General features: G+C 53.8%; 9 protein-coding genes across 12 annotated transcripts; 3 read left to right on the top strand and 6 right to left on the bottom strand.

The window, feature by feature from the left end:
- The first annotated feature begins 992 nt into the window (after window positions 1–992).
- PAIP2 (poly(A) binding protein interacting protein 2) lies at window positions 993–9,546 on the top strand. 2 transcript variants are annotated; one of them, XM_082291136.1, is made up of 4 exons: window positions 993–1,126; window positions 4,665–4,830; window positions 7,061–7,240; window positions 8,432–9,546. In XM_082291136.1, exons 2-4 carry the CDS (start codon window positions 4,693–4,695, stop codon window positions 8,495–8,497), a joined length of 384 nt encoding a protein of 127 aa, XP_082147262.1. In that variant the 5' UTR covers window positions 993–1,126; window positions 4,665–4,692; the 3' UTR covers window positions 8,498–9,546. The 2 variants fall into 2 exon arrangements, with proteins under 2 accessions (XP_082147262.1, XP_082147263.1); XM_082291137.1 differs by having other exon boundaries at window positions 1,018–1,126; window positions 4,671–4,830.
- Window positions 9,547–11,778: 2,232 nt separating this feature from the next.
- SLC23A1 (solute carrier family 23 member 1) lies at window positions 11,779–15,624 on the bottom strand (the record flags this gene model as incomplete). The annotated part of the gene is made up of 15 exons (XM_082291235.1): window positions 11,779–12,026; window positions 12,145–12,240; window positions 12,387–12,530; window positions 12,740–12,869; window positions 12,946–13,051; window positions 13,147–13,294; window positions 13,471–13,627; window positions 13,731–13,851; window positions 13,952–14,133; window positions 14,218–14,285; window positions 14,362–14,450; window positions 14,525–14,682; window positions 14,772–14,876; window positions 15,064–15,135; window positions 15,589–15,624. 15 exons carry the CDS (start codon window positions 15,622–15,624, stop codon window positions 11,779–11,781), a joined length of 1,860 nt encoding a protein of 619 aa, XP_082147361.1.
- A 427-nt stretch (window positions 15,625–16,051) lies between these two features.
- Window positions 16,052–17,153, bottom strand: MZB1 (marginal zone B and B1 cell specific protein; the record flags this gene model as incomplete). The annotated part of the gene is made up of 4 exons (XM_082291722.1): window positions 16,052–16,226; window positions 16,305–16,409; window positions 16,570–16,676; window positions 16,962–17,153. 4 exons carry the CDS (start codon window positions 17,151–17,153, stop codon window positions 16,052–16,054), a joined length of 579 nt encoding a protein of 192 aa, XP_082147848.1.
- A 579-nt stretch (window positions 17,154–17,732) lies between these two features.
- PROB1 (proline rich basic protein 1) lies at window positions 17,733–22,624 on the bottom strand. The gene has a single exon (XM_082291135.1). It carries the CDS (start codon window positions 22,528–22,530, stop codon window positions 18,085–18,087), a length of 4,446 nt encoding a protein of 1,481 aa, XP_082147261.1. The 5' UTR covers window positions 22,531–22,624; the 3' UTR covers window positions 17,733–18,084.
- A 3,166-nt stretch (window positions 22,625–25,790) lies between these two features.
- On the bottom strand, window positions 25,791–40,447 carry DNAJC18 (DnaJ heat shock protein family (Hsp40) member C18). The gene is made up of 7 exons (XM_082291662.1): window positions 40,336–40,447; window positions 40,069–40,214; window positions 38,524–38,709; window positions 35,737–35,849; window positions 33,866–33,975; window positions 31,867–32,039; window positions 25,791–28,368 (listed from the first exon to the last, which is right to left on the bottom strand). The coding sequence occupies exons 1-7, from the start codon at window positions 40,371–40,373 to the stop codon at window positions 28,244–28,246; spliced, it is 891 nt and encodes a 296-aa protein (XP_082147788.1). The 5' UTR covers window positions 40,374–40,447; the 3' UTR covers window positions 25,791–28,243.
- A 1,675-nt stretch (window positions 40,448–42,122) lies between these two features.
- On the bottom strand, window positions 42,123–59,925 carry ECSCR (endothelial cell surface expressed chemotaxis and apoptosis regulator). 3 transcript variants are annotated; one of them, XM_082291538.1, is made up of 11 exons: window positions 59,813–59,925; window positions 50,899–50,940; window positions 50,333–50,383; window positions 48,867–48,983; window positions 48,349–48,402; window positions 46,439–46,507; window positions 45,803–45,901; window positions 44,948–45,046; window positions 44,300–44,336; window positions 43,247–43,346; window positions 42,123–42,733 (listed from the first exon to the last, which is right to left on the bottom strand). In XM_082291538.1, exons 1-11 carry the CDS (start codon window positions 59,862–59,864, stop codon window positions 42,725–42,727), a joined length of 729 nt encoding a protein of 242 aa, XP_082147664.1. In that variant the 5' UTR covers window positions 59,865–59,925; the 3' UTR covers window positions 42,123–42,724. The 3 variants fall into 3 exon arrangements, with proteins under 3 accessions (XP_082147664.1, XP_082147665.1, XP_082147663.1); XM_082291539.1 differs by lacking the exon at window positions 46,439–46,507; XM_082291537.1 differs by lacking the exon at window positions 42,123–42,733 and having other exon boundaries at window positions 42,779–43,346.
- A 2,786-nt stretch (window positions 59,926–62,711) lies between these two features.
- SMIM33 (small integral membrane protein 33) lies at window positions 62,712–63,122 on the top strand (the record flags this gene model as incomplete). The annotated part of the gene is made up of 1 exon (XM_082291345.1): window positions 62,712–63,122. One exon carries the CDS (start codon window positions 62,712–62,714, stop codon window positions 63,120–63,122), a length of 411 nt encoding a protein of 136 aa, XP_082147471.1.
- A 7,817-nt stretch (window positions 63,123–70,939) lies between these two features.
- PCDH12 (protocadherin 12) lies at window positions 70,940–80,818 on the top strand (the record flags this gene model as incomplete). The annotated part of the gene is made up of 4 exons (XM_082291660.1): window positions 70,940–73,843; window positions 74,285–74,379; window positions 75,549–75,748; window positions 80,449–80,818. 4 exons carry the CDS (start codon window positions 70,940–70,942, stop codon window positions 80,811–80,813), a joined length of 3,564 nt encoding a protein of 1,187 aa, XP_082147786.1. The 3' UTR covers window positions 80,814–80,818.
- A 2,974-nt stretch (window positions 80,819–83,792) lies between these two features.
- DELE1 (DAP3 binding cell death enhancer 1) lies at window positions 83,793–100,626 on the bottom strand. The gene is made up of 11 exons (XM_082291661.1): window positions 100,517–100,626; window positions 100,338–100,434; window positions 100,095–100,215; window positions 99,633–99,776; window positions 93,157–93,212; window positions 91,356–91,449; window positions 90,496–90,638; window positions 89,503–89,661; window positions 88,544–88,636; window positions 85,065–85,221; window positions 83,793–84,203 (listed from the first exon to the last, which is right to left on the bottom strand). Exons 1-11 carry the CDS (start codon window positions 100,615–100,617, stop codon window positions 83,953–83,955), a joined length of 1,416 nt encoding a protein of 471 aa, XP_082147787.1. The 5' UTR covers window positions 100,618–100,626; the 3' UTR covers window positions 83,793–83,952.
- Window positions 100,627–121,896: the final 21,270 nt, after the last annotated feature.

Below are 121,896 nucleotides of genomic sequence, written 5' to 3'. Positions count from 1 at the left end.
AGGATCCTTCCCAGCTCAGAGCTGGGGCTGTGCTCACTGCTGGGGTGGAGCCTGACTCCCCTGCTCCGATCTGGGGACTCCTCACCAGCGGCCGAGCCCGGCCTCAGCCGGGACACCGAGCCCTGTCGAGCCACACGCTCGGCCCTTCGCGGGTTCAGCCGCCGGTGTGCCACGCCTGCTCCCCGCTGGCCCAAGGAGGGCTTGTGGCTCCAGATCCTGCTCCTGGCATGGAGCAAAGGGCTTTAACGCTGTCGGTGTCCGGTTTCTGTGCCTCTGGGAGGTTGTGAGTGGGAGCGGGGCTGGGCACAATGAGGGCACAGCGGCGCTCGGCTGTGGGCAGGAGAGGCGTTTCTACCTTCCCCTGAGGAAAGGGGAGGTGGAGCAAAAGGGAATAAAATGGCCCTTTGAACCCATTTTGTAAATGGGGCTGAAGCCTCGGCACGTACGCAGAAAAGAATATCGATTATGTCCCATTTCCTGATAGCCTTAAAAACGCACGAACCTCGTGCAGAAACACCAGTTTGTGAACAGGAATGTTGTTCGCCCAGTGTTTCGTTATCCTCTCCCTCAGCGAGGCGAGGGATCTGGGCCTCCCGGGTCAGCCGCTGTCCCGAGGGAGGCTGGGGGAGCCTCGGGGGTGCCCGGGAGCGAGGAGTGTTCGCAGCCCGCTCTCAGAGCCCCGGGGCCGTTCAGCGCTCCCTCTGTGGGCACCGCGACTGTTCGGCCCCTACCCCCTCCCCGCCGCTGCCACAAGATGGCGGCCGCCCCGCCGGACTGCGCTTCCCGGCGTGCCCCGCGCCGCCGCGCGAAATGGCTGCCAGGTGCCGTGCGAGACTACAGCTCCCGGCACGCCGCGCGCCGGGAGGAGGGGAAAAGACTACGCGTCCCAGCGTGCAGCGCGCCGCCCCCCCGCCGGTGCTGCGGCCTGGCGCGCGCCTGCCACGGCCGCTTCCGGGGGAGAGGGGGCGGGGCCGGCGGGCCCCGGCGTTGGCGGAAGTGACGTCAGGTCCGGCGGTGTGTGGCGGAGCGGGGCGGGCCGGGCCGAGCGCGGAGCGGAGCGGGGCCGGTGGGTCCGGTGGGGTCCGGGCGGGTCACGGCGGAGCGGCGGCTCCTCTGCGCACCGCAGGTGAGCGGCGGGGGGCGACCCCGGGCACGGACCGCCGCGGGGGGCTCGAGGGCGCCGCCCCCTCCCTTGAGGCGGTGCCGGGCCGCGGCCTCCACCCCCCGCGGCGGGGCCGCCCCTCGGTATTGTCTGCGGCGCCATCCGGGGCCTGCGGGGGCGGCTGGTGCCGAACAAAGCGGGGGCGGGGGGAGGCGGCCCCGCAGCGTTACCGCCCGCGCGGGGCCGGGGGGAGCGAGCGGCGCGGCCCGGGGTTATCGACAGCACCGGGCCCGGGGTTACCGACAGCACCGGGCCCGGGGTTACCGACAGCACCGGGCCCGGGGTTACCGACAGCACCGGCCCGCAGTTACCGACAACACCGGGCCCGGGGTTACCGACAGCACCGGGCCCGGGGTTACCGACAGCACCGGGCCCGGGGTTACCGACAACACCGGGCCCGGCGGCGGCTCCGCTGTTACCCAAACATGGTCCCGGCCGCGGGGTCCGGCCAGGGCCCGTCCCTGCCGCGGCGCTGCTCGCACAGCCCCCGCCTTAGCCCCTCGCCACGGAAGCGGCTGCGTTCGGTAACCTCCAGCGCAGCCCTTGGAAGCGTTTATATCAGATAGCGCTGGCGTCCCGCATGAATTTGATTAAGAAATCTGTTTATTAGGCGAGTATAATTATTAGACGGGTGTAATCAGCTCCGTTGATAAGAGCCGTGTGCTAATCTCGATAGATAAGGAGGAGCTGGCCTGGTGCTGCCGACTCGCAGGAGGAATCATCGGGTGATAAGTCACTGACTCCTGCACGAGCTGCTCTAAAACACCTTCCCTTAATCTTCAGCTCCCACCAAAACCATCGTGTATGGTTTTGGGTGCTTAAAGCAAATATCGTAATTTTTTAACTTAATTGTTCTCCTCATTCTTTTTCTGTCGTGGGTAAGGAGCTGGGGTTGATGCATGGAATTAGGCCTGACCTCACCTCCGGAGAAGGCAGTGGATAATCTTCTTTCGTGACTAGGTTTTAAATGCAGACTGTTCAGTCACAAAGCTCTGAATTTTAATGATGGTCGGTCAAGGGCTCTCCATGGCTGTAACTGCAGCAAAATTCAGGGAAATGGGTGAATTAATGGGCCTTAGTTATGTTCTGGAGTAACAAGCTTCACACTCCATACAGAAAACAACTCAGGGTTAACTGAAAGCATGTTCCTACAGGATTTTTAATTTCTGACTTCATTCCTAAGATAAAAATGCTTTTTTTTTTAAGTGCCTTTCCTTATGCACTTGCAGTGTGCTTGCTCCATCACCCCCACTCCGCACCACAATCCCAGAGGAGCTTGGGTCAGGCCCTCACAGTGTGTCACCGTGGCAGAATTCTCCCTGATTTCTGTTCCTTAGCACTGCCAATGTTATATTTCCTCTTCTAGTGTGAGGAGCTTTGAGCTCCTCTGCTTCCCACCTACTCCCAGATGGAAAAGGGGTTATTTTTATTCCCAGCAGCAGTGTAGCCTGGCACTGGGGCTTGTTTCCTGCAGCAGCCTGCTTAGATTGGGACATTTTGCAAGACTGAAGTGGCATTTGGCTCTCCCCCTCAGAATTCCCTGACTGAAAAGGTTGTATCCACTAGTGGTGAAACGAGACTGATCTCGTCCCCACATGTGAGCATGGAAACCTGGTCTGTGTCTTGAAGTGGAGAAATGGGAACGTTTATTTGTTCTGTTGGAAGCTGCAGAAAATGAAATCAGGAGTGCTGCAAGTGAGGGACTGGCCTGGGGCTTCCTCACCATTCCTGCAGGATCAGTGAATGTTGGCATGTTTCCCTGTGGGAAAAGCATGAACGGACTGAGGGCTTCATCAGATAAGCTTCAGATATTCAGGCTGATCCTGGGTCCTTCTGGAAGATCATCCCCATCATCCTTGGGCAGTGGTGGACAAAGCTGGTTTGGTCCAAGCTGGAGTTCTCTTCCCTCCTTCCTAAAGCTGGAGTTTCTGTCCAGTAGGAACGCTTCAGAAACGGGAAAGCCGGTCCATGATTCAACAAATTAACCTTCCAAGCTTTTACACAAACAAGTAGGGTTGGTTTGTTGGGTTTGGGTTGGTTTTTTAAATTGTTTTTACCTTTCTGAACTTGTCTGGTACGGTCACCTTGGTGCAGAAGCTGCCTGAGTTCCTTACTGCTGAGGCAGTTACCTTCAGGAGAATAGTAATAGCAAGACTAGCTCCGCAAAAGAGGAGGTGAAAATACATGGCAGTAAAAAGGAGGGGGGAAAAAAAGAAATTAGGCTTTTTAGGCTTTATTTCCTGTACTCCATCCCATGTGTTGGCTTGGGAGCAGCTGAAGTGGCTTTAAAGCAGTTTCAAGCTTGAATTGGGGTGTTAAAGGCAGCATCCTTTCCTGTTTTATGTAAATGCTGCCAGTAATCCTTAGCAAGTTTGTTTTGTAAGAACATCAAAAGGAGCCTGTTTTCCCGTGGTGGAACACACGGGATCTGCTCCCATTCGTGGCACTTCCCAGGGAGCTGCAGTGACTTCCGTGCTGGGGTTTGCCTTTGATTTCAAAACCTGGAACAGAGCAAGCCAGGCAGGTTCCGTCTTCTTTGTGCTTTCTTAATTGGCCACTTGGATGTGGCAGGTTTTTAGCTGGCATTATCAAGAGTTTAGAACCAAAACTTGCATTAATTCCCTAGATAACCGGACCAACTGGTTGTGCAAAGAGAAGATGTGAGGTGCTGGGTGATAAGCCCTTGTACTCTAATAACAACACGGCTGTATTTTGATACCCTCTTCTCTGAAGAAGTCACTCTTTGATATGCAGACAACAAGCTAAAGTGTTGTTTTGATAATAAAAATATTTTCACTCGCTGCTGCAACTTTCATTGTGAATTTTAACATGAGAAGAACATTCAAATTTGACTTGAGTCTTAGATTTTTTGGTCAGGTTTTTTTTAGGTCATTTTTTGGAAGATGTTGCCTCACCGTGCATACTGTTTAAAGAAAATTGATACTACCAGTGTTAGTATCCAACAAATACTCAGCTTTTTCAGTGTTGATCTGTGTACTCGAGCATGGTACAGGAAGGGTAGCAGTGTTGTCTCACCTCAGAACACACAGATTTCCAGGTGGCCCTGTGCAGGGTCAGTTCCTTGTGGTTTCTGCTCCCTGCAAGGTTTCCCAGGGGGAAAGGGCTGTGAAACCTGGCTCGTGCCGTGACACACAACACTTAAAAATGCTTCGGAAAACAAATTCTCCTTTTGAATGTTGCCTTAAAATTTTCCTACTGGCAAGTATGCGTGCTTCCTGTTTTTTCCTGTCACTTTCCATTGGCCGTGGTGCTTGGCTTTGGTGAGGTTCAGTTTGGGAAATTAATTTGTCCCTGGAATCCACACACAATGGGAACGGTGCTTCTGATGCTGTTCCTTGTTGTGATCTCAGAGCTCTGCTGCAGTCGGGGCAAGGCTGCCTTGGGCCTCCAAATGCAGGTGCAGCCTCCCTGCCCTTGGGCTGGGCTTGTGCAGAGGCAGGGAATGAGGAATGTGCGCGTCTGTAATCGCTGCCCTCCTCAGTTGCAGGTTTGGGATCGGAGTGGCAGCCATGAAGGACCCGAGTCGCAGCAGTACCAGCCCCAGCATCATCAGCGAGGATGTGATCATCAACGGGCACTCCCACGAGGATGACAACCCCTTTGCTGAGTACATGTGGATGGAGAACGAAGAGGAGTTCAACAGGCAGGCAAGTCATCCTCTGCTTTCAGTGTCTCCTCTGTGCTTTGTCACTTCCCAGCTGAAGGGACAGAGCTGGGGTCCGACACTGACAATCCTTTGGAGAAGGAGTTTTAGATGGGCTCTCTGGAGGGATCCCGGGGAACAGACGGGTCTCCCTTTCTCTGGCAGTAAATGCTCCTCTTCTGTAGTCCTGGTGGAAAATACAGGAAGTGCAGCACGTTCTAATGCATCCATTAATTCCCTACTTCTGCAGGTGGGAGGGGAGAAAAGAGAGTTGACAGATGTGCGTGGCACTTGGGAAGGGCTGGCCCGGGAGGTATTCGTGTGCGGACATGCCGAGTGTCCTGGCGCTGAGCTGCGGAATTCCAGGTGCACGCCTGCCTTGGGAACAGCACTGCTGCTCCACTGGGTGACAGAGCTGCCGGGTAACAGGCCCACTCATTTTAATACTTGAGTCTTACAGCTCCCTTCTCCATCGGGTGGGAAGGAAGCCTTACCTTCCTGTGCCACCTTGCATCTGTCACCCTTTTCTCTGCGGCTCCTGCGGAGGCTGGGAACAGCCCACCTCTTTCCACACTCCTTTCCCATTCCCAGCTTGCTCTGTGCACTCCACAGCTGCTGCCTGTGCTCCAGCAGCTGTGGCTGTGCCAGAGGCTGAGCCACCAGCATCGTATCCACAGGGTGCCAGCAGCACTGAGCTCATTCCGAGTCAGGTTTGCTCACGGAACCTCAGTTCTCTCGTGCATTGTTTCCTGTTTGGTGACTCTTTCCCTCTGGGAGCTGTACCACAGTTAGCATACAGGGGGTGTAGTTCTCTGGGAAGGAGCTGAGAGTTGTTCCATGATTTTTCAGGCACAGATGCCATTGTCAGAGCAGAGGAAAGGTGGGAGTGTGAGGGGAGAAGGGTCGTGCTCAAACACCTGAGGCAGCCTGGTCACCTGCTGCTGCAGACACAGCCCTCTGGGAGCTTGAGCAAGTCAAACTGGAGCTGCAAAATACAAATGGGCAATCCTAATTTCCAGCTCTTTGGGGAATTAAATGTTATTTAGTACTCCCAGAGCTGCCATGGAGGCACATGTAGGGGCACAGGCCTGTAGCCAAGCCCCTGGAGCCAGGCAAGCCCTGTGTAACAGGAGCCTGTGGCTGTATGCCCCTGGCAGGAGGGAGGCAGTGCCTCCTGGAGGTGCCATCCAGGCTGGAGTGCTGCTCTGGGATAGCACTGAGTCAGCGTTGGTGCTTCTGGAGTGCCTGGGCGGTGGCTCAGAGCACATGGGGATGAGTCTCTGTTCCCCAGAGCACCAGGTGAGCTGGTGGGTGTGTTTTGCCCCAAGGGCAAGGACCAGGTTGCACAGCAGTTCTGATATGTGGTGTTAATGTTTTTGATTCGGTGTTTGTGGTAACTGAGTTTCCACTCCAGGATTGAGGAGGTGTTTGATTTCAGAGCAAAGGATAGATGGGAAAACTTGTTCGAGCTTCCACTGAGTGAACTTCTAAATCTGTCCTGAATCATTTTTCCATTCCCTTGTGTCTGGGCAAGTCATTCACACCAGCTTCTGTTTCCCTGCTTTCCACTCTTAAACACTCTGATGCAGGACATGGAAAATTTGTAGGATGAACTCCCTCCAAAGCTTGTTTACTGAACAACCAAGGAAAACTGCTTTAATCTCTGCACTGCGTGTCAGTTCTGCATGGGTTGGTTTGTCCTGCTCCCAGGACAGCGGGGCTGCATTCCTGACAGCTGCTGGGAGCCCGTGGGGTTCCCGAGGAGAGCCGCAGTGGGGGAGCACACACTGGCAGCCAGGGAGAGGCCGCTTGTTCCGGGTGACAGGCCGTGGTTATTCTTTCCCCAGGAGTCCCGTAGGACACTTTCCTGGGGAGTGTTTCCTGGCTGTGTGTGTTGGCACAGCTCCCTTCCTCATGCTTGCAGCAAGCTCAGTCCAGACTAGTTGGTACAGCTGCAATTTTTGCTTGGGACCAACATTTTCCTTCTCCTTTAGGTCATACCAAGCTACAAACAAAACAGCTGGGGCTGGTGGGGTTCTCCTGCCATTCCCTTTCAGCTGCTGCCCCAATCCCTGAGACAAAGCACTGATGTCCTTCCTGCTGCATGGATGTGGTGCTGGGCTGGGGTGCTGTGGGATAGCTGGGAAGGTCAGCTGGGTGCACACACCTGGGAGTGAAAAGCCCACGAGCTCACAATAGATTTGTTGCTGAAGCAGTTTCTTTTCATTGCACAGATCGAAGAGGAGTTGTGGGAAGAAGAATTTATTGAGCGCTGTTTCCAGGAGATGCTGGAAGAAGAGGAGGAGCATGAATGGTTTATTCCAGCCCGTGATCTCCCACAAACAATGGATCAAATCCAGGACCAGTTCAATGACCTTGTTATCAGTGACAGCTCATCGCTGGAGGATCTGGTGGTAAGTTCAGCTTCTCATCCTAAATCTAAAGCTTGAGTCTTTGTCCAAGGCTGGGGCTTGTTGCTGCTAATGGTGAGAGAAAATCCTTTCCAGTAGGAAGGAGCCTGTTAAACTCTGCCTGCCTGGGCAGGGTGGGTGGGAAGGGATGTGTCCTCGTGGGATGTGACCTATTTGGTGGGTTTCTTCATACCCACATGGAGCCTTTCCCAGTGCATGGCACATGTTCAAGAGTGGGTGGGATGTTACGAAAGAAGGGCATTGAGTGGAGCTGGGGCTGCAAAAGGGTCACTGGGCATCTGCCAGCACTGACACGTTGGGCTGGTCTGAGCCCTGTCCCAAGGTCTGGTTGGGATTGGGAGAGCCACAGCAGATCCCTGTAGCAATTCTAGGGAAGGGGAAAGCGGCCAAACTGTGATTATTTCCCTCTTTTTGCCATCTGACTTTTGTTCAGAGCTCAGCTCAAAGGAAAGGGCAGAGTGTGCTTATTTTCCCTCACAGAATCCAAAGTTCCTCGTACAGAGCACAGACCCCACACCATCCTATCACATAACTGCTCTGAGATTCAGAGGCAGACCCTGACTTTTCCAAGCTGAAGCAGCTGCAGGCAGCAGTTTCAGACTCAATGACGATCAGAAAAGCCTAATCCTCCATTTCTTGGTGATAAAGAGCTCCTTTTGAAGGTGCTGGTTCCCATGTCTAACTGCAGGACACTGAGCAGCAGCAGTTTGCAAAGGGGGAGGACAGGGGAGTCACAGACAGAATGTGAAAAATCAGTACAGTGCTCACACTCATGAAATTCCCAGAAGTGGCTGAAGTTCCTGGAACAAGTCACCTCTTGCTTAAATAAGCAAAATTTAAAAACCTCATGGCACGTTTTAACAGCTCAACTTGAGAAAAGGCCATTTCAGCATGAGGAGAAGCTGCCGTGTTTGCTGCATGCCTGTGGTTTGCTGCTTGTTCCCTGAGCCCTCATCCAACTGAAACTTCAGGTGGAGCTAAGCAAGGTTGGGTAATTCAGGGAGTAGCACAGAGGAATGGGCTTTTCTAGGGATTACAGACCACTGATAAATGTAAGCAGCCTATTGTACACCTGATTGTTACTCTAAATCCATAAACCTTTGCCTCTAATTGTCTTCAGCTTGAAAATGGAAGCTGAAAAAATGATTCACCTCGATTTCTGTTCTTCCTCAGGTCAAGAGTAATCTGAATCCAAACGCAAAGGAGTTTGTTCCTGGGGTGAAGTACTTAAACATTTGAGTAGACTGGGCCCTCTTTTGGTGGATGTAGCACAATTTCCACACTGTGAAGCCAGTATTAGAAGATTTAATTGTAAAAGCTCTCTCTTCTTGTCACTGTGTTACACTTATGCATTGCCAAAGTTTTGTTAGTCTTGCATGCTCAATAAAAGTGCTGAGACTGTTATTAAGTAAATCTGTCAAAAGTTTAATGGAAACATAATTGGGCCCTGGCTCTGTGTGAAGGAGGCAGTGAGGTAAGAAGCACCAGTCAAGTTGAGACAAAGTACCACGTTAATAAAACCTTCTGCAGACTCTGCTTTTTAAACAGGACTTGGAATTTGCGGTGAATGGTCTGTTTTTAACTAAAGATGTGTTAACTGGTGCTAGCTTGCACCTGATAATGCCTTAACTTCCAAGTGAAAGTGAAGAGATCTGATTGTTATGCAAATTTGCTAACTTTCCTTTGAGGTATCAATGTTGTTACTAATGTTAATTTCCCCCCTTACAAAACATCATGATCCTGGGAATCGGCGTGAGCTTAACCCGAATCATACAGACCTGTACAGAGTCGTAGATCTCAGCTACTGAGCTAACATCCAAGCGATTGGGAGGAAGCAGTTCCCCATCCTTTGCAGTGTGTGATCATGTTAGAAACCTTCCCCTTCCCGTGCTGTTTGAGGAGATGTGAGATCCATCGCAGTTTCTTCCAGGAACGGGCGCCGTACATAGCACTGCCTATGTAACTCTTAGCATCCCACTTTCCATAGCTGGATTTAACCAGGCAACCCCCAGCATTAGTGATTTGAGTGGTGCTTTTCCCTTGCTTTGTTTAATCATCACTACACAATAGTCTACAGCACAACAACTTTTTGGTTTCTTTTGGTTTTTGGTTGTTCTTTTTTTTTTTTCTTTTAATAAAGCTAGAACAGTTTTGGCTTCTTAAACTTCATATTTGGGTAGGTTAAGCTGCCATACGTGTTCAGTGTGAATAGTGTTTAAGTTGAAAATATTGTAAAAAAATTATATTTTTTCAAAAATATTTAAAAAAATAAATAATAGTAGAACTGATGTGGTGGCTGTCTCATAACTGGGCATCTCGCACGGGAACTCACTTGGCAGCGTGTGGAGGACAGGGCTGGCACTGTGGATGCCAGCCTGGAAGGCTGTGGAACCCAATGGCCCAGGATCCTGGCTGTGGCTGGACCCTTCATGGAACCAGAGACTGCTTTGGGTTGGAAGAGACTTCAGCGGTCCAATTCTATGGCCAGGGACACCTTCCGCTGTCTCAGGCTGCTCCAAGCCCTGTCCAGCCTGGCCTCAGACACTTCCAGGGACGGGAATTTATTCCTCTCCTCCCACTCCATGCTCTCCCTTCGTTCTCCCTGTGGCTGTTCCCAGCCTGGCCCTGCTGGCAGCCCTGGGAGCAGCTGATGGCACTACAAAGCTGCTGCCACAGCCTTTCCAGGCCCATCCACTCTTTCTTCATGGAATGTCCTGAGTTGGACCCACCAGCATCGAGCCCGACCCCTGGCCCCGCTCAGGACAGCCTGGCCTCGCTGTTAAAATCTGGTTAAAGCGAAGGGGAGCAGCCGGAGCTGCGGCTCTGCAGGACGGGCGGGGTGAGGCGGGGCCTTCCCGCAGCGGCAGAACCACCTCGCTGCAGCCGCGCCCCTGCGGGAGCACCAACCCCTTCTGCTGTTGCTCTGCAAAATGCTCATGCAGCTACCCGGGGCTCGGTGCTGGGCGCTGGCCTTCCGAGACCTGCCAACACTAGTCCAGGATTTCCACTGGCCTGGGGAGAGTTTAGGCTCGAGCACCTAAAGAAAGAGGTCAGCAAATAACACACAGCTGATTTTTATCTGCAGTGCGAGTTCCACCAGCGAGTCCTGCGTGGCTGCAGTTTGTCCGTGAGCTTTGGCCTGGCCACCGTCACCTCGGGGTGGTGGCAACTGAGTGCAGCAGCCAGGAGCCAGCGTGTGGAGCAGCCAGCCTGGCCATGGGCTGCTCTCCTGGTGTTGGGTTTATCCCTCTCCTGCATCCTGTAGCACTGGGATGTTCACTGGGGAGGAGCTGCCGCTGTCCGTGGCAGCCCCTGCCCCTCTGGCTTTGGGGTGTGACTGCAGCAGAGGTGGTGGCACCCGGTGCTGAGCAGCACCTGCACAGCACCCAGGCCTCCTCTCACTCCTGCTCCAGCCCCAGCAGCTGGGCTGGGAGGACAAGGAAATGGGAGGGGACACAGCTGGCCGGAGAGCTGTCACACACTGCAACACCGTGCTCGCCACCAGCACCAGGACAGCAGCAGGAGAGAGGCCTCAGAGCCTGGCTGGTGCTCGTGGGAGGTGGGAGTGGTTGTATTTGCATCCCTCGGGGTTTATTTTAGGTTGGGATTATTTTTTCCCTTCATCTTCACTTTTAACAGATTTTCTCACTTCTCTCCCAGCTCAGGCTGGGGAGTGAGTGTGTGGCAGTGCCACCATGGGCTGTCACGGGGTTGTGCAGTGTTGCCTCAGCTCAACGTTGGTGCTAAATCCAGGCCCAGGACTGGCTTGACCCCACTGCGTTGGGGGTCAGCCCCCTCTGTGCCTGCATCTGGGAACACCCCAGCAGCATGAGGTGCTGTCACCAGCACGGCCGGGACAGAGCCAGCGCTCCAGAGCTCCCAGAGCAGGAAGGGTTTGCCAAGGGCTTGTGCTGAGCTGCCTCTCCTACAGCCCTGGGTCCAGGCAGAGCGCACCTGGAAGAAATCCAGCGTGTCTCCGTGTCTGGCAGCCCAGGAGGAGTACGGTCAAAGGTGCTGACGCCTTTGTGGTGCTCAAAGGGCGAGGGAACGGTGCAGGAGGCAGCAGAGATGCTGGCAGGGCACGTGCGCTTGAATACGTTATCATTTTTAATGTATAGTCTTAAATTAAGCATCCTAACGCTGGTCTGGACGCTGCCCCACGCAGAGCCCGTGCCAGCCGCTGGGTCACCCTGCCGGAGCCGAGGGCAGGTGAAAATCCGTGGCCCCGGCTGGGAGCTGGTGGCCCCGGGGCTCCGATGTGGCTGACGGGCTTCAGCCAGCGCTGGACGAGTCTCAGCCAGCCAAAGCTTCAGGTGGAGCACGGCCCGGGGTGGCGGTCCCCAGGCTGTACCCCGGAGCTCGGGATGTCCCCCAAGAGAAACGTTGTGTTTCTCTAGCCCTGCGTTCCAGAAGCCTTGGCTTTGGCCTTGGCCGGTGCTACCGAACCCCGACAGCCCCCCGGGAGCTCGGCTCGGCTCCTCCGGCGCTGGGGCGGGACCCTCCCGGGACCCTCCCCTGGCTCAGACCTTGGTGCACACCGAGCCCCCGTCTGCGCCGGCCGGCCCCTCCGCGGCCGCCGTGCTCCGGCCGCTCGCCCGGGCCCTGAACCCGGTGAACACCGGGCAGATGGGCACCTTCCTGAGCCAGCGGCTCCTCCGCACCGCGCCCATCCCGAAGGGAAAGTCGTAGCTCCTCAGGCTGGCGCTGCTCGTGCTGTCCGAGTGCGCTCCTGCCTTCCACTGCACGAGCCCTCGCTCCTCCTGCGTCCCTGCGGGGATGTCCAGTGTCACCCCCCCGACCCCGCCATCCCCTCTGCCGGCTCTAAATCAACAGGAATCTGCCCCAGCCCCGCGGCTTCCCCTCCCCGGCCCCTGTGCTGCAGCTACCCGGGATGGTGTTGTCCAGGACGAAGGCAATGGTCCCCCCGACGAACATCTCCGTGGTCAGCAGCACCGTCAGGATCTGGTCCAGCTCGGGGACACCTGCGACAGCGTAGGACGGAGCCGGGGGTGCTGTGAGGAGCGGGATTTCCCAGCTGCTGCCCCGGGGCGGACGAGCGCCGGGAGATCGATCTGCCCTCCTCTCTCCCCAAACTCCCAAAATCGCGGCTTTCCGTGGCGGGCGGTACCTGTGTTAATGGCCCCGGGGTGGGAATCCAGGTAATTCGGCAGCGTCAGCCCGAAAAACATGGCAAAGCCCAGCACGAAGAGGTTTCGGGAGGAGTTCATGTCGACGAACTGCAGGTTGGAGAGGCCGACGGCCGTGATCATTCCTGCCGGCAGAGACGCGGCGATGCAGGCGGAGGTGCCCGCGCTGGCCGGGCATCGGGGGCTGCCCCAGCCGCGCTGAGCGTGCGAGGAGGCAGCCCCGGCTTCCCCCAGACCCGCCCTGCATCCCTTGGGCTCATCAGCCCCCGAGGCTGCGGGGACGTGGCCCAGCGCTGCCGAGAGCAGCGCTCCGGGTCTGGGGGGGGACAGTTACCGAATAAGGTGCAGAACATCCCGCCGAGGACGGGGTCGGGCAGGGAGGCGAAGAGCGCCGTGAACTTGCCGATGGTGCCCAGCACGAGCATGATGCCGGCGCCGTACTGGATCACCCTCCTGCTCCCCACCTGCACAGAGACACCGGCAGCAGGTGACGGTGCCTGCGCCCCCCGGCCGAGCCGGGACCCTCCCCGGCCCCGGTACCTTGGTGATGCCCAGGACGCCGATGTTGGGGCTGGAGGACGTGGAGCCGTTGCCGGTTCCCAACAGCCCCGCGATGATGCAGGAGATGCCCTCGGTGAAAATGCCCCTGGGGAACAACACGGTCCCAATCCCACGCTCCTGCAGCATCCCTGACCGGTTTCCAGGGATGCCGCGGTGCGAGTGGGGAACAGCTGGCTGTACCTGTTGATGGCGTGCACAGGGGGCGGGGGCGCTCCTGCCAGCCGGGCACAGGAGTAATAGTCCCCGATGGACTCGATGATGCCCGCCAGTGTGGCACTGAACATGCCCAGCACGGCTGCTGAGGTCACCGTGGGCAACCCCCACTGGCCTGCCCGGGGGGCAGAGCAGATCAGGACTGGGGACACCCCAGGACCCCCCACCCGGTGCTCACCGGTGCCACTTTGGGCCCTCCCGGGTGCTCCCGTGCCCCGCCGATGCTGCACCATCAGCAAGGCAAAGGGGTATCGGGGGGCCCAGAGCGCCGCGGGGCTGCCAGGCACTCACAGGGGTAGGGGACGCGGAACCAGGGTGCCACGGACAGGATCTCGCCCCGGGCGTCCGTCCTGGCCTTGTACCCGTACTCCCCGGGCTGGCTGGGGAAGACTCCGGTGCGGGTCAGCACGTAACAGATGAGCCACACCACCATGATGGCCAGGATGATCTGCGGGGCACACACCGGGGTGTTCCCGCATCGCTCCCGAGCCCACGTGCGGATAAAGGGGGGAACTCGGGGCCGCCCCAGCATGCTCTCAGCCAGTCCCTACCGGGAACATCTTGAAGATCTGGATGCGGAGCAGGACAAAGCCGTGGCCCCGCCGGTAGCCGGGCAGGCAGATGGCGACCTGCCGCAGGTACTGGGCAAACAGGACGATCAGGAAGATGGTTCTGGGGGGAGAGAGAGATGGGATCCCTCGTGCCCCTGACATCCTCCTGGCTCCATGTTGGACCAGCCTGCCCCCCTGTGCCCCGTGTCCCCATGCCATACAGCACAGAGATGCCCCAGTGGGAGCCAGCCCGGTCTCCAGCCGCCTGGAAGACGGAGAGTCCGATGAGGGACACTGTGGGGGTGACGGTCAGCGGCCCGATGTAGCTGAGCAGTGCCCCGGGGAGCCCCAGCAGCCCGATGACCACTTCCACCAGGCTGGACACTATGATGGCCCCCTGGATCTGCAGGGCATGGAGAGGTGCAGGAGAGGGCGTCAGCAGCCTGCCGGGGAGTCTGGGTGCCCCGGGGGTGGCGGCAGGATGTACCTCTCGCATGCGGGGCTGCCAGATGTGGGACGTGTTGAGGGGCAGTGACCAGTTGCCATAGATCTGCTCTGGGGATGAAGGGGGGTGAGGTGGTCCCGGGGGGCGCCGAGAGGCTAGACACCCCCTGCACCCCCCTGCCCTCACCTTCAGATGGGCATCGCCACTTCTCCAGGGCCAGGATGGACTTGGCGGGGACAAGGAAGGCCAGCGCGCTCGCCTGGAAGAGGGGCAGCCTGGGGGGACGAGAGGGATGCCTGCGCCCGGGCCCGGGGCTGGGCAGGGGGTCCCGCCGGGGCCGCGGCCCTACCTGATGCCCACGGTGGTCTGGATGAGGGTGGTGATGCCCACGCAGGTGAAGATGGTGCCGATGAGGTAGCTGACGGTGAGCTGGTCCTTGCCCACGCACAGGCTCTCGGCCAGCAGGAAGGGGACGGCGATGGTGCCGCTGAAGCAGGTCAGGTAGTGCTGGGGGGCGAGGGGGGCTCAGCCGGGCTGGGGGATGCCCCACACCGCGGGGAGCGGGGACTTGGGGTCTGGCGCTTCCCAGGCTGTACCTGGAAGCCGAGCAGGATGCAGAGGTACCAGGGGGGCACGTCCTCGATCTTGTAGAGCATGTCCATCTCTGGCCGGGGGGGCCTGGTGCCCGCCCCGTGGTCCTGCTGTGTGGGGGCACAGCTCAGCCTGTCTCACTGGGGCTGTGTGCAAGGACGGGCACCCCACCCTGCCTCCTGGCAGCCCCTGTGCCCTCAGGGCTGGGAGGGGTCCCGGCTGGCCGGTCTCCATCCGCGGGTGCGTTACCGATGGATTTGGGGTGCGGCGCTGCCCGCGGGGTGCCCCGGTACTCACCCTGCCCGCCGCAGGCAGCTCCTTCCCAGGGGTCTGCGGGGAGCCAGCGGGGGCCAGAGCCACGTTCCCATTCTGGCAGTGAGAACGAGGTGGGAGCTGGGTCAGTGTGGACCCAGGTGTCCCACAGGAAAGGGGCTGGGCTCTGCCCTGGGCGACGCGGGTGACACCGGGCCATGGCTCAGCATGTGTGTCCGGTCAGTCCCACCCGGTGCCAGCTCTGACCCCAGGAGGCGTCTGGGCTCCCAAACCCACTGGTCCCTATGTGGTAGTTTGTTCCTGGAAAGTGTGGAGAGAGATCCCCACTGCAGGTGCTGGGAACGGTGGCACAGCCAGTCCCAGCCGCAGCATTCCAGCGTGTTCCCTTTGTCCCGGCAGTCACCGCAGCCCCCAGACTACCAGCATCTGGGCATCCTGACTCTGAGCTTGCCATCGCTGGGGCCAGCGTCCCTGCTCACCGCCTCCCTCCCCACCGCTCTGGGATGACACCGAGGAAGGGATGGGGACAGGGACGGCGCCTGCATTCACCTGGGGCTGAGCCAGGTCTCCTGAGCGGGTCCCCATGTTCCGGCGACGCGTCCCTGGCGGCGATGTCCCTGCCCGGGGGCGTTTTATGGCCGTGGGAAGGACTTTAGTCACCGGCCGGGCGGTGGCGGAGGCCGGGGCGGCGGGCGGGAGGGCGGCCATTGGCTGGGGGTTGTGAAACCAGGGAGCGCAGCCCCGGCACGGATCAGCCATTAACTCCTTTAATTGGGGCTGCAGCCGCCCGGAGCAGCGCCGTGGTGAAACATTAGAGCCCGTGGGTTACAGAGTAATTCCCCGTTCGCCCGGACGCGCTGCCGGCACGGGCGTCGAGCGACAGCGGCGACATCGGTGACATCGGTGACAGGCGACACCGGGAAGGCGCCCACCTCCCGGCACGTGTCGGCTCCCGCTGAGGACGAAGTCGGCTCCGAAGGTCGCCGGGGCATTAAGCATTAACCGCGCCGGGCTACAGCTCGTTCTGCAGCGCCTTGGGGGGGTCCGGGCGGTCCTTGCGGCCCGCACAGGGTCCCTTGTCCCCGTGGCACAGCAGCTGCCGCAGCACGGCCGGGCCCCGCCGGTGCGCCTCGTAGATCTGCGCCTCGCCCCGCTCGCCCACGTAGCCGTGGCACAGCTTGGAGAGCCTGCGAGGAGCCGCGGTGGTCACCTGGCGGCGAGGGGACAGTGCCCGGACCTCCTGCACCGCCAGACCCCCGACTCACCTGCTCGGCCATGGGCCCCCAGACACCATCACGCTCAGGGGCTGCTGCCTGGGCAGCCCTGGCCCCGACAGCCGCTTCTCCCCGTCCAGCTCCAGCACCCCGTAACTGCGGGGAGAGGGGAGGTTGGAGGGAAAATGGTCGCTGGGCACTCCCCTCCCCTATCCCTGGGGACAGCCCCGGGGGCACTCTGATCCCTGGGGCACCGCCATCCTTGGGGACATTCTGACCCCTGGGGACACCCCCATCTCAGGGACACGCCGCTCACCTCTCCCAGTCCTGTGAGCAGCTCCTCTCCAGCACCTCTATGTAGTCCGACTCCCTCAGCGCCTTCTTGCCCACCTTCCCCTCTGCCTTGCTCAGCTGCTCCTCAATCTGGGGTGAAAAAAGGCGGAATCCGGGCAGTGAGGGTGGCAGCCTGCCCACGACCCTGCTCCCGAGCGGGGCTGGGGTCTGCACAGCCTTCCATGCGGCCCTGCAGCAGAAGCACAACTGCATGGGTTAGAGGGTCCATGAGGAGCCCAAAAGGCTTTTAAAGTTGCCAATAAGGAATATCCATCAGTGGGGTGCCCCAAGGGAGCCGGCAGCATCTCCCCAGGCTGAAACATCCCCACAAGGGTTCTCACTCCGCTTTTGGGGCGCCGTGTCCTCGGTCCCCACCTGGAAGGCGATGGCGTGGCAGGCGTCGCAGCGCAGAGATTCGGGCATGTGGGGCGAGAGCCGCTCCTCGAGGCTGAGCTGGGGCGCAGGGACCGAGCGGGACGGGGTGGCGGGGGAGTCCCCACACATGTCCTGGGTCCCTGTCCCCCCCAGCAGGCTCAGCACCAGCCACGCTGCCAGCGCTGGCCGCATCGTGCCGCGCTTAGAAAGTGCGGGGCGCAGGCGCAGGGTGGCTATAAACCCCTCGGGGCGGGCTATAAACCCCCCGGGGCGGGCGAGCGAGCGGCGCTGAGGCGCGGCCAGCACACACCTGCATCCGGTTGGGGCGGCCCGTCCGTCCCGGGTGTCACGGCAGGAAGGGGGGGGTGTGGGGTGTCCCCGACCGAGTGCCCCCCTCTCCGGGAGGTTTTTGCTGTAACTCAGTCTTGTAATGCCTGATCCTTTCTCCTCAGCCTAAATCCTTCCTGGGATGGTGTGGATCTACGGGGGCTGGGGCTCCGGGCTGGGATTTGAGGTTCATATCTAGGGTTTGAGGCTCGTGGCTGTGGTTTGGGGCTTAGGGCTGGGGTTTGGGGTTCAGGGCTCACTGAGGACTGCAGAGTCCCTTCCTGCTCACAGGGACTGGGATTTATCTGGTGGACACTCGAAGAGAGACGGACTGCAGGTTCTAAGTGCCTCAGCTCCTCGCCCCCCTTTACAGACCACACAAGCACAGGATGAATAAGCAGATTTAAAGCTGTTTCAGCATTTTTATTACTCTTTTGGGGTGTCTGTGCTGCAGCTGTGGCTGGGGGGAGGCTGGGGGTGCCCAGGCCATCACCCCCCTGTGCCAACCAGCCAGAGTTATCCTTGAGATGGGACTGGCAGGACAGGGGAAAGCGGGGCCTGTGTGGTCCCTTTGCAGGCCGGGGACCTCCATGCCCCCTCAGGGCTGCCAGGAGCTCACACTGGAAAAGACCCTTTTTGTCCCTGTTTCCATGAGAAGCCAGTGAGGTCCAGCCAGTGCCCGCTACCCCTCGGCGCTTTGCCAGCTCAGCCGTGGGCAAGGGGACTCTCATCAGGTGATGCTGACTTCGGGCTAAAGCCCGGCCATGGGAAGGGACATCCGCGCGGCTCCATCCCGTCACATCCGGAGCAGTGACCCCTTCTCGGGCGCGGCAGGGCTGGCGCGGGCCGGGGGCTGCTCGGGGCCGGGGCTGGCCCGCATCCCCGTGGGGATGTAGTACAGGCTCTCCAGGTAGCCACAGTCGGGACCCCCGGCAGGGGACGGCCCCTCGCCCTTGGGAGCAGAGCCGGAGGTCCCGGGCACGCCGGGGTTGTCGGCAGCGGGCAGCTCGGGGTGCGGCGGCGAGGGCGCGGAGGGCGGCGGTGCCGGGAGCCCCGGGAAGCCGCCGTAGGGTGCCGTAGACCCCCATGGGCCGTAGACCCCCATGAGCAGGGGGTTGAAAGGTGCCTGGTAGAGCCCGGCGTGTGACGCCACCGGTGGTACCAGCATCTCCAGGTACTGCCCGGTTTCGGGGTCGTAGAGCGTTTTCATCTGGGGCTGCCGCGGCGGCTCCATGTAGTAGCACTTCCCGCTGCTGGGATCCACGAGCATCCTCCTCTGGGGGGGCAGGGAGGCGTAGAAGGGCTTGGGGGGGCTCTGCCTGCTCCTCCCACTCGGTGAGGGGCCATCGGTCCTCCTGAGGAAATGAGGAGCATCCTCGAGGCGGGGCGGGGCTGGGGGCTCCACAGCAGCTGGGCCCTCGGGGGGTCGGGGCAGGGGGGGCTCAGGGCTGGGCTTGCTCCAGGGCACTTCTCCACCAGGAAGGGGATAGGCACCACTTCCCAGGGGAGCGCTGGCTGCGCTGGGGACAAAGGGGGATCCAAAGAAAGAGCCAGACATGTTGGAGACTGATGGATGCCCAAGGGAAGTGGGGACTGGGTTGGTGACTAAGGGGGACCCAAAGGAGGAGCTGCCTGGGCTGGGGATCAAGGGGTTCCCAAAGGATGCACTGGATGCATTGGGGACCCAGGCATTCCCAAAAGATGCACTGGATTGATTTGGGACCAATGGAGACCCAAAGGATGCACTGGATGGATTGGGGATCAAGGGGTTCCCAAAGGATGCACTGGGCGGATTTGGGACCACTGGAGACCCAAAGGATGCACTGGATGGATTTGGGACCAAGGGGTTCCCAAAGGATGCACTGGGTGGATTGGGGACCACTGGAGACCCAAAGGATGCACTGGATGGATTTGGGACCAAGGGGTTCCCAAAGGATGCACTGGATGGATTGGGGACCAATGGAGACCCAAATGATGCACTGGGTGGATTGGGGACCAAAGGGGTCCCAAAGGATGCACTGGATGGATTGGGGACCAAAGGGGTCCCAAAGGATGCACTGGATGGACTGGGGACCAAAGGGGTCCCAAAGGATGCACTGGATGGATTGGGGACCAAAGGGGTCCCAAAGGATGCACTGGATGGATTGGGGACCAAAGGGGTCCCAAAGGATGTGCTGCACAGGTTGGGCACCAGAGGGGCCCCAAAGGACTTGTTGGGGTTGGAAACCAAGGGGGTCCCAAATGATGTGCTGGCCAGGCTGGAGGCTGATGGGAAGCCAAAGGATGAGTTGGTCACATTGGTGACCACGGAGGTCCCAAAGGATGCACTGGCTGGGTTGGGAGCTGAGGGAGTCCCAAAAGAGGCGCTGGCCAGGCTGGGGACAAAGGGAGTCCCAAAGGATGCACTGCCTGGGTTGGGGACCGAGGGCATCTTTGGCACCAGCGTGGATTTGGGGGCTCTCTCGGGGATTGCCAAGTAGCTGGAGTTCTCGGCCAGGGCAGCAGGCGGCAAGGGCTCCGTGGCCGCCGGCCACTGCGGCGAGTGCTCCCAGGCCTCCCTCCGCTCCGGCATCCGCGCGGGGGGACCTTCGCTGCCCTCCCCGGCTCGGATCGGGGCGGAGGGGCCGGGACCACCAGCAGACCCCCCGCTGGCTACCGACACCCGCGGGCCGCCGGGCTGCTCCTGCCTCGGCTCGCCGGCGCGGAGCTCTGCCGCGCCTCTCGCTGCCGGCTCCGCAGGCTGCGGGCGGGCGCTGCTGCCGGCCGGGGCTCCGGCTCGGGGGTCCCTGCTGTCCCCGCTGCTGTGCCGCTGCCCCAGCGACTCCGGCCCCTCGGCAGCGTGGAGCGCTCTGCTGCTGCCATGGCCACGCACCTCCTTCCCCTCCGTGGGGCTCGGCGGTGGCGGAGGCAGGAGAACGGTCTTCTCTGTCCGCAGCACCGCGCTGCTCTGGGCCGGGGAGCTCTCCCTGGCCACCGGCGACGGCCGGCCCACCAGGACGTGCAGATGGGTCTCCACGTGCGGCACCCCCGCGGCCACCGGCGCCCGTGGTGGCACCCGGAGCTCGCTCCGCTCCCGGCGCGGGGGCGATGCCGGCGGCTCCTCCGTGGGGGCCGCTCCCCTCCGCGTGGCCTGGACCCTCGTGATGTTGATGGGGGAGCTGTGGGAGGGCGCGGCCCGGCTGCCGGGGGGCTTTGCGGGCCCCTCGGCACACGCCGGGGGTGGGTCTCGGCCGGGGGCTGCCAGCACCTCCTCACCCACCGGCTCCGGAGCTGGCTCCCGACGGACCGAGGTGCAGTGGATGACCAGAGGGGTGGCCGGGGGCGGCTCCCCGCTGCTCGCCGGTGCCACGGTGCCGCGGGAGGTGCCGGCAGTCCCGAACTTGAGGCTGTAGCTGCTCTTCACCAGCTTGCGCACGTCCCGGGGCTGCGGGACGCGCCCCTTCCCCTTCTCTTCTGGCTTGGGGGGCGCGGCTGGCGGAGACCCCCGGGGTGCCGGGGTGCCGGGGCTGGGCGGCCGGCGGGGCACTGCTGGTGGCTTCTCTGGCTGGCTCTGCGGCAGCGTCCTCACCTCCTGCGCTCGGGAGGAGGCGAAGCGGCGGTGCGGCGGGGCGGCGGGGAGCACCCGGCTCTCGACCTTGAAGGGGAGGGTTTGGGAGTGGATGGGGCCGATGGCTCGCTCCTTCAAGCTGGGCCACGGCCTCGGCGCCCTCGTAAACCGGGGAGCGACATCCAGCACCTTCCCCACCCCAGGCTGGGCTTCGAACAAGGCGCGGGCTCGCTGGTAGCAGATACTCTCCGACGTGTGCTCCTCAGCGGCCGCGGGCAGCCAGCGGCCCCCCAGCACCTCCTGGTACTTCATCCTCTGGTTGAGCTCGTTGAACGTCTTCCTCAGGTTGCAGACAGTCTCCCTCGTCGCCTCGCTCAGCACCACGCCCTTGGTGGGATGGCTGGTGGTGGCGTTTCCCGCGGCCGCCGTGGCCACCGGCATCCCGCCGCCCCGCAGGTCCTCGGCCGAGAAGCTGCAGTCCGAGCGGGACAGCGAGCTGGACTTGCCCTCCAGACCATCCCCCAGCAGGTCGGTGCCGGCGGAGGACGGCCCCGAGGAGGTCGAGCTGCCCCGCAGCCCCTTCTGCTCCATCTTGATCCGCTGCTCATACTGCATCTTCTTGGCCAGGACGTTTTTCACCAGGCACGAGGCCGCCCGGGTCCTGTCGGTGCCGGCGTCCAGGGAGGCCGCCTTCATGAACTGCTGGTAGTTGAGCCTGAAGTCCTCGCCGATGGCTCTGCCCTTGCTGGGGGGCTCCTTCCTGGCCGGCGGCTGGGGTGCTGGGCCGTCCCCCCGGGGACCAAAGCCCGTCTCCTTCCTCTCCTTCCTCTTCAGCAGGATCTGGCGCTTGGGCACCGTCCTCTTCTTGCCGTGGCCCTTCCTGGCCTCTCCGCTCTCCAGCTCCACGTCCACGCACTCGAACTGTTCCTTGCCCAGCAGCTCCCCGTCCACGCCGGCGGGGAAGGGCCAGCCCACCCTGCCATGCAGAGCTGTCGCCGCGCCCCGGGGCTCCCCGGCGCCCGCCGGCCACCGCCGCGGCCGCCCGCCGTCCTCCGACAGCGAGTTGGAGAGGCTGGAGGAGGTGTGGGAGCTGCACATGTCGAGGCGAGCTCCGGGGAGCCCCGAGAGGCTGCGGAAAGCCCTGGCCGTCAGCGCCTGCACCTCGCCGTCCACCTCGTCCGAGTCGCTGGGAACCCCGCCGAGCATCGCCCCGGGCTGCCGGGGCACGGCCGGCTCCCCGCCGGCGGCCGCGGCCGGCACAGGCTGCCGGTCCCCACCGAGGGGACCCATCCTGCCCCCCTGGCCCGGCGCTGGGCTATTCTTAGCCGCGCTGGACAGCTGAGCCCGCTGCGGGCGGGCAAGGGGGCCGGGCGGCGGGGGGACGCCGGGGGCCCCCGCCGGAGCCCAGAGCCCCGGGGCAGCCCGGCCGGGCGATCCCTCCTCGTCCAGGAACTCCAGGCAGTCCTTGAAGGTCTCCGTGCCGTCCGAGCACAGGGCGGAGTGGTAGGAGGACACGGAGGAGCTCGACATGCTCTTGGTGGGGTCGTCGCGGGGGAGCCCCGGGAGGTGTCCGTCCTCCTCCTCCTCCTCCTCCGCGGACCGCCGGCCGTCCCCACCCGCGCGGGGACCCTCGCCACCGCGGCCGGGCGGCTCGGCGGGGGACAGCAGCACGGGGTCCCTCTTCCCGCGGGGCATCGTGGCAGGGGGGAGCCCGGGGGGTTCAGCCGGTGCCGGGGAGCCCTGCTCGGGGCCGGGGCCGCTCTGCCGGGGCCGCTGGCTCGACCTTCTGGCTCCCTCGCCGTCCCGGCGGCTGGAGCCGGCGGCGGCACAGAGCAAGCCCCGGATCACATGGACTCAGCGAGCGCCAGCCGGGGCAGCCGATGCCAAGCGCATTGCAGGGATGCCACCGCCGCCCCCAGCCTCGGGGACCTGCCGGGGGGCCGCCGGCTCATCCCTGCCCCCTCAGCCCGCCCCGCTCTCCCCAAACCGCAGGACAGGGCCCAGGTCATCCCCCGCACCCCATACACGTCCTGGGTGTGCAATCCCATGGAACGGCCTGGGCTGCCCCGGAGCTGGGGGAGCTGCAGATCCCTCTGGGAATGTCCCATCCCCGGTGCTGAGGGCACGGCAGGACCTCGAGCTGCTGCTCCATCCCCACCCATGGCTCCTTTCCCGGTGCCACAGCAATGGTGTGCCCATACTGGGCTTTCCCCAAAACCCACCCTATCCCAAGCAGGAGCTCCTCCCTTCCTAATCCAAGGGGTAAGGAGCAAACTCAAGGCTTGGGATCAACCCGGGCATGGAGCACCCCTGGGACTCACAGGAGCTGACCAGTGGACCGCTACCATGTGTCTTTTTTGGGGAGACTCCAAGCCAGTGGCTGGGGTGGCACAAGGGTCTCTGCAGCTTGCCCACCCCAACTGCTGCTGGTGCAGCCCAGTCCCAGCTTTTGGGGGAATCTTTGCCATGAAGCAGTAGCAGCAGGTGCTCCCCAGCACTGCCAGCCCCGGAGCAACCCGATGCCCAAGTCCTCTGGGTTCATGCAGGGACTAAATTTAAACCTTGGCAAGGAGGAGAGGAAAGCTTCCCGCAAAGCTGGGCTGGCACTTAACCCTTCACTGCTGAGCTGCGCTGGGCTTGCAGGTGGCATTTGTGCCCACAGGGACTGCAAGGGACCTGCCATGGGCAGTGCTCACTGCTATGGTGGCCTTGTGCAAGAAAGAGTGTGTATGTGGCATTTCAAATCCTAAAATCCCACCCTTTCTTCATGGAAAGGGTGGTCAGGCACTGGCACACACAGCCCAGCGCAGTGGTGGAATCACCATCCCTGGAGGAATTAAAAAAATGTGTAGATTGGGTGCTTGGGGTGACATGGACTAGGGGTAGCCTTGGCAGGACTGGGGGAACTGTTGGGCTCAATGATTTTAAAGGGCTTTTCCAACCTAAATGATTCTGTGCTCCTACAGAATATTAGTTCTGTATGCTGGCTCTGAGCCTGGAGTCCCTGCCTGATGCTGGATTTGCAGTGCCAGGGCAGCTCCCTGAGCTGACAGCCCTTGCTGCAGCCCGGCCCTGCTTCTCCGTGGAGCTCCAGGGTGTGTCCCAGGGCCATCCACCTCCCGTGGCACCGACAGCGGGTGCCGGGAAGCGGATGGACAGCAGCCGGACAGCAGCCGGGTGTCCGGTGCTGCTCTCCTGCCACCCTCGCAGCCTCCGGTGGTGTTGTATCACTTGTCGCAGCTGCTGTCCCTGTGACCAGTGTAGCTTCAGCAGGACCTGGGTGTCAGATGCAGCAGCAGCAGCAAGGACTGTGCTGAGCACGAGTGTTGGAGTGAGGCAGGGGAAAGGCTGGGAGAGCTGGGAGTGCTCTCCTGGACAAGAGAAGGATCCAGGCAGAGCTCAGAGCCCCTTCCAGGGCCTAAAGGGGCTCCAGGAGAGCTGGAGAGGGATTGGGGACAAGGGATGGAGGGACAGGACACAGGGAATGGCTTCCCAGTGCCAGAGGGCAAGGCTGGATGGGATCTTGGGAAGGAATTGTTCCCTGGAAGGGTGGGCAGGCCCTGGATCCCTGGCAGTGTCCAAGGCCAGGCTGGACTTGCAGTAACCTAGGATAGTGGAAGGCGTCCCTGCCTGTGGCATGGGCTTTGGCGTTCTTTCCAACCCAAAGCAGTCTGTGATTCTGGGATCGCAGGGATGCCATGAACAACCCATCTCAGGGTGGTGTGGGAGCGCAGCAGAACTGGCCGGGCATTGCTGTCACTCTGCCCTGGCTGCAGCCCGGGACTGCCAACAGCCACCAAGCCAGGCCACGCTCCAGTACCTCCTCCTGCTCCTGGGGTTTGTCCCTCAGTGTGGAGGCCGTGGAGAGACCCCGGGGTCCTCCTGACAAACGAAATCCAACCAGCATCTCCAGCACCCAGAGCAGGCCGGGCTGTGCGTGGGAGCAGCCTGCAGGGCACAAACACGTTACAGAACAGAGGGTGGACCCCAGCTGAGCCAGACCTGCTAATTAAACACTCACTTATGTTTAAGCCAGCGTGGTACTGCCTGCAGCTCACCACTGCATTTGCTTATTAACCTGGATTTCATGCCAGCTCGGTGTGTGCTCACCTCAGTGCTGGCAAGCCTGGCACGGGCAGCGAGGAGGAGGATGAAGAGGAGGAAGGCTGCTGTTGGCTGTCGAAAGCAGGACGTGCCTCTCCCACGCTGGAGCTACTTTTTGCAACTCCGGAGGAGCAGGAAACACCGGCCCAGGTTGGCAGGGACTTTCAGAGCTGCCTCAGGGGTTCAGGAGGGATCTGGGCATCTGGGACATGGCAGCAGCCCCGCAGAGCTGAGGCACTGGGAGACCCCAGGTTGCTGTGTGACAGAGGGACCCGCCGGGGCGTCACAGGGCTGCCCTGCTCCCCTGGCAGCACCGCGCTGGTGCTGTGGCACAGGGGCGATGCCCGAGCGGGTGCCACGGCCCAGAGTGCGGGGCCGGGCTCGGACACGACGGGGCGGGAGAGGCCCGCGGCCACACGGCGCCGTGTGAGGGGCCAGCCCCGCTCCCAGCCCCCTCCTCTGCTCCCAGACTCCTGCCCTGCTCCCAGCCGCCTGTCCATTTTCCAGCCCCGCGCTCCGTTCCAAGCCCCGTTCCAAACCCCGTTCCCAGCCCGGTCCCGAGGTGTCCCCGCAAGCCGCCCCGCAGACCCCGCCCCACCGGGCAGGCGGGCCCCGCCCCACAGAGACCCCGCCCCGCAGAGCCCCTCCCTCTCCTCAGACTGAGGGGAGCGCTCAGCCCCTGATCCCGATCCCGGTCCCGGTCCCGGCCCCGATCCCCATCCCGGCCCGGGAGCGCCCGCGGCTGGCGGCAGCCCAAGGCCTCGGCCATGTTCCGCGCCCCGCGGCAAATGGCGGCCGCCGCCCCCTGCCAGCACCGCCGCTCCCTTCGGCCAGGCTCGGACCACCACGGACAGGCACAGCGATGTCACATCTTTAATTTAAAAATAAATAAATGTATATACACACACAAACCCATGTTCAAGCGCTCGGTGCACCCAGGAACACCCTTTCCTCCCGTCAGAGCCCCACAAAGAAGAACCGCAAGTACCCCTTGGAGAAGGACGGCGATGCATTCCCGCACCACGGGCTCCAGTGAGGATCCTGCTTTTCCCCGTGGAGCACCGTACAAACGCAACTCGTCCTGTTTGTCACCGCAGAGGTCCCAAGCCTCATGTCCTCCCTCACAGCTCACACCGGGACCAGCACCCTGACCCTCCCTGGTTAGAACAAAGAACACTTATTGCTTTTGGGCATGTTTTTACCTCCCTCCTGCGTTTCCTAGCTGATTGTGCTTCCCACAGGAGGTCTCCCACCTCCATCAAGTACTCAAGATCTTTGGATGAAAGGTACAATCTGGTTTCAGTGCAAAATGCTATGGAGGAGTTCAAGCTCCGTGCAGGACATTGTGAGTCCAGGAAGTCACTGGATTTGGTCTCCCTACCTGTATCCCTCTACAGTCACACAGGAATGACAGGGAAGATACCAACCCTGGAACCAAGTCCAAACACTTAAATAGATTTCTAATATATTCTACAAGCTATTTTATATATAAAAAGCAACATTATTTTCACTTTTTGTACACACTCGTGCTCAAAACTGGGAAATACCAGAATTAAGGCTGCCTGCTCTGCAAGCCAACTCGGAATGATCACCCATTCTTGCCCTTAAACTCTGGCACTAAGTATGTTCCACACCAAGCCCCTCAAAATGCCCTCTTCACCAGTGCTCCTCCTGCTCCAAGTGCCCAATAAATTCTACTCAACGTCCCCCCATGTTCCTACAAGATTTCCTACAATTGGGGCACAAATGTCAGCATAAAAATGCAACTTAGAGCGTCACTATGTTGTTTTTTTCCTTTTATGACACACCTCCACAGCACTGCTGCTGTACCTGGAATGTTCTCCTCCCTGGGACGGGAGCTGGGATGTTTAGGGCTTGTGTGCAGGAACACCAGGCCTCAAACCTCACATCCCAGGGCAGACCCCAGCAAAGCTTCTTTTCCTGTAGCTCCCAGCTTCCTTTCCTGCCAAACCTCCCAGGGTTTGTGGATGGGACAGGGACATGGAGGGGACACACTGTGGTACCAACATTCCCAGTTCCATCCAGCGGGACTCATACACCACTGCACCAGTGCCCAGCACAGGGACAGTCTGAGCTTTACAGGCAGGTTTAATCCTGGCATTTCCCAAGCTTTTGAGCATTTGCTCCCTAGGTTTCAGCCAAGGCCACCTGTGCATCCTGTGTGACTCCAGTTTCAGGAATGTGGCAACAGCAGAGCCTTGCTCATGTCTCACTGACTCACACTGCCAAGGTCAGAGGGGAGCAGTGCTGGTCTGTGAGCCCCCCAGCCCGGGCAGGTATTCCCTGGAAGAGCAGGTCATTCCATGCAGGGCACACACCAGACTGCCTCAGGGGGTTAATAGTGCTTAACTGGAGTAACACTGGTCTAACACTGGTCTGCTCCTCATGAGGACGACCCAGCCTCAGCCTGCCCTTCAAGGCCTGGCTGTGTAAAGGAAGATCAAGAAAAAACAGGACATTGCCACATGGATTTTTTTCTTTGCATTATCATGTCTACAGTGAAACATTCGTAGCTGCTCAACAGAGTAAAAATATGCTACATGAGAACTGTACCAGAAAAAGCAGGACCCTGGGAGAGCTGGGGAAGTGTGCAGATAAAAACCAGAATGGAGTAGCCAGCTTCAAAATATGCCACTGGAAACAGACAAGGGAATGAACACAGTTCTCCTTTCCCAACGGTCTGGCAGACACTGGAACTGGTGCAATTCCCAGACTCTCATCATCTGGTCGATGTTGGTGCCAGGATGGGCACAGCCCTCCCTTGGAGCAGCACGGGATATGATCCCTGGGGCAGTGGGAGAGCTGGGAATGTGCTCAGGGGCTCACCTCAGGCAGGGACCTGTCCCTCCTGCACTGCAACCACCCCCCAGCTCTGTGGCACAGCCCCGAGGGACAGCGGGAGTGACCCCAGCCCCGAGCGCGGCGCTGCCGGGGATCCAGGGAGCTGCAGGTCCAGAGGAAACACGGGAAGCCGAGAGGTGCCTGCTCTCCTGGGAAGCACACACAGCCTGGGGGGCGGACAAACGGCCCACGCAGACGGGTTCCGAGCTCAGAGCACGTCCTGGGGAATTCATTTACAAAGTGCCACTGGTCCTTGGAACCAAATCTAATGTACAGGATATACTACAGCAAACAGCTCGGGATGGCCCCTCTCTGCACTACCTGCAGAAGGACTCCAATGTCCAGACTCTTTACAACAGACTCCTTCCCTTTTCATATGAAGGAAAATAAAAACATAAGTTAAAAGAGCAATAAGTAAAACTATGGAACGTGCCCGTCCTGGTCAGCCCCCTTTGTGCATCCCAATCAGACTGGAGAGCTTCTCACAGTGCTCAAGTTTCAGGGACTCTGCTTTCTGTTTTAACCGCTCATCTCTGTAGAGCTTGGCCAAATTTGACAAATCAGACTCTGAAAGATGAAGAAAAAAAGATGTATCAGGATGAAGTCGTGAGCCTCCTTTAAAGAACTGTTTCTCAATGCTTTGTAATCCTTGCAGCACTTTTAATTTTGGTGGGTACTGAAGCCAGGGAGGTGAACAACTACCCAAGGGACTCGTCTGGAAGGCCTCCCTGCCCTTTCATTAACAATCTCAAAGGTACTTTGCATTTTGTTCCTCTTCTTCTCAAAAGCCACATAAAACTGAAATAATCCCATTGTTTAAATTATTTCCCCCCAGTAATTCAGAGAAGTTTCTTTTGCTGATTAGCTGAGGAAGTCTTAATATAGGTTTCTCCCTGAAGAATAATTTGGCTGCAGGATTAGATGCATCGAGGAGAACAGCAGTAATTTACTTCTGAAAAGGTCAACATCTCCATAAGCACAGGCTACCTGATGACACTCAATTTTTCAAAGAGCTTTTATACACCTTACAAGCCCCTCATTTTACAAAATTATTCAGAGTGGAAAGAACTTCAATAGATCCTTTCATGCCTTACGTCCTCTGTCCCTGTCCCACTGAAATTTAAAGCTATTTAACCTTCCTCCCACTCACCAAAAAGCTTCACAAACTGACAAGCAGGAACAGTTCATTTTAGAGCAGGAATCCATTTACAGGTTTATAACCAAAATGCCACTCAAGCAGTGCTGGGCACAGCCTTGTCAAGCCTCCAGCAAAAAACAGGCTCAGGTAATTGTCCCTGAGCCCAGAGTCCCTGGAGTTGTGCAGTGGAGAATCTCAGTTTACACTTATCCAATTGGGGAAAATTATTCCCTGCACTTTCAACAGCATTCATTCCATCACATTTGCTCCTTGTGGGTTTCAGTCTTTCACAGACTAGTTCCTTTGAAGCCTTTTCTTCAAGGAGGTTCTAAAATACTGAATTCCAACTATATTTACATTGGATATACAGAAGAAATTCTTCCCTGTGGGGTGGGCAGGCCCTGGCACAGGGTGCCCAGAGCAGCTGTGGCTGCCTCTGGATCCTGCAAGTGTCCAAGGCCAGGCTGGACAGGGCTTGGAGCAACCTGGGATAGTGGAAGGTGGGGGGTGGGATGGGATGAGCCTTAAGGTCCCTTCCAACCCAAACCATTCCATGGTTCTATGCTACTTATCCTGATTTGATTTTAAGCTGCCTCTTTGTGACCCTGAGCTCTTTGCAGCCTCACTTTACAACTGTGGCATCCCAGCTGAAACACCTCCTGTAAAAACCTGTGCTTTTTGATGTGCTTTTTGAACTTAACTGTGCCAAAGATTTCAGAAGATCCAAACCCACAGCACAGCCAACTTGCACAGACCGCTTTGCTGAGGAGTCTGGTGCAGCACTGTAAAACTGACTGGCCGAAAAAAGTACCAACCAATCCATTATTTTAAGGTTTTCCTTAAGGTTGTTGGACACCAGGTAACACTTTTCAAGTCATAAAATCAAGGACTTTAAAAACCAAACTGTTCCTGAACTACTCATCTCTGTCCATTTTGCTGGTGCTCAAGGGAGATGTGCCCTCAGTAAACACAACAAATGTACTATAAATAGACATTCAACTGTCAAAAAGCTCCTCACACCAAGTCCAACACTTCAGCAAGGATTAAGGGACCAACATTGTGCAGCAACAGCTGACTAAGAACGGCCTCAGCATCTGCAGAACTTTTCCCCAGCACTCTGTCCTGTATTCAGAGTTTATTTTTACAAACGTGACTGTCCTAAGGTCAGCCCAGTCTCAGCTATGGCCTGGATGGGAGGCACTCTGAAAATGGTTCCTTCTACTGACAGCGCTGTCCTCAGGCTCTGCTAACTGTGGCTGCTGTAAATGTATTTGCAGCTGGTGACTAACACAATCCCTAAGCTACAAAGCTCTGGAGGAGCACCGTTTGGCAGGCACTTGGCATTCCGGGCTGGATCATCTCCCCTCTCTGACTCGTGGGCTCTCTAAGACTCACAAACCCTTGTCCCCCTCTTTGGAGCTGGGCTCTCCTCAGCTCCAGGTCTCTGTGAAAGAGACAATGTGGTGACTTTCAGTTGCATGAGGTCAATTAAAGAGATTTTTCTGTAAGAAAGAAAGTCTCTCCCTGTAGCAAGCCTACATTTATGAGTAGTAACAGCCCCGTTATCCCTGGAGGCTGCTCCTGCCAGCTACACATACTCAAAGTTCCCAAGTCAAGCACACCAAAAACTTCAGGATTTTTATGGTCTTATATTACGGGTTCTTTTCCTTTTTAAATTCAGAGCCTACACCTTTTTATTTCTCTCGAAAAGCAGGATTGGTAACTTTTATGTAAAATAAGCCAAAACAAGCCTTCCCATCAAAAACCTGTAAAGAGTCTGGAATCAGCAACACTATTCCTGTAGGATTAAATGAGTCTTGTTTAGACAAACTGTGTTTCTACAATGATGCAATTGGTCAAGAAACTGAAAACAAGTGCAAAGGCACTTTTTAGCAGCATGCTGAGGACTGTTCTGCACAGAGCAATTTAAAACCCCCACCAGTGTGTGAAAGCAGCTTGTCTGCTGCTACTGAACATTCACACAGACACAACTTGTTCCAGCTTCCTTTACACACAGCACTGCTTGCTGTTGACTCATTTGAAGGTGATGAGTTCTTTAGGTCAATAAAATCAGTGAATAAAATCAGTCACAACACCCCAGCCTAAGCTACTCCTCGTAATTTGATTTCTGTTATCTTTTACCATTCTGCAAGCAGCAGGAATTTGCTGTCTCTTCAATGAACCAGATTAGTAGCAATTAAGAAGTAATAAAATATAGGCTTAACATGCTTTTATTTGTGCCACTGATCTACTCAGGGCTGAGTGAGAATAATGATTTTGAATGCTCACATCTGTGTTCTCCCTTTCTGCATTAAATTCTTGTGTCTGAAAGACGTGAAAATGGTGAAAAACATGATCTCCAACTCAGCTAAAGATAGAAAATGCAAATAACACCCAAAGCACGGAAACATGCTCTGAAAACTGATACCAGGAACACGGCCCACTGCAAGAGGGCCAAGAGCACCTGGACAAGCTCTGGACTCTCCTGGAGAAATTTTAAGGGAAAAGTTACAGAAACCTCTTGTGGAGCCAGTCAAAGCAAAACTGATTCTGCTCCAGCAAAGGAAACATGGACTAGTTGATGTCTCAAGATCTTTTTCAGCCTAGCAATCTGTCAGGGCTGAATAAATGTGGTGGGTTGTATGTTTAAAACATCACTAAGAGTTATTCAAGCATAAAACCTGAGCGGAAAAAAGTGTCTCAAATGGTGAAGTCTACTTTCCACTCGTCTCTCAGAATCACTTAAAATGTATTTTGACAGATCTCAAGAACAGAAAATTCAGTGTTAAGAGCAGATGTGAGACACCTTAAACCAGTGCAAGGCTGAGATGTTACAAGGATTGGAAACTGAGGCTAAAAACAGCAGAGCTTTGTGAAGCACATCCACCCCCCAGCTCTGAAACACACGTGGGACAGAAATAACTTACTCTGCTGTTTCTCCTTCCAGCAGCTGGTCTGAATATAGTCTATGTAATCTTTCTCAACTGTTTTCTCAAGCTCTTGAAGCTCTGCTCCTTGATAATTCTTTTCAAAGTTTTTATCAACATAGTAAGGCACCTGCAAGTTCTCTGTTTCTCTGCTGACAACGTGGCCTATGGACCTGTGGGAACAGCAGGGAGAATTCAGATGTTTCAGCAGTTCAGACCTCAAGAAATCAAGAGCTGTTTCTCCATATTAGCATTTCCAGAGGATGATATTTACAGCAATGTTTGTACAGTCCATTTCTGCAGGATTATGGCTCCCTCAACCATCCAGTCAGGAAATTACAAGTCTCAGGGACAGCAAGCTGTGCAGTACAAACAGAATCCATCCTCCTGCTAAAACCACAGGAGAAAATCCCAGATGGAGAGGTATCAACACAATTCCTTCCAAATACTGTGTTCGTTCCCAACAGTTCAGTCAAGACCCTTCTAAAATACAAGAGCAAATTTTATCTATGAACTCTGCAAACACTTTATTCTGTTTGCTGGTGATTTCTGGCAAGCTCGGTCCAGAAACCCATGGGGACTGATAACAAAGGTAGAGATTATAAAAACTTAGGGCACAATGCAATTGGATCTGGATTTTTCCATTGTTTTGGATCCTTTAGTAGCAATAAAACTTAGCAGGGGAGATTCTAGTTACACTTTTCTTCAGGGTTTTATAATCATCAGTAAGCACAGTGAGGCATGGAAGAGCCTGGAAAATACCCTGTAGGAAGAATCAGCCTCTCTGACACAGTCACTGGATTAAACCATGCTCCTGGAGTGAATTTCCTTATTTGAGCAAAGATACCCAGGCCTTTGCTCAAATCACTGCCACAGAGAGAGGCAGACAGCCAAAACACAAAGGTTACACTCTACTCAAAGGAATCCCGTTTGCCCCTTTTTCCTGGACTCCTCTTTTCTTTCTCTTTCCCTGTGTCTCAGAGGTGTACCCAATTTCTTTTAGTTTTTAGGCTGTTCAGTTGTTTTAAGCCTAACTCTGAACCAGGCTCAGGCCTGACTATCTCACATCACCAGGAGAAGGGGAGGTAGAGAAGAAAAGCAGCTCAGCTGCTGTGGGGGTAGTGTGGGAGGTTTCACATGGGACTGGCAGATAGCAAAAACACTCCCTGGAAAAAAAAAAACCACCCTAAAAACATCCACCCTCCTGTTCTTTTCTGAGGGCCTCACTCTGACATCGTGTGGTAAAATGGTGAGGGGTGTTGGGCTGCTCTGACAGAGGAGGGGAGGGGAAGGCTGGACCTGAGCAGTTTGACTCCTAGAAGGGAGCAAGGGGAGTGTTTGGAGCACTCTGCTGGTTGTCCCAGACCTGCCAATTCCACTCCTCTCTCAGTGAGGGCCAGCCCAGGTCCAGATGTGACCTCCAGCACCAGATGTGACAGGAGCATGTGGGTTTTCCCCTGCCCCACAAGCTGCCAGAGCAGCAGCTCTGGTGGGGTCCTTCTGCTCCCAGAGCCCACCAGCCCCCCAGGGCCCTGCTTTGCTACAGAGGTTAAACCAGGGCATCAAGGCTTTAACAATTTGTGGAGCTTCCAGTAGAATTCATGCTCCAGAGAAGGTTTGGATTTATACTGCAAACCACAGGCTTCTTTTTTTTGTTGCTTTCCAGAGGAACCTCAGGGGTGGTCCACAGATTCTGGGGGCTGGGCAGATCAGAGGCTGATCTACACCCACGTTCCCCATCCTGTATCACTGTGCAAAGCCATTTCACACCAGCTGAGGAAGGTTTCTGACCCTCTTTGTGCACTAAACCTCCCCACAGGCAATCCCACAGTGCTCAGAACTCACCAGTGCAGGCTGTTGGTATTTCCTTATTTACAAACTGATAACATTTTCTACAAAGAGCAAAACATTAACATGCATTTTGCTATCCAACCCAACTTCCATCTGCCTTCATACTGCAAACAGCAAGAGCAGAAAAATGTGGTTTTAAAGGACTTACGATTTGTAGAATAAGCTGTAGGGTGGGTTGGTGGCCATCAGCTGGGTTATAACTGACACAATTATGATGATGAAAACTGGCATCAACTGGATAAATGCAGAGTATGAATTCTGAAAAGTACAAGGATTAGCAGTCAAGAAAATACAGAGATGGAAAAAGGCATCTGTTCACAGAAGCCAGGCTATCAATCACAGATCAACAATTTGTTACATGGAAACTTAGAAGAAAAAAGAGAAAGGACTTTGGAATTTTGAGAGGGATGACACTGTAATTTCTAAATAACCTTTATTAATAATATCAGAACACTCTTGAACACCATTTCCTTTCCACTATCTTTTCCTCTGCCCCTTCCCTCACAGTGCCTACAGCACTGTTGTACCTGCCAATGTCGAATCCAGCCTGCAATTCCTGTGTGCCTACGGCGTTCCTGCACCCTCTGAATTTGCTCTCCATTGTAGATCTCAGCCTCCGCTCCAGCACTGCATTTAATGGTTGAGCAGTAAAGGGTTAACAGCTCACATGCAGTGTAACTTCAGACAGGATGCAAGCACTGGGGCTTTTGTTTGGATTAATTTAGCAGAACAAAAGACTGGAAGCATTATCAAAGAGAAAACACTGATCTTTCCTTCTGCTCTTCCATTTCTTTCTAAACTGGCTTTTAAAATGCCTTCTCTCATGCAGAGGGAAATATCACATGCAGCTATTTAGACACTGCCCTCTACCCTGGGATAGCAACAAGGATTCCTGATGCAGTAGTAGGTGGGATTCACAGAATCAAAGAATTACTGAGGTTGGAAGAGCTCTCCCAGCCCGTCGAGTCCAAGCTGTACCTGGTCCCCACCTTGTCCCCAGCCCAGAGCACCGAGTGCCACCTCCAGCCCTTCCTTGGACACCTCCAGGGATGGGCACTCCAAACCTCCCTGGGCAGCCCCTGCCAAGGCCTGAGCACCCTTTCCATGGGGAAATTCCTGCTGCTGTCCACCCTGAGCCTGCCCTGGCCCAGCCTGAGGCCGTTCCCTCTCCTCCTGTCCCTGTTCCCTGGGAGCAGAACCCGACCCCCCCGGCTGCCCCCTCCTGTCAGGGACTTGTGCAGAGCCACAAGGTCCCCCCTGAGCCTCCTTTGCTCCAGCCTGAGCCCCTTTCCAGCTCCCTCAGCCGCTCCTGGGGCTCCAGCCCCTTCCCAGCTCCCTTCCCTGCCCTGGACACGCTCCAGCCCCTCAGGGTCTTTTCTGCAGTGAGGGGCTGGATTCACTTCCCCCAGCTGAGCTGTCTGTCAGCTGTACCAGATTTTTTTTCTGAGCCTGAGACTCACAAGGAAAAACTCATCTTCCTTGGAGAATGATCCCTGGCGGTTAACAGACTGTCTCCAGAGGAAGATTTTGCCAAAGCAGGTGGCAGGTGTGTATGTGCACTGACAACAAAGGACACCTTGTGTCTCATCTGGAGGTCTCAGTTGGCAGAAATGTATCCCACATCCATCCTGTCCCCAGCTGGAAGAAGCCTGTGCAGCCCCTGGGTGCTAAAATACACCTTGAGCACAAGCCAGTACTTCCATATCTGTTACCAGTCCTCATTTGGACTAATTGTTGTTGGATTACCAAGCATTGGAGCTTGCAAAAAGCAAGCAGCAGCAAAACCCTCCATGACAGAAACTGGAGGGCCTGTAATCCTATAAACACAATGCATCTCTACAGCAGTGATTAATAACAGCCAATCTCAGGACAAAGGAAATATCCACTGTGGCTGCAGCCTTTGAGGATAAACACTGAGCACTCAAGCATGGGAAGGTTTGTCCTGGCTTTGGAAGAGGATCCCTCACCCTGCTGAGATATTTAAATATTTAAGCTGTGGAGATCCTTCCTGCTGGCTACCTGTGGCCTGTGCTCTTCCTCCTCTGGCTCCTGTGTCCACGCCCTCTCAGCCCGGTGCCTCCGTGGGTAATAGTGAGCATCTCTGGTTACATTGGAGAACATGTGGATATTCCCTGGAAAAGAAACCAGGACAGACCTGTGTTTCACCCAGCTGCTGGAACTCACCAGGATTCCTCAGTTTCTATTTAATTATCCAGGTTTATTCTCCACAGCCTGAATTGCAGCTGGGAGGTCTGAGACTAGAAAGCACAAACCACATCAGAATTAAACACCACCACAATGTTATTCCAAAAAGCCTACCAGAGAAATTGTACTGTGCTCCAATCCATCTTAATTTAAATCAAGCTGCAGAAACATGTTCTGATTTTTATGATTGTATCTCATATTTTAATGCTGTTCTTGTCACACTCACTTGCAAGGCTGTGGCAGGAAAATGAATTTGCTTCACCAGGCTTGGGCTATGAATTATGGTCTCCCATAATTACTGAATGTGGTCTTCTACCCTCATTTCTAATTCCTCTGCCTTCAAGCCATTAATAATTTCACTTAATTATTTTATAATAAGGAAAGAGATTTTTAAAAGAGCAAAAAAGGAGAACAATTCAGGATTTTCTTTCTTGCACATGGAATGCGGTTGATTTATTTAAAAAAAATCTACAATGAGGGAAGAATTGCATTTGCTGCTTCAATTTGAAGCTCAGGATCTGATTTTATCACCATATGAATATCTTAATAATAGCTGTGCTCTCCTCTTTCGAAATTCAGAATGTCTTTTGTGTTAGAGAATTGAAATCTGTGGCTTATCATCACAACAGAAATGCAAAACTATTTTTAAGCCCTGGGAAAGATGTCACATTATTTTATACTCTTATCCTGTCCTTTTTTGAGTTTCCCAAAGAATCTGCAAGAAACCTGGGCAAAGGTGACCTCTGCTATTGTGTCAAAACCCCTGTTCCACTGCTTGTTCGAAGATTTTCCAAGCTCTAGGCATGTGTGCAGTCAGAGCTCCAACAGCGAGCCAAGCCAAGCCAGGCTGGCTCCAAGGAGGAAAGTTTCTTTTGGGAAAAAAGAAAATTAATTTCTATCCCTCAACATTGCTCAGACAGGATTTTATCAAGCTGTGAAGAGAAGCAGCCAGCGTGGGAAAAGAAGAATGGCTTTTATAGGGGTGCCTAAAAAAAAAAGGTTTTCCCAAATTTTAAGTTTCTCCAAGAATTTCAGCCAGCAGTTTCTTTTGTTCCATGGGCATTTTTTTTTTATGAGAACTTGTAGCCTCTCCTCCTTACAACGGCAACACTCTGCCACGTGGAGTCTCCTTTGAGTTTAATCACATTTAACATTTTAAATTTAACTATTTTTCCATTGAATATCCATAGAAGAAAACTGCTCCATAAAAACAAAGCCATTAACCTGCCCTCAAAAGCCCAGTGAGGAAACTCTTGTTTACTACCAACACCCACTGCGACAAAATTGCATTTTTATTTTCTTACTCTTTGCTGCTTTCCCAAAAATTCCCGTTTTCTCCCTGTTAAACCTGCCATGCCCAGTACCCAAACTCCTCCCAGAGTTCCTCAATCTCCTGTCCTCAACTCCAAGCACCCTGTTCCCCACAGGCCCATTCCATGAGGGTAATGTCCCACAAAAGGCACATCCAGGTGCAATTCCTTGCACAGTCAGAAATGGAAAACGTGCAGACTCCAGCTGGAATTACACCATGCTGGGGTTGGCTCACTTTGCATATCCACTGGTGCAAGCCTGGGAGCAATCTGAGGTCCCCTTAGCTGCAAGATGCACCACTCACAGCAAGGTTTAGTAATTAACTACTTGTTTCTGTGTCTTCAGGCTGTAGTAACTGGTGTGCACCTCACTTCTCGTGACAGCTTGGAGGTGGAAAGTTCCCAGGAGTGCTAAAGCAATTCTTTCATTGCTGCCAGAAGGCCTTTGAAGTCCTCACACCTTTCAGATTTCCTTTTAATCCACTGATCCTGCAGGATCTATTTCTCCTGCAAATCCAAATGCCAAGGCTGGACTGAGACATGCACGGAGCTACTACAGGTACAGCTCCACTGCTGTGTCACTGGATCCTGCACATCCACTGGATCCTGGATCCTCTCCTGGCAGGCAGCACTTGCTGAGCTCCCAGGCTGTAATTTCATTACAGCACAGGCTGCTGCGAGGCACAGCAGCTCCTGTTTCCCTGAGATCACAGCTCCAGGAGCTGGGCCGTGCTGGCCTGGAATGCTGTCAGGTGCCTCAAGTACAACCCAATCAAGGAATTGTTCATGTTGAAAAAGACCTCTGAGATCACTGAGTTCAACCATCACCAAAGACACCTCTGATCCCTTCTCATTCACACCCTATTTCAGCTCCCATACCACTGCTGGCTTCAGATGATGGAGGGAATAAAAGAAAGGCAGAAATCAAATGTGAAAAGGTTTCTGCTCTTTTCAGACGTATGATCAACTCCCTGAGCAGTCCCAAGGGAAAGTGACCTTCCTCATGATTTATAGAATCACAGAATATGCTGAGTTGGAAGGGACCCCCAAGGATCATCCAACCTCTGGCCCTGCACAGACACCCCAACAACCCCACCCTGTGCACCCCTGGCAGCTCTGGCAGCCTCGGGGCCGGGACCATTCCCTGGGGAGCCTGGGCAGTGCCCGGCACCCTCTGGGGAAAGAAACTTCTCCCAGAATCCAGCCTGAGCCGGCCCTGACACAGCTCCAGCTGCTCCCTCGGGGTTAGTCAGTCCACAGCCCTTCAAAATCCCTGCAGACAGGTACTGACCTGTAGGGAAATGCCCACCAAAAAACACATTGAATATTTCTTCTGGTGTGATGTCTGCTTCGAATTCTGTGTAGTAATTGTAGTGCCTGGCCTGGCCAGTGCTGACGTGCTCGTGGTCACTCCCAAGTTCATCGTAGCGGAGTCGTTTCTCAGGGTTGCTCAGAACTGCAAAAGCATTGCCTATTGCTGGAGAGGGAATTAAAACCAGTGTTACATTTCCAGTGCTACATGTCCCACTTTTCTAAGTGGAGTAGCAAAAAATCCCCAAACAAGCCTAGGAAATTTGTGCTTGACCAAAGACTGAGTTACTTTTGTAACAGCAAGATGTGTAACAGGTCTGGCACTACCTGTGATGGAAACCACTTCCTGCTGTCACTGATGCCAGGAGAAAGAAAAAAGTGTTCAAGTATATGGAGAGACTTGAAATATTTGTAAAACTGATGTGAGAGTTCACTTCAGCCAAGAAACTGGGTGAGAATGGAACATTTTATCAGCTCAAACCAAATGCAAGTTTGGTCCGAGTGCACCTCCATATACCACATACAATTAACACAGAGTTAATAACTGCAGGGACAAATTAAAATGCAGAGGGCTATCCCAAGTTTTTCCTGCTGGCAGAGATGCTCCTGAAGCTGTGTGGCACACCTATTTCACACCTCACATCCAACCACTCAGAAGTGTTTGTTTGGCTCATCTTCTTCTTTGGTCTCTGACAGAACAAGTTCATAGAGAAATACAACCCAAACACAAAGAAAGAAAGAACATCCCTTCAGGAGCTCCTTGTTTTAACAGACTGTGAATGATCACTTGTTTTCCTCGTGCTGCGCTGCATGGAAAGGGAAAATATGTATGAGTTTACGCTGCAACATAACTGAGAACTCTGGACACAGCATATTGGATTAAATTTCATATTCCCATACATATACATATAAATAAAAATTTATTCATCACAAGGAGCAGTTATTGATGACAAACATCCCACACTCCTGCATGGGCAGTGTCAGTTCCAAGTTCTGAACCTTCTGCAGTATCATGGAATCCCAGAATGGTTTGGATTGGAAGGAACCCTACAGATCATCCCATCCCACCCCCTGCCATGGGCAGGGACACCTCCCACTGTCCCAGGCTGCTCCAAGCCCCAATGTCCAGCCTGGCCTTGGGCACTGCCAGGGATGCAGGGGCAGCCCCAGCTGCTCTGGGCCCCCTGTGCCAGGGCCTCAGCACCCTCACAGGGAAGAATTTCTTCCTAATATCCCATCAAACCCTGCCCTCTGGCAGTGTAGGAGCCATTCCCCCTTGTCCTGTCCCTCCAGGCCCTTGTCAAGTTCCTCAAAAGCATATGGGACTGCGACCTGGGATACATTTCCCATCGTTTCTAAGGGAGACGTGTATTTTGCAGACGGAAATGCAAGCCCTGCCGAGCCGCAGCGGGGTTCTGTGAGGACGCTGCTGTGTGTGCAGCCCCTCCCGGCTCCGTGGGCCGGCGGGCGCCTCTGCACCGGCGCTCCGGGTGCGGCCCCTCACGGTGCCCCCGGGCCCGCTCACCTTTGAAGGCCTCGGTGGCTCCGGGTGCGCGGTTCTTGTCGGGGTGGAACTTGAGGGCCAGCCTGCGGTACGCCCGCTTCAGCTCCTCCTCGCCGGCGTCCCGGCTCACCCCCAGGATCTCGTAGTAATCCCGGCACCGCTTGATCCTGAGGGCGCACACGGGGTTATCCCGGGGCTCCCCGGCCCCGCTCCCCGCCTTTCCCCAGGCCCTCCGGCCCCGCTGCCCGCCGCCCCCCGTGCTCCCGCGGGCCCCCCGTCGCCGCTCACCGCCGCACCCCGTCCAGCTGCTCGGCCGTGTAGGTCATGTCGGCCCGCGGCCGCCGCCGCCCCTCGCTCACCGCCCGCCACCCCGCGCCGCCATCTTGTGCGCGGGCGCTGCTGGGAGCGGGCCCGGCGGGGCTGGCGGGGGCGTGACGTCATTGCGAGGGGAGGTGACGTCATGAGCGGTTCTGAGGGCAGCGGGAGGTGGGAGGTCATGGAATCACGGAATGTCGTGGAATTGTGGAATGTCATGGAATTGTGGAATGTCCCGGGCAGGAAGGGATCCACCAGGATCATCCCTCCAGCTCCTGGCCCTGCACAGACACCCCAGCAACCCCACCCTGTGCACCCCTGGCAGCTCTGGCAGCCTCGGGGCCGTGCCCATTCCCTGGGGAGCCTGGGCAGTGCCCGGCACCCTCTGGGGCAGAACCTTTCCCTGCTCTCCAGCCTGAGCCTGCCCTGGCCCAGCTCCAGCCGCTCCCTGGGTGCTGTCCCTGGCCCAGGAGCAGAGCTCGGAGCTGTCCCTGCGCTGCCCTGGGCAGGAGCTGCAGCCCCGGGGAGCTCTGCCCTCAGCTCCTCTGCTGCAGCTGCACCAGCCCAGTGCCCTCAGCCGCTCCTCGGGTGGCCCCTCCTGACCCTTCCCCAGCCCCGGCTCCCTCCTTTGGACACTCTCCAACAGCTTTAGATCCCATCAGGAAAGGCCTCGGGGGTGCTGGTGACAGCAGCTGAACAGGAGCCCAAGGTGGGCACGAGGCCACTGGCCCCTGGGCTGTCCCATCCCTGGGGTGGCAGCAGGATCAGGGCAGTGCCCGTCCCCGTGCTGGCATTGCTGGGGGACCTCGAGGGCTGTGTCCAGTTCGGAGCCCTCACTGCAAGACATTTCCCAGTTGCTTTCATCATTGCTGTTGCTGGTTTCCCCTCATCTCACCTCCCACTGTCCCAGGCTGCTCCAAGCCCCAATGTCCAGCCTGGCCTTGGACACTGCCAGGGATCCAGGGGCAGCCCCAGCTGCTCTGGGCACCCTGTGCCAGGGCCTGCCCACCCTCATTGCAAGACCCTCAAGGGCCTGTGGGAAGGAGGTCAAAGGAAGGAAAACGAAAGCAGCAGTGAGATCCTATAGGATCTCAAAGATCCAGGGAGATTTGTTATAACTTTGCATTCACTAAAAATCTACTTGTAGTGCTCCGTGTGTGGAGTTACAGGTCTCTGGGAACTGGAGCTGTTTGGGTTTGTCTAATTGCAAATCACCTGGGATTTTGTGTTAAGCAAATTCACCAGTCTGATGGAGCCTGGGTGAGTGACAATGTTTTACTTTTCATGAATGTAACCAGAAAAGCTTCATTTATTAAAAAACAACTTATCGAACTACCTGGTGCAGGTGTCAGAGGTTGAAAGTGCATTGGCTCTTACCAGGAGCTGTGAAAATGTTGCATTTATTTTGCTGAACATTTCCTTGCCAGCTGCAAAGCACAGCTGCCTCCTGCATTGCACAAGGCGATGCTGCTCTCCTGGCCTTCCAGGAAGCTCTGGGAAAGCAGTGGTGGAGACGATGGAAGCTCTCCTGGCAAACTTGGGCTGCCAGCCTCCAGGAGCTGAAGCAGCTCAGCATTTTGCTTGTGACCACTCGTTTTACACTGAGATAAACCCTGGTCTATGCAGGGACTTTGTTCCTTACACTTCAGCTGAGTCTTTGAGCATGTGGGGAGATAACGATCTCCCTTCCTGAAGCTCCGTTCTTATTAATAATAACAAAGTGTTTAAGATGGCAATTTGCATTTCAGCAGCGCCTTTAATTCACGGCTCTCCGAACGCTTTACAGACATGGATTAACAAGGCCTCACAACAACCCTGTGAGGTAGGTGGATGTGACCATCCCACTGCTGTGGGGACAATGAGGGCACCGGGGATAAGGGGCTTGGAGCAGTCGTGCTGGGATTTGACCTAGAACTTGGGCATTTAAGTCCCATCAGGCCTTCAGCTTCAGATCAGGCTTTCCCAATGCACGGGTCTGGCTCGACGTGGGGCTACGCTGATTAACAAGCCCGTGACTGCCTGGCACAGACTATAAAGGCCATTAATGTAAGGCAGCGGTTTATTAGCGGAGTAGATGGTGCCTTGGTGCTTCTTGCTGCTGGAATTATCTGAGTGTTTGAAGGCATATCAAAAATAGAGTTAGATATCAACCACCGAGCGTGGCAGGCTGTAACTGGAGAAAGCCCTTAGGCCCCAGGTGGGGAAGCTATGTAGGACACTACTGTAAATGTACTGATCAGAAAGGACATAATAATTTATATATAAAGTCCACCCTTGCTCTTTCCCCGAAGGAAAAAAATAAAGAACCTAGAAAGCCACTGCTGGTTGTCACGTGTCAGCTTCAAGCTCCGGGCTCTTGGCTTCATAGCACCTGCCAAAAGAACAAAACGTGGGACATCAGCAGCCTGGCTGGGCTGGCAAAGGGAGTACAGCAATGTGTTCTCCTGAACTCAGTCCCAGCTTTAAAACAACCAAAAATGATGTGAATTCCTCGTGTAGGATGGACCTGAGAGCACCGATGGGGATGTGCTTCAACCATGTGTGGGGCAGGAGTGGCTAAGCTGGGCTGAAGGGTGAGACCTCGATTTCTCACAGACCTCTTCATTTAATGACAAACCCCTCCAGCTTTGCAGCTGGCCACAGGTGTGTGAGGTAAACTTGGCACCTTGAGCTCAGCCAGCCCCGGTAAACCTGAGATGGGCACCCACACTTTTCACTGGGCTCACTGGAAGCAGTTTGGACCTTTAGAAGTTTGGTGGCAGCTGGTTTTTGTTATATTTCTGAAGGAATAAAAGAGCAAAGAAATACCTCAAGGCATGCTCTTATCCAGCCAGAGAAATGATCCCCAGCTGACTCCCTAAAAAGCAAGGCTGAAAAGGGAAACCTTTTCTGACGGGGGGTAGCTCATGCTGTTGTTGGTGTTGATGTTCTTCATGGAGATCAGAGTGATGCTGTTCCCCTTCTGGCTCGTGTCTGCCGAGCAGCTGCCCAGGAGAGAAGGAGATATTAATTACTCTGGGAAACAAGACAGGGAATCACAGAATCACTGAGGTTGGAAAAGACCCCCAAGACCATCGAGTCCAACCTTTGAGCAATCACCACCTTGTCAAGCAGACCAGAGCACTGAGAGCCATGTCCAGGTGGTCTTTGGACACCTCCAGGGACAAAATTTCTTTGCACACAGCTGGAGGCAAACAGGCAAGGCCAAGGCTGGTACAGAAGACCAGCTTTGGTTTCCACTGCCCACTGAGCTGCTGTCCTGATTCTGGCCCATCCATAGTGAGTTATGAGGCTTAGGAAGATGGAATTCCCCTTTTTTCCTACCCTGAGGGCTGGGATGTGCATTCCTGACCAGTGAAGACTGGACAACTTTGGGGATCAGGGAGCCTTAGGCACTGTCCCATTTTCTGGCATGTTAAGCCTCAGTGGCTTCAGATCCCTTGGATGATGATCTTTCAGGGTATTTCGTGACCACTGATGTTGATGGAAATTTGGCACCTAAACACTTACAGACTTTGCTCCCTGTGTCCCTTATCCATTTCCAAAGCAGGGTTTATTTATTTGGTAGGAAACTAGCAGTGGGAAACAGTAATGGCCATCTTGGAAGATATCTAAGACTGCTCTGAGATCCAGAAACTTGAGTTTAGACCTCAAGTCTGTGTCTAGACAAAGACAAGCAATCTGCTTTGGGAAGGTGATGAGTCTTCTCTCAGAGCAGCTTTGAAATGAGGCCCCTTAATATTGATCTTCTACCTATTTCTCTATCAGAGGCTGAAGTGTTATCAAAGCTGATTTTGCTTTTCTAACTCTCTCAAAGATGTCTTGACATGCTTCCTTCCACCTGAAATAACCAAAGCAGACTCTTTTCCTTGCTAAAGTTAGCTCTGGGATAAATCAGGCTCTCTCCATCAGATGTGGGTAGTGTGAGCAGCCTTACCTCTCTGACACCATGGAGGTTCCTGGTTTCTGTTTGTCTGGGGGGAGAAAAGCAGTTGGTGATGTGGAGGTGAGAAATCATCCCAGCTAAGCCATAAAATAAGTCAGCTCTATTCTGAATTACATTGTACAGGGATATAAATGAAATCTGAATGAGATTGGAGACACTGTGGGGGAAACGTGGGAGCTGATTAGAGAAAACCCTTCAGCTAAGGGGACGTACTGGCAGGACCTGCCAGCCCTGCTGCCCGTTTGGTCGCCAGCATCCTCTGGGCTTTAGGAAGGTGTCTGCCTTGCTGCAGAGCAGCCTTGCCCTCTGGTGGGCACAGCTTTGTGGGAAGTGGGATTCCTAGGGAAAAGGACTGTCAAACTCCATGATTTTTGCTAGAAGAGCTGCCCACCTCCTGGAATTTGAGCTGCAGGAAGCTTGAGACTGGCTGCAGGAAGCCATGTCCAGATGAGGCTGGGCTGGGGCTCTAGCGAGGAGGTCACGCTGCGTTCCTGACTACTCAATCCATGTTCCAGTCTGGCTTCCAAATCTCCCCACCACTGTGTAAGCTTTTCAAAGACATCTTTTAGGAATTGCCAGATCCACATGGAAACTGGTGACTTGTTGGTTAGGGAAGTACAGATTCCCCCAGACAAATACCTTCCGGGTCCTTGGAGTGGTTGCACTTGAACCTCAGGCTGACCACGCTGACCAGGATGATGACCACCACTATCAGGATAACGACGAAGCTGATGACACCTGGGGATGGAGGAAAGAACTGTCTGAGCAGCAGAGAGACTTTGACATCAAAACTTGGGTAGGAAATCAATATCTTCATTAATGTAAGCATGGTATGTAATAGACAGAGAAGCAAATAGTTGTTAGAACAAATAGCTTTATCCTCCTGTGTTTTAACCTCAGAGGGCTTCTCTGAATACTTAGTCAATAAATACTTAATTGATAAGGCAGTGCCAGGAAGGCAGAAGTCAGCTGATTACACTGGGGATTGATAGGAGTCAGTATGTTCCTGCTACAGTTGGTAAATCCTATCCCAAAAGTGTAAAGCCAGATAAATAAGTAATGTAACACGGAGAGACAAGCTAGAGCTGTGGGTGATGTTATCTGTCCCATAAACCATGTTTAGACACTTTAAATCAACTGTAGATTTGATACTGACATCAGGCCTCAATAAATCAAACAATTCCTTGTACAGGAAATTTGTCCTGCTAAGAATCCCTCGGACTTAGAATCATGGAATCACGGAATGGTTTGGGTTGGAAGGGACCTTAAAGCTCATCTTGCTCCACCTCCTGCCATGGGCAGGGACACCTTCCACTGTCCCAGGCTGCTCCAAGCCCCAATGTCCAGCCTGGCCTTGGGCACTGCCAGGGATCCAGGGGCAGCCCCAGCTGCTCTGGGCACCCTGTGCCAGGGCCTCATGAAGTTGGGTGTCCAAACCAGCATGGCCTGGTGAAACAGAGCTCCCTCCTCTCCCCAGGTGCCACAAGACCTTACCAAAAGCTGCCACTGTCAGCGGTGATTTCTCGTCCGTCGGGCTGGGCTGGGGTAAGTGGCTGGAGGGGTTCGGTGTTGGGGTGACAGGCTCTGAGGTGCCTACACAGGGGAGAAAGGTAGATTTACATAAAAGTCATTCTTCCATGGCTGGGAAGAGGATTCCTAGCAATGCTAGAGGACCTAACTCTTACTTGCACTTCACTGGAGAGACCAAGTTTGAATCCTGGCCAGGTCCATCAATCTTAATAGCAAAGTGAGCAAGACCTGTGTGGAATCATTGCCGTGGTGGGGCCCCCTTTATGGACAAGCTGAGAACACCCACAGGGTTTCCTTCTGGGATCCCAGTGAGGAAAGGTCAAGGTCAGCCCTGGCAGTGAGTTTGAGGGGGGAGTTTGTCCAGTCTCCCTCCTTTTACAACCTTTTGACATAATGGCACCTTTCCTGCTGTTCCCAGGCTCAAGAGGTTGCCCTGAAGTGCTGCTTCTGCCGAGCTTTACAGCCTTTTCAAGGGCTGGATGGGATGTTCAGCCTCCCTCACGTATGCACTGGCCTTTCTCCACACTGTCTTGAAGACAGCAGTATGATGGCCTTGCTGCTGGCCGTGCAGAGGAATATAAAATACAGAGCAGGAATCACCTCTCTGCAAGGAGGAAGCACCTTGAGTCACTGATGTCGTGGTGCTCTCGTTCCTCACGGGATCCTGACCTGCACAGAGAGACACAGAATGTGAGTCTTCACCTCCAGTGTCATCTAAGAACCAAAGGAATTAATGGGCACCTGGAGAGGAGAATGGATTCACAGTAGTGCCGGGGAAACATGGAATTAATACTCCCACCTCCATACTAAAAGCTTCCCATGAAACATACTTTGTACTATTTTCCACGTCCAAATGGAAACCTAGGAAACTGAAGTTCAAATACCCTTTTGTAACCTCTTTAGGGTCTGCAGTCCCAGGTGCAGATTTGGGGCAGAAACAGCAAGGGGAGGCTGGAAGACTGAGCTGGGAAGGTAATAGATTTGTTATAGGTCATAAACATTGAGACTTTAAAATAAATCTGCATAGGGGAAGAAATGTTGTAGAATGTGGGTGTGGATTGACTATTTGGCTTGTCCCTGGGCTTGAAATGAGTGGATTTGCTATCCTAGGTTATCTAGAAGTAACTAAACCCATTCGAGGTGGGCTAACTTGTACACCATATGTAGGCCTGCTGTGGCAGTACAGAGGTTTGTCCAAGCAAGGACTCTAGTTCTCAGTGGGATGAACTGCCTTGTGTGAAGCTGCTTGGTTTGTGACAGCTGCTTCCAATGCCTGTGCAAGGAAATGTAAAGCCAATGTGTGAAATGTGTTTCACTTGTACTGAGAAAAAACATCCTTTGCTGCCTCCAGGCTGTTGTCGAACAGCCAGAGTGTCTGCATCGACCTTAACGAGCGGCTACAGGCCCTGTCAGGAGACTAAAAGTGGCAGTTCAGAGCTTCAGAAGATCATTTGTAGGTCAAGTAGGATCTTCTTCCCTGCTTTCCCATCTGCACGTTCCCAGCAGCAGTGCTGGCCAAAGGGATGTGGTGCCTGGAGAGCTGTGCACAGCTCCTGGCACTGCCCCGGGCAGCAGCTGAACCCAGGTCCTGTCCCACAGCAAACAGCCCTGCTTTGGAATGGGATTTTGCCAAAAGCCAGAAGAAAAAGGGGAAAAGGCGTGAACTAACCAATCTAACTGTTTCAGAAGCCACACGGAGCAGAACAGTCTGGAGAAGCAGGGTCTGCTGCTGTACAATTTTTTCCCCAGTCATCGAATTCTTTGTTTCATTCTGAAATTGTTCTTCTAGCCACGGGCAGAAGCTGTGGTTTGCCGAGCCTGCCACGGATACCCCATCCCTGGGAAATGTTGGGTCTCACCCAATGGGAGACCTGGCCTTTGGAAGCATCAGCATCTATAGTCAGAGATGTGTGGGGCTTCCCAGTGGTAAATCAGGGTTGGAATGAACAGCAATCTGCTCTGAGCAAAGGGCTCCTGGCTTAACAGGGGACAACCATGGTGGGTGGGCATCTGTGTGGGCACAGCTGGCCACGGGTTCCTCACCTTGCTTGTGTTAGAGATCTGAGAGGTACTTGGAGAGGCAGAGAAGCTTCTAGACCACTGCAGGTTTTTGAGGCTGAATCTTTACTGGGGAATCAGCTCAGTTGTCAGATTCCGGTCTTCCAGTCACTTGGATTCTGCCCTTATTCTGAGAAAACTCTTACTGTATTCTCTAATTTGTGCTTACAGGTTGGGTTAAGCAAACTGTCAAAAGCAAAATTGTATTTATTTAAAAGGATTTTAAAAGGGCTCTCTTCTCCTAAACATAGATCCATTGTTCAGCTGTGCAAGTTCATCCCAGCAGAGGACGTTAAGAGCATTTTTCTTGTGTTTTATCACTGCTTATAAGGACACCAGATGTGGTTTTGGGTGGCTCAACCCCAAAAAAAGACTTGTGCTTAGAGAACCTGTGCCATTGATTGCCATGAAATTACCTGATCTTATTGTTATTCTACAAAAGGACAAAGTACCTTGAGGTGTTGGAGAAGGAGCTACCGTGCTTCTGTTTCCGCTGGACTTATCATCTAGATAAAGAAAACATGGGAGAGGACAGTTAACTTGTGAAGCCACTACAGATTCCACTGTGGAGAGCTGTTGGGTGTCTATGGAGTAAATATCTTTATTTGCATGATACTTTCCCTCCAGACAGACATCAGGATGCCAGGTTAGCAAGGTGTGGAGTCAGCTCAGAGTGTACCCGACAGGTGAGCTTGGCGAGGGAGGCTGGGGAGGCTGGGGCTGCTCCAATATTTGATAAAGCATGATCTGGATTTTCTGATATGGGCTTGGCCTGGCTGTGTCCATCTGGGGAGCTGGAATGAGCTGCTCTTTCAGCAAAGACTCAGAGAAATTCAATATTTGCAGAATTGCTGAATAACCAGCACAATGTGGACTAGCCCAATATTCTGATGCCCGCAGTTTGGATTGGGTAAGGAGGGAGGCACAAACAGGTCCTGCCTGAGCAAATATTTGAATTTTCCATCCTTACCTCGCTCAGTGGTTGCTGTCAGGGTTGTTGTAGTGATGGGGGAGGGTTTGGGTGTAGTGGTTTGACCCACAGAGGTGAGGTTCAGGGTGGTCACTGGTGTTGATTTTACTGACGGCTCTGTGGGGAAATTGTAGCGTTACCTCAAAAAGTTCAGCTCAGAAACAGCCTGGAGAGGGCACAGCTATTGCAGAGTCATCAAATTCCTTGAGAGTTAGGAATAATCTGCTAGGGAAAGCATGGAAATAGCCTTCAACCTGCTCAGAGTGAAGGAGCTCTTGTACTTTGGAATTCACTTTTGCTCTTTTCACTGTGGGGAGATGCTGAGCTGGTGGAGCTCAGCAAACACATGGAGAGAGTCAGGGGTTTGCCACTGCTTCCTTCCCTGCTTTGAAAAGTGAAGGTGTTTTGTCACTGGACACTTGAGCTACCGGGAGCTGCCTGGCACCCACATGATCATTTCCTTGTGCTCTGAAGTGCCAACTTTCACATTTCATTTCGCTGAGAGTCTCCAAGCACAAATAATTCAGCTCTTGAAGTGGTCTGGGGGCTCCGTCCTCTGCCTCAACCTGCTGCTCCAAACTGCACCTGATCCAGAGCAAGATGTGGGGGAAAAAGCTTTCAAAAAACCTCTGCAAGGAAGAGTGGATCACCAGCTGGGAATTTATAGGCAAGTTCCTTGTCTAGACTTCTCTTGGCTTTCCAGTAAATTGAAAAAAATGGTGAAATGGTTTCAAGGTTAGTGTGGTGGGCTTTTTTTCCCCCTTTATCCAAACGCTTCACTAAAATATTAGAATTTAAGATAAAGTTTCTTTTAAGTTTCTTTTTTCCCCACAAGGCTTGGAAGCAGGAGCAGAGATCTTTTTGAGATCTTATTCCTTGATATTTTTGGGGTCCTTCTGGAAGGGTAGCTATGCTTAGATTTTTTTTTTCCCTGAAACATAGCAGGAAGAGATCTGGCTCCAAAGATCCAAGTGGACACTAACAGATGTGGATCTGGAGCTGGAGAGATAATTTCTGGTGTAATTGGTGTTCTGTACATGTCACAAAATCATAGAAAGGCTTGGGTTGGAAAGGATCTTAAAGACCAGCCAGGTTGGACGGGGCTTGGAGCAGCCTGGGATAGTGGGAGGTGTCCCTGCCATGGCAGGGGGTGGGATGAGATGAGCTTTAAGGTCTCTTCCAACCCAAACCATTCTGGGATTCCATGATTGTATGATCATCTCATTCTCCCTATTCAATTTAGTGATTTTTTTTCCCCCCCTGGTTTTGCTCACACCTGTGCCTTGATCCCTGTGGGGTGAGTTGGCTGCATCAGAAGCCCTGACACCACAAAATTTCCTTCCTCCTCACCACTGTCCTCTGCACAGCCCCAGTTACTGCTGGGTGGCCCAGTCGGGCTGAGGTCAGACCAGTTACACACTGGGATGTCCCCGAGCCGCTCTCCTCGGTCTCCAGCTGAGCGTTACCTGAGCTGTGGTTCTTCACTTCAGGGCTGTGTTCTATTGGTTGGGATTGACCTGGAACACAAACAGAGGCACGGAGGTGACTTTTCCAGGTTGGTGAGATCCCACAGGGAGGGTTGAAGGATGGGCCAGAAAGGGGCCATGGTAGCCAACGAGAGCAGAAAAGGTCAGGGGGACAAGAGATGCCAAGGAGAGGGTTTGTCACCGGTGTGGCTGTCGGGACCAGAGGGAGCTTGGCAGCTCCATGGATCCCTAGCTGCTAGGAAACAGCTGGGGAAAACAGGGAGCAAAGGTAAGGTGGAATTCCTCTGCTTTCTCCAGGCTCCCTGGAACACAGCCTCGCTCCCTTCCAAAACGAGCCCAGCCAGGTCACCCTCTGGGGCACAGCACCCTCCATGTCCCCTGGAGATCTGGGGGTGAATGGTGATGGATGGGGCAGGCAGAGGCAGGATCCTGGGAGAAGATCCCTCAGCAGATGGGACTTATGAATCAGGGTCCCATTTGGGGCCTGTCCATTTGCAAACCCCCATTTCCACAGACACATGAAGCACATCACAAGCCAGAGGTACCTGTTCCAGCAGGGCTGGAGGAGTTTGTGGAAGCTGTAGGACCTGAAAGGAAAGAGCAGGAGCGTGAGTGGTGCAGGATCTGTGACGGTCACTAACGCACTGCTGCTCCTGTTCCTTGTGTGGCTTGGGTTTTCCTCACCTTCTGTCAGAATGACTTTGAAATATGGGATCCCCCCAAAAGCATTAGCAGAGAAGTAGTAGCAAAGGAGTTTTACTGAGTGTAAAGCTACCAGGCTCTGAGTAAATTAGTACTGGATTTTATCCAGCCAGGATAAATGTCCTCCTCCCCAGCTGGAGCCGAACCCTTTGGGGGGCCATAGAAATCCATGGGGTCATTCCCTCCCTGGGAGCTGTTTGCCTCAGCTCAGCCTTGGCAGAGAAGGGTGTGTGACCTGTGTCCTGGTGCTATTCAAACAGTTAAGACACACATTTGGACACCTTGTTCCCTTGAGAGCTTAAGGAATGGATGGATGAGGTTTGTAAAGGCTTCCAGGAGCTGAGGGGACTGGCTCTCCTTCCTGTCCTGTGTATCCTGGGAAGCTGGCTGAAGCCTGTGTCTGTGAGTCTGGAGGGAACCGCAGCTGCCTTCCCTGTAGGGCAGGGTAGCCCTGTAGGTCCATACGAGGTTGTAGGTGTTTCACTGGGTCCCCAGTTCCTCAACTGAAAGGTGGCTTTGTTTGCTTTGGTGTATTTGTTTGCTTTTCTTTTGGATTCATGGCAAAGCATCCCTGCCCCAATCCCTCATGTTTCCTACTCTCAGCATCGGCGATGTTTTCCTCAAAGCCCCAGCTCCCAAAGTCCTGTCCTCATGGAATCACAGAGCAGAGTATTTTGGATCGGAAGGGAACTTTCAAGGCCATCTAGTCCAACCCCAAGGGTTAGATGCGATGCCAATTAAAAATGCTGCCCTTGAAAATGGGAGAAAGAAATGCCCCACACTTGAGGACAAGACCTGGAAAATGTAAATACACTTTAAATGCTCAAATCCAACTCAGCTGGTTTAACTTTGGGAAGGTGACTTTGAGTCTGTCATTGCTGGAATGCACATCCTAATTGGGATTTTAAAATGGTTATTGCTGGTGGCCCTGGTGCTCTCTGTGGTTAAGTTTAATGAAAGAAATGACACTACAGGTACAGAAAGCAGCTGAACCTGACTCCACTGGTGATCCCTCTCACTAGAGCCCCATGGGAGATAAAGGATTTGGACAGAAAGGGAAGGTTGAATCCTTCCAGCATGCTGTCCCCTCACGATGCCTCAGTGGTCTGTGGTGGGAGCAGTGCCTTTGCAGGAGCTGCAGGGGAGGGTCCAGGCAGGCAGCACCGGCCAGGGGACAGCAGTGCCCCTTTTCAGCCAGAACCTGCCCTCCCTGGGGGCAGATGCAGCTCAGCTGCTGCTTCTCATCTCTCCTGAGCCAGCTGTGAGAGAGCTCCTCCCCATGCCCCTTTTCTCACCAAGGAGGGGACCAGGCAATTCTAAAATGCCGTAGCTCTGACCTGTCTCAGATCTCCAGCCTGCAACACCCCATAATGGCTTCAAACCAAAAGAGAGCAGGCTTAGTTTGGATATACGGAAGGAATTCCTCCCTGGGAGGGTGGGCAGGCCCTGGCACAGGGTGTCCAGAGCAGCTGTGGCTGCCCCTGGATCCCTGGCAGTGCCCAAGGCCAGGTTGGACAGGGCTTGGAGCAGCCTGGGACAGTGGGAGGTGTCCCTGCCCATGGCAGGGGTGGAATGAGATGAGCTTTAAGGTGCCTCCCAACCAAAACCAGCCTGGGATTCCACGATTTGATACCAGGAGCTGTAGGGGTGATGTAGATGAACTTTGGGTAGGTCCATGAGCTGCTGGTGCCTGGGGAGGCTGAGGGCCCTGCAGGGAGGGGTGTCTGGAAGGAGACTCTCAGCACTGAGTGTGGTTTCCCAGGGCCTGGCTCAGAGCTCACCCTCGGCACCCTCTGGGTGTAGCAAGTTCCTGATTGATCTCATTTTCCTCATGGAATTGCTTTGGAGCTGTAATTGCTTTTGTGTCTGAGGCTTTATGACAATGATCCCAGCCAGACAGGAAGTGTGTAAACCATGGTGAATACATAATAAAATGTGGTCTATTCCCACACACGGTTTGGCTGTGAAAATCAGACCGGACTTTTCAGACCTTTTCCATGTTTTTCTCTTCTAGTTTACTGGGCAGCAGGCTGGGAAAACTGTCCTGTTCAGTCCATGGAAGAGGAGACAGGATCAGATCTTTGATTACACAGAGAGGAAGGGACTGGCTGGTTTCCTATCTCTGTTTGGAGCAGGATCAGAAAACAAGGACCTTTATGTGCAGCAAGGAAAAGGGAGGCTGGGCACTAGGAACCTGCCTTAGCACAAGGATAGTGAGGTGCTAGGAGTGATGGTGTTGGAGAATTTATGGGATATCCTTCCCTAGGGGTTTTGAAGAGCAAGTCACAGGAGTATCAGGACAGTAAGAGACAGGGTTATGGGCAGCTGTACCATCACCTACTAAATCAATTAATATAATGGGAAAAAAAAGTGGTTTAGGCATGTTTGCCTTTCCTAAAGAGGTGGAGATGCTTCTTTTGAGGATGGGGGATGATTCTGGACATTGGTTTGCAAATGCCTTAAGATACTCTCTACATTCAGCACAAAAAATAAAGTGCTGAGATCATCATGGGGGGTCCGTATCCTCCAGCAGCTGCCAGACTCAAACAGCTCCTCTTTCTCCAAAATTCCCTTGCAGGACCCATTGTCTTGTTTTCCCACGGGGAGAAGTAGCTGTGACACATTTATGGAAATGATCACAGGTACTTTTTCATGGTCATGTAGAAGCACCCAGAATCGCTGGAGAAAGAGCTGCTGTCTGCACTCAGCCACAGGAAGAGGGGAATGAAGGTGCTGAGCTGGCCATTTATTCCACCATTTTTGGTGCAGATGAGGAAAAATCTGAGAGCTTGAACAGAGCCTCTAGGGATGGGAGGAAGCTGAGGGTGAGGGAGGTGACATTGCCCTGTTCTGCCATCCCTGATGGGACCATCCATGGGACAGTTTCACTGCAGCTTGTCCTGTCACTGAGGGTCACACTGGAGAACTTCTGAAGTTCTCTGTTTGCAAACCTAAACCATGGGGTTATTGTAAAAAAGATGAAAAAGCCGTTTTTTCCCAGTGCTCAGTTCCTGGAGTTCCTGTGGCTGGGCCGATGCTTGCCTTGCTCTGGAGTGTTGCTGTGGAGAAATGCCCGGCCTTGCTGTGGAGAGGCCAAGGGATGGAGATCCCCTTCTGGCATTCTGCTCCGGAATAAACAGCCCTGGCTTCTCTAAACACATCCACACTTCATTTCAAAGTGGAGCAGGCCTGGCTCTGACTTCTGGCTGCCGCTGCTGCTTGTTATGCCTTCCCTGCCAACTCAAATAAGCAAAAGCCCCATTCTATTGGGTGTTTTCTTTTGGGGAGGGTGCTCAGCATCCCTGATCCCACAGGAGCGGGATGGATCTGTGCAAAGCAGGATGAGGCTGAACTCCCGTTGTGGGGCTGGGCAGCAGGATGGGGATGAACAAAACGCGCCACGCGTCGCGGCTCCCTGCAGGCATCCCAGGGGATTCTGGAGTTGGAAACCATTCCCTCCCAGCACTGCTGCCAGCGTGGAGAGCCCTGGCTGTACAAACAGCAGCAATAATCAGCATTGTACAGCTGCAATTGCAATAAACATCAAAGCCCTTCCACCAGCGCAGGCACTGCCAGTGCGTTTGTTGCGTGTTTGGGTGCAAAGGATTTACAGCTGGGCTGTGCAGTCCTGGGTGGAGACTCGGAGCTGGCTGAGGGATTTACCATGGGAAATACGGCTTTGTGCTCGTGCTGTCAGGGGAAAGCTCCAGTTACCCACTGGAGCTGCAGAGGAGCACGTCGGAGCTGCGGCTGCGTTTGGCACTTGGTGCTTGCTGCTTTCTGGTTTATTTTTCCAAAGGGTAAACAGGAGAATTTTGGATTTCTGGTTTTGGCAGTTGTTTTTCTGTGGGGTTAGGTGTGTCTAGACTGATCTGGAGCCTTCTCTTGTGGTAACTGAGATATTCCCAAAGCCAGCAGCTCACCCCACTCCTCAGCACAAAGAGAGGATGATGTCAACCAAAAGACAGGTGAATTTTAGGTGTTTCTGCTTTGGTATTATTTTTGGCAATTGTAGACATCTAAAGCATGGTTTTTCCAGGTGCTGACCAAAGAGAGGGACTGACTTTAAACCCCCAAAGTTTGCCAGGGCCTCCTATAGAGACCTGAGCCAGCTTTTTGAAAGGCTTCAGCAGGGTTTAGATCAGGCTCAAGGTGTTCAGCCTGTGTTCATAGAGGGCTGGAGTCACTGGAGGCGACCTCTGGCACTGGTGTCGAGTCACAGGGACTGGTCCTGTCCACTCAGAACTGCTGATGGGGAGGGACCATCTATTCCCAGTGATAAGGAACCCTGCACTTGTCCCTTTCCTGGCAGTTTTTGGGGGGATGTCCCACCTGCAGAGGCCATGGGGCAGTACTGTACCTCAGTGTCACCCTGCACTTGAAAATGTGTTCAGAAAAGAGATCCAGCAACCTAAAAATAGGCTTTTCAACTCAGATATTGGCACTTCTGTCAGATGACTCACGACAAAAAAAAATACCAACCACTTAACACAGGTGCAGCTGTTTCCTGGGTGAAACACGGCAGCAGTGAGCAGCACCCAATTCCTAGGACTTCCACGTGGAAAAAATCCTCTGTTAGGAACCCTGGAAAGCAGAGAGCTCTGCCAAAGCCTAGGTCCTGTTTTATTAAGTGCCTATATAAGGTGTCTCTGCCTTGAGGGTCTCACAGCAGAACAGGTGGGGTGGGAATTGTGGAGGAGAGAGAGGAAAAGTGTTGTTCTGCAGGCTGGATAACTGACAGCCTAAATCAGGGCCAGATCCACAGAGGTATTCAAGTGTCTAACTCCCAAATGGTGTGGGGGGGTTGGCAACTCACTGCCAAGTGGTTCTGAATTGTAATGACTCAGTCAAAGTGTTATGGAAAGTTTAGAGAGCCAGGAATTAATCCCGGATCTCATCAGCAATTAAAATTAATCGTTGCCTTCCTCTGCCCATCCTCAAGGGCTGGGCCTGGACCTGGGCATCCTCTCCAAGCATCACATTCCATGCTCCTCTCTGGTGAGCCGGTCTGGAAGCAGATCTTAGTGGGAGGCAATTAAAACCCACTTGGATGTAGAAAGCAACAGGAGACAATGTGGGGAAGCTGCGTGCAGGGAGCGGCTCTGCTGCACCACCGTGGTGCCCAGGGCTGGTTTTTCCATGCAAAGGGGCTGTTCCTGGAAGGAAAAGTAGCATGGCTTTTCTCCTGGCTGCACCACCACTGCTCCACCAGGCTGCTGCTTCATCACCCTCCCAGCTGCTTGCTGGTCCCAGTTTCCTCCTGGCCTGCTTATTTTAGAGCTCTGGGTTTGCTCCTGCTGTTTGCAGTGCTGGTGATGTGGGTCCTGCCCTTCTCCTGGCTGTGCTGTTCCTCAGGTTTGGAGCTGGGTCTGGGATTTTGGAGGGGAAATCACTCCATGCCCAGTGCAAATGAAAAATGGCTGCACCACCAATCCAGGCTCAACTGGAGCCGGAGCCCAACCTGTGCTTTTTGCCTACCTACAAGTTTTTAATAATATGATTTATTAGCAGAGCTCAAAGCACTTTACAGAGGAGACTTTCCAAGTTTCTCCCCAAACTGATTATTCTTTCCAGTAATTCTGAGGTTCCCCAGGTTTATTTGAGTGCTGCTCTGTGGTGCTCATGAACCACCAAGCAGGAATGTGATCTGCTGGGACTGGTTCAGGAGACACGGTGTGAAAGGGGCTGGTGGCTAAGGGATTTCTCATAGTCCCTCTTCTTTCCACCTGCTTTTCTTTGGTGTCCTGGCTTGAGTGCCAGGAGAGATGAAGGATAACCCTGCTTGGAAGAGGTTCCAGTCTCACAGAAGCAACAGCTACAGGCCAGGTAAAGCATCTTGGCCTGACAATTCCTCTGAGTCCAGATTTTGGGTGAATGAGCCTGGTGATATCACCCAGGTTTTATTCCCACATTTTGTAACTCTTTATGTATCCCCCCATATCTCACACCCCCACAGCCTGGGCAGCAGGGGAGGGGGGACTCTGCCCTGCTCAAGTGAGACCCCACCTGCAGAGCTGCCCTCCTTCAGCTTAAGGACATTCCCCCTTGTCCTGTCCCTCCCTCCCTTGTCCCCAGTCCCTCTCCAGCTCTCCTGGAGCCCTTTTAGGCACTCTTTAGGCACTCTTTAGGGGCTCTGAGGTCTCCCTGGAGCCTTCTTTTCTCCAGGTGAATCCCTCCAGCTCTCCCAGCCTTCCCCCATGGCAGAGCTACCCCATCCCTCTGACCATCCTGGTGCCTGCTCTGGACCCAGATGAGAGCTTCTCCCTTGTTGAGGTCATGGTGGGTGGGCTCCTCTGGGAAGTGGGGCCAGGAGAGCTCCCAGCTGGGGCTGGGCCTTTGCTGGTGCTGCAGAAGCCACAGCTCCCCTCTCCAGCCTGGCTTCCCAGCAGGAGCATTCCTGCTTTGGGACACCAGCAGCACCTCCTCCAAGGACACCTGTTGTTGACTCACCTATTGTAAATGGGACATAATTCCTGGAAGCTGCTGCAGTCAGATCTGCAGAGGCACCGGAGGGTTTCGTGTTACCGAAGGGAGCAGTTTGTTGTGCGAACAAACATTTCTCCAAACCACCTCCTGCTTTCTCTTCCTTGTTCACCACGTCAGGGCTGGGCTGGCCTCGCCCTTGGCTGAGGAATTTGCCCTGGGATGCCCTGGTTTGAGGATGCAAGTCTGGAATCTGGGTGCCTGTCCTTGACTTGCACCCCATCTTTTTGGTTATATCGAAAAATATATCTTGAAATACATGTCTGGTTTTTGAAATTCCACATTTGTCATGGCATTATCCATCCACAGGCTGTGGCACAGATAAGGAGAGCAGTGGATGGAACAACAACAGTGGGAAATCCTGCTGGGTTTTCATCAGCTTTGAGGGGGAATTTTTTCAGTGGAAATCTTTTGTCTGGAAAACGCCTGCCCATTGTAATGGGAACGGTCCATAGGAAGAGGTTTGTTTGGACAAATTTTCTGCTAAGTGTTTCTGGGGGGAGGAAAACCAAATTGGAAATGTGCCAGACCTTCTCGCTTCAGCAATTTCAAAACAACAGTTTGAGCCTCCCTTATGTGAGCTTCCCTTCAGAAATAACCTTGAGAACAGAGAAGTTTAATTTAGGAAATGATAAATTAATAAAATATTGAATTTGCACCAAGCAAAAGCAAGAAAGGCCTGTATGGGAACAGGCAGGTGGTAGTGTCCAGCCAAAGCTAATTCTCTGTCTCCTCAAGGTTCCCTCCATCTCCCCCAGGGCAGGCAGCCTTGTTCCAGAGCCCCTAATTCCCTTTTCCAGCTGCCTGTGTGCCGGCAAATCAGCGGCATCACGGAGCCCTCTGCCCCTCTCGCTAAGCTGCTGCTTTGCCTTGTGCAGAAGCTTCCCCAGGGGCTGCAGCACCTTAGGGACTTGCTGTAAAATTAAAAATGGAATTAAAAAGCCCTTTTGGAGCTGTTGGGTCAGCGCAGAAGAGGGAGCCAGGACACATTCCAGGGAAGGCCGGTGGTTTGGTGGGAGAGGTGTGACAGTGCCGTGAGCGAGGCGGGTGGTTTTAGCCAGGTGGCTTTGAGAGGACAGAGTGATGCTCGTGGGACTGAAGGATGGAGGGTGGCATCCCACCCACCTGATGCTGCAGCCGCCAGGTCCTGCTGGCAGCTGGAATTCGGGGCAGGGCTTCTGGGAGTCCCACTCTGTGGATCCTGGCGTGGTGCAGACGGGCCAGGGAAGGGGGCTCACCCCTCTGTGGCATTCCTGTCCCATAAAAGCCCTCCCAAGGAGTTTTAAGAGGGAAGACAGCATTCTGGGTGGCCACTAAGGAGTGTCACAGGGTGGCCAAGGCACTCAAAGCCTCTTGATCTGATCCTTGATCCGATCCCAGGCACACATCCCCCCTCTGCTGAAGGCAGCAGTGTTGCCCTCTAATGAAGAGAGAAAATTTCCAATCCACATGCTCTTATTTCTTGGAATTATACAGCTACAAACTGAATTGGTTTCTATATTCTATGGAATGAGGTGATCTTTCCTTTCTACCACAAACCATTCTATGATTCTCTGCCTTTTAAAAATCCCATTATTACCAGCACAGTGGCTGTAACCCGAGGCAACTTCTATGGTTTAATGATAAAACCTCAGAGTTGGAGACACATTATTTTATATTCCTTTGGATGTGTTCCAGCTCCCAGCTACTACAGCTGTCAGCAAGGCAAGAGGTGCCTGACAATGCAGGGAAAAGCAACCTGTCATTCTTTGGAGCAGGAAACCAGCTCCTTCATCCCACACCTCCACTCAAGAAAGAGAAGTTAAAGCGGAATTACCCCAAAGCAGCAGAATTATTACAGCAAGGACGAGGTGTGCTCTGCACAAGCCATGCACGTGGGCTTTGTATTTATATTAATGAGAGGAAAAAGTGCAAATAAAAAGTATTTCTGAGGAAAATAATGTCCTATACATTTAAACATTCCACCTTTACTCTGATTTGACAAAAGCCACCTACTACAAATGCCTCAGCATCGCAGCCCCCAGCAGAAACACTCCTTTCATTAACCAGGAAACAAAGTTTTGTATTCCAGCACTGCCAAACAAACCCCATAAACCCGACAAAGCCACATTTCCCCAGCAGCCTGACTCCTGCCACCCCTGAGCTGAAAGGCTGAGCTTCCCAGTGGCAGCTCCCACACCTTCCAGCCTCTGCCCGCTTCCCTTGGGAGCCCCCGGTGAAGCCGGGCCCCCCAAATCCCCCCTCGCGCTCCCCGGGGTGTGTGGAGCAGCTCACCTGGGAGCAGCAGGAGGAGCCAGAGGAAGGGATGGATGGACGGGAGCAGCATCTCCGCGCTGGCTTGTGGCTCGCGGAGCCTCTGGCCATCCCGGGAGGGACCGCGAGCAGCGATTCGCCCGCCTGGGCTGACTCTCACACGGCTTCCTGTTAAAGAATAGGAGGAAACGGGCTGAATCCACAGGGGAACTGTGTTTTTCAGCCCATTATGGCCGGGGAGGATGTGAGACATCGCTTACCGGCGGCAGAGGAAACCTCACCGAGCTCTGCTGGGGACTCGGCTCCCGGCACGGAGGGATGCCCTGCTCTGGGCCTCAGCGGCTTCCTTGTGCTGCTGGGGTTTTTGGGAGGTGGTTTGCGTGGGGTAGGATGTGCCCCCAGGTCCCATTCCCCGCACATGACGGCTGTGTTGGGCTTCCCTGGGGTAGGAGCTGCTGGAGGAGCCTCCCCGCCACCTGAGAGGGGGTTTCTTACCCATCCATGAGGAATCTGGGAATAACTGCTCCTTGTGGGGCCAGGGTAGCCCAGCAGCTGGATCTGCCCTGCACCCTGGGCCTCCCTGGGCAGCTCCACCGAGTCTGGGCACCGGGACATGCCAGCTTTGGGATGGTGGCTTTGGGATGCTGTTCTTCAGACAGCACAGCCTCCCTCCCTGCAGGACACACAGCCCTGCTGGGCTTGGACCAACCCCATCCCCAGTTCCTTGAGGAGGGGAGGAACTGGAAACCCGGGCTGGTTCTGCCCCCATGCAGCCCAAGGGGTTCAGGCTTTCGGTTTCTTGGCCGTGGCCTTGTGTTGTGCTGGTCCGTGCAGGTCCTGCCTGTCACACTGTGAACTCCACAGGTTCTGGTTTATCCTGTGCTGGATGTCAGTGGGTGCTTGGGGGGAGGAGAAGGGTTTTAGTGTCCCCATGTGGGAAAGGCTCCTGTGTCCTTCTCCGGGGGTCCATGTGGGTGTTCAGGATGCAAAGCCACGGAATTCTGTCTCCTGGTCTGATGGACTGACCCAGCCCCTTCCCACAGCCCCCCAAAAGCCACAGAGCCTCAGCCAAAAGGCAGAGGAGCTGCTCCTTCACTGCATCCTTGCTTCCCACAGCTGGCAGACAGCAGCAGGACTGGAGGCAATGATCCCTGTGCATGGCACAGCTCCTCACGTTCCGTGGGTCTCTTCAAACCCTTCCAGCCCCCCAGGAGAACCTCCAGGCCCAAGGCTGACGGCCTCCACAGCAGCCTTTGCTGGGACAAACCCCCTGCCAGCAGCCCCCCCACCCTTTTGTCCCTTGCACAGATGTGACGCTCAGAGATTATGCAGTAGATTAAGGTTTTACTGAATCCTGAAATGAGTGCAAATACCCAGAAGCTCTCACACACAGTTAAATCTCTTCTGGATGCTCGGCTGGATGGTGGAAAAGGCATTTCCCACCCTGTCCTCCCCACGTGTGGGAAGGACAGAGCCCAAATATTCACCCCAGCCTGTCTGCTGAGAGCCTGCAGGTAAGAGCAGTGGTGCTGTGGGGTGGAAGGGTGGGAAGATGTGCTTTGTAAGGGCTAAAACTCCGGGGGATCCATGTTTTCCGCTCTGAGATGTGCTCAAGGTCACTCCCAGTGGCAGAGGGTGTGACACACGGCATCCCCGGGCCAGGCCGATATACCTGTGTGCCTGGAGGGCATCCCTGCAGCCTTGTGCCACGGCCGGCGGGTGAGGGGAGGGATGTGCCAGCCCTGACCTGGCACTGCCTCCTGCCTGCGACCCCCGGCAGGTCACGCAATCATTTAGGTTGGAAAAGCCTCCAAAATCATCGAGTCCAACCATTGGGCTGGAGGCCCAAAGCATCCGGAGCTCCCCATGGACTCACCCCGCAGCCGTGCTGGCAAATGGGACTCCCGGCAGGGACAATCATCCCCGGGCTGTGCCACCCCTCGGGACGGGGCCCTTCCAGCCCGGAGCACGGCCTGGGCTCACCGTGCCGGGCTCTGCAAAGAGCCCACGGGCAGAGCGGGGATTTTTTACAGCCGTTCCTTCGCCGCAGGACATTTTCACGCCCCGCCGGTGGCAGGAGGGAGGTTTCCTGCAGCCGAAGGGGGGAGGGTGCTTGTCCCCAGACAAAAGGGCCCTTGTCCCGCAGCGGGGGACAGGAGGGTCGCGGGGCGCGGGCAGGGGCGGCAGCGCTGATGTGGCAGCGGGCAGGGCCGGGGTTGAGCCGGGGGATGTGCCCGCGGGATGAGCCGGCGCTTCCTCGTGTGCCCCGGGGAGCCCCGGCGGCTGCGGGGCCGGGCCGTGACGTGGCAGCTTCCGAGGTGAGTCTGGCTGCACCTTCACCGGGGAACCAGCCCGCAGCTCGTCCTGCTCGCCCCGCCGGCAGCTCCCAGCCCCGCCGCTGGAGACGATGATTCTAAGGCAGCAAGGACGCCCAGGTACCCCGTGGGGCTGGCAGGGCTCTCCTTCCTTTCTTCTTTCCTTTCCCACTGCCCACTGCTCCCACCCGTGCTGGCTCCCACCCGTGCTGGCTGCCACGGGGTCGTGCCTCTGGCGGGGAACGACTTACGGGGCTGGGTTCCCCTGGGAGGTCCCCGTGGGGTTTGGTCCTGGATCAGCACCGTGGGGCTGAGGTGTGAGAGGGGAGGGCAGAGGGCTCCCCACAAGAGCCAGGTGCGGTGGCCGAAGGTGCCCAGGACACGGGGATGCAGGGCACAGCCTCATCCTGCAGCCCCAGACTTAACCACCAAATTTGATCCTGTGCTGCGAGCCCGAGGGACGGAACACTTATGGGATCATCCCATTCCCTGGCAGCTGCGAGTGCAGGCGGGAGCTGCGGGCTCGAGGCCGGGAGATAGGGACAGGGATGGGCTGGCTCGGTGGTCACTCCCCGTGTCCCTGTCCCAGGTGACCCCGCTGAGCCATGAACGCCTCGCTGCCCGGCAGCCAGCTGAGACAGCCCGAGCCGCAGGACGTGGCCGCCTTCACCCCCGTCTCCATCGTCAAGAGCGTGACCAAGAGATCGGACGCGCTGCCCGTGATCTCGGTGATCGTCGCCCTCTTCGTGCTGCTGGCCGTGTTCATCATCCTGGTGGTGCACTACGGGCCCCAGCTGCGCACGGTGCAGATCACCCTGTACCACGAGCCCATGCCCCAGCACATGGACAGCGGCGTGCTCCTCACGGACTGGAGGCAGCTGGATTCCCACAGGAAGCTGCCGGGCTGGGATCTGCCCGGCATGGACTCTGCTGGCGTGAGCTGCCACTGCTCCTGCAACCATCACCTTCCCCATGGGAGTGCTGAGCCCAATGTCATCGAGATCACCTACCTGTGACACGGCCCTGGGCACCTGGGCAGGGCTCAAGGGACATGTCCCACTGGAAAAGTAGTGGCTGGGATGTTCGTGTATCCCGGGACTCAGCGCTGCCCTCACGGGGACCTGCATCTCCCCAGGACGTGGCTGGCCCCAGGAATGCTCAGCCAGGAGCTTCAGTGACCCATCACCGGCCCCCAAAGTCCAGCCCAGGGGTCCCGCCGTCCCCAGGCAGGAGCTGGGTCCCAGCCCGAGCTCAGCCTACGTGGGACAGCTTTAGCATCTCTTCTGGTTTTACCTGCCCTGGTTTTACCTGTCCCACGCTGCCTGGGAGTGGCCAGCAGAGCTGCCTTGGTCCTTGCCCCAGCTGGGGAGCTCTGGGGCTGTGCTCGGGCCCTTGGCAGCAGCTGGAAGTTGCATCACCCGGAATTGTTTTCCAATGAAAGATGTTTCCACATGCAGTGTCCTCATTACACTGTTGATATGGCACAGAGAATTCTCCAGCCGCTCTTTGCCTCATGCCACAGCCCCTTTTCCCCCGCTGAGGGCTGGAACATCGTCCTGTCCCTGCCAGCCCCCTCAGCCCCTCTGGCAAACAGCCAGAGGAGGGGAGAGCAGAGGAGGCAGCTCCTGATTCCGTGTTGGCTGGAGCCAGTGACAGGGGACAATGTGTCCTGTCCCCAGTGGAGGTGGGTGAGAGAAGAGCGGTGACACAGCACAGGCAAGAGAGGTGATAATGACACATCACAGCTGGCTGAACATCTGGATGGGTTGGCACCAGAGGGGAAGCTCACGTGACTCTGGGCAGAGCCTGCAGCTCTCTGTGCAAGGGGATGGGGAGACCTGAGGTCACCCTCACTGTGGCCACCTCTCTGTCCCCATCCCTGGCTGCTGTCCCAAGGAGGCAGCGCTGGTGGCGGTGGCACCTGCACTGGGGTGGTGTTGAGGTGGCACAGAGGGAGCAGGAGAGGTGAAACCACCTGAGCTCTGCAGGCTCCTGGGGGTGTCAGACCGTGGTCCCTGTCCAGCCCTGGGCTCTCGGCTGCTGGAGGCACCGGGATCTCTTCAGTCCCAGTTTCTCCTCCCGTGGTGGAAGCAGGACCTCAGTGTGTGCCGTGCCTGGGGCCGGAGCAGCCTCTGGGATCCCCCACAAGGATTTATTCTGATGGACAGTCCCAGAATACAGCTCCCACCTCTCCCACTCTGGAAAAGCTGGGTCTGTGTCTGCCCTCAGATCCCTGGCACAGATCCCTGTGGGCACAGCCGGACAAGAGATGGGCTTTACCTGTTCCTCCAGGTTCTGGGGGTATTCCCAACATAGCAGATGCTCCAGGATCCCTCCTCTCACTTATTTCCAGCCCTTTTCTTGCTTTAAGGCTGGGTAGTGGTTGGACTTGCTGGAAACCTTTTGTCTCCACAATAAACATAATTTATATTACTTTTTGGGAGGGTTGTTTTCTGTTTTGACTTTGTTCCCATTTTTTTCCGGGGTGATAGGGCATTATCAGCTCTCCCACAGCCCTGTTAGAGGAGATAAGGGCTGTCATTCCATTGGAAATCAGGGAGTCCTGCTCCCCTTTGCATGCAAAACAGAGCCTCGTTTGCAATGTGTTCAACCCTAACAGCACCCCCGAGGAGATTATCATCTCTAGGGACTTCTCCTAATTAAGAATTCCTCCCTGGGAGGGTGGGCAGGCCCTGGCACAGGGTGCCCAGAGCAGCTGGGGCTGCCCCTGGATCCCTGGCAGTGCCCAAGGCCAGGCTGGAGCAGCCTGGGACAGTGGAAGGTGTCCCTGCCATGGCAGGGCTGGCACTGGATGAGCTTTAAGGTCCTTTCCAACCAAAACCATTCCACCATCTCCTTAAATGACATCTGTGGGTTGTGGCCACCCACACCAAGAGCTGGAGAAACCTCCATGTGACCATCACAAGATCTGCACTGTGGCCCCAGAGAGGCTGCACCCTCCTCTTGGGGACATCAGCCGGTGTCACCCGCCCAGGGTGAGGCAGCAGAGTTGTCCCCCAGCTTTGGTGGCTGTGTCATTCCAGCTCGGGGAGCAGCACAAAGCCTTCAATTGGAGGGACAGGAGCTTTCCTGAAGGACACCCACAGCAGGGAAACCTCGTGTTTAGAGAGAAAAGATTAAAAACGTCTAAATATTAATAAAGAGAAAGATAAAATGGGTAATTATTGCTGGCACTCATTGATTTGCAGCCGCTGGGGACTCGTACAGGTCTGATTGATGTCACAGTGTGCCGTGGCCCGGATCCATCACTCACCCTGGGTTGTTGTTCAGGTGTTTCGGGGTGTCAAACTAAAATCAGATAAAACTGGCAGTGAATGGTGGTGCCGAGGGAGCTCCAGTGTCCCCAGATTCGCCCCGTGCTCCCATCCTGTCAGCACGACACGACCGTCTCTGGAAAGATCCAGCACTGAAGCCCCCGCCTTGGGGAGCTCTTCCCTGTGTTTCGTTTGCAAACAGAAATTTCAATACAAGCTTCTGGAGCACAGGAAAGAAATTACTGCAAGACTCAGAATAGCAAATTAAATCATACAAGCGAGTGACAATATGCTGCCAGCTTTCTCCTCCAGAAGGACATCAAGGGTTAGATCTCAACTCACTGCTTTCTCCCACACAATAAAACATCATTTTCACAGCTTCTCCTCGTTTCTCTTTGGCCAGCTCTGCCTCTCTCTGCTCACAGAATTGCTTTTTGTAGCACCGGGCTTTATAAAACACGTCAGGGTCCGGGAGCAGCGGAGCCGTGCATGACATTACCATAACATTATTCCTCTCTATTCAAACACCCAGCCTGGCCCAATTTACTTCACTTGTAACTTTCTTCCCCTCCTTAATAATAATCCTTTTATGAGCACAGAGCAACAATAACTCTCCTTATCGTCCCCTCTGTGCAGGGCAGCTCCTGGAGCACGGCAGGCAGGAGCCGCTCTGCTCAAAGCCAGGTCTTTGCCTGGGGAAGCTTTCAGGAGCTGCTGCATCAATAATTACCTCTGTCCTGATCAGGGATCGCCTGCACCCCCTTTTATTTCCTTCCTAATTAAGGTGTTGCCCTGCAGAGGGGAGGCACCTTTATAACCCCCCCAGGGGAGGGTTTAGTGGGGGGTTACAGCGAGGTTTGGGGGAGACGCTGCTCGTGGTGCTGCAGAGTTGCCTGAAATCGTGTAAAACCGAGGGAAACGCCCCAAAACTGCCAAACTGAGGGAGGCACCCAGAGCAACGACCCTAAAACCGTATAAAACCGTATAAAACCGAGGGCAACACCCCAAACGTGTGCCAAACGGAGGGAGGCACCCAGCGCACCCGCTGAGCACGGAGGGGAGGCAGCTGCAGCACCAGCGGGGCCTCCCCGCAGGGCTGGGGGCGCGGGGGGCAAGGGTGAGGGGGGTCGCAGCCCCTGTGTGGGGAGGGCTGGGGGGCTCAGCACCCTCGGGCCGCGGCGGGGACAGGCGGGGACGGCGGCGGAGCGCAGCGCGGAGCAGCAGTGGGCTCTCGTGGTGGAGGGACCCAACTGCAGAGCGCGGACACCGCCGGGGCTGCGCCTGCCCCGGCCCGGCCCCGGGAGCTGCAGGAGCCCGCAAGGAACCAGCCAGGGAACGCGTGGGGTGGGGAAGGAGGAGCAGCCCCGGCCAGGCTGGCGCGGGTGGCCCATGGAGGTCACCTTCGGCCAGGGTCACCTGCTGGGTTTACGGAGAAGATGGGCTCAGGGAGAGCCAGACACCCCCGAGAGAAGGTCCCCCCACCTCTTGCAGAGCTCTGTGCCTGGTGTGAGAGGGGGAATCACGTCCTTCCTCCTGAGAAAGGGCCCCAGGAGCCTCCCAGGTCCCTGCAGGCGGCTGGGGAAGGTTCTGGGCTCCCTTGTGCAGCGGCGCCTGCACCCAGCTCCTCACACACCTCATGCTCAGGGATTGCTGTCCTGCTGAAAAGGGAGTGACTCTTCTAGGGAAGCAAAGGCTGTCTTTGAAGGGCTGAAAATTCATAGAATCACAAAATTTCCAGAGTTGAGACCCCCAAGGATCATCCAGCCCAGCTCCTGGCCCTGCACAGACACCCCAACAACCCCACCCTGGGCATCCCGGGCAGTGCTGTCCGAAAGCTCCTGGAGCTCTGGCAGCCTCGGACCGTGCCCATTCTCCAGGGAACCCACTCCAGCTGCGGGATAAACCTCACAATCCCTGGGGAATGGTGAGAAGCAGCCGTGTCTGTGCTTGCTCCATCTCTGTTTGCAGCCTCTCTGAGGTGGAGCTGAGCCTGGAGGAGCCCATCCCTCCTCAGGGTCCATCCTGTGTCCATGGCCTCGGTGTCCTGACCCTCAGACACCATTTCTCACCCCACAGAGCAGCTGTAGAGCAGAGATGAGACCAAATAAGCCCTGAGCACCCCAGTGAGGCCCAACTTTGGTTGGGCACCAGTGGTGCTCATTTTGAACTCTTCTCCTTTTGATGTTTTTTTTGAATCACAGAACCACGGAATGATTTGGGTTGAAAGGGACCTTAGAGCTCATCCAGTGCCACCCCTGCCCTGGGCAGGGACACCTCCCACTGTCCCAGGCTGCTCCCAGCCCCAGTGTCCAGCCTGGCCTTGGGCACTGCCAGGGATCCAGGGGCAGCCCCAGCTGCTCTGGGCACCCTGTGCCAGGGCCTGCCCACCCTCCCAGGGAACAATTCCTTCCCAATCTCCCATCCAGCCCTGCCCTCTGGCACTGGGAAGCCATTCCCTGCCTCCTGTCCCTCCATGCCTTGTCCCCAGTCCCTCTGCAGCTCTCCTGGAGCCCCTTTAGGCCCTGGAAGGGGCTCTGAGCTCTCCCTGGAGCCTTCTCTTCTCCAGGTGAGCACCCCCAGCTCTCCCAGCCTGTCTTCATCAGAGAGAATTATTGGATTCGAAGAAGTCTCTTCCCTCTCACTTGAAGCTGCCCTCAGCTCCCTGCTGTGTCATGGCACAGCTCCTGCTCCCAGGCCAGCACCGTGTCAGCCCAAAATGACAAAGTTTGAAGATCTCCAGCTGTGCCGTGGAGCTTGAAATAGCCTGGTGGTGCTGCTTTCTGCCCTGTGATGGACAGGGGGAGCGGTGCCTCCAGCACAGCTCTGCACCCCTGGGAGCTCGGGGTGTGCCCATGTCCTGCTCTGGAGCTCGGGGAGCAGCTAAGCTGCAGAGGAGCCAGGTTTGCACTCCTGGAAATGGCATTTCCAGCTGCTCTGGGCACCGACAGCACCAGGCAGGAGCTGAAGGAAGCACTGCACACAGTGAAGGGAGGAAGCACCGCAGTAACTGAATGTGGCTGAGGCTCTTTCTGAGCTTTAAATGAAAGGGTTCAGGTGCAGCCTAAACCTTGGCGGGGGAATTTTGTGTTCACAGGCACCACATCGTCCATGGAGGTCCTGAAGCACGCTGGGAGCCGCCGGGGTGTGAACAGGAAACAGGAGGAGACACGTTTTGTTTTTAGCACCAGATCTCATTTCCCTGCCTGTGCTTCTGGCAAGTCTCAGCTCAACCCCGTTTTTCTTTCCTATTTTCTTGCAGCGCTACTTTGTCCATCTCCCTCCCCGGCACTGGTTTGCAGCTCAGCGATGCTTGTGCAGCATCCTCCTGCCAGCTGGGAATGTTCTGATGGCTGGGAGTCACAGGCCTGGTCTGTGGGGATTTATTCCTGAAGAATCATAAATAATTCATGCAGGAGCTCCTCCAGCTCCTCCTGGGCAGGACAGACCTGTCACCAGTGCTGGGATCTGTACAGCCTGGCTGGGGACAGTGCTCAGGGGGTCGCAGCCCGGTGACAGTGGCTTCTTCTCCCAGCCCTTCCCTGAGAAAACTGGTGCTCAAAATCCCACCTGTCTTGGGGAGAAAAAAAAGTGGTTTGGAGGTTTGGAATCCTCCCAGTTGAGGGGTGGGGACGGCAGCAAGTGGGGTCTGGCAGGTGGGTGCTGGTGTGGGGGGAATTCACCTCCTGCGGTGTCAGCGGTGGGTTAAACACGGGGCACTCGGGGACATTGGCTTGCTCTGCAGTGGGAGGTGATGGGAGAAGGAAATCCCACGCAGGGCTCCTCGGGGAACCCCCCCAGCCCCGGGGTATCACATTTATTTCCTTTCCCTTGTGATGTTCCAGCGCGGTTCTTCTGTCCCGCTCCACCCCTGGAAAGGAAAAGCATTAAAAAGACGCGAGGCGGAGGGATAACCTTCCCAGCAGAAGGAAGTGGCCTTCCCACCTCCCCTCCCAAAATCGGGGCACGGGCTGGGAGACATCCGGCTCTCCGCCCGCAGCTCCGCGGGCAGCAGGAGCGAGCGGGAGGGAACGGGAGCGAGAGGGAGCATCCCTCCGGGAGAGCCCCGGGCTGCGCGGGAGGAAGCGCGAGCACAAAGCAGGGAAATGACTTGGCAAAGGTCACCTGGAGCTGGGGCCGAGCCCAGGAATAGCACCGGGGCTCCGGCCGCCCCCCGTGGCACCGTCCCCTCCTCCCGCTGTGCTGAGCGGTGGCACCGGCCCAGCTGAGGGGACGGCTCGTGGCACTGGGGTGGGGTTGATTTTGTTGCTCTTTGGGGCATCAAAATTCACCAAGACAAAGGAAAGTGATGACAGCAGCGATGCAGGAGCCTCACCTGGGATGGGAATAGGTTGGGGGTACAGCGGGTGCCCATCAAGGCTGGAAAAGCAGGAGGAGAGGGCGAGGTGGGCACAGGACACCAAAGGAGGCTGCCTGGAAGGTGTGGGGACACAAAGGTGACGTGGCTGGTGGGGCTCCAACCACACCTTGAGGATGCTCCACAACGGCCAAGGAAAATTCCACACGACCTTCCCTGTTCGGAATGCCTCCAGTCACCTCGAGACCAAAGTAAACCCAGCCCGGGCTCCGGGGGCTCTGCAGGTTCAGGAGGAATACATGGAACAGCTTTAGGCTGTGTGTGCACAGCTGGCCAGCTGTGGTGATACCGGTGCAACAGCTGGGCAGCCTGAAGGTGGGGGCTGGGGGCTGAATTGAGGCGGTGCAGGAATGACGCCAGGGACATCAGTGCTGAGCCAAGCTGGGATGGAGAGCGTGCCAAGACAGGGAGTGGCCGGGGCAGACGGATGCAGGGATGGGGAGAGGCCGGAACGGACACAGGTCGTGTCTGCCAGCGCCTCCCTCCTTCCCCCGTGCCCTCCCCGCCGTGTCTGATGTGGCCACGCTCCCGCTGATTCACCAGCTCGTTTTGGTGCGGCCAGCTGGATTTGGTGACATCATCAAAAGCTTTGGGCTGGGAAAGGTGACTTGGGCACATCGCCCTCCAAAGGCAGAGCAAGGAGCAGGGATTGCCCTTGGATTTAGGCAAAATGGCAAAATGGATTTAGGCAAAAAAGTCAAAGCCTGAGATGTAACAGTGGGGGGGGGAACAAGGCTTTGAGTTAAGGCAGGAGTGGGAGTCCATCACCTCTTCCTGAAGCATAAGAGGTTTGTGGTGGGTCAGGGAGAGCAGGAATCACACCTTGTGGGCAGCGTGCTCTGCAGGTGACAGCAGTGACGGTCCCTGCAGGGTGGCAGCGGAGGGCACTTCCACACCCTGTCGCAGCTGGGCCCGTGCCGCCCCACGAGCCGCCACCCCGCCCCGGCATTGTACCAGCCCGGTCCTCCCTTTTCCTGTAGGTGGGGTTTCCATAGGATGTCGGCCGGTCCATCCCCAGCCCGGCCAGCCGGCCGGTGGCTGCTCCCGGGACGGTCCCTCCGCTCCGGGCTGTCGCAGCCGTCCCCGGTGATGGCAGCGCGGGGGACAAAGGCCAGCCCTGCTCGTGATTTCCCCTCCTTTCCAAGCGCTGGCTGGCGCCCACGGCTCTCGGAGATGGGAGAGGATGCCGAGCCCCTGCGGTGGCCGTGAGGACTCTCCGGGGATGCGGTGGCCGGCGGGACAGCCCATGGCAGCGCGGCGGGGCCGCGGGGGCTCGGCCAGCGGCGTGTTCGGGCTGAGCCGCTCGGCGCTGCAGCTGCCGGCGCTGTGGTGGTGGTACCTGTTCCTGAGCGCCGATGCCCAGGAGGTGGCCACGTTCACGGTGCAGTACCGGGTGCTGGAGGAGGTGCCCCCGGGCACTGTCATAGGGAGCCTGGCCGAGCACTTCGAGGGCGCCGAGAGCGGAGAGGCGGCGGAGACGTTCCAGCTGATGGAGACCCCCGGGAGGTTCCCGCTGCACGTGGGCAGCGGGGATGGGGTGCTCAGCACGGCCGGGCGGGTGGACAGGGAGCAGCTGTGCCGGCACAGTGATCCCTGCTGGGTGTCCTTCGACGTGCTGGCCGCCCAGAACCCGGCCCTGATCCACGTGGAGGTTCAGGTGATGGATGTCAACGACAACGCGCCGCGGTTCCCCACGCCCGAGCTGGAGCTGGAGATCTCGGAGAGCGCATCCCTGCGGACACGGATTCCGCTGGATCGAGCCCTGGATGCTGATGCTGGCCCCAATGCCCGCTGCACCTACGCCCTCTCCCCCAGTGAGCACTTCGCTCTGGATGTCGTCTCCAGCTCCGATGGGACGAGGCACGCCGAGCTCGTCGTGGTGAAGGAGGTGGACCGGGAGCTGCACTCCTCCTTCGACCTCGTGCTGACGGCCACTGATCACGGGGAGCCACCAAGATCAGGTACTGCTTTGATTAAAGTCATTGTCCTCGACTCCAACGACAACAGCCCCGTGTTCGCAGAGAGCTCCCTGACGGTGGAGGTTCGGGAGGACGCCCTGCCCGGGACCCTCCTCGTGACAGTCACGGCCACCGACCCCGACCAGGGTCCCAACGGGGAGATCGAGTACAGCCTGAGCAGGCACGCGCCCCCCGAGGTGCTGAGCACCTTCAGCATCGATGCCCGCACGGGCAGCATCCTCCTGAGGCTCCCTCTGGACTACGAGGAGACCCACGCCTACGAGCTGGATGTGCAAGCGCGGGACCTGGGTGCCAACCCCATCCCCGCACACTGCAAGGTCCTGGTCAAGGTCCTGGACGTCAATGACAACGCTCCCGACGTCCACGTCACCTGGGCCGCGCGGGTGCCCGTGCTCTCCGAGGCCCTCCCCAAGGACAGCTTTGTGGCCCTGGTGACAGCCAGCGACCCCGACTCGGGAAGCAACGGGCAAGTGCTCTGCTCCCTCAGCCAAGGGCACGAGCACTTCAGGCTGAAGAGGACCAACAGCCACAGCTTCGCGCTGCTGACCAACGCCTCGCTGGACCGCGAGCGGCGCGCTGAGTACAACCTGACGCTGGTGGTGCGGGACATGGGGGACCTGTCCCTGGCCGTGCTGAAGCACCTCACCATCTGCATCAGCGACGTCAACGACAACGCCCCAGCCTTCGAGAAGGCCGCCTACGAGGCTGCTGTTGCCGAGAACAGTGAAGCACCTGCCTTCCTGCTCACCGTCCGTGCCACCGACCCCGACCTGGGCTTCAACGGGAAGGTCACCTACAGGATCCCGGACCCCTCTGCTTTGGGGCTGGTCTCAGTCGACCCCACCACTGGGGATGTTTTTGCCCTCCAAGCTTTTGATTACGAGCAGGTGAGGAGCCTGGAGTTCCTGGTGACCGCGGAGGATGCAGGGCATCCCAAGCTGGCATCCAACATCTCCATCAGGCTGGCTGTGCTCGACCAGAACGACAACGCTCCCATCATCATCACGCCAGCGCTGGTGGGAGGGGTGGCCACGCTGTCTGTCCTGGTCAATGCGGACACTGGGTGCTGCTGGGTGGTCCCCGGGAATGGGAGCACCCAGGGGGCTGTGGCAGTGACCAATTCCACACTGGTGTCGTGCCCTGGCAGTCCCCTCCTCTTCACCATCGTGGCCAGGGATGTGGACTCCGGCATCAACGGGGCTCTCCGCTATGATCTGGTGGGTGGGGATGATGCCGGGCTCTTCATCCTGGACCCCCTCCTGGGGCAGGTGTTCCTCAACGCCAGCAATGCCAGCAGCCTGGCCGGCAGCCGGCGGGAGCTGCTGGTGCGGGTGAGTGACCAGGGGGACACCCCCCTGCACACCCTGGCCCGGCTCCGCTTGCTTTTCCGGCACCACGGGGCCTTCTCCAAGATGTCAGCCCGGGATCCCGGCTGGCCGAGTCTCTCCGTGGTGGTGGTGATCTGCCTGGCCGCTCTCCTGGGCGGGTGCCTGCTGCTGCTGGCACTGACCCTGTCCCTGCGCAAGAAGGACAAGAAGGACGGCATGGCCTACAACTGCCGGGAGGCGGAGGACGCCCGCAGGCAGCAGCAGCTCAAGAAGCCGCACAGGCAGATCCAGAAGGCCGACATCCACCTGGTCCCGCTGCTCCGGGGCCGCCCCCGGGAGCCCGAGCCCCCCCGGCCCTGCCAGGAGGAGCAGCCTGGCACAGCCACCCCCGCGGCCGGGGGGTCCCCACAGGCTCCGCTCCACCTCACCCCCACTCTCTACAGGACCCTGAGAAATCAGAGGACACAAAAAGACTCCGAGGAGCAGCAGGGCACCTTCGACCTGCCCATCCTGCAGCGCCGGCCCTGCCAGCCCCACAGACCCAAACACTTGGTGAAGGAGCCTGGGAGCCCCCCGGAGGCACCGCTGCACGGCAAGAGCTTGGTGAAGCCACCCATGGGAGAGCCCCAGGTGCCACCCGAGCAGCCCGTGGGTGCGGGGGGAGCCGGGCAGCCCCAGCCCCACCAGCAGATCCTCAGGAGCCTGGTCCGGCTGTCGCTGGTGGCCCTGGCGGAACAGAGCCCGACCGGGGAGTTCGCGATGGAGTCACCCCCAGTGCAGGTAGGAGCTGCCCCGGGCGTGTGGACACCCCCAATCCTTCCCTGCCCGGGCCTTGCCCACCCTGGGGGGGTGGGAATGTGCACCCTGATGGTCTTCGGTTGGTCTTTTCCCCCAGACTGGGCAGCGATGCCTCAATGGGCTGGGTAGGATGAACAACCCTCCCCGCCCGGCAGGGTCACCCCAGCAGGACACTCGGGAGCGGGGCTGTCACGGGGAGAAGGGGACAATCCCGTGGACAGGGAACAGCGGGAGGGGTGCAGGGGGAGCTCGGGGCCAGGTGGGCTGCCCAGGGCTTGTTTTTCCCCCGGTGTGGGGATGCTGAGCCATCTGCAGGAGGAGGAAACGCTATAAAAAGGCCGGGGGGGGGCTCGGAGGGACGTCCTGGCAGGAAGCAGCTTGAGTGGCCAGCCCGGGGCTCAACAGGCTTTTCCTGCCTTGCAGCAAATCTCCCAGCTGCTCTCCCTGCTGCACCAGGGCCAGTTCCAGCCCAAAACAAACTACAGGGGAAACAAGTACACGGCCAAGAATGGCAGCAGGTAAGGCTGGCTCCCAGCACTTCCCTCCCCACGCCCCCTTCCCCTGCTCCAGTCCCACCAGTCCAAAACCTCCGAGGGCAGGAGACACCAGGGCAGAGACACAAGGGAAAGGCTCATCCCCTGGGGTTGGAGGTTGTCTCTTCAGGGGCTGGGTCTGCTCCTCTGGTCCTGGCTCCCAGTGGTATCCAGCTGCTCTTTGCCTCCTTCCTGGGGCACCTTTGGCAGGTCCCTCCATACTCACCTGAGCTCCTCCATGGCCATGAACCATCATCCTTTGCCAAGAACTCTGACAGTTTTGGGTGCGCAGGAGCACACAGTGGGCCAGCTCTGGTGGCAGCAGCACAAGGATGAGTGTTCTCATGGCTCTGGGCAATTCCTTAGTGCCTGTCAACGTGAGTTTGGGACACCTGACCCTGTGCCAGGGGGCAAAGGAGTGAGGAACTGCAGCAGGGCTGGAAACACTGAGATATCCCAGCTGGGTGGCCAAGATATCTCCAAACTTGATGGTGTTCCCATTAAATGATGCTGCTGACCTCTGGGTGCCCACTCCTGAGGATGCCAAGGCTTCATCCCTGCTTTGCCATGTCCCCCTGTCCCCACCTGCCCAGGCCAGGGGCAGACACAGCTTTCTCCACCTTCCTCACCTGCAGCTGCAGAGGATGGAGAGGGAGGGAGAGCAGCTCCAGGGCTTCTGGGGCAGGGCTGGGCTGTGGTGCTCCTCACCTGGAATGCTGGAGGGAAGCTCCTCTGAATTCATGGGGAGGAGCCAGCAGGTCCCTGTTTGCTCAGGATATGCCCCTGGATCCCTGGAAATGTCCCAGGCCAGGTTGGATAGAGCTTGGAGCAGCGTGGGACAGTGGAAGGTGTCCCTGCCCATGGCAGGGGTGGGATGAGATGGGTTTTAAGGTCCCTTCCAGCCCTTCTGTGGTTCTGTGATCTTGCTGCAGAAGGACAAAAACCCTCTCAGGCAGGAAATGTGGAGCGAACCCCCAAAACTCACTAACTGAGGGGCACTCAAAGGTGCCTTTGGTTCTGAGAGTGATGCATGGGGAGGGTGCCCACAGCCCCTGTCCGGGGCATTTTGGGGGGATAGAGACCCTTCCAAGGGCTCATTGGGGCAGGGCTGTGCTGGGAGCTGGAGTGACCTGGGTGTTGTGACCCCCTGGCAGGGCTGCAGGGCTGGACACGGGGCTGGACACGGGGCTGGACACGGGGCTGGACACGGGGCTGGACACTGACTGCCTGAGCACCAAGGACAGCGGGCACGGCGAGAGCGAGGCCGGGGACCGCGACTGCGACAGCGCCTTCGAGCTCTCGGTGCAGCAGCTCGTGGGAGAGGAGCTGGAGACCCTCCTGGAGCCCCAGGCAGGTGAGGTGACCTCGCTACGGGCACAGGGTGGGGCTGGGGGGGCTCCAGCAGCGGGATCTCCTCAGGTAACACACCCTAACCACAGCCAGGAGGTGCAGCTGGCTGGAGGGGCACATGGCACCTCCTGCAGTGGCTCTGGCAGGGGCAGGGCTTGGGGCAGCACGTCTGGACCATCCCAGGCTTTTGGGACCAGGCAAAGGGACTTGCTGAGCTTCATGTTGGAATTTTCCACGTGTTTATGGCTGCTCTTCCCTGCCATGGATGTGTCTGTTGTGGTTTAGGGTTTAGCGATGTGTGAGCTTGACCTCTGTCGTTGCTGAGGGGTGAGGTCCAGTTTCACACTGCAGCTGGGGAACTGCTTCCCACGCTGGCCTGAGCCCTCCCTTCATGGTGTCCTGGTCCGTGCAGAGTGAGAAAGGTGGACACTTGTCCTTGTCAAGCCCCTCAGGGTGTTATGTACCCTCAGAGTCCCTCTGGGCTCCTCCTTCCTCTTCATCTCCGGTGACCAACTTAATTTTAGTGTATCTTTTTTGAGATGTGTGACCAGAATTGTGTGCAGTGTTTAAGGTCCACTGGGGATACAAGGAGGTTTTCTGGTTTGTTCCTCATTCCTGTCCTGGCCAAGCTCCACGCTGAGCTCTGTTTGTGGTGACTCCCAAATCCCTCCTCTGCGTGGAGGGAGAGCCATCAACACATGACAGGTTGCTGTTCCCTGGGACAATTATCTGACAGTTGGTGTAATTCACCAGCCACGTTTTGCTCATGGCACTCAGCATTATCAGGTCCTTCAGCAAGCCTCTGCTTTTGGGTGTTTTAGTGGAGTCAACACCAACACTGTCCCCTTTCCGTGTCATTTATCACTGTGTTGAGCAGATACTCTGGGACTCCACTAATGACCTCCCTTGGTGGGGAAGATTAATTATTCCTACCCTCACTTCCCAGCTTTTAACACATATTAGTCCCTATAGAACCTGGCTGTAAATTCAGGCACAGCTCAGGTCCCCTGCAAGCCTGGCTGGTGCTGTTCCACCAGCTCAGGTGACCTCTGCCATCACAGAACTGAATCCTGGCATGGTTTGAGCTGGAAGGGACCTTTATGCCCATTCAGTGCCACCCCTGCCATGGGCAGGGACACCTCCCACTGTCCCAGGCTGCTCCCAGCCCCAATGCCCAGCCGGGCCTTGGGCACTGCCAGGGATCCAGGGGCAGCCCCAGCTGCTCTGGGCACCCTGTGCCAGGGCCTGCCCACCCTCCCAGGGAACAATTCCTTCCCAACCTGTCCAACCCTGTCTGTCAGTGGGAAGCCATTCCCCCTCATCCTTCACTTCAGGCCCTTGTCCAAAGTCATGCAGGACTCTCCATCCAGCCCTTCCAAATTTCCAGAACACAATTCCCCATCTGACAATGTCAGGTGGTTCCTTTGGGAGCAGCAGTTCCGTGGCTCTCTCTGCTAAGCCTTGCACAGAAGGATTTCTCTGACTGCCTGTGCTGGATTCACCTTCACTTAAAAACTCCTGTCACCATTTCCACCTCCCCTCCCTCTGATCCTGCATTCATTTGAAGCAGTAGTTAATGAACAGCAGCTAATAAACCAGGCAATTTCATATCTGAGTTCCTCTGGCACTCCGGGGTGAATGCCATCTGGGCCTGACATTTTCTACATGTTCCTTTTATTGATTTGTTCTAAAAATCTCCTCTCCTGGCATTTCAATTTGAAAGAGTTGGGCTGACTCATGTCCTGTAGCAGAAATTTCATTGTGGAGCCTCTGTGCTCGTCCACAGTCAAGAGAAACTCATTGAGCTTTGCTGCTGGGGTGGTTTGAATTCCAGAGCTGGGCTTTTTTGGTGCTCTTCCTTAAGGACAATACCTGCTGCTTCTCCCCCTTTGCCTTCCTGCTCTTTTATTCCAGTAAGGAGCAAACAAAGGAAAGGCTGACACCTAAAAGCTTCCTTGGATTCCAAGGTCCTGCAGCCAGGAGCAGGGAGCAGCCAGGAGCCCAGCTCCATCCCAGGTGCACTGGCATGCCCTGATGCCAGGAAAGGGACTGGTGGACCTGCCCAGCAGCTCTGCCTGGATCCAGTCCTGCCAGGACTGGACCTGCCTACTCCAGGGAGCATCCTGGAAAATCTGGGCTATGGTGAGGCTGGTCCATGAAGTGCCATCTCCCGTGATTCTTACATCTAACAGGAAAAAACCCCTTTGGCCAAAGTCCTGGAGTTCCATAGAATCATTAGGGCTGGAAAAGCCCTCTCAGAGCATTGTCCCCTGCACTGCCAGGTCCACCACTGGCCGTGTCCCCAGTGCCACATCCCCATTCCCGGGATGATGATTCCGCCACTTCCCTGGGCAGCCTGTTCTGTGCCAGCAGGGAATGCTGAGGCTGTGGCTGGGTGGGTTCCTGCTGGCCGTGTCCAAAGAGGCTGCTGTGTTCCAGGGGTGCCAAACCTTCCCCAGGAGCCCAGACCTTCCCGCAAAGGCGGCCGAGCGCAGCCGCCGGAGCTGCCGGGCTCCTTCCTCCTCTCCCAAACACAAACAGAGCCGTGGACTTGCATCCTGAGAGGGAGGAAGGAAGCACTGCTGGTGCTCAGGAGGATCCTAACAACTGGCTGAGGCTGGCTGGGCCTTTGTGCTGCTCCCAACGGAGGGACTGCAGTCCCAGGCAGCTCTGGGATTGTTGATGCTGCGGGATGAACTCCCAGCACCGTCTGTCAGCGCCGATCCCCCACCAGCCCAGCGCAGCACTCCCAGCAGCAGATGAGAGATAGAACTTTATGGATGATAAAAACAACCCCTGCTCCCCAAACACCATTAAAACAAGGCAGTAAAGAGTTATTGGTCAAATTAAACATACATAATTATGAGGTTTCATGGCCACGGGACTGTCAGCCTGGCTCTCCCTGCAGAGAGCAGACCAGTTGTGCCCTGCTCCAGAGATGAGGCAGCCAAGTACTCAGGGAATGAAGTGGCTTCTTGCAGGCCGGGGAGGAGATCGCTGCATGTTTTACAGCAAAACCTGCAGCACTCTCGGGTGATGTCTCCAGGAACAGTCACTGCGACTCAAACACTGAGACTGCAGAGAGAAACCCTGCATGTGAAGCAACACAGAAGAATTTTGGGGCTCCAGCTGAAACAAAAATCTGAGGGCTGTAGCTGCCCTTCTCTCCTTACCAGGCTGGAGTCCCAGCTCTTGTCCCCAGCCCATGCCAGGACAGTTGTTTTCCAGGGGAAAGGCCAACTTGCTGGGTTGGCTGAGGAAGGAGCTGTGTCTCAGTCACTGACTGCAGATCCCATGTCCCAGCTGTGGCAGGGTGTTATTGATGACCTTCTGGAATGAGCAGGGTAAGAGCATTGCAATGGGGACCCTCCTTTCAGATGCCACATCTTGTGTCAGAGCCACACAATTGTTACAGGGAACTCCAGCCCTTGCTACCCTGCCACTGCTGGGTTTTGTTACCAGGGAGGTTTTGCTGCTCCCAAAACCTTTCCCAAACCCGGCGGTCGCTCCAAACCCCCCCGAGCTTCTGGGATGTGCTTTGGGAAGGAACAATGAGGGGCTGGAATGCAGCCTCTGTGTACCACAGCACGGACTCTTGTTTACCAGCTACCTCAAAAAACAAGAATCCCTGTTTCCCTTCCTGCTGTCTGACGGGGAAGCTATTCCAGGCTCCCTCTGCTATGGGGTCCTTCCTTTATTTTCCAGGAGATGTTTATTCATGGACAGTTATAATCACTTCTTCTCTTGCCAACACTATTTTAAGCATAAAGATTTCCTCTGCTGGTGCTTATCTCCTCAAAATAATGACAGGTTGCAGTCAGATCCCTGGAGAGCACTCGCTTCCTTAGGAGCAGCCCCCCCCCACCTCTTGGGGTCTCCATTGTGTCAGCCTGGATCACTCCTGGTTTCATCTCCAGAGTTTTCCCTGCTGGTGTCATTTCAGCTCCTGCTCCCGCAGATGGATCATCTGATTTGTGTGTAATTCCCCCAGTCACACCCAGTAACAATCCACCCTGGCTGTGCCTCCCTGCCAGCAGGGAATACCCCAACCAATCCTCTGTGTGATTCCAGTCGCTCATTTTGGGCCACAATCAAATTACTGGTGCACTAACGAGCCTGCCCCAGCCCCCAGCCCAGGCTCCCCCTGCTCCTCAGCTGTTTCCAATCGAGGAACAACTACTTTAGAGCTCAATTGTTCGGTCCCAGTCTCCAACCACCCAGCTGTGCATTTTATAATCCAGAATTTCATTCTGGTATTATTGTTTTCACAATAACCCATTTCTTTTCGGTCTCAATCTGCCTCTTTAACAGCACATTCCCACCCTGGAGTGACCCTGAAGGGAAGTCCACTATCTTTGTGTCCAACACTTCCCTCTGGAAAGCTTTTCATTGTCTGCTCCCCTTCAGCCAGTCCTAAACCCTCCCTCTCTCAGGCTTTGCTAACAATATAGTGAAGTGCCAACTGGGACTGCAACAAATGAGAATGAACAGTGATTCTAATGGTTATTTTATTAAAACAAACCAAACCAAACCCCCCAATAGTTTCAAACCAGTTCTATTGTGTTTGGCTATGTTAACCTGCTGGTTTGCGTGGTGTCACAGGTGACCTGTTACAATCACTGCTCTCAGCTGATTTTAGGTATTTTCATTTATCAATATTTTTATTGATTTATTCCCCTCCCCCCCCCCTTCTCTGCTCCCCAGAGCTGGCCCTCAAGAGGCTGACAGCTGCAGACCCAGCGTGGGTGGCCCGGCTGTCCCTGCCCCTCACCAGCAGCTACAAGGACAACGTCTTCTCCCCCGACTCGCCGCGCTCCCCCGAGGACGAGGAAGCTGCGAGGCAGGAGAAACCAAGGACCTTTGAGACCTTTGGCAAAGGTGCTGGGGCTGACCCCAGTGGCACTGGGACCAGGCTGGCCAGCACCTTCCTGTCGGAGATGAGCACCCTGTTTGAGATGATCCTGTCCCAGAAGGTGCAGGTGCACAGCGAGACGGGCGCGGGGCTCCTGCGGCAGCTGTCGGCCCGCGGGCAGAGCCTCGGCCTGGGGGACACTGCCCCGGGGCTGTAGCAGTTCGGTGGCTGAGGAAGGGAGAGAACAGTCAGAGATTTGGGGTGCCCAAGGTCACCCCCAGCTCCAGCAGGGTCACTGTAGGACCGTGTCTAGACAGGTGTATTTCCTCCTTTGCCTCGCCCCATTGAGTTTCTCCACGACTGATTTCACCTTGTTTAGCTCCCCTCCGCCTGCCCGTCCTTGCCTTCCTCCTCTCCCACCCTGCTCTCCCAGTGCTCTCCCAGCCTCCCATCCCACCCAGCAGCGGGAGGGCCCTTTCCTCCCAGGACAGGCCCAAGGAGGGGGTTGTGAGAACAACCACAGCACAGTGAGATACATCCATGTGATCACAGACTGTGAAAGTACCTGTCACGGACACTGCTGCAGCTGGACCCCAGGGTATCAGTTATTTAAATAAAACTGTTTTTTTCTAACACTACCCTCTCTGTCAGCAGCGTAGCTGACACAATCTATGTGCAGAAAGCCTGAAGTGGCAGCTGGGGAAGGGGAGATGCGCCTCTTGTCTCCCACTGGTCCTTCCAGCTTCTGTGGTTCTGCCACCATGAACTTGGCACTTTGTAGAACCCCCCAAAATCAGCCCTGGCATCTCTCCTACAGCTGCTCCAAGTGCCCACCATTTCCTTCTCCATAAGGACTGGATGTGGCACTCAGTGCTCTGGGCTGGGTGACAAGGTAGGGATCAATCACAGGTTGGACTTGAGGATCTCAGAGGTCTTTTCCAACCTCAATGATTCCATTCTATTCTGTTCTCTCCTTTGAGGCCATTGGGTTTTGGAGCACAGTCCTTATCCAAAAGCAGACACCAGATGGCTGGAGTCTGCCACAGGTAACCTGGGAAAAGGGAAGCGTGAAAACACTGTTTTGAAATATTCAGTCACAAGTTTCACCCTTTTTATGGGTTTTCACTTTGATCCGTCTGTCTGGGAGCTGTAAGACAGTTTTGGGATAACAGCACGGGTAGGAAAACGAGGACACTGGTGGCAAAGGGGGAGGCACACAGGTGTTTGTGCCTCTGCACTCCTGGAGAAGGGAAGGGCAGTGGTGACCCACAGGCTCATGCAGCAGTGTGGGGATGGCAGGTGAGGGCTTCTGGGCTCTCCTGGACCATCTCAAGTGTCCTACTCCTGTTCTTTTCCATGGACCTGGAGGTGACAGTTCCCAGCTTTAGGTGTGTACACACCTGAGCCACAGCACCAGACAACCACACAGGTAATTTAAAGCGGAATAAATGAGAAAGTTACCCCTTTCTGTTGCTCTTGGGACTCAGTGACAAGAGCAATAGAGTGAGATTTCCCCAGGTGGACTTTTTAATATCCAAAATGTTCTATTTGGAGTCTTCAAAATGCTTGTACTGATGAGCCCAGGTCTGGCATCCATCCACGGATGGGTTTGGCCTGGCCTGCTCGTGCTGCTGCTCTGCTAACACAAATCTCTTGCTGGTTTGTTTTACAAACAAAACGAGTTCTTGCACCAAAACAATGTCAGGGAGCCAAATTCTAACTGAGATGCAGCTGTGCAAACCATGAGGGAGGCATTTGTGACTGAGGAGCTGCAGCCCTGTGGGAATTCCTCTGCACCATGGGAGCACAGGCAGAGGGACAAACACCCGGCACAACCTCACATCTCCCTCTGCAAAGTTGCTTTGATGTGCCTGCTAGAGGACAATCCATACACAAAAATACCTTATAACAAGCAGGTTTAAAAGGAGACAAATTCCTCCCTCTTGGTCCCGTTTCCTGATTCTGCAAACTGCTTTCAGCCCCCCCAGCCCCTTTCCCATCCCGACCACAGCGTAAGCACGCTCTGGATTATCACAGCATAGGAAATCCACCCCAGGAATTTCCTGCTACTTGTATCCTGCTTGATAAAGGAAATGGTCTAAGAAAGTTTGGTCTGAGCAGAAGGAGAGAGCAGACCAGAAGAACAATCAGATGTGTTGAGGGCTGGCTGTGCCCCTCCCTTGCTGCATGGAGAAGTTCAGGATGGGGCCATTGCCTTTGTTTGTGGAGCCTGATCTACGCAGAGCACCAGAGCACCATGGCCACAGGAAGCTGGACAGTTTGCACAGATGCCCTTGAACCAGTTTAAACTGGTGTGAACAAATGCCTTTTTCCGGATTCAGCTGCCCCAGTGGAAGAAATTATCACACCAGCTGCCTGCTGCTGCTGCCTGCCAGTGGTGCCTTCCCGCTGGGAGCATCCCTTATCCACTCCGCTGAAAATGAGCTGGCGCGCTCAGCAAACAGGGACAGGATGAATTTTGAAGCAAACCTTGCTCATTGTGTCTCAGAGAGGTGTGCCCATAGGAGCAGCTCACTGCCAGGGCTGCAGGTGGGGACAGAAGGACACTGGCACAGTGCAGGATGGCCAGGGACAGCTGTCACTCTCGCTGGTACAGGTGGATCCGTCACATCCCATAAAAAACTGTGTCCTAATGATGAGACTTCACTCTCTTGCTTGCCCAGGTTTGCAAGCAGATTAAAGTGTCCTAATGGCAACACAGAGCCAGCCCAGACTGTGCTGTAGCAGGGGCACTGTAGGGACTTGCCCTGAAGAGAGCAGACTGCCTCAGAGGGAGTGGGCCAGGCCAATCCCAGGGTAACTTGCTAATGTCCCCATATGGTGGCTTGTAAACCTTCCTGGGGGACCATGAGCAAAACATGCAGGGCTACTGGAATTACAACCCCAGATCACACCACTGTGGTGCAGAACAGGATGGTTTGGGCTGGAAGGACCTTAAAGCTCATCTTGTTCCACCCCTGCCATGGCAGGGACACCTCCCACTGTCCCAGGCTGCTCCAAGCCCCAATGTCCAGCCTGGCCTTGGGCACTGCCAGGGATGCAGGGGCAGCCCCAGCTGCTCTGGGCACCCTGTGCCAGTGGCATGGTGGGAGTCTGTGCATGGCTCTCATATGGAAATGCAGGTGCAGAAGCAACGTCCCTGTGTGGAAGGTAAGAGGAGCGGAGGACTTGGTGGTGTAGGAGACATGACAAAGTTTATTCTCAAACCCCAGGGATTTAAAAATGCCTCCTGTTCCATGAACAGAAAGCTTTCTCTTCCCACTCACTGCCAGCCTGCTGCCATCCACACCAAGGCTGCCTTGCCCTCTGCCTGCTTGTCTCACTTACTGCCTGCTCTACTGGCAGCAGTGCTGGGGCTCCCAGCCCCGCAGCTCCACTGGCACTGTCCTGGCTCCGAAGGCACGGCTCCATCCCGCACTGCTGAGCAGCATCACGTGCAGCCTGTCTGTGCTCCACGAGTGGGGCAGGGGTAGGGCACACTGTCCTGGCTGGGTGCTGTGGAGACCTGTAGGCTCAATAGTCCAGAAATTGGGGCTGGAGGATGAGGCTCTTAATCCCGAAGGGAAGGGATGCTTTGTGTGCCCAGCTGGAAGTAGAGAAAACAAGGTATTAATGACACTGTCATGGGCTTGATCATTCAACCACAGAATCACAGAATATCCTGAGGTGGAAGGGACCCCTAAGGATCATCGAGTCCAACTCTTGGCCCTGCACAGACCCCCCAACAATCCCACCCTCCCTGAGACCGTTGTCCAAACACTTCTTGAACTCAGCTTTGCTGCTGTAACCACTGTGCTGGGAGCCTGTTCCACTGCTCAACCACCCTCTGGCTCAAAAACCTTTTCCTGGTATCCAACCTAAACCAGCCCTCACATGGATCCAGCCACTCCCTCAGGTCCTGTCCTTGATCACAGGGAGCAAAGCTTGGAGCTGCTCCCGTGCTGCCCCTCCGGAGGACACTGAAAACCACAGTGAGCTCTGCCCTCAGGCTCCTCTTCTCCAGCAGAACAAACCAAGTGCCCTCAGCTGCTCCTCACAAGGCTTCCCCTCCAGACTCTAACGGCTTCTTTGAATTGTGGTGCCCAGAACTGCCCCCAGGACTGGAGGTGAGGCTGCCCCAGTGCAGAACAGAGCAGGACAATCCCTCCCTGGCCCGGCTGGTGATGCTGGGCCTGGTGCCCCCCAGGACACGGTTGGTCTTTCCAACAGAAATGATTCTGTGACCCATCATACGATGGGAACAGCTGATCCACTTCAGCAGGACTGGAAAGAGCTGCTAAGAAGTGGAAAGAACTAAGAAGGAAAAGTGGTGCCTTCCCTTCAGTACAAAGAACTCCTTTGTGCCGTGGCCCTGTGCAACCCCTCCTCTGGCAATACAGGCCCCACTTTCACGGGGTCACTCCCCCAGGCAGTCCCGCAGCCCCTGGTGCCCTGCTGCCCCTGGTACCTTGCAGCTCCTGCTCCCACGCCCGCAGTCTCTCCCGGGCCTGCCTGTTCCCAGCAGCTGCCGACTGCCGGTAGTGCCTCAGTGCTTCCGCCAGGTTCTGCTGCACTCCCAGGCCCTGCTCGTAGCAAACGCCCACGTGGTACCTGCTCTGGGCATCCTGGCACAGCAACCAACACAGGGACAAGTGACAACAGCACAGGGAAGGAAACAGAGAGTCTTTAACACCTTCTTTAGGGTTTACTGCTCTATCCTTGGTCACCTCCTTAAGTTTACCCCTCCATCCCTCAGTTTGTATCTTCAGTAATTCAGCCCCCTGGAGAGAAGCACAATCTCTGACTCTGCTCCTTCCTATCCCTTTCCAATTAAATTCACTGATTTCCCTTCAACACCCAGGGCTGTGTCAGGGGAACAAAGGAGCAGCTGGCTCTGCAGAGCATCCCAGCTGTCTCAGAGGTCAGAGCTGAGGTGTCTTGGGCAGCCCTGACTGCACCACATCCTGATCCCACCCAAACTCCGAGCACGCCCTGGGACTGCCCTAAGACAGTTCAAGCCCAAGTCTTGTAAAAACATCACAACTGGCACAGAGGTACTTGCTGCCAAGGGCTGGGAGATTGCCCTTTAACACAACAGTGCAGCACTCCCCTGCTCAGCCCCACCTCGTTCTATTCCAGAAGAAATCTCAGGCAGCAGAAATGAGGTAAATGAAGCAAATATGCACTAGAGAAAAAGCACCTGAACCACTCAGACATACGTAACTGCTGGGAATGAAGGGGAAAGCAAAGGTTGTCACTGCAGGGAAGCTAAATCCAAACCCATGACATGTTTATGTGTCAGCTGTGCACTTTATCTCTGAGATCCAATGGGAGGCAAAGGGTCTCAGATAGCAGGAGAGCAGGATGACGCTCCTGAAGACATTGAAAAGACTGCACAGACTCGTGGTCACACAGACCTTTTCAGCAACAAAGCCAGCAGAGCAACCTGAGGAGTGTGACTGCCAGAAACATGATCTAACCAAGGCTTTGCAAAAAACAAAAAAAAGAAAGAAGAAAGAAATAGAAAAAAACCCCTCAAGTAAGTATCAAGTTTTAATAAAGCCATGAGAAAAGAACATATTGCAAGTGTTGCTGTCTGGGATGTAGCTGGTAAAGGCAAGTGAAGAACTCAGTGAGTGGGTGCTTTGCAAAATGTTGCAAGTCTGAGTTTATGACAGCAATAAACTCCTTTAGAGATGAGATAAACACATTGAAGGATTGGCACTTCAGCTGTGACAAGAGATAGGGTTCAATCAGGAGTACTGCAGCTCCATCTCTCACAGGATGAGCGCCTCAGAGCCACGACTGCAGCGAGAGGAGATCCCCAAATTAGCACGGCAGAAGTGACTGCGACACCCTTGGAAACCTGGAGGTCAGGCTCAGTTCTCCAAGAAAGCTCTTTAATAGGGGTTTGTATTCTGTGGCTGCACGTCTGAAATAAGGGAGGATAAAAAGTGGGAACCAAAGTAGAACACGGTGCTGGAAAAACACTTGTCAGAGTTCCCTGCTTGGCTCTAGCAGAGAGGAACGACCAAAGAAACGCTGAATCCAAGACTTCTTGTGCTGTTTTCCTTTTTTCTGGAGTTGCACTAAACGGTTCTGTCCTTCCTTCATCCATACCCAGCGTTCTTTCAGCCACCTAAACAAAAATTCCAACTCCAGGGTAATGGAAGTGAACCTGTCTCTGGAGCCCTTCTCCCAGGAGAATGGGTACATCCCAGGGAGCCCAGGATCAGCCTGCCCTCAAGGCAGCATCCACAGCCAGCATCCACTGAGCAACAGAGATGGGGAAGGATGCCTGGGGTCTGAGAACTGCCATGGCTGGGACCAAAGCATGCCAGGGGTGCACCCGAGGACCTGCAGCTACCTGACAGATTTTGTGTTGTTAAGGCATTAGCAGTAAATGACAATCATCTATTTAACGGGGTAACTCAGTGTGATACTGTTCAGCATAAACATCTGACTCCAGGCTGGAATAAAGGAGCCAGTGATGCATCTTAGGAGAGACCCTTAACAGATCTGGAACTAAATACTGTGTATTGTGATGTCTGAGCTGCTGTGGCAAGTCAGGCCCCGTCCCACCAGACTGACAGTGTCTGCATTCTGGAAAGAGGGTGAAAACCCAAGTGGCAAAGTTTACAGTGATGTTATGCCAATCAAAATGGTCAAACTCACTATAAAGAATTAATTAAAGAAGATCTCACATGACTGAGGAGTGGGCAACACAATGACAAAGGAAACAGTATTGCCAAATTGCAAAGCAGTGCTGATAGCAAGAAATTTGGGTATCACACTGTGAGAATTCCCTGAGACCAGCTCATCACCGCTCAGTGTCAGGCACAGGGCAAGCAGCATTAGGAATCATTGGAAGGGAATGCAGAACAAAGCAGAGGATCTCATTATGTGAGATCCATGGCATACATCCATCCTGAGTCCACTTTTAGTCCAAACATCTTAAAATGGTCAAAGGAGAATTAGAAAAATGGAGAGAAGACTGACAAGCAAAGTAGAACAGCTTAACTACACGGAGAGACAAACTAAACCAGCACTGTGCAGCCTGCGAAAGAAATGACTCAGAGAGGACACACTAAAGGGCACCACGACCAGAACTATTAGCCAGCAGAACAGGCAATAGCTATTCATTATTTTCCCTTGCACAAAAGCTGTGGGAACTGAAGTTAAAATGAACAAGTTCTTCAGAAAAAAAGCCCCAGCCATTACAATGCAGCTGAAAACAAGGGGACAATGTCGCAGTGCTGGAAAGAAACAGAACTGTGCGATGCAGAAACCTGGCTGCGAGACATGGGATCCTCCCTTCTGCTCCTCTAAATGCTGGTGGGGGTTCAGGAGAGTGCTGTGCCCACATTGTGGCACTGCCTTTCGAAAAAGAGAAGCCTGGGTCACTTGGAGAAAGTGCAAGCAAGAAGATTCTTGGGGATCTAACACAACCTGTGAAAAGAAAGAGCAACAATGGGGGAAGGCTGCACGGAGATTCAAGTGTTTAAATATGTTAAAGGTGCCTGAATTAAAAAATAAATCCAGAAATAGTCTTTTCATCCTCTCTACAGAAGGAAAGAAACAATGGGCCAATTTTGAAGCATAGATTTGAGACAGACACAACAAAGTTCTCAAAGTGATGCAGTAGTGAAAGATTTTGACTGAAGAGGGTGTTGATGCTCCATAATGGGAAACGTGTACAATTCTGGAAGCTGGATACAGGCCCTGGTGCTGTAGGAACTCCTCCAGCCCAACAGGGCTGCCTCTGCCTCTGTGTTCTGTAGGGTCTGTGCCCAGGGCCTGTCTCCTCTCCAAGAGGCACCAAGGCCACTCCGTCCTTTTCCTCTGTGCAGTAAAATCCTGCCACTCGCTCCCATTTCCAAGAAACCCTGAAATCCTCCACCTGCAGATCCCAGTCTGAGGACAATCCCTGGCAGAGGGATTACTCACACCACTGTTTGCTGCCAGCAGCAGGTACTTCAGACCTTTCTTCTCCTGTGGTTGCAGCCCCCTCATGTAGAACACTCCAAGATAAGCCTGTGCCTGCAACAAAACCACACGGTCCAGATCAGCCAGGATTTTAATTACTCCGTTCTTTTACTCATTTTGCAAGCTGCTCAAATGCTGGGGTTACTGTGGCAGTGTGGTAAGGACCCTGCCTGTGCAGGGGCTGCTGGGAGAAGCAGGGCTGCCCTAGGAAAAATCAGCAGGACATGGTAAACACAAAGAAATCACATTTGAGACCCAGAGTATCATTTCAAACTTCCCTGTGGGACTCAGAGCCAGGGAATGGCTCCCACTCATGACCTGTCCCTAAGATCCAGCAGATGCACCACTGGGGCAGTGTGCTCCAGGAGGCACAGGCACTGCCAGCCTGGCATTCCCAGGACAAGATGGCACACGCCTAAATGCATCTCCTGGAGAGGGAAAAGAGGGCAGGATACACAGATCTGCACAGATGAGTCATCTCAGAAAGTCACAGATACAAAATGAGGATCTGTTCTTGCTTCAAGCACTGGAATTTCCTCCAGCACAGCGACCTGCACTCTTGAAATTGAGAAGAGATGAAAACTGAGCTGTGTTTTCAACCACAGGTCAGCTCTCCTAAGCCACAAGTTTAATGCAAGAGCCACATTAACAACAGTGTGGCACAGCGGCTCCCGTGTGCAGGCAGGGCTGTCTCCCAGACACTGCCAGGAATGTAAACAGAGAATCAGACAATGGCTTGGGTCAGAAGGGACCTTAAGGATCCTCTAGTTCCAACCCCCCTGCTGTGAGCAGGGATAAATACATGGCAAAGCTTTTCCTTGCAGTGCCACAGATGCTGCTTTCTAGGCTGTGGCTGCAGCCCATCAGTCAGGGCTCTCTGCTGGCTCTCTCCTCTGACCTGCCATGCTGTGGACACCAACCTCTGTAACGCCAGCCACCGCTGCTTGCTCCAGGAGTGTCACAGCCTTGTGATGCCCGTCCCAGTGGCTGCCAGGGCCGTGCTGGAGCAGGTACCTGGCGTAGCGGTACTGGGCCATGGGGTGACAGCTGCTGGCTGCCTGGCAGTAATAAAAACCTGCCTGAGAAAGAGAAACCCAGGTAATGCCTGCCCTGAACGTGACATGGTTCCCTTCAAGCTTCACCTCTCTGTCTAGACCCATCACAAGCTGCATCCCTCCCCAGAGCCCTCCCACAATCAGAATATCAGCTGGGTTAGGTCAGACAGTGGACTGTGACCACCCCACAGCCCTGGAACCACCCTGCCTGCTCCACTCAAACTCCCCGAGCTGAAGGGGGGGCACTGGGCCAACAATGACTCAAACCAAGCTACCTTTGCTGCTCTTCCCAGCTCCAGCAGCTGCTGGCCAGCTTGCACTAGGTGGCAGGCTGGAGTTACAGGAGCCAAAGAGGAGATCTGAGAAGCCCTGGGATGTGCAGTGGTGTCTTAAATACAGCAACATGACAGGTTTCTCCTTGGAACCCCGCTGGGTGCTGGTAGCACAGCCTGTGCACCTGGAGAACCCTCGGAGGCTGTGGGAAAGGGGAACTCAGAGCACCTCTCTGAGGGGACTGGTGACACTGAAAGCAGCTCTGCAAAGCTGCAATTTTTATTATTTCCAGCATTTTCTACCCAGTCTTCAGAGCTGGGGCACTGCCCAGGCTCCCCAGGGAATGGTCCCGGCCCCGAGGCTGCCAGAGCTCCAGGAGCGTTTGGACAGCGCTGCCAGGGATGCCCAGGGTGGGGTTGTTGGGGTGCCTGTGCAGGGCCAGGAGCTGGGCTGGATGCTCCCTGTGGGTTCCCTGCAGCTCAGGATATTCCATGACTTTCCCACCCATGTAAAAGAACGAGCACCCAGCACAGAGCCCTCTCCTGGTGTGTGCTGCCCACACCCCACCCCACAGGCCCTGGGTACCTTTTCCAAGTCCTTCTCCGTGCCCCTGCCGTGCTCGTAGCACAGCCCCACGTTGAACTGGGCTTTGCTGTAGCCCCGATCCGCCGCCAGCTTGAAGCAGGTGAAGGCCACCTGGCAGTGCCCCGCCCTCATGCTCTCGATCCCTGAGGAAAACACAGCCTAAACCCAGGGAAAACAGGGAAAAGCACAGGGCCACAACCCAGCCTCCAATGCAGCAACCTCCCCCACAGCCACTGGGCCTTCCTTGGCTCACGCCAAGCGCTCTGGGCCACTTCCAGCTGGCTCACCAACCCTCACTCCACGGTTTCCATAAGAAAAATGGCAACACTGCATTTTAGGGATTTTTCTAGGCTTGTGGCAGAGAGGGATCACAGGCTAACACAGCGTATGGCTCACACAGAAACAACTTGCTTTTCAGTGCTGCAACTAGTGGTGTATATAGGGCAGGGACTTTTCTTAGATCATTGCATCTTCCTTCTGCTTTTCTTAGAGTTGCAATCCTGCAATTGCTTTTTCAGCTTGCCAGGAAAGCTGTGAGCTCAGACAATAAAAGAAGGATACAAGGATATGACATCTTATGTTGCAAAAAAAGACAGAGGTGGCTTAATTTCCAACTACAGATGTCAGGACAACAGTGCAGGCTTCAAGCAAGCCTGGATTGAAATATGCTGAGGTAAATCAGGTGGCATGATAGGACAAAGGGCAATAAATCTCTCCAAGCACAGTTAAAATTGCTGAAAGGAGGCTTCAGCTTGGGTATTTGCCATCCCTGCCTTCGCACAAGACCTGCAACCATTTGGAGGTCCTCCAAAATGAGAAACCTGTGGTTTAAGGGCAAAACAAAACCAACTTCCCATTACCGAGGATATTCAATGCAATGGAAATATCAATTCGGAAAATCTGCTGCAATTGGAAAGCGGCTTCCTCTAAATGCCCTCGCTGAGCTGGGTCACCCTGAGGAGTCAAAGAAAACAGCTATTAAAGACAGCTAAGTCATATCAATCCTAGAGGAGATTCTTGCTTGGAAACCAAGCAGTGAGACCTGTTTGTATTGTGGTACAGTCACCAGGAGGGTGATGTCATGTGTCCACACAAAAACCTCCCTGTCCTACACAGCCACCTCATTGGGGAAGCTGTACAGACACTGGGCTGGCCAGGGAGCTTGGTGCAGCCTCTCAGGCATCATCAGACCTTTCAGAATTCAGCAAATACCTGATCCTACTCAGAGCAGGCTGCAGCTCCTGCCCAGGGCAGCGCAGGGACAGCTCCGAGCTCTGCTCCTGGGCCAGGGACAGCACCCAGGGAGCGGCTGGAGCTGGGCCAGGGCAGGCTCAGGCTGGAGAGCAGGGAAAGGTTCTGCCCCAGAGGGTGCCGGGCACTGCCCAGGCTCCCCAGGGAATGGGCACGGCCCCGAGGCTGCCAGAGCTGCCAGGGGTGCACAGGGTGGGGTTGCTGGGGTGTCTGTGCAGGGCTGGGACTGATCCTTGTGGATCCCTTACAAATCAGGATATTCCATGATTCTAAGATAACTCCCCCCTCCAAAAATAATATTACCCCTTGTTCCCTGTCCCACATCGTGCCCACACACAAAACACCCTCACACCTTTGCACGCTCACCCCTCAGCTGGACTGAGCTCTGCCCAGGGCTGCTGAAACCCTGCAGGGCACAGACAATTCCTTTCCTCCTCGTGATGAACAGAGGGGCTCAGCCCAGCCCAGCCCAGCTGCACACCCCGAGTGCCATCGAGTGGCACCAGAGCTCAGTGCACACGGGGAAGTTGGGAAAATGCCCCTTGGCACACCCAGCTCCACTGCTGAGCTCGGGGCTACTCCCAAGAGGCCAAGACAGGGACCAAGGCCCCTCCTTGAGCTGCTCCATGACCTAGGACCCAGCTCCAGGCTCTTCCTACAGCCCTGCACAAGTGGCACCTCCCAGGATGGGGAGATCCACGCTGAGCCCCCCAGCAGATCAAGCAAATGCCTCCCTGGTGCCCTTTGCAGGAACTCGCGCTGCTAAAAACTGAATTTGCCTCCTCTCTGCTCACAGCGTCCTTGAGCAATTGCTCAGCCAACTGATTTTTTTAAAAAGGGAATTATCTGCATCTAAGATGTGAATTGGAAAGAATTGGCAGGTTTAATCACAACAAGAACAATAATATAATTTATGGCCTTGTGACTCTCGAGCTGATGCACTCTCTTCAAGCCCCAAGTGCTTCCCTCTTTAACAGACAAGAGCCAGCCCTGATTCGCAGCGTTTGGAGGAGTGACACCACCTTCCCCAGTCATGGGTTGTCTGGTAAACACCAAAATAGCAACAGCATGTAATCACCTAGTGAAAGATTGCATCAAAATGCAAATACACAGGAGCACACTGGTGCTGCTGAATTTGTTTTTTTATTTGGTTGCTTGGTTTGGTGTTTTTCCCCATCTTCTTTCAGTGCTTCCCTGCCAGCAGCCCTGTTACACTGATACCTGAAAGGATGGGGATGTCAGTTTGTAAATCCTGGAATTCTGCTCTAAAGCAGATGCCAGTATATCCCATCTCCCTTTTTTTTTTTCCAGTCTTGTGTGTGAGTGTTGCTCAGGCTGTGCTTGGAGCAGCTCTGGGATGAGTTCCTGCAGGGAAGGTGCAGACACAAAGGGTAGAAAATCAAACCATACCTTTGCACTGTGGAGAACTGGCCCCACCCTGGAGCTCACAGGGATTTGGAACTCCCCTGCATTAACAAAAAAACCAACAAAAAAGCAAGGTTAAGCAATGCTGCATCTTTGCCTCTTCCCACCTTCTCTACTCCATAGCTCTTTCCTGAAGGGCTGATCTTGCATCCAGCCAGGGACATCAGGAACAGAAGGAATCCCAGCTAATCTGACTTTTGGAGCAAGAGCAAGCACGTGCCCCAGGAATCCAGCCCTGTGGGGCCAGCTCCTCCAAAAAGGCCCCTGGTTTTGATCTGAAGACACTGAAAGTAGAGAATCTCCTGCTTCTCCTAAATGTGTGTTCCAGTAACTCATAATCACTGCTTTAAACCCCTGTGCTTCATTTCAAATTAAAGTACTTCTACTCTGGGTTTCTGCTCACAGGCACTGGCTCTTCTAGGTTTTTTCTTCTTTACTAAAAAGCCAATTCCTGCTTTTGAAAGTCCTGACACGACTAATCAGCCCCTCTTGATTCCTGTCTGTGATTCTAAAAAGACTGCACCATTCAAGTCTTTCAACTGCAGCACTTTTCTGCCAGCCTTGGTTAATTTTATGACTTTTTGCTACTGTTCCTGAATTCCCAACACTGTTCCTGAGGGGCAGCCCCTCTCAGCAGTGTCACAGGAAGGGTGACATTGCCTCCTCATGCCCAGTTTGCCTGGATCAGAATTGTGCTGCAGCTCCCAGCTTGCCCAGAGCATCACACCCGCCCTCAGCTGAGATGCTGCCTCCTTAGCTCCTTCTCCAGGTAATTTCCTTGCAGGGTACAGCTCTGCTTCTGCCAGGGGATGATCAGCCCTGCTATCAGGCTGCATCAGATGCAGGCTTAGGTTATCAGCCCCCTCTGCTCCCCCAGCTCATCCCTGCCCTCTCAGGTACACTGGGACAGCCAGTTCAGCACTGTGTGACCAGTTCCAATCAGAATTATCTGACAGAGCAGCTCCAGCACAAGCTAAGGCACCCTGCTCAGAGCAGAACTGGCAGAGGTTACAGTGGCACTTACTCCAGCCACTCTAAGAGGACAATGACCTCCACAAAGAGGACAGACAGCCTGAGGCCAAGCATTTTTAACCTGGATCACCACAAGCAGCTGGATCCCATGGGACATTTAACTCCAGGTGCTGGAGCCTGGATCACTGTGAGCCAGAGCTGCTCACAGCAGGAGTAGCTGTGCCCTCCCTCTCAAGCTGTGTGGGAGCCAACACAAGCGAAAAAAATGTCCTTTTAGGGCCTGATTCCTTGATTCCTGGCACTGTTTGGCCCCACAAGCAGCAGCAATGAGGTGTGCACCAGGCAGGAGTGCTCCTTGCAGTGCCTGACTGTGGCACAGTGTGCAGGAGCTGTGTGCCCTGTGTGCCAGCTGCAGCCTCATTATTCCCAGACAAACAATTCCCCCCTGGCTGAATGCAAATGTGTGTTATCTGAACAGGCCCCACTCACCCAAGGAGCAAGATCACTATGGCAAACATGATTTCTATGCATCATTCCACCAAAAGTAGTATAATCTGTGAATTTATTAGTTGTGCTTTCCATTTCTTTGCAGAGCAGGCGTCAAATTATCTGATATTTCTCACTGTAAGGCTCTATCATGTATCTCCCTCGTGATGTAATTTGGGTTTTTGCCACACATACAACTGCAAATCCCACGGAAAAAATGGGCTGTATTAAGAATTCTCCCACTACTTGTTTAAACAGCATTAGTAAATGCACACTTTCAAGAAACTGTACATTTTGCACAGATGTCTACTCCTAAATCAGAGACTCCTCGTTTACTGTGAAAATGTTGTAATTTGGACAAACCACTGAACCATGAAAAATAAACAGCCACTAATTCTGAATTCTGCCAGCCTGCAGAAGCACCTTGTGCCCCTCTAGCACTGGAAACCCCTCCTCACTCCAATCTCCTCACATTAGGGTTACCAATCCCAGAGAACACCTGGAAGAAAACCCAGGGATCAACTGATCCTGACACCCGGCCCCAGCTCCTGAAGGATCAGAGAGTCCCAGGATGGTTTGGGCTGGAAGGGACCTTAAAGCTCACCCAGCCCCACCCCTGCCCTGGGCAGGGACACCTCCCACTGTCCCAGGCTGCTCCAAGCCCCAGTGTCCAGCCTGGCCTTGGGCACTGCCAGGGATCCAGGGGCAGCCCCAGCTGCTCTGGGAGACCTGAATTCCCTCAGAATCACCTTTGAGGCTGGGCAAGCTAAATTATTCTTCAGGTTATGTTTAAAAGATGGGAATAACACAGCTGGAATTGTCTGTGCAACTTTATTTCTACTTCTTCAAACCCAAGCTATGATGCAACGTGACTGCCCATCCCTTTTCCCAACGTGACTGCCCATCCCTTTTTCCATGCAATCCTGCAGCTTTCAGCGTTCTGGATGCCCAATGCTCACATCTTCAGCAGTTAATAAATATTTCTGTCTTTCCCCACTGTTCATCCTGGACTAATCAAGTGTTGCTCACAGCTAGCTCCAAATGAGGAATTAATAATCTTCTCATAGACAGCCTAGATTGCTCATCCCAAAACATCCACAAGAATGAAGTCACAACAAGAGCTGGCCAAAATCCAGCATTTCTGCCTCATGGAAAATTTCACTGTTTCCAATTGGTTTCATTGTGCTTTGAAATGAAAACACACTTTTGCAATGTTTGTGATCTCAGAATTGAAATAACGAATTTTACAGTTCTGCCAGGGGTAAAATACAAGTCCCCAGGGCATCATTCAGCTGCTGTAACACTGAGACTGGCTGTAATCACCTGCTTGCTCACTCTGTGCCTTTAACTTCCAGCAAAATGCCTCTGAGTGAGGCAGGAATTGCACAGAAAAAAACAAGATGTGAACACAGAGCTGAGGACTTGCTGGTAGCAATATCCAGAATGCTATTTAAGGCAAGTTTTAGGTTAATTTCCTGACGTTTTCCTTTTAAACAAAGGAGATTTTTATCCTATTGTGCTCAGTTAAAATTGGAATGGCTTCTGTGGAAAGCTGGGATGTTGGGATCCATCACACAGATCTTTGCCACAGCAACAGCAGATTGTCACTGTACAGGGAGACCAGCACCAGCAAGTCTGGCAATGAGCTGAACACCCAGAGAAAGGGTAAGGACATGGAATTCTCTCCAGAAGATCCCTTGCCATTGCTGGCAGCAGCAAACTGGAGCAGGGAAGGTACATTCTGCTCCACTCCGAGGGCTGTTCTCTCATGGCAAGACTTTGCTACCAGATTCCCCTGCATCATCTGCCAGGCGTCTGTCCTTCCCCTCCTTCTGCTCTCCCCAGCTTCCTGCTGCATCCTCATTTTGCCAGCCTCACCCTCCTTCAGTGGCTAAACACCAGGAAAAAAAGAAAAATCCTGTACCTCAGGCAGGTTCTTCTGTGGAAAGCAAAATGTAGCGAAAGAATGGCATCATCAAGCTTCACTTTCCACGGAAAGATTCCCAGGACTTCTCACATGACAAAACCCTGCATTTTGTCAGGCTCTTCAGTGCAAATTACCAAATCTCTTCCCCCTGACTTTTCTCCATAAATTCCCACAAAATGGATGCACAGCATAACGTGGAATGTAACCCGAGGACTTATGTATGGAGCAAAATCAAATTATTTCTGACATATATTATCTCTGACAAGTGACAGTTGGAGATGCTTGGGCAGAAGGGTGAGGAGCAGGGATTATAAAGTCACGCTCTCCCTGGCAGAACTTTCCAGCAATCAGCTGTTCTGTGATCTGAGCAGGAGGCTTGGCTGGACCAATTAAGTCTAATTTCAATGTGTAATTTTACTTTAATCACTTCCTGGAACCCACTTGTACTTCTGGCCTGTAGCAGAGAGTTCCACAATTTCCCTGGGCACTGGCCAAACATAAAATGCCTTTTGCTTTTTTCCAAACTTGCTACCTGACCCTTCTGTGCTGCCTCTTAATATGAGGATTATGAAAGAGATGGTCCCCATTCCGTTTCTCTCAACACTTTTAGTTTCACAGAGCACCAGCACATTCTCTGTCACTTCTTTTTCTTAAGCTGAAGAGTCAGTCTCTGTTTGGATGTAATTGTCTCCTTGTCATCTTTTCTCTGCAGTTTTGTCCCTGTTTTTCAGACACTGTCTTTTCCTTAAGTGTTGAAGACGTGGCTGCATCCCAGAGTCACACGAACCCTCGGCACTGCCTTGTCCTCAGTTCCTTCCTTCACCATAATTAACATTTAATTGGCCTCACTGCTGCCGAGCACTGACTTAACCTTATCAAAAGCACATCCACAGTGACTTTAAATGTTCCCTCTGCAAGACAATTATTAATTTGACACTGCTCATTCTGCATGTGTATTTACAGCCACACTCCCTTGTGTACACTCGCTTAACCCACCTGGGGATTACCCTGGCTTTAGCTCTTGTGCAGTTCTTGCCTGTGACTTTCAGATTTGACTGTCCTGAATAATTTTGTACCATTTGCTGCTTCTCTTGCCTCACTCGTCACCTCTTTTTCCCAAATCACTGCTGACTGTGCTGAACAGAAGAGGTTTAGCAAAGGACAAGGCAATCCTGCAGTAATGGCTCTCCACTGTGGAAACTTTCCTGTGCTTTAAGGAGTTACCAGCCCAAGAGTAACCCCTCCATGTTCCCTCACATCAGCTTTAATTCTTTAGATAGCTTTGGTTTAGGTCCTGTCTGGATGATTTTCAGAAAGCTAAAAGCTGGATTATCTTGCTCCACATGCCAGTTGACTTCTCCAAAGAAGTCTTAATAGATTTACAACTCTCTCAAGTCTCTGCATGGGAGCAAGCTGGCCTGAGAAATGGCTTCCTAAATCCTTCCAAGACCTTTGATCCAGCCCACTCATCCCAGCATCTGACACCTCTATCCTGTAGCAGAGTTTCTATCAAATCAGAATCACCTTTTTTGCAGTTCTGTGCCTCAAACAAACACCCACCCACCCCTTTTTAAAAGCCAAGCTGTGCAATCTGTCAGTGCTCATTCCCCTGGTCACAGAGCAGGTTTGAGCATGGGATTACAGATCATCCTTGGAGGCTCAGTGATTTCCCAGCTTCTGAAGAACATCTGAACGAAGACCACGTGGCCTTAGAGACTTGTCACTGTTCAATTTATCAGTTTGCCTAAAAGCTCTTCCTGTTGACTCTCACTGGGAGCTGTTTGTCAGACACACATTCACTCCAGGATGTGCAGCTGTGCCAACTGGAGGCATTGCTGTCTCCACTTCTTCCCACCACTCCTCCCAGAGGTCCGTGTCCAGTCACCTGCCAGTGCTGGAGTGCTTCTTAATGCGCTCCAGGCTAAAGCAGATGGGTTAAACAGCCTGATTGGCAGTTTAGGTAAATTAACCTGGCTGTTTTCCTGGAGTTAATTAGGAGACATGGAAACAAAATGCTCCATTTGCCAACTGATGGGAATGGTAACCTCTGGCAGGAGATGGTTTGATAAGCAGTGATGGGCATGGCTGAAATCAGCACAGAAGGAAGCCAAAATTCTGAAAGCAAGCAAAAAATGGGGAACAGCTCTGACCTTTTATGCAGCACCTTTGTTATTTAAATTCCTCCCTGTGAGGGTGGGCAGGCCCTGGCACAGGGTGCCCAGAGCAGCTGGGGCTGCCCCTGGATCCCTGGCAGTGCCCAAGGCCAGGCTGGACACTGGGGCTTGGAGCAGCCTGGGACAGGGGAAGGTGTCCCTGCCCATGGCAGGGAACAAGATGAGCTTTAAGTTCCCTTTTCAACCCAGCCCAGTCTGTGATCCTATGATTTAGCCAACATCTGTGGCTGGTTTCCTTGTGTGCCTCTCTACACCATTACTGAATGCTGTCCCCTTGCCACTTTCCTGGGGCCATTATCAGTGTTTCTATATCTAGTGACTTGTGGGCCTCATCTGATCCTCCTTGGTGTGACTTTAAATTCCCTATGTAGGACACGCTTTCCTGGGTGAGACTTCAATTTTGTTGGAGTCTATCTTTCTATTTTTATAAAACTCATTTTAATAATGTCTTTGATACCTCCTTCCACTGTCTTATCTATGGCATAAGAGCTCAGCAATGCATCCTCATCTTGCAGGAAGAGAATAATTCCTTTAGTTTCACACCATGTACACCAGTGTCCCAGATCAGTGGTGCAGCATCCTCCTGAATCCTTCTGGCTGCAAACATCTGTCCACAATAAAAGAACAGGACTGGATGCTGTAATCAGTCTGCTAAGGCAGAGCAGGGTTGGGAAAGCCATTGTCACCTGCAGTTACAGCACAGCCTTGTCTCTGCCTTCAGGAGGTTTTTTCCTCCTGTCTCTGACTCCCGATTCATCCCTCTGAAATTCTGCCTTTCCACTCTGACCTGCCTCCTCAAGTGTCAATAAATGGCTACACACTCCCTGGCCCTGAGCTTGCCTTGGGGGAACTCCCAAGTCCTTCTGCCACAAGTATCCTGCCCCGCAGCACATGGCACATACCTGCTTCTGCCCAGGGCTGGCTCTCTCCTTCCCCTGAGGGGATGCCTGAGGATGAATTCTCTGGTACAGCCTCTGGACTTGCTTTCTGCAGGAACTGGGAGCTCAGCTGCTCGCTGGGACAGCTCGTTGAGGCTTCAGTCACCACTGTAATATAGAGCACAAAAACTCTGTCTGCTTCGGGGGACAAGGGCAGTCTGTGGATGTACCCAGTGTCCTCTGACCACACAGACAAGCAGAAGAAAAGTTCGTGCAGCAGAATTCAGAACGGAAAACAAAGGTAAGGGCACACAAAGTGGGATTGCACCAAGCCGTTTAAAAGCAGAGATTGTCCTGACACTCTTCCCAGGGCCCGAGAGCGGCTCTCAGCCTCTCCCAGCCCTCTTCCAGGCTCAGTTAACACACCACAGGCAGGAATCCCACCCGGCAGCCCCGCACCGCCCTGCCCAGGCCACAGCCGCTGACCTGTGGGCTGGGTGGGCAGCGAGGAGAGCCGGGGAAGCCTTCGCTCTGTCCTGGCGTCCGGCAGCGACCTGAGCCACGCGATCTGCCGGAGCAGCTGCAGCAGCAGCGCGCCCACGGCTCCCTGCGGAGAGGGGGGCACAGTCAGCGAGAGCAGCCCCGCTCCCTCTTCCCGCTCCCATCCGGCCCCTGGGCCCCGGCTCTGTTCGGGGACCCCCCCGAGGTGTCCCCGGCGCCGCTCCTCACCCAGGTGACGGCCTCCCGCACGGAGTAGCGGGGCACCAGGCCGGGCAGCGGCTGCCGCCGTCCTCCTCGCTCCGGGCCATCCTGACACGCGGCCGCCCTGCAACAACCACACACACGGGCCCCGTGAGGCCGGGCCGCGGCGGCGGCCCCGGGGCGGGGGACACCCGAGCCGCACTCACCGCTCGGGGCTGTGGCCGCGGCCGCCGCCCAGCCCGGGGGCACAGGCGGGGCGGGCGGGGGTGGGCGCGCAGCGGCCCCGGCCCAGCAGCAGCCGCCACATCCCGCCCGCCCCGCCAGCAGCGCGCGGGGGCATAGAGACGGGCGGGCGGCCGGGCACGGCGGGGGCACGGCGGCCCGGGGCTGCGGGAACAGCGAGGACAGACGGGACAGCGGGAACAAGGGCGGCTACAGGCGGCCGGGGCCGGGCGGGCGGCGCGGGCGGAGCGGCACCATCGCCGCGGAGCGGGGATACAGCGGCGCGGTCGCCATGGAGCGCGGACGGAGCGGCAGCAGCGCCATAGAGCGCGGCTGGAGCGGCCCCGCCGCCACGGAGCGCGCAGAGAGCGCCGCCCGCCGCGGGAGGTCCCGTGCGGGCACGGCCGGGGCTGAGGCGGCACCGAGGGCCCGAGGGGCTCGTGGTTTGCAAAATGTGGAATATGGGAAACATTTCTGAGGAAAGCGTGTTCACTGGTGTTTGATCTTGGTATACTTTCCAGCCTAATCAAAAAGAAGGGGGGTTTTATCCGTGAAACAGCAGCTCACAAGCTCTACGTGATGTCCAGTTGTTCGGAAGTCCGATTACTTGTTGGTGGAATCACCTTGCTGATGATGCTGATATTTCAAGAGTCAGAAATAGTTAACAGTTTGCCCAGAGTGTAACAGGGAATGAGAAGGGGATTATGAAACAGGGCGCTGCCTTATTGTTGTAAAATGTGGAATAAATTAAAATTACGAAAGGATGTTCTTTGTGTGCTTTCAAGCCACACCAACACGAAGAGAGATTTAATCCCTGGAACAAATAGCACCTAACAAGCTCCAAGTGATGTCCAAGTGTTAGAAGGACAAATAACTTGGAATGGCCTTGCGAAGGTTTAGGGCTGGACATGTTTTGATGATCTCAGACCCCAGGGAGGTTGAAGAAGCTTGGGAAGAAGGGTGTACCACTGATGGTGGACACAATGCAGGATTTATAGACCACAAGGACGTTCGGCAGGACCCACGAGATAAGGAAGAAACTGATAAAGCCAACTCAGCAACTGGGCTGAAATCAGCTCCAATTGGGTAGAAAGTAATTCCAGCAGGGGCAAGTCACAACCACTGACCCATGGCCCAGGAAACCACTGACCCAAAAGAAGAGAAGGACTGAGAGTGGGACTAATTAGCATGAGAAGCGAGAGACTCATTAACCAATAGAAGATAGAATACTAATTAATAAGAGAACTAGGTGACATGCAGCCAGTGAACACTGATGCCTTTGTTTGCTAAAACATATAAACAGTGACAAGTTTTGGTTGTGGCTGTGCTGGCTTTGGGGATTTGCCACCAGCCCCTTTTTCTGCACAGAACTGTCAGGAAATCAAACACCTCGACTCTGTGTGGATCAGCCCCTTGCACACCAGGGAAAGAACCTGTTTTGGGAGAACAGGGAGAGTCCCTGGGGATTGCTGTACTTCGGCGTGGGGGGATAATTCCTCCTGGGGAACATGGATAGGGACACACCCCAGACTGGTCATACCCAGGTTGTTCCTGCAGCTTTGGGGTGTCTGTGAGTGTTCCCTGAGCCCTGGGAGTGACAAAATGTAAGAACCACGTTAATAGTGGGGAGTGCTGAAGGATTCCTGTGGTTGCCTTTTCTTCACCCAGAGCTGCACCCCACAGGGGCCATGCCATGCCAGCCTGAGGAAAAATCATCTTCATGTCCTCCTCACCCTGGGTTTCCATGAGGAGCGGGAATACTGCCCTGCTCATTCCAGCTGAACACTCTCTTGTTTATTCCTTTGCTCCATAGGCACAGAAATTCTTGGCCATTGCAGCAATTGTCTCTCTTTCTGGAATATGGTGTTTTCTGTGCTGGTAATTCCTGTTATGAGCTCAGAGTTCTTGTTCAGTATTAGCTGTGGTTTATGCTTGAATGGCTGCTAGTTTAATTCCAGGTATGGCTTTCCACAAGATCCATAATCACTCTCCTTCATCAGCCTAAACACTTGCTTTAAACTATAAAATTTCTCTTGGTGTTCCACAGCTTGTATTTTTTTTTTCTTTGGTAGTGTCATATGGGACACAAATCCTTTATCCTTTTCACCCCAGATTTGGCTTAATAGTGTAATTACAAAGTCATTTAGTTGCCTGTTTCACTAAATGTGTCTGTAATTGTCTCATGTTAGTAGACTGGTGTTTGCTAAGCTACTACAGTTTGTTTGGGGATGAAAATTACATGCAAAATAGAAATATCAGCATCTCCACTCTATAATCTTGCCTTAATTTTCTTGCTCATCAGGTTGATACCACTAATTAATGCTCCAAAAAATGAACCTGCATTTGTTGGTAGTGGTTCATCCAAGGTCTTCTCAGCTGATCACTGAATTTTTAATGCTTTGGTCCTGGTTTCCTTTCAAGTCCCCAGCCAGGTGGTGAGTGATACTCTGTCTTTTCTGTGACTGGCAAGGCAAGAGCAGAGCTGGTGTGTTTGGATTCCTGTTGAGGGGATTCCCCAGCAGCTGCACGGTGTCCATGGTGCAGTTATGTGCCTGTGTCTTTGACACTGGAGAAGGAAAATCACTGGATGGAGGTGAGGGGATGTTGAGAGATGAGAAAGCAGCTCTGGAGGGAAGGACCAAGTGGCCAGGGAGGCCAGTGGGATCCTGGGGTGCTTTTCCAGCAGGTCAGGGAGGGATCCTGCCCCTGTGCCCAGCCCTGGGGGCACCTCTGGGGTGCCGTGCCCAGCTCTGGCTCCTCAGCCCAGCAGGGCCAGGGAGCTCCTGGAGCGGGGCCGGCGGAGGCTGCGCAGCTGAGGAAGGGCCTGGAGCAGCTCCGTGCCCAGCACAGGCTGAGGGAGCCGGGGCTGCTCAGCCTCGAGAGGAGCCCCAGCTGAGAGGGGCCCTCAGCCCTGGGTGTCCCTGGCTGCAGGGAGGGCTCAGGGCAGGGCCCGGGCTCTGCTCCGGGGCCCAGCAGCGGCCCCAGAGCACCGGGCAGGGCCTGAGCGCAGCAATTGCCCCGGCCAGGAGGCAGAACTGCTGCCCTGGGCAGGGCCCGGCCCCGAGCAGATTGTGCAGAGAGGCTGTGCAGTGTCCCTGGCTGGGGATATTGCAGAGCTGTGTGGGCACACTGCTGTGCCCTGGGCTCTGGGATGGCCCTGCTGGGGCAGGGAGGTGCCGCCGGCTGAGCCCCTGTGGGCCCTTCAGCCTGACCCACTCCGGGGTTCTGGGAAGGGAACTGACAGAGCAACACAAAGCTGAGCTGGCAAAGCTGTGCAGGAATGTGGCTGAAGGAGGGAATGTTGAAGAGAGAATGGCTCAGGTGGAGGCAGGAGGACGTTCAGAATGTTCCACATGAGGTTCTGCTGCTGGGGTTGTCCAGCTCAGCCAGTTTGTGTCCTTGCAGCTTGAAGGCAGAGTGGAAAGGACATTGAGAAGGAAGAGGGCATCAGCTCTGAGGAATTGCTGCAGGTGCAGTGTCTTGCTTCAGCTTTTCTGCCTGCTGGTGCTGGGATTGTGTTCCCTGCACCCAGGGGTGGTGGGGGAAGTGGCCAATGTCACTGCAGGGTCCCTTTGCAAGGTCACAGCAATCAGGAGAGAATTCTGCTGACTGAGAAAGGACAAACATCATACAGTCAGTGAAGAATTGTTCCCTGGGAGGGTGGGCAGGCCCTGGCACAGGGGGCCCAGAGCAGCTGGGGCTGCCCCTGGATCCCTGGCAGTGCCCAAGGCCAGGCTGGACATTGGGGCTTGGAGCAGCCTGGGACAGTGGGAGGTGTCCCTGCCCAGGGCAGGGGTGGGACTGGATGGAGCTTTAAGGTTTTTTCCAACCCAAACCAGTCTGGGATTTTATGAGAAGGGTAAGAAGAAGGATTGGACAATTCTAAAACATTTGATTTAACCTGACTCTCTGGAAGGTGTTGGGGAGCTTTCTCCTGGAAACTGTTCTACGCAAGATGGTGATTGGGAGCAGCCAGCGTGGATTTAAGGACAATTATGCCAAAGGAACCTGATTGCCTCTGTGATGAGACTGGCTCAGAGGGGAGAGCAATGGGTGGTGTTTACTGGACTCCAGCACAAAGGTACCCCTGGTGTCATTCTACAAGCCTGGTGGGTGAGGTGTGGAGTGGGTAAATGGGCCATAAATTGGATGGAAATCAGCCTGGATTGCTGGGCTCAGATGCTGGTCAGCAGTGGGTTAGCAGCACACAGAGTGTACCAGAAGGGACTGAGAAAACTCTGCTTGTTATCATGATAATTTTAGAAAAATAAATACTTTGCTCCTGGGGGAAATAAATACTGTGCTCCTTAAGAAATATATTTATTTTGGTTGGAAGAGGGAACCAGGCTGGTTATGGAAAGCAAGCTAAAAATAGACACCGAAGTTCTAGAAGGTTATACACGTTCTGAGTTCTTTTAAAACCTGTGCAGTTGAAATCACTCTTTCAGTCACTGGTTTAAACACTCATTGATGCCCCTTCCCCCTCAAAGTGCAGACAAAATGAAGGTATTTCCAAGTTTTTGATTATTTTTTTGAGGCACATTTGGCACTGGAACTTTATTCTCTGGAGCTGGTTCCTCTGGTCTTGTGGTGGCCTCCTGCTAACTTGAGTTTTCATCTGCATTTTTATTTTTCTGCATCTTGAGCAAAGTAACTTAGTGGGCCATGTGAGCTTTGATAGATAATAGTTGTTTTTTTAATCTAAACCCAGAAATTTATGGCCAAAAATCTCACCATCCCCCTTTGACCAAACAGACTTCAAACAGTGTAATTACAGGGGATATCTCGTTTCACAGCTCACAGACAAAGCAAATGTGTTTGTTTTACTTTATTAGATTTCTTATAATACATTCATACAAACCCAAATGTGCATATACACACTCTGTCAATACTGCCAACTGCAATTTATTAAGTTTTATAAATTTTTTCCACTAGGTCACTATGTTGTTGAACAGAGAGTGAAGGCAGGATCAATGCAAAAGATGGGAAGGCTGAATTTCCAAGTAAACAATCTCAGCTTTCTCTTACTAAGTTTATAAGGGATATTTTTGAAGAAGGCTAATTAATCATATGCCTGAAACATCTCTTAAAGCAGCTGTAGAATAAGAAAAGAGAAGAGTATAAGCAAACAAAGGTATTTGGGCATAGCTGTAGCTCGTGCTGCTGCTTCCCTCTTCCCTGAGTGCTGCAAAGCCCCTCAGTCAGTCACAGTAATCCAGAGCTGGAAGTGGGAGCAGGCTTTGGGGATAGATCTCGTTGCTTTGTGATGAACTCCGAGGCCCTGGGAGAATCTCTTGGTGTTGACAGCCCCTGACAGTAAATGTCACATGGATTCGGAGGGAGCTCAGAGCCTTCTGGTGACTGCTATGAGAAGAGACACGGTGACAGCAAACCTGATTGATGAGCCGTGCCACGAGGACAGGGAGCTCTGGGTGGTGATTGTCTGTAATTGAATGGTCCACGGAAGTTATTTCTGGGCTTCCACAAACACTCCAGGAGAGTTTTCACAGGGGAGGGGTGTGAATTCAGAATGAGGTGCTCAGCAAGTCCTTGTTAACTCAGCCCTAACAGACTTTAAAACTTAACGGGCTGCTTTAGCTCCGTGCCCAGAGCTGTAATGAAACAAACAGCACGTGGAGATGGCCGGTCCTGCAATTACCTTGAGGAACGTTCCTTTGTAGCTTTTGCCTCCTCTTTTCAGTGCCCTCTCCTCGTGGCCGGGCCGTGTGATGTTGGCGATGGAGGCTGTCCCTGGCTGTGACACGGCTGTGCTCTGACACCGGCTCGTCCAGTGACGCTCCGGGCGTTCACCGGGAGTGTGAGACCTCGGAGCCCCTCACCCAACGGAGCATCTGCTGGCACTGACCAATTAAATTGGCCTCTCTCTCATTAAAACCCCTGTGCAGGCTCTGGTGTGTCACAGATCTTTAAAATCTCCATTATGACTTCCACTTTCTTGTGGGTATTTTTAGCTTCTACTTGAAGAAGTGATTATTGTCTCTTGCACTTAAACATATCAATTTCAGCTCCACAGACATCTCCTCTGGGCTATAGTCAAAGACCTGATCTGACTCGAACTGCTGAGTCCTTAGGGAGGATTTCAACACAGCTCCAAGCGCTCGGACATTGGAACTGTGCAAGCAGGAAGAGGGAAAGAAATTCAAGCCCTCCCCCCTGCCCTTTGGTTAGGCAGGAGCACATCCCTTACAGATTTACTTGGTTGTGCCAATTTAATGTGATTTCTTCTGAGGGCCTGGAACCACTCAAGGAAGGCTGACAGGTTTTATCAACAGAATGGAAACTGAAGTGATAAGGTGAGAGTTGTTGACCTGATAACTAACAAACAGAAAACTCCAGTGTCCCTCCAGCTAAATATTGTGCTCCTCAGGTAAGTAAATGATGGCAGCAGCTGTGGTCTTGTCACCGAGCGAGAGAGTGTTTGAGTGTGGAGGAGCAGGAGGTGAACTGTGAAAACAAACACATTCAGTTTGCCACAGACTATTTCCCTCTATTACTTTTAATGAGAGCTAAACTCCAAAATGCACAATGGGACAATAATATTGTGGGGAGAAGGAACTCTGCGTGCAGCTCTGAAATTCCAGACACCCGGTTGCAATTAAAAGGATTGTTGGTGTATTATTAATGGCTTGCCAGGAGTTTGAGGCTGTTCCCAGGTTTGGGACCAGTTGGTACAAGTCAGTGCACAAGTGACTGAAAGGCAGTGCTGTCCCTGAAGGAGATGAGTTAACAGCCTGAACCCACAGTGCTCAGAGGAGCTGGGAAATGAGAGAAGTGTGAAAAGGTGAGAGGAGCTGTGTCAAAACACATCCCTGAAGGGGCTGGCAAGAAAACAGCTGGGTCACCGTAGGCAGATGTTAGTAAATACAGCCCAAGTGTGTGTGGGGGGTTATCACTTTTATTTATTTTAATTCTGAAATCGTGGTGGGGGGAGGACAGCTGGGAAAGGAAGTGGAGACCTCTAATGAGCGATAATTTTGAGGTAATGGGCACAAAAAGCACTGCAAGTCTTTCATTCCTCCTTCCCCCCTTGTATCTCCCTGAAAGCGTGCTGGGATTATGTAGCAAACGGAGCTGTCACAGTCCTCCCAGAGCCCTCGGAATTGTTGCCTGACAGGATATGAAGGCTTCAGCAGCTGAACAAAGAGGCACACGACAGAGCTCGTGTTCGGTGTCCATCTCCCCTTGCTGGCACCTGGCCTGCTCGGCACAATTGGCAACGACAAATGCCAAGCGATCCCTTCCTATTCAACCTCTCATTCATGCTCACTCTGTTTCTCACATGAAAGCAGTTTTGTACTCTCCATGTTTGTCATCCTGCCATGTAGCTTTTCTTTTTGCTGTTACAGTTTCTTTTTGTCTCAGGTGAGGGTACCAGAGATGCGCTGGGTGCTGGAGAAGCAGAGTCACTGTTAATGTGAGCAGGGGCTGGGCCATACTTTTCTCTCCTAAGAATTCTAAACTTTGGGACGTTTTTGCCTGCTCTTGAGCAATGGGGTCATATATTCATAGAACAAGCTGTTATAATGTTGAGATGCATTTCCTAAATTGTGCAAACTAGCTCAGAGCCCATCACTCTGCGTGTAAAGTGTTGCTTTTTGTGGGTAACCAGATTATAGTTGTCAGGGCTGAAATTCGTCTTCCACTTCACCATGAGGCTTGCTCAGTGTCGTTGCATCTTGAACTTTCTGCAGTAACTAGTATCCTAATTAACTTCGTTTTTATCAGAAAACTTCTTCACTGGTCCCCCAACCTTTCAAATCATTTCTGAGCACACTGAACACCGTGGACCTTAATCCCCACGGGACTCCACTGCTGATCATCTTCCACTGTGAAAACTCATCCTTTAGGATAATCTTCTATTTCCAATGCTAAATTGTAACTCTGTGAGGTCCTTACCTGTAGTCCCTGGCTGTTTTAGTTTATTTAAAAGCCTTTGATGAGACCTTCTATGCATGAGGTTTCTGGAAGCTTGGGGTGAGTTGGAAATGCAGGGAAAAATTCTCAGCTGGAGCTCTGCTATTTACATGCTTTTGACTCCTTCAAAGAATTCCAGCAGATTTAGAAGGCTTGGATTCCTTTTACAAAAGTCATGTTTACTTTTCCTTAACATGTTACTTTTATTCATGTATTCACTAATTCTGTTCTTTACTGAAGCTTCAGCCAACATGACCCATATGGACATTGAGCTTAGTGGTCTGAGGCCTCTCGAATCGCCACTGGATTTATTTTAAAACCCCCATTTCTTATTAGTTACCTGCCAGCCCTTTGATAATCACAGCAATTTTCAGCAAAAGGTTACGCACTGAGGGCATTAGCTCAGATGATTCATATTTAACATTCTAGAAAAAGCTTGTGTGAATTCCATCGGGCGCCCGCTGAAACGCCGTTATTCATTTTATCGGCTTCGTAATCGCCACTTAACACCCTTAAATTAAGACAAGCCTTCTGTGAAGGCCTTATAAACAAGATCCTGGTTCTAGAGTTTCCAAGATTCTCCAGGTGAACAGAGGTTTGGAAAAAAACCCCAAGAATTTGGGATTTTTTTGTGATTGCATCGTGTTTTCTGAGTGCTCCTTCCCCACCTGTGTGGCTCTTGCAAGCTCCTTGCTCTTGATGTGTTCAAGAAGGATTTATAACATTCTTTTCTATTTCTTTAGCAAACTGCTTCTAAACTCTTTCTTCCATCTATGTTATAGTGCTTTTACATTTAGTCTGCCAGAATTTATGTTCTTTTTAGATTTCCTTTTTCAGACACAACTTCAGCTTTTTGCAGGATACCTTTTAACTTCCAAGAGCCTCCCTGATCCTGCTGTTTTATGATGCAAGCTTTTTGTTTTCCTCTCAAGTCTTTTTTTTTGACAGGTTATATGCATTTGCTTTGAGCCTCCAATATAAAATCCTAAAATAGTCTACCTGCCATCTGAAAACATTTTACCTTTCTGGCTGCCACTCTGAGCGTTTTTTGTAACAAATTCCTTCATTTTCCAATTTTCCTTTCGCTGGAATCAGGCACAACCACTTCATTTGCCAGCATTGCTTCATTTCAGAGGATGCAGTCATGAGTCAGATAAAAGGATTAAGGGATTGGCCTAACCCAGTCTCTGGGAGGGCTGGAAATACCAGCCCATTAACATTTCACTAATGGTAATTTCCCTGATTTAGTTACCTGAGGAACAGGCAAGGAAGCAGCTTGCCAAAGCTGGTGATGGTGGGAATTCCTGTCCTGGAACATCCACTTCTGTCTGCAGCCTACTATGGGCCAAATGACAGATAAGTGGGGAAAACCAATCAATCTGAGCTGATTTATCACCACTTCACAGAAGTTTGGTACTAATTAGTGTGAGTGATTTGGGGCAGGGTGTTGGTGGGAACCAGAGTGAGGAGCAGGGTCGCAGTGACAATGTCCAGCTGTCACATCAGCAGATCAGGAATGATCGGGGTGTGATGGACAAGGTGTGAGAGGAAGTGGAGAATCACAGAACCATGGAATCCCAAACTGGTTTGGGTTTAGGGTGCACCTTAAAGCCCATCCCATTCCACCCCTGCCATGGCAGGGACACCTCCCACTGTCCCAGGCTGCTCCAAGCCCCAATGTCCAGCCTGGCCTTGGACACTGCCAGGGATGCAGGGGCAGCCCCAGCTGCTCTGGGCACCCTGTGCCAGGGCCTGCCCACCCTCCCAGGGAACAATTCCTTCCCAATCTCCCATCCATCCCTGCCCTCTGGCACTGGGAAGCCATTCCCTGTGTCCTGCCCCTCCATCTCCTGGAAATTGTCTCTCTCCATCTTTCCTGGGAGCTCCCTTCAGGCCCTGCAAGGCCACAATGAGGTCACCCCAAAGCTTCTCTTCTCCAGGCTTGGGAGCAATCCCAATTCCCTCATCCTTTCCTCATGGGAGAAGTGCTCTGTTCCTCTGACTGTGCCAAAAGCTTCGCAGAAGTCCAAATAATCAAGAGTTTAGACCTCATGGCTTCAGTTCCCATCTAACACAACCTTGTGGGTGTGCTCTGAGCCACAAGCCGGCACAGCCTCGTTTGGCATCCAGTTCTTTCCAGGTCTCTTCAGCTGCTCCTTGCAGAAATCAGGAGCTGCTCTTGGACAGCTCTGGAGCTGTTTGGGATCAGCAGTGAGGCCAGGCAGGTGAGTAAAGCCTTCTCTCAGGTGAGAAACCCCTGTGGGGGTGAAAGGCAGCAGCACTCGGGCACTGCAGAGCACCTTGAGCCACCCCACACCGTGACAGTGCCACTGCTGAGTGGCACTGAGTGCTTAGCAACAGGGAGAGTGATGGGGATACAGATGAATTGACTGTTTTCTGAGCAAGCTGGGTAGGAACAGAAGTAATTAGCTGCTAGCTGATGAAAAGGCATGCTTAATTATTAGTATAATTATAGATATAATAGACCAGGAATTATTCAGTAAAAGTAAGAAGGCCAATATGTTACGAAGAAGGTAATGGGAATGGAGGAGAGAATGACAGCGCTGTGAATTCTTGAGAGGAGATGTAAAGAATTAAGATGATAAATCAGGAATCTTTTGGGTTTCTAGTCTCTGACATACCAACTCAATTTAGCAGTGGTAGAAGGGTACACAGAGCTAACGAGGTCTGTGACTTGCATGATTTCTTTTATATAAGAACCCCTATATATAAGGGTTTATATAATGTTGATTTAACTGATGGAATGCCAATGAAATCGAGCTGTGCTTTCATAAATCTCAGAACCTGCACAATTTCACAGGGATCTTTGCTCTTCTTCCAGCACAGCCATTTAATTCAATGGGTCCTGCAGGAAGCTCGGCTGTAGCTGCTTCTGATCAATATTGGTAATTGATTATAATTGTTTGATAAAGCAGGACTGCTTTCCCTGACACCCTGAGAAATCATCTGGCTCAGAAGGTGCTGTGTTATTCAGCCTGGCCACTGCAGCTTAAATTGCTTTCCTTGGGAAAATGGCTGGAGAAAACAGGCTGAACTGCACTAATATCAGGAATACACGGCTGATGTAGGATGTAGAATCACTGAACTGGGCAATCTGGGGAGGATTAAAGCAATTTAAGATTCTTTTCCAATGTCAAAATGGATACAGGGAGAGCTGGTCCTGCCTTTGTGCCTGGGGTTGGGCTGGATGCTGGTGGCAGCAGCAGTGACCTGGTGTCTCTGTGAGAAGCTGCAGCTGCAGGCCCAAGGTGTCTACAGTATTTTCTAAAATTGAAGTAGTTTCTAAAATTCTGTCAAGTGGGATGGGAGGCTGGCACCAGCAGCTCTGATCCAGAGCCCGAGAGTCTGGGAGCAGCAGTGCCAAAGGATTCCGAGCCCTTCTGCCCGTTGTGCTGGCTGGGGAGGAAAATCAAGATAGGAAGATTTTATCGAATTAGTATTTGAGGGCTAATTATTAAAATGGCTTTTGATGAATGAGCTGTGAGTCAAGCTGGTCTGGCAGGCAGCATTTTGATGAGGTGTTTGTGAGACAGATAGTCCTAAGATGGTAAGATGAACACAAACCACTAACCTTAATGAGGATGCTAATGCAGAAATGATACGAATGTCCAGGAGCAATTGCTGTGTGAAGCCACTGTGGTGCATCAGGGCAAACGGGGGACAGACAAACCGTAATCAGCCTCAGCTGGGCACAGAATCCTTGAAAAGTGAAGCTGCATGAGCTCCCAGCTGAGCCCTTGGGCCATCTCCTCCCTCCACAGCAGAATCAGAGCTGCTGGTGACATTCCTGGCATGTGCAGAGCAGTTGTTTCATTCACAGGCATTTTGCAGCAGACTCTGATCTGGCACAGGGCTGCTCCTGCACCAACCCTGCACCATCAGGGCTTTTCCTGCTCCTCTCCATGCTTTGCTCTCTGTTGGCACCTCCTGTTCTCAGTCTCTTCATTCAGCTCGTGTTTTCCGTTGTCTTGCTGCTTTGCCTGTCAGCCTTTCCCGAGGAGCAGCACCCAAACCTGGACGTGCCTCTGCACTCAGGTGTTTCAGAGGACAGCAGAGGAGCTGCAAGATGTCTGGCAGGTGTTTGTGCTGCTAATAGAGCCACTCAGATAATAAACTCTCTCTCTCTGCTCAGGATAACAACCCCTGTGCAGCCTGTGATCCAGCAGAACCTTCAGATTGTTCATTTTTCCAGACTGCTTTCTGCCAGCTGGTGTCTGTCCTGTATTTGTGCACTTTACTCCTGCCCAAGTGAAACCACTCTGCTTTTCTTACCAGTGAGATGGCTCCTGTATTTATAGACTTGTCCAAGTTGTCGAAAGTTTTTAACACTGCTCTCCCCCATGTATTCACAGCCACTCTTCACAGATTTAATCTTGGCAGATTTAATAAACACGCAGTCCGTTCCCTCATGCAGGCTATCAATAAAATATTGAATGGATCTTATGAGCAGCTGAGTAACCATTCAATTTGTCCTTTGCATTTCACAGTGAGCCATTGGAAACTGCAGATTCCAAGCAGATTTGTGTCAGGACTTCAGCCAAGGCACTCTTCACTTAGGGATGTCATGTGGGACGATGCCAGGAGCCTCAGGTGTGTGGGATCTGCTGCGTCTTCCTTATCCACAAAGTCTCATCCACTGGAGAGCAAAATTGGGTTGGGTCAGCTTGTTTTGTTCCTGAGGGATTCATGTAGACAAGGATTCGCCTCCCTGATAGTTTCTATACACTTAGAAAACATTCTGATTATTCTGCTGTTCTACTTTGCCTGGGTGTTAAATCTTCTGATATCTTACTTATTCCATTCGATTTGTGGACAACTCCCAGTGCTGGAAAGTGTAAGAACTTTGTGGGCAGTTGGGAAGGCAACAGATCCAAACCTCTCACTGGGAGAAATACTGTGCCAAATGTGAAATTCCTGTGATAATTCACAGAGTCACAAGTGGTTTTCAAGAGAGTGGTGGAAGGAATGTTTTGACAAAATGAAATTATTTCATTTCAGTCTGAGAAATGATGATGCAAATCAGCATGACTCAAAAAAGAGATTTCAGGGAGTCTTGAGAGAATTCTGAACAGTTTGAACTGCAAGTCTGAGCAGCCTTGTAGAATTTGTCTGGTAGATTAGAAATTGAGAAGAAATTCTTCCCTGAGAGGGTGGGCAGGCCCTGGCACAGGGTGCCCAGAGCAGCTGTGGCTGCCCCTGGATCCCTGGCAGTGCCCAAGACCAGGCTGGACGAGGTTTGGAGCAACCTGGGACAGTGGGAGGTGTCCCTGCCCATGGCGGGGGGAGGAATGAGGTGATTTTTGAGGTCCCTTCAACTCAAACCAGTCTGTGATTCTACAATAAATATGGCCAGGGTCATGTAAAAGAAAAATTTGTGAAAGAAGAGGTTGGAAAACCTGGTTTTGGGGTGCACTGACATCCTTGCCTATAATAGATTGGTAGTGAACTTCTAAGAAAATAGAACTAGAGATTAGACTAAATTTCATAACCTTTTAACCCAGAGAACCTGGCTCTTGTTTGCAGAGTGTTTTCTGAGCTCTCCTACAGGCTCAATGTTGACAGGAGCTTAATCACAGCACAGGGTGACCTTTGCACAGCTCAGTGAGAAGTGCCCCTGTGCTGGGCTTTAGAATCTCCTGCTCACTGCACACACGTGGCTGCTGGTTTGATCCCTCCAAAACAACGGATTATCCTGTGCTCTGTAGCACCTGTGGAGTGTTTGATACTGTGTGGGTGGGAAGTGCATGCATATTTATGTGAACACTCCAGTGGATGAGTGGAGGAAGAAAGAAAAACCATTGCAGTTGGGATGAATGATTTGCTGTTCCTCAGAAACACTGACTTTGCCTGAATTCGGTGTTTCACAAAGGAATACCACCCAACAAACTCTTAGCTCTGTGTGCTTTAACAAGCCTTTGGGTCAGTGCCTTTTCTGCTCTGTATTTTTGTTACGTGGAATTATTATCATCATGGGAATGCCTTGAATTGTTTGGGATAACCACAGAATGCCAGACTGGTTTGGGGTGGAAGGGACCTCATCCAGTGCCACCCCTGCCATGGGCAGGGACACCTCCCACTGTCCCAGGCTGCTCCAAGCCCCAGTGTCCAGCCTGGCCTTGGGCACTGCCAGGGATCCAGGGGCAGCCCCAGCTGCTCTGGGCACCCTGTGCCAGGGCCTGCCCACTCTCCCAGGGAAGATGGAATTGCTGGTGGAGAAGAGAAACCAAAAGTGTCATCAAACTCCCAAAGCAGAGGCAGATGTATTCTATGCAGGAATATTGAAATGTGACCAGGGGTTCTGTACCTACTCTTCCTCCTCTTTATCCCCCATCTTCTGCAACACAGATCCCTTCTGCTTCCTCATCCGTACAGCTTAAGGAGCTGCACAAGTATTTTGGATGTCATTTGTGTGCACAGAAGTGTTCTTGCTTGCTGGTATCCTTCTTTTTTAATGTCCCCTGCACAGGCAGGGTCGGGAATGTTCCTGGTGACGAAGCAGATCCATGGGAATGCTCTGAAGAGAAGGGCACAAGGCAGTGTAGAACAGATTTGTGACACTGAGGTGAGTCAGTTCTTAGCAGAGAGGGCTTGGGAGTATTAACTCCCAGTGACTTCCACTACAAGGCAGCTGTTAACATATTACCGTGAATTGGTTTAGGGGAAGGGAAAAAAAAAGATTAAAATTGCATAAGTAGATAAATTTTAAAGCGACAGAAATAATAATGACACGAAAATTGGCTGCAAGACCTGAGCGACAGTAACAATGGAACGTGTTAAAAATAAATGGGTAGCCAGGAAAGGGTGCAGGGAGAGAGGCTGCCTGCAGATCACGGAGGCACCTGAGCTTGACAGTTTCTATGACTGCACGAAACAGAGCCACAGCCAGGCCCCCGCTCTCTCCCAGCACATTCTCCTGCACGGGAATCAGCCCCAGCACCAGGCTGCTGAGGAGAAGCCTCCCACTATTTAGTATTCATTAGAGATGACATCTTTCAGATTGCAGTGCAGAGTGTAAACAAGCCACGCTGGAGGGAGAGTGGAGAGCAGCCTTTCTCCCAGCTCTGATTTATTTCTTGTTGATATTCACTCACTCCACAAACCTGTGGTAGCACCAATTTGAAGGAGCTGTCAAGCCAGCCCTGTTTTCCAGCGTTCTTTGCAGGGAGCCAACCCACCAGGAGGCAAAGCACAGTCCCTGCAGCAGGACAGGCGTGTGGCTCCCTCGTGGGGCTGCAACATCTGGCAGCTTTGTTTGTGGCTCTGCCTGGGATGTGCCAGCTGCCTGCTCGGTATTCCATGGCCACTGCAGCTTGGAACCTCGTTGGCAGGAGGAGGGAGCCTGTCCCCATGGCTGGGCACCTGCAGCTCTGGGCAAAAGCTGTCTGGACACATCTTTTAGTTTGTTTTCACTTCAATATACACACACTTCCTATCCACACAGGGGCAAACACTCCAGAGGCTGCCAGGATCCCAAGGACTCTGAGGGCGACCACTGCTGTCACATCCAGGCAGGGCCGGGGCACCTGGAGAGCCCATGGTGCATCCATGGCATGGCCCACGCTGCATCCCCTCTTCTGTTGGTGTGAGATTGGCTTTTTCCGGGGGAGCTGGATGCCAACCACCCAGAAAAGGTCCAGGGGTGCTTTTCCAGCACCTCTGAGCCATGAGGCCCTGTAAACCGTAATTCCTGAGCACGGGGAGCTGTGGTGTGGGGGGGTGCACACTCACCCCAAGCTTCCCCCAGCCCCCCCAGATCCTGCTGTTAAAGGCAGACCTGGAATGCTGAGGAGAGGCCGCGTGTGACAGCTCTGCCCAGCCCCGCTGCCTGTGTGAGTGTGGGGAGCCTGGAATTCCAGGGGATCCTTCCAGCTCCGCCCTCTGAACATCGGGTTCCCATCATTCTGCTGGCACAGGTGCATTCCTGCTTTCGAATAGGAATTTTCCTTTGGGAATTCCTTCTCTGAATTCCCTCCCTGCCTTTTACCAGGCCCTTTTGGAAGCTTGGTGCTAGAAATTCCTTTGCCCACCTGTCCCAGCATCCAGGTCCCTGCTCCCTGCAGTGCCGGGGCAGAGTCCTCCCCATCCTTCCCTCTCCAGCTGGAGGTGCTGCATGTCCTCTTTCCTCCACAGCCTCCCTCCTCTGGAAACCCTGGTGAATACCCCTCTCTTTTTCCAGAGGGATTCATGACATTATCTGAGGAATATTCGCTCTCCCTCCCAACTCCCTCACAGTACCACCTAACTTAAAAACGAGACCTATTCAAAAGTGCAGGAGCTTCCTAAAAGGAAATTAAAAGCAGCTGCTCTAAGGATGCAGAAGATGAGAAACCAGATAAACCCACCCTATCTGAAGCTCAGAGCAATATATCACTGAGTGAAATAATTCTACAAGGGACCAAAAAGGCAATATTCTGACAGCAGAGTGGAAGAGAGTACTCAGAATCTGGGGTTTCTGAGCAAATAAGGAAACTATGGGAAAAAAAAATTTAAAAACCCATTAACTGTGAAGCTAAACCTGTAGGGCAGGCAAGGAAAATTTTTAAGGTGCAAACTCACTAAAGGAATCATAAAGATATTGTAAAAATGTATTCAAAATCGCCAGAATCGTATTTTTTCAGTGTTTTGGTAAACAGATGACCAGCCTCTAAAAGGATTTCCTGTGAGAGAGGAAAGCAAAGTGAATTTTGTGTTGGTGCCGTCTGTAGTTGAGGTAGGTTGTTCTCCCATGAGAGCCAAACTTATGGGGACAAGTGTAAGGAACCGTCTCAAATTAAATGACAATAAAATTCATTTTAGGACTAATTGATAAGATGAAGAGTCAGAAATTACCAAGACCATCTGGTAATCACTCAAGAGCTCTGGAGGAAAACAAATATGCAATTATGGAGCTACAATAGTGTGTAACCTGTCACTTAAATCAGTTTCCCTGCAGGAGGGATGGAAGTTGGGAGATGTGACAGCAATCCTGGAGAAGGTCCCCAGGAGTGAAGGGCAGAGCTGCAGATGGGCTCGGTGGAGGCTGTGCTGAGCAAGGGAGGAGAAATGATAAGGAGAAAACAGAATAAATGGATAAACCCCAACGTATCTGGGAAATTTTTTCTAGTGAGAAACCACAACTCACAAATTTGTTGGAGCTCGTGAAAGGGTCCTGAAAGGGCACTAAAGGGCCTACTCAGAACTTCACAAGAAATGATCTGGTGGGTGAGGCCATGGTTCCTCTGCCTGCACTGCCCACCTGTCCTAGATATGACCAGAGAATCCCAGGATCACTGAGGATGGAAAAGCCCTCCCAGCCCATCGAGTCCAAGCTGTGCCTGGTCCCCACCTTGTCCCCAGCCCAGAGCACCGAGTGCCACCTCCAGCCCTTCCTTGGACACCTCCAGGGATGGGCACCCCAAACCTCCCTGGGCAGCCCCTGCCAAGGTCTGAGCTCCCTTTCCATGGGGAAATTCCTGCTGCTGTCCACCCTGAGCCTGCCCTGGCCCAGCCTGAGGCCGTTCCCTCTCCTCCTGTCCCTGTTCCCTGGGAGCAGAGCCCGACCCCCCCGGCTGCCCCCTCCTGTCAGGGACTTGTGCAGAGCCACAAGGTCCCGCCTGAGCCTCCTTTGCTCCAGCCTGAGCCCCTTTCCCAGCTCCCTCAGCCGCTCCTGGGGCTCCAGCCCCTTCCCAGCTCCGTTCCCTGCCCTGGACACGCTCCAGCCCCTCAGGGTCTCTCTGGCCATGAGGGCCCAGAGCTGGACACAGGACAGGAGTTGTGGCCTCACCATAATTTTATAAATCTCACTCACATCCTCCTTGCTCTCTCCAAACTGAGGAGCCCCTTTAGTGTCTCTTCCAAAGCAACATCCGAAAATCAGCATAATGTGGTTGATGGTTCTTGACAAACCTTGTAATGGAGCTGTAAAATCCCTTGCCACGGGATATTATGGATGCTCAAAGTTTACTTGTGCTCCGGGAGTAGCGGGAGAAGTTAATGGAGGGAAGTTAAAGCAGAACCTGTTCAACAGTAAAACCAGGGATTGTGACTCGGAAAGTCCCAAGACACACATTGTTGGGAAACAGAATAACATTCCAGGAAAGCTCTGCTGCGTTCCTGGCGTGTTCTTAAACCCCTTCCCTGGGCATCTGGATTGGGAAGCTGCTGCTGGAGCAGGGGAACCTTCACCTGACCCAGCGCAGCCTCTGCTGTGCTTTGCTGTGTTCTGTCAGGAGCAAATGAAACACGGCTCCGAATGTAAACACTTGCGGTGGCTCCTCTCCCCACTACACAGGCAAACAATGAATTTTTATTCGAATGCTAATGAAGATCTCACCACGAGGCTGCCGGGGCTCAGCGAGCACTAGAAAGAAGAAAGCTACATGGGAGAAATAACGAGAGGGTCTTTAGAAAGGGATGAATATGTATTGGAGAGATTGATGTCATTAACCACTCACGGGTCAAAAATACACTTGAAGCTACTGATGTAATTTGAAGTAGGTAAACAAGTCTAGGGAAGAAAGTTTTCCTACAATTGGTGCATCTGTTGTGATCTGAAAAGGAGAAATTTGTACTCCTTGCATCGCTTTAACTCCAAACGATCTGGGCTTTGTAGTCGAAAAGCAGCTCTTTGCACAGGCATCTAATCTGGATCTCTTTTGGTTTCTGGATCAGAGCTGAGACAAGCTCCTTTTACAAATTTGTGCTGCAGTCTACTAAAAGAGCTGTTCCTTGCCAGGAGAATATTACACCCAGTTCTGAGAAAAATGAACAGAGTCAGCTCGTTTGAGAGCGAGCTGATGCTTACTCACAACACTGATAAGGCTGACATTTACTGAGGAGTGCCACAATTCTCAGGCCAATCAAAAATCCCGAGAGGATGCGGGGTTTTTTGTTGCAGTGATGCTTCACATCCTATTGATTCAGGAGGAGCTTCACCCCTCTGAAGTGTTTGACTAAAAAAATCCAGCGATGTTGATCCCAACTCCTCCGCCCGAATTCCTCGCAGCTGTACCAGCCTGCCTTGGCGCATTCGTTAATGGCTGTGGTGTGGTTAATGATGCTCCACAACTCGTCAGCGCCTTACGTGTCATTTTTCATTCCTGTAGTGTATTAAAAGCACTTGTGCGAGGCTTCTTGGTGCCTTGATTGCAATTAAAAATGATACTTGGAACGATGCCACTTAACACCTTCACGGAGGAGCGCGGGCTCGCAGGAGATTCCTGTTGGTGACATCGGGGTTCTGCCTGGTGCCCTGCCTGTGCTTTTGGGAGCATCCGCAATTTCTGGCCGTGCAGGATTCCTCGGGATTAGCCCTGCCTGAAAAACACTATCAGAAGGCTCTCGAGTGCTCAAGTAGATTATGTCAAGCAGTTCCCTTTTGATCATTATTATAAAGAAATGTTCAAATAGTTCTGGAATATTAGTGATGCAAAATTTTCATTACAGTCACTGTGATAATTAACTCCTGCCATATCATGCTCCTTATCTAGGAATTCCATTATTCTGCTTTTATTATCATTTTGACCAACTTTCAACGTACAAAGCTGTTTCTCTGCCTCATCTTTTATCTTTTTTGAGTAGACAAGAAACCCGAATAGTGGCGAAGAATTTTCTGACAAAATTATTTCTCAGGGAAGAAAAAAATCCTTATTTATCAAAACTTGAACTTTTCACAGGAACATGCATTCCAGATGTCAAGAGTTGCAAAATCCATCACTTCAGGTAGTAGTTTGTTCCCAAATTTAATCATCACTGCTGCTAAAAAATGTGGGTTTCATTTCTGCTTTGAATCACTTTCATTTTTCAGTCCTCAGTCTTTCTTCTGTCTCGGCGAGATTAAAAAGCCTTGGTTGATATTTCCCCCTTGTGAAAGTTCTTATGGAATTGCCCCACAATTGAGCTGTTTAAGCTTCCCAGCTCCACATTCTCCTCTACTCATATACTTTTTATGGCTCTTTTCTGCCCCCAATCCAATCTTCCCGCAGTGTTCAGTGGGAACACTAGACCTGGATGTGCCGGGGCTTTCATTGCTGCTCTCGAGGATCTCAAAGGTCTTTTCCAGCCCAGTGAATTCCCTGATTCTGTGGGGTTCTCTTTCAGTGCTGCTGGGAAGGAGCAGACTCCTTATTTCTGGTCACTCCTCCCATTTCATCTCACTTTGCCTTGAACTGTGGGGAGCTCTGTGCCCACTTGGACTTCTGAGATTTGCACTCCAAGAGGAGCTCTGTGCTCCAAGAGCAGCCCAAACTCTCTGCTGGTTCATCCCCTGCCTCTTCTTGAACTCCCTCCTCTTGTAGCTCGCAGGAGATGAAGCAGGAGCAGCCTCTTGGTGGCTGCTCGGGGTCTGCGAGCTCTGCACAGCTCCTTGAAATTGCTTCTCTAACCTTTTTCTTCCCTTTGTGCCATTACATCCATTTATTTTATGAATAATAGCGGGGCCCACGTTTAGAATTTCACCTCTCAGCACTGAGCACTCAGTCTCCTTTCTCTGGTGACTGATGGGGTAACTCTGCTCATATATTTACATTCTCACTGCCAGACACTTCCAGTGTATGGTCTTTTCCAGTACGAATTTTAGTCTGACTAGATTCCTTAAAACATTCCCTTTCATATAAAAAAAAGAATCTTTCACTTTTATGACTAATACTCTCTTTTCTGTAGTTTATGGCCATATATTTTAGTACACTGTTGGGTTTGTCACTGGCATTTGCTGTTTGCTTCGATTTTATTACCTGTGTTTTATTTCAGCTAGCTTTTTTTCCTCCTTTGATTTAGCACCGCCCCCATTTTTATATACACATATTTATCGTTCTTAATTAAGGGAGCAGCTTTGTTTAGCTTCTTAGTCCATTTTGATAAATAAAATCTCACCTATTATCTGTTCCTCTCCCTGCACTAAGCTCTTCCTCTGCACTGGCTCCATGCACAGAGCATTTGTGTCGTCCCAGCCCTCAGCAATCTGTTTACCCTTAGCTCATGACAGATTTCCCCCAGCTCCCACTTAATTAAACACATCCTATATGTTTTCCTGAGCCTGATTTTCCAAAGTCTGATTTCTGTGGAGTTCTGATGGAGCCCATCACCTCCGGAGAGCATCTCCTCCCCCTGTGCCTAATTGGAGCTGTGTGTGTAACTGGGAGGATTTCAGAGAAACTGCCAACAGCACCCTGGGGCTAAATCTTCAGCCAGCAGCCTGACTTTGCCTTCCAGGATCCTTCACTTGCAGTTCCCTTCAGGATCTGTGACATGCAGCAGGACCTCGTGCTTCTCCCCAGCATTTTCTGCCCAGGTGTCTCAGGAGGGGCCCCTTTGTGCTCTCCCTGTAAGTCAGCAAATCTGTCAGCACTTGTGCAGCTGCTCTGTGCTCCTGGTGTTTGAATCCCCAGCAGCACAACCCACCAAAAATTCTCAATTTAAAATGGATTTTCAG

Source organism: Coloeus monedula (genome assembly GCF_965178545.1).
Source record: "Coloeus monedula genome assembly, chromosome: 15".
Taxonomy (NCBI): domain Eukaryota; kingdom Metazoa; phylum Chordata; class Aves; order Passeriformes; family Corvidae; genus Coloeus; species Coloeus monedula.
The sequence above is the reverse complement of the archived record's forward strand: the minus strand, read 5'-3'. Positions and strand labels throughout refer to the sequence as shown.

Coding starts and splice junctions, on each gene's coding strand:
- PROB1 (XM_082291135.1), bottom strand. CDS start 22,530: ATGCCCCGCGGGAAGAGGGACCCCGTGCTGCTGTCCCCCGCCGAGCCG.
- DNAJC18 (XM_082291662.1), bottom strand. CDS start 40,373: ATGACCTACACGGCCGAGCAGCTGGACGGGGTGCGGCG. Junction 38,710..40,068: donor AGCCACCGAGGCCTTCAAAG/GTGAGCGGGCCC, acceptor TTCCCTCTCCAG/CAATAGGCAATGCTTTTGCA. Junction 35,850..38,523: donor TGGTGGGCATTTCCCTACAG/GTCAGTACCTGT, acceptor TTTCTTTTCCAG/GGAATATCCACATGTTCTCC.
- PAIP2 (XM_082291136.1), top strand. CDS start 4,693: ATGAAGGACCCGAGTCGCAGCAGTACCAGCCCCAGCATCATCAGCGAG. Junction 4,831..7,060: donor AAGAGGAGTTCAACAGGCAG/GCAAGTCATCCT, acceptor TTCATTGCACAG/ATCGAAGAGGAGTTGTGGGA. Junction 7,241..8,431: donor CATCGCTGGAGGATCTGGTG/GTAAGTTCAGCT, acceptor GTTCTTCCTCAG/GTCAAGAGTAATCTGAATCC.
- DELE1 (XM_082291661.1), bottom strand. CDS start 100,617: ATGTGGCGGCTGCTGCTGGGCCGGGGCCGCTGCGCGCCCACCCCCGCC. Junction 91,450..93,156: donor CAGTTCTCCACAGTGCAAAG/GTATGGTTTGAT, acceptor TTGACTCCTCAG/GGTGACCCAGCTCAGCGAGG. Junction 90,639..91,355: donor CATTGCATTGAATATCCTCG/GTAATGGGAAGT, acceptor TGTTTTCCTCAG/GGATCGAGAGCATGAGGGCG.
- ECSCR (XM_082291537.1), bottom strand. CDS start 59,864: ATGCTGCTCCCGTCCATCCATCCCTTCCTCTGGCTCCTCCTGCTGCTC. Junction 50,941..59,812: donor GCTCCTCCTGCTGCTCCCAG/GTGAGCTGCTCC, acceptor CTTTCCTTTCAG/GTCCTACAGCTTCCACAAAC. Junction 50,384..50,898: donor CTCCAGCCCTGCTGGAACAG/GTACCTCTGGCT, acceptor TTTGTGTTCCAG/GTCAATCCCAACCAATAGAA.